Below are 143,873 nucleotides of genomic sequence, written 5' to 3'. Positions count from 1 at the left end.
AAAAAGCAAAAACAAAAAACAGACAAAAAAGCAGATGACCTGGTCCCCAGACAAGATGCATATACACACACTAAAGTACCTTTCAAGGGCATTGTAGCTGGGAGCCTTGAGAGTGGTTCCTCACAGGTTTAGAGAATAGAGAGTTGGTTAAGAATGACGGAGGTCACTGAAGTCTTCAGAGAGATTGGTGTAATGTTAAATCTGAAATACCCTTCCACACACCTGTCTTGAACACTTGTTCACCAACTAGCAGCACTATTTTGGGAAGAAGCACTTCTAGAAGGGAAGAAGGTCACTAGGGCAACAGCCTGGCTTTCTTGGCTCCTCCTGTGCCCTCCACTTCCTGGTTCACTGTGATGTGAACAGCCTTGGCCACATTCCCACCACCAAGGTCTGAGTCGCTTTGCCATTGCTTTCCCACCGTATGGACTAAAACAAAAATATATCATAATAAATGGCCCATAATAAACCCTTCCTCCATTAAGGTGCTTCTGTCACAGAGATGAGAAAGTAACACAGATAAACTGGAATTCAGTGGTGGTGAGTGTATCAGTCTGCCTTACTGAAGCCTGTTGTAAGATGTTTGTCTTCCAGTATCTTGTAAGCAGACCTCTTTAAAAACAAAAACAAAACTTTTTTTCTTCTTTCTTTCTTCCTTCCTTCCTTCCTTCCTTCCTTTCTCCTCCTCCTCCTCCTCCTCCTCTTCTTCTTCTTCTTCTTCTTCTTCTTCTTCTTCTTCTTCTTCTTCTTCTTCTTCCTTTTCATAATGAGCTTTCTTTATAACAACCCTAGTTGTCCTGGAACTAGCTCTTGTAGACCAGGCTGGCCTCAAACTCACAGAGATCCTCCTACCGCTGCCTCCCAAGTGCTAGGATTAAAGGCGTGCACTACCACCACCCGGCTGAACTTTTCTTTTTAATGTGAATGAGCATTTGGCCTACATACATGTTTGTGTGCCATGTTTTGGTCCCCATAGAGGCAAGAAGAGGGGATCAGAACCCCTGGAACTGAAGTTACAGATGGTTGTGAGCTGCCCTGTGTGTGTGCTGGGGCCTTAACAAGTCCCATGGAAGAGCAACCAGTGCTCTTAAGTGCTGAGCCATCTCTACAGCCCTGGCCTCCTCCTAACATTCGCAGGACTTAGGGCAAGAATCCAAATAAAAGTCATAGACAAGAAGTTACAAATATTTAAAGATTGTAAGTCGAGAAAACCATCCAATAGAGCGTTCACCTGGAAACACGCCTCCCTAGCGACTTGGGGCTTTGAACTGGAGCGTGGTGGTGAGCGTGGTGGTGTTGTCCCATCTTCTGGCATCCCCATCTTCTCTCTCATCATACTAGCAGTTTCCCTTGGCTCCATTCCTATGAGACTTCTCTAGTCTATCTGGGCACATCTGTCAACTCCCGGATGTCTTTCAACAGCCATTACTGCCCTTAAGAGGATGGAAGGGGCAGTGGCTCCATAGGCCTTGGGAATAGGCTCAGGTCACCTGGATAGAGGATTTGGGGGACTGAGAAAGAACCAGAACTAGGTCGGAGGAGTTCTTACCTTGGGCATTTAATTTAAGGCATGCCAAAATCTCAGTCACAAAAAAATAAGTAAATAAAAATAATATTAAATTACAAGATTTTAACAATCAGAATTAGAGGCTTGAGATGGAGGAAGGAAGAGGGAATTCAGGGTCATCCTTGGCTATACACTGCACTCCACCAGGCTGGGCTGCCTCAGAAAAAGAAGGTAAAAGTAAAAGTCAGAATTAATGGGAAAATGTCATATTTTTAAAAATTAACTTTGGAGGCTGAAGAGCTAGCTCAGCAGCTAGGAGTCCATACCACTCCTGCAAAGGAGCAGAGTTCAGCTTCCCAGCACCTATATCGGGAGGCTCACACTCTCCTGTAACTATGACTCCAGGGTGATCCGGAACCTCTGGCCTTCCTGTCTACAAACCCACACACAGACTCACACCCATATACATAATTAGGAATTAAAAAATAAATAGTTTTTAAAAGAAGAAATCAACTTTTAAAATGGCCAGTATTTAACTTTTAAAAGACCAATATTGCCTTTTTTTTTCTTTTATTGATTGATTTATTTAGCCTCAGACTCCACGTGATTCCATACACCCCTGGAGCAGGACCCCAGAGCACAGTGTGGAGGGAGAGTTAGTGAGGACACAGCTGGAGTGGGATGATGACACGGGGACAGGATCTGGAGGCTCCTGGGACAGACGCTCTACAGGAATGCTCTTGTCTGGAGCCTCAGAGTGGTGGAAATGGAAAAGTGCACGAGGGCTTCAGCTCCCAGCAGAGTATCCTAGGCCCTCAATGAACAGTTCTTAAATAAATAAATAAATAAATAAGCTGGGCGGTGGTGGCCCATACCTTTAATCCCAGCACTCGGGAGACAGAGGCAGGAGGATCTCTGTGAGTTTGAGGCCAGCCTGGTCTACAAGAGCTAGTTCCAGGACAGGCTTGAAAACTACAGAGAAACCCTGTCTCAAAAAACTAAAAATAAATAAATAGATCAAACTAACTTTCCAAGGGTTACCAGGAAGTTTGCTCTCAGCATAACACCAGCATCATGGTGCTGGCTGAACCAGGGATTGGGGCAGAGGCAGGCAACCTGTCCAAGGCTTGGAGAAGCAGGAGCAGCCATCCTTGGGCAGACTCGGAGAAGGGTTAAGAAGGCAGGAGGGGGCTGGAGTGCGGCTCGGCTCGGTGGTACAGCACTGTGGAAGGCCCTGGGCTCCCTCTGAGAAATACAAAGAAGACAAGAGGAAGGGAAGGAGATGCAAGATGGTGGGAGGTGGAGGAGGAGGGAAGAGTTGGGGGACAAGCCAAGCCAGGGAACCAGAGAGTAAGCAGGAAAGAGATCTGTGGAGCCTGGCAGGAAGAGCGTGGGGGTCTGAAGGAGCCAGTGGGTTTGCTTTCTACACAATGAATCAGCAGGGTCCTGGGGAAGGAGAATCAAAGGCTCTGAGTGGGGCTCCCAGAAGCCCAGAGCAGAACGGGGCAATTACTCAAGGAAGGGTCTCACAGTTCCCTCCCAACTGACTCAGGGTACACATTAATATTTCCCATTTCAGGCCTAAACCCTCGCCCCATTACCCTCCCCTTGTCTCTCCCTCTTCCCTCCCCCATGTCCCCAGAGAAGGTCAAAGACATTTGATTACGAAGTCTTTCTACTTAAATGCTTGGGAATCCCACAATGGGTCAGTGTGTGACGGCCGCATCCTCCCAGCTCCATCCTCCTTCTGTCTGGATGTCTAGAAATGCCTGCCTTTCTGGGATGTCATCAAGGACACATGGTGAGTGGGGACATCCCTTGGGACCTGGGTGAATTTCGCAGCTCAGGTGATGCTCTCTGGGGTTTGGACCAGTTTCCTCTTTGCTGCCCAAGTCCCTCCCACTGGTCAGAGAGAGGTTTGAACAACCCCCCCCAAAGACGTGAACCCAAAGGAGAAAGAAATTCGAGTTTTCAATTTTGGAATGATCCCCTGTGTCAGGCACTGGGTGAGGCTGTTACAAAAATAAACTCAGTTGCCTGGAAAGGTTTTTGTTCTCTGTTTCCCTTCAGTAAGGTAGTTATTGTTATTGTGGTTATTGTTATCATTGGGGACTATGCACGCTCACACGACAGTGGGGAAGCCAGAAGTCAATGCTGGGTGTCTTCCTCAACCAGGCTTCACTTGCGCTTTGTGAGACAGGGTTCCTGGTTCCTTGCTGAGTCTGGACTGGCCTGCCAGCAAGCCCTAGCACTGAGAGCATAGGCATAGTCTCATGTGGACTCTGGGAATCAAACTCCAGCCCTCTTGTTAGAATGGCAAGCACTTTATTACCCACTGAGCCGTTTCCTCAGCCGCTCCTGGAAGTTTTTGAGCTAGATATTGTCAGGCTGAAGATCTAAGGAGGCAAAAATAAAAAACTAAACTAAACTAAAATAAAATAAAAACAAGGTTGTTGGCCTAATGACTCGTGTTCATCGTGACCAAGACAACAGACCTGAGAGCAAATCCCAGCCCTTGGTTTCCTCATCTCTATGAGTGGAACGAGTCTCTGCACCCCCCCCCCCCCCCAGCTAAGTCTCAGTTCCCCCATCCGCTAAGGAGGGCTGGAAGGCTCTTCGCTCAGTAGTTAGAGTGGAACCAGAATCTCATCCTTGACACACGTGGCAGACGACACAGCGTAGGTGCTGAATCTCCTCGTTGCTGGTCTTGGTGAGGTCTAAGCAGTCCCTGGGCACTCCCCAGAATCCTGATCTTGCAGCCAGGACCCTGGGCCTGTGATGTGGGCTTCTGCTCAATGGTTAAGTGAGCCAGAGGAAGTGTGTGTGTGCACAAGCACACACACACACACACACACACACACACGCACGCACACACACACGCACACACACACACGCAGGGGAGCACTCTCCTCCCCTCCGTTTTCCCAGGAGCCCGGTATAGAAATACAGATGTGCAAGCATAACTATGAAAGAGCCTGAAGTCAGGGGCCCTGAGGACACAGACATCCCTCCCACCCACGGGGGTGGGGTGAGGGGGGGGGGACAATCCACTCCATCGCAGTGGGTGGTCTCTCTGGCCCAGAAGCTTTTCCTGTGACTCAAGGAGAAGTTACTGTCTTGCTGTTGGCCCCGGGCTGCAGCAGGGACTCACACTCCCATTCATACCCCACGTCCATCACTGGCTCATCTTCCCTCCAACAGCCATGCTTAGAGGTGTGGAACAATGTCTCCTGTGTGCATGAGGGGGTTTAGTCGGGATATAAGAGTGTGGGCACCTGGCACTGTTTGGGGGCCTGTGCATCTTATAGAGGGGCGCATGTGCTCATGCCTGTGCTCACAACACCCCTAGGGTCCCTGGGTGCATGTGTGTGCCATGTGCTGGGGTATCTGCTTGTGTCCACGTGCGTGACTGCTTGTCAAACAAAATCCCTGGGGCTGGCTCTGTGGGAAGGGTCAGACAGCAGTCTGAGCTGCTTTTCAAGTGTCAGGAAAGCCGGGCTCCCCTTTCAGGAAGCCCTCCCAGGGAAAATAAACCAGCAGAACTCCTGGGGCAGAGCCGCCGATGGGGGCTGCGGGGTAAGAAGCAGAGGGGGCGCTGAGCAGAGAAGCCTCCAAAGGAAGGCAGTCAAATGATACCCTTTGACCTTTTAACCCCTTGACCTCCTCATAAATGCATTTCCCCCTTCATTCTTTTTCCCTCTGCTGCACCTTAAGAGGCCTTTGTCCTCTTTCCCTCTTTAGATTCTTTGCTTTGTTTTAGGTTTTTTGAGGCAGACTATGTAGCCCAGGCTGGCCTCAGCCTCACCGTCCTCCTGCTTCAACTTCCTGGGTGGTGAGTTTACAGGCATGCACTACTGTGCTTGTGCCTTTATTTATTTTATTTATTTAGTTTGTGACTTTTATCCTTTGGTGCCAAGTGGGCTGCAAGCCTGTGGCTGTTGACTCCAAGTTGCAGTTCTTTCACTTGGTGATTGGACGGATAAAGAATATCATACACTTATGAAGTTCCCGAGCAAGAAGTTCAAGAGCAAGAACCAGAAGAATGCCTCGCCTCGTGAAGTGAAACTTACCAGTCTGAAAGGGGAGCTGGAAACCAATCAAAACTAAGCAGTGAAGTACAAAATTGAAGCAACTTGTGCTGGGGAGATGGCTCAGTGGGTGAGGGCTCTGGTGACCAAATCTGACGACCTGAGCTCGATCCCAGGACACACATGGTAGAAGAAGAGAACAGACTTCTAAAAGTTGACCTCTGACCTACACACACACACACACACACAGTGTGGCACACACACACTGAGTAAATATAACTTTTTAAAATGTAGGGGCTGGAGAGACGGCTCAGCAGTTAAGAACACTTGCAGCTCTTGCAGACAACCCAGGTTCGATTCCTAGCACCCACGTTGGGCAGCTTACAGCTGATTATACCTCCAGTTCCAGGGGATCTGACTCCCTCTCCTGGCCTCTGTGGGCACCTGCACATACTTAGCACACATGTATACTTAAGTGCACACACAAACACATAATATAAAACAATATTTTTCAAGAGAGGGAAAGGCTTGTTTTGTGTTTTTTTCTCAATCAGGGTATGTAACCCTGGCTGGCCTCTGCCTCCCAAGTGTTCGGATGAAAGGCTTGCAGCACCTCATATAGCAACAGGCAGGGTTTCACTATGTCGCCGCGTAGGTTGCCCTGAGCTGCTGGGTCTAAGTCCTTCTGCTTCAACCTCTTGGCAGTGCTGGGGATTGAATTTAGGGCAATAATACTCCCCTTACATACTGAAAGAACAACAGGACGCAGACCTGGGAGACACCAGAAAACTGTTTATGGATGATGCTCAGATCATTTAGGAATCCCCAGAACCCTCAAAGAATGAGGATCACTGTGCTTAGGAAGAAAGTGAAGCCACAGTTACCCTGCTATGTTACAGGGGCCTGAGTCCCATAGAAACAGACAAGTTGAGCCCAACTCCACACCCTCCCGACTTGGGCTCCTGCAGGGCACTGACCCTGGGCCTCTGCCACTAGGGCCATGTGATAGCCTTTAACAGCTGGTAGGGCTTGTGGAGGGTAGGGCAGGGAGGGGGGAGGATGAGACAGCTGAGCAGGGATGCTCCAGGGGGGTGCGTGTGGCCTGTAGACCCCGAGGAGCAGCTGAGAACTTGTTGGAAATTCTAATTCTCAGGATCCAGACTAGATCTAATCAGATTCCTAAACTGAAGCAACAAACGAGCAGGTGAGCCAGCGCACCCCCACGATAGGCACGGCACACACCTGTAACCCCAGGACCTGGGAGACGAGGCAAGAGGCCCAGGAATTCAAGGTCATCCTTAGCTAGGTAGTAAGTTTAAAGCCAATCTAGGCTACAGGAGGTTATCTATCTCAAAAGCAAAAACAAAATAAGATAAAATAAAATAAAAATAAGCCACCCAGGCAATTCCTCAGTATGGCAGAGTTTGAAATCTGGGACCATAAGGATAGAGACTGGTGGGAACTACCCCAGGCTAGCCCCGGAAATGGAGCTGAGCTCCAGGCTAGACCCTGAAATGGGGCTGAGCTCTTCACTGGCCTCATCTCAGGGCTCTGTTGTCACTAACTCTATATCTGTGTCACCAGAGTGCTTGTCAGGTAGGCCGCCTCTACCTCTCTCTTCTTATTGTTTGAAAGAGGGTCTGACTCATGGAGGCTGGCAACAAGACTCACAAAGTGGATGACGCCGGCCTCGAACCCCTGACCCTCCTGCTTCCAACTTCCAAATGCTGAAATTAAAGGTATACACTACCACGCATGGCTCTCAAGCAAGTCTTCTGGCTGGAACCACGTTGGCCCTGCTTCTGTCTGCTCTCTGTCTAGCCTCTTGCTGGTGTGGGTGAAGAGTCCCTTTATCCCAGCCTTGGGGGCAGGGGGCAGCTCAGGACTGGTGTCAGGCCCTATTTCCTGGACAACCCCAGCTGTCCCTTCAGATCCTCACACTACCCTCAGCTCTTCAGCAACAAGCACACCCACCCAGCAGCTGCGGGAACCACCCAGCCTGACCCAGCTTGTCCCACTGTCCCCAAGCTTAAGGGAAGTGAAGTTTAACCTTTGCTTCCATGTCCGCCCTCCCACACCTCCTCAAGGGAGACAGACCCACCGCAGTCCGAACCGCGGCATCTCCTGAGTCCTCTTCTCCCTCACGTAACTGCCAACCAGAGGGTACTGAGGAGGCCCCCCCAGGATCCCCTCAAGTCCCCAGCCTGTACCCCAAATCCCAACTGGTACCCCTAGCCAACAGCTCCTCCTAGGGTTACAACCCATCCCCACTGGGTACCACCCACACGGTGGGTGGAGCCTCATCACTATTCAGGCCAAACAGCTGGCTGGACCACCTGCCTCAAGAGAGAGCAAATGGAGGCAAAAGGAAGGTCAGCCATGGGGGAGGTTGTGAGGGAGAGAAAGCGGGGTAAGAGGGCCAGCCAGGAAGTCCAGGACTTTCCGGCTTGAAGGGATGTTAGGACTCCACTGGTGCCATCTTACCGGTTCCCAAGCTCAGAGAGGTTGTGTTTTGCTCAGCGTCACACAGCAAACTGATACCAGAGCCAGCACAAACCTAATCCCTCAATCCAATGCCCTTTCCACTGCCCTCCCTAGTGACAGGCACCAGGGTGGTTGTGCCTAGAGAAAGGTCATTTTTCTGTGCCCCTCCACTATGGAGGAGCCCCTAGAGCGGGTCCTTCAGTGGATTCCACGTTTCCCCTCACCTGTCGCTCCTTATACTCCTCCTCTCTGTCCCTAACTGAGAGCTAAATTCCCTGTGTGCTCCCTGCACTCCCTCAGCCCTATGGTATCTCCAGGCGGGGTGAGGGCTGCCCCACTCAAGGTGGTAATTCTAGAAATGTTCATGAATTCTGTCAGGTCTTGGGGAGTTCAGAGGCTGTGACAAAAATCCTTGTACCCTGTCTGGGGAGCAGAGACAGAGGCCTGGAAACCAGGCCTTAAGGAAGGTCTTAGCTGTGACGGATTTACGTAGTTGAAAGCTTGGTGACCCAACTGCTCATGGGAGTTGGGGGTAGGGCTGAAGCTCATAAGAGAGAAGGCTAGTGGGGGCCCTGGGCGGCTCTGGAGAGGGCTCTGCCTCAGTCATCCTAAGACTTTGGCCACAGTCATAGCTGCAGAGGCTCTTTCCCCCTCCTTGCTATGGGACTTTGTAGTTCAAAATGTCTCCAGTGTCAATAGGGTTTGTTACGGTTTTCGTCTTAAAAGCAAGCCACGCCCACTCCCAGCGACCCCTGCTCTCCTCCTGCCATCTTAGTTCTCTCACTGTCCCTCTGGCGCTTCCCTCTCTCCTCTTCTCTCTCTCTCTGCTCCCCCTTCTCCCTTTCCCCTCCATAACCCCCTGAATAAATATTCAACCTCACTCTACATGTTGTGTCTATCCATGTCTCTGTCTCCTGCCCGCCCACCATGCACCAACCCGCTGAGGATCTTGCAACCGCTCTGGGGACCAGCAGCCTTCTCTGTCTGGGACTGGCTGCTCCCAGGGCCCGCTGCCTGCCTACTGCCACCAGGGACCCACCAGCATTTTTATTTTTATTTTTTTATTTATTTATTGGGATTTTCGAGATAGGGTTTCTCTGTAGTTTTTGGTGCCTGTCCTGGAACTAGCTCTTGTAGACCAGGCTGGCCTCGAATTCACAAAGATCCTCCTGCCTCTGCCTCCCAAGTGCTGGGATTAAAGGCGTGCGCCACCACCGCCCGGCTCGCCAGCATTTTTAAAAGGGTTCCTTCAAAATATCAGAGAATTCCCAAGGGAGCAGGAGGCACAGGACCCACAGAGCACCAAGACTGGCTGTCACTGTGACAAAATCATCGAGATCATGGGGATGAGCGAGGAATGGGGACTTCGACCGAGATTTTGCCAACTATGCCTCCAAATGCCACCTGTCTTAAGCCATAGCCTTTGGGCTGAAGACTCCTTGTCTGAAGTTCTCCTACACTTGTGTCCCAGATCATGTGGGCAAGGGATTTATATCAGGACTGCTTGTTGAAGAAAACTGGGGTGTCACACACCTTTAATCCCAGCACTCGGGAGGCAGAGGCAGGCAGATCTCTGAGTTTGAGACCAGCCTGGTTTACATAGGGAGTTCCAGGACAGTCAAGTTTACACAGAGAAAAGTTTGAATGTTGAAAAACAAAGAAAGGAAGGAAGGAAGGAAGGAAGGAAAGAAAGAAGGAAGGAAATAAAGAAAAAAGAAAGAAGGAAAGAAAGAAGAAAGAAAATTGGGGTGATAAAAAGAAGCCTACAAAATTCTGGAGGCTCAAGTCCTGCCTTGAGAGATCCCCCAATCTGTATAGGGGACAGGAAGGTTCTTTGGAAGGGAAATGATACAACTTCTAGACATACTTAGTGTGAAGATAGAGGCATTGTAGTCTCTGACCTGAGGACGTCCACCCCCATCCCATGTGCACACACACACACACACACACACACCCTTGCATGAGTTCTAAGCTGCAACATGGAGTGAATTTGAACTGGACTAACAAACCACCTGCAGTTCCCCCTAGCTAAAGGTGTGTGTGACAGAGATGGCCAAGAGAACGTTAACTACAAGAGAGCAGGAGCCTCAGTTCGATCCCATGAGATCTGCAGCACTGCCGGTTCCACTGTGTTGGGATTTTGGGGTACGGAGTGCCTTCCCAGATGTCACCCTAAGCATGCTGATGTAAACCTGGTGACTATCCCTCCTCTGTGCACCCCACAGCATCAGGCTCAAGCACTTCTCACATTTACACTGTGTTTGTGGGTGTAACTGACTACCCCACACCAACAAGTATGAACTGCCTGGTGGCCAGCGGCCTCGGGAACCACAGAGCATGTGGCAGGCAGTCATGCTTGATGGATGGCTTGGCGCATGGATGCATAAACGGGCAATGAACATGAATGAGAAGCTTAGACTGGCTGTGGATGGAGCCGGGATGGAGGGCTTATCTAGCAGGCCCCGGCAAATCCACAGAACAGTGAGCCACACAGGACAGACTGTATTCGGGTTAGTATACAGGGAAGGAGGGCTCAGAGGCACACAATCTCATCGCTAATCTGGAGAGATGGGACCCATGTCTAGACTGTGTCTGTTTCACAGCTTCCAGCAGTGCCAGTTTAGAATCAAACCCAGGCCCCCAGCATCCCAGCCTATCCCCCAAGAGCACTGTGTATAGCTAACAGGTCACACACTGCTCAAAACCTTGAGCCTACGCCTTACATTGGAGCCCCAGTAAAGAGCAGTTCCAGGAGCTGTTGCAAGATGTCACCCTCCTGGCTGTATGCAGACACCCTGCCTCCAGAATCTTCCCTGAGCTGCTTTGTGAACACATTCAAATACTTGGGACATGAATGCATGCTCCCTTTCCCCACAACCCAAGGTACCAGCTAGAAAGAGCTCTTGGAAGACAAGAATGGGTCCCCCAGGAATAGGCAAGCTCTGTCTCAGGACCAGTAATGCCTCCTGCCTCTCCCAGGAAGAACTCTGTTAGACCTGGTCACGTCCCCAAGAGGCCCCTCACGTAGTCCCACACCTGGTCCTATGATTATCTCCGTTAATACCGTGAGGTGGGAGGCGCAGATGTCCAGGCTCCTATCTGAGACACAACCAAGCAGGGGCCTGAGGGCTGGGGCCCACCTCTCCCAACAAAGCCCCCTCCCCCTCCACTCGTGTGCAGGGGCCCTGGCCCCACCCGGGGAACAAGGCTGGGATTAATAAGCGGCCCGGCTCCCTCCCCTAATGGGCTCCAGCTGCACAAACATTCCCAGAATTCAGAGCCGGCTCTGTCTGGGGCGGCCCAGGCCTCAGCCCCAGCATTCCTGACCCCCTCCCCCCCAGGCTTGGGACAGCTGCTCCGGAACTCAGCAACTGGCTGGGGATCGAATCCCAATTCAGCTCTTCCAGAGGTGGGGGGCACTGGGAAGGCTGGGGCTGCAGGCTAGGGGTGGGAGCCACGAGAAGGGAAGAGGGAAGGAACTTTAAGGGATTTCTCTGATCTGACTCACAGCCCCACCCCCAGGCTCTCCCCCCTCCCCAGTGCTGCGCCCCCGCTCTCTCAGCAGTAGGTACCAGGGGTCTGCTCAGTGTTACCTAATTTGTCTCACCAGGCAGTGCCCTTGGCTGGCACGGCCCAGAAGGAGGTAACAGTCTGTTCAGAAAGGAAAGATAAGCATCTGCCCTTGTGTTTAATAAAGAGATCCGGCTGTGTCTTCTCAGACCCTTTGGCCAGGCGGGAGCTAGTACAAACAGGTTCTTATCAAGGATGAGAAAGAGGCTGGGGACGCAGCTCAGGAAAGAGTTAGCCCAACTGTGCGGAAGGCTGGGGTTTGTCACCTGGAGCAGAGAAGTAATCTGGGGACCCGGTGACAGGAGTCCCAAGAGGACACAGGTATACTGTATTGATAACTCTAGACCTGTCTTCACATATCCACTCTGCAACTCTGGATCCAGGGCCAGAGGGGACCGTGCATCTGTCCTGTATCTGTTGCCCAAAGTCATGCCAGCTATAGACAACAGTGAGGGCCCATCTGGGGAGTTGGGGGACCACATAGGAACTAATGGAAATGTAGCGCTCTCTCTCTCTCTCTCTCTCTCTCTCTCTCTCTCTCTCTCTCTCTCTGTGTGTGTGTGTGTGTGTGTGTAAAGCTGCTCGGAAGTTGTTAGTGTCTGTATTCCTCACTCCATACTTGCCTCAAGTGCACACTCACTAAGGCGAGTTACCCACCATTACTCCAAGTTCTGAGTCCCTACCAACAAATCTATGCTGGAGAGAAGCTGAGGAAGAAAGGATGGGAAGAAAATGGGGTTTTGCGGTGGGTGTCGGGAGGGGCACTTGCAAGGGATTGTGGGATGAGGAGGTTGTCGTTTCCTGGGAGGTCAAAAATGGACCTGCCCTCTGGTCAGTCAGGACACACCATTTCCTGACCTGGGCCTCAGTCTCCTTACCTCAGATATGGGAAGGCTGGACAGGAGTCTCTCCTTAGCCCCTTCTCTGACTCTACTGTGACAAGAGTTGGGTTGGGGACCTAAGAAAGATCCGCCATTTCCTCAGATCTGCAATAGGACTGTAGAAGATCCTCAAAGAGCAGTCAAAGGGGTCTTTGCAGAGGGCCCCAGATATCCCCAGTCCTTGGAGGGAATTCAGAAAAAGGGGTGAGGTCCCTGCCCAGGGGAGCCCCAGGCTGTATGGAAGCCATGTGTCCCATAACCCATAACGTGGGGACAGATAAAGGTTGGTTCCTCTAACTGGCTGAGCGAGCAATAGTCCTGGGTTAGGGGAGGGGAGGGCAATTGGGTCAAAGAGCCTGAAGCCATCACCCTCTCCTTCAGGAGCAAACAAGCAGCACACCCACTCCCCTTCAGGCCTCTGGGGGAACGAAAGAAGAGGAGGAGGAAGAGGAAAAAGCCTCCTTGGATCTTTGTTCCTATCAATCACACTACCCTTGCACGTCACTTCATCCTCTTGTAGCTCGGCCATTAATCCATGACGAGGGAGGTTGTTTCAGATCTCCAGCTCCACCTCACCCCAGCACCCCCAGCACCCCAGCCATGGAACCCACTCCTGAGTTGGAGAGAGAGAAGGGTGTGATCTTTTTCTCATGAATGGAGAAACCAGGGGACTTTGAAGGAAGTAGGAACTCAGGCATTGGAGCCCACGTAGGACTCTATCAGTGAGCCCCAGTTAACCATACATCTCTGGCATTTAGTGAACAGCGAGTTGGTCTGTATCCCTGTATTAGAAATAGGAATCTTCCAGGCATGGTGGCCCACATCTTTTTTCTTTTCCCAACATAATGTTTTTATTATCTGAGAATTTCACATAATGCACCCCATCACACTCACTTCCCAATCCTCCCAGGTGTACATCCCCACCCTTGTGACCCCCTCCCCACCCAACCACACCCCCCCAAAGAAAAGAAGAAAAAGAAAAGAAATATACCAAGTCCAATTTATGTTGTTCATACACTCAATGGAGCATGGTCAAACGCCCGGTAGCCAATCCCTTAAAGAAAACTGAGTCCTTCCCCACCCCCACGCCTGCCAGAGCCATCAACTGTGAAGAGCTACACTTCAGCATCTCTGTCAGGGTTCTTAAGAGTGCTCTTCAACGGCTTCCTGTCTAGACTGTTTCTTTTTTGGGGGTGAGGGGGAGAGGTTGTCACAGAAGCCCTCCTTTTCAACTGTGAGTCCACAGTCCTTGATGCCACTGCAAAAGCAGCTTCCCTTCTCTTCACCGTCATGGGTAGTTAGCACAGGTCATGGACTTCCACGTGGTTTCTGGTGACAGCGTGGACCATGGACCTCAGAGTGGTCTCTGGTGGCAGTGCAGACCACAGACATCGACACAGTCATAGGCCACAGCACAGGCCACGGACACCATCGTGGCCTTCAACAGCAGCACAGGCTAAGAACATCGACATGGCCTCTGATGACAGACAGACCACAGACACCAACATGGCTTCAGGTGGCAACACAGACCATGGATATCCACACAACCTCGGGTGGTAACCGGACCATGGACATCAGCATGGTCTCCAGCAGGAACACTGACTTTGAACATGAAAACGAGTGGCCCACATCTTTAGTCCTAACCCTGGGGAGACAGAGGTAGGTAGATCTCTGGGAGTTAAGAGGCCAGCCTGGTCTACATATTGTGTTTCTGGATAATCAAGGCTATACAGTGAGACTTTGTCTAAAAAAAAAAAAAAAAAAAAGAGAGAGAGAGAAAATAAAAAAGAAAAGAAAAGAAAAAGCACATTCCCAGGAGTATGAGAAAGAAAAATTATTTCCCCCAAACTGAAGGTAGATTGGAAACCAGCAGAGGCTGACCCAAGGCAGTCATAATCCAATGCAATTGGATTGCAGAGCTGTTAATGGGACACAAGAAACAACAAATCAAGACCCCTAAACCTCCCGCGTGGACCACAGAGCTGCAGCGGCTCGCAGGGACACTGAGGCTAGTGGGCCTCACACTCCCCTCTTCCCTCTCCTTTCCGTTACCCACTGAGTGACAAACCACCCCAAAACTGAGAGGCTTAAAACAATAGTAATTTTTAAAATTTGCCTACAGTTCTGCAATACAAGCCTAGAACACTTTAGACAGCTCTTAACAACATGTAGTGAGGCTGAATTGACTCCTGTGGTTCTGGGGAATCCAAGAGGGTACCACCAGCGAGGAGTGGGAGGTTATTAGGGTGGCTGGGAGAGACAGGGCCATGGGGACTTCTGCTTCCCTAGGCAGCCACATCCTCCAGGATGTCTCTCTTCCTGCATCTCTTGTTAAATTTGGTTTTTCAGGGCTGGGGATGGAACTGGGGTGAGTCGTGTCCTCAGGACCTCTCCCTCTCTTTTGATGTAGCCTTTCTCTCCTTCAGAGCGGTTAGACCTCTCTGTCATCACTGGTGCCCAAGAGGGCAGAAGTACTTTAATCTCAGCACTTGGGAGGTAGATGCAGGCGGGTCTCTTATAGTTCGAGGCCAGCCTGGTCTACAGTGTGAGTTCCAGAACACCCAGGGTTATAAAGAGAGATCTTTTCCCAAAAAACAGCAAAATAAAATAAGCAACTAATACCTAACTAGAATATGGAATGGGTTGCTAAATGGTCTCCATTCTAGGGCTTGCTTCTTACCAGGCCAGAGGGATCACCCTAAATCCTGCATGACATCTAGGAAATCTTGGTGGCTGGAGACAGGAGAGAAGTGGAGATTTTTATTTCATCATGTGCACCCCCTTAAAAATATTTATTTATGAGATGGAGAGATGACTCAGCAGTTAAGAGCACTGGCTGCTCTTCCAGAGGACCTCGGTTTCATTCCCAGCAACCACAAGGAGGCTCACAACTGTCTATAACTCCAAGACCTGACACCCTCACACAGCCATACATGCAAGCAAAACACCAATGCATATAAAATAAAAATAAATGATTTTTTTTAAAGAATCATTTTATTTTTTGTTTATGTGTGGAGGTGTTTCGCCTGCACATATATCCATGCTTCATGCATACAGCATGGAGGAGGCCACAGGAGGGCAAAGGACCCCTGGGAATTGTAGTTAAAGATGGATGTTAGGTGCCATCTGAGTGCTGGATACTAAGTCCAGACTCTCTGGAAAACTGCCAGCCCTCTTCACTGCTGAGGCATCTCTCCAGCCTTCCATTTTGTGCCCCTTGGTGCCATATGCGTTCCTTTCTGAAAACTAAGATGGCTTAAAAATTGACCTAGAGTCAAATTTAATTATTAAATAAAATACCCCAGCAGGGTGGTAGTGGCGCACACACCTTTAATCCCAACACTCAAGAGGCAGATGCAGGCTGATTTCTGTGAGTTTGAAGCCAGCCTGATCTACAAAGAGAATTCTGGGACAGTCAGGGCTGTTACAAAGAGAAACCTTATTAAATAAATAAATACCCCAAGTTCTCATTATTTTCTTCTTGGACTAATAATTCCTTGGTCATGGCTCATGGCTCCTTGGATGAAGTCCAGAGTGTAGTTTGAATCTTAAGTATTCCCCACAGGCCGATGTGTTGGAGGTTTGGTCCTCAGCCTGAGTAAGGGAGACAGTGAGTCTCTGAAGAGGTGGTGTCCACTGGGAGGTCTTCCGGTGATGTCTTTCACATCTGGTCATGAGGAGAGAACTCCTCCACCAAACACTTCCTTGATGTGATGTACTACTTCACCATAGGCCCCAAAACAACAGGGTTACCAGGTGTAGTAGCCTACAACTTTAATCCCAGCACTCAGGAGGCAGAGGCAGGCGGATCTCTGTGAATTCAAGAACAGCTTGGTCCAGCAAGCTCCAGGCCAGCCAGGAATACATAGTGAAACCGTCTCAAAGAAATAAACAAAACTAGACTGGAGAGACGACTCAGCAGTTCAGAGCACTTAATACTCTTACAGAGGACTCAGGTTCAATTCCCAACACCCCAATGGTAGTTTATAATCATCCACAACTAGTCCCAGGGGATCCTAGATCCTCGTCTCAGCTCCACAGGCACTAGGCACCCAAGTGGTGCTTATACACACACACATATAGATAAAACACTCATGTATAAAATAAAATAAATCCTAAAACCCACATCCACACAAGGACAGTGCTGGTAGATCATGATCTCTCTCTCTTTCTCTCTCTCTCTCTCTCTCTCTCTCTCTCTCTCTCTCTCTCATAATGGGGATAGAACCTAGGTCCTCGTCGTGCATGCCAGCTAGGTAACTGCTCCGCCACCCGATGTTACATCTCCAGTCCTTTGCTTTTTATTTTGAGAAAGGGATCTACTAAGCTGTCAGGGCTGGCCTTGAACTCTATGCTGTGGCCCAGTTAGGCCCTACATTTGTGATCCTCCTGCCTCATCCTCTGAGTCGCTAGGATAACCGCATGCATCAGCAGGCCCAGCTCACCTTTTCTCTTCACGAATTGATTTATAGTAACCAAAACTGACTGATTCAGACACCTTCTCAGAAATTACAAGGTCCTTAAAAATCTGTCTACCTGGCCCTGCAGGCATTTTCCCCAGTTTGAGCTCTGTGTTTAGTCAAATGGAACCCTTTGAACTCTTACAGTTCCTGGAAAGCACATTCCCCCCCCCCCCCCCCCCCTTGTAGCTTTTGCACAGGCGACTGCCCACAGCACTCTTCCTCCTTCGGGGCTCTGTTTAGATGTCATTCCTTCCAGGAAGTCTTCCGTGGTCCATCAAGTTGGGATTTGACTCATCTACACATTCCCACAGCAACTTTGACATCCCTGGGTGGGGTGGGGGGCAGGTTGCCTGTGTGCACATAAATTCTGAAAGCCCTAATTCTAATTGGCATTAATAATAAAAACCCAGAGTCAGACATTGGGGGGTGAAAGCTGAGAGCTCAGAGAAGCAGTGCAATCAGTCACTAGAGAGACCTTTTACCTCTACCGAATCCTCAGATCAAAAGGGCGATCCTGTCCTGAGACTCCATCCTCAGACTGACTACAGCTGTCTCCACCAAACCTCCCACTGCATCTGAGCACCTGTCTCCTCCCCTCTTATGAGCTACCCAGTTTTTTGTGCCTAAAAGATTGACAGTGATGGAAGCCACGGTTTTTGGTGTGGCGGCTCTGGGACATGAATAGTCAGAGTCCAGAAGGAAGGAGGTGGGAACACTGGATGGTCACTGTCTTCCCCCTAAGCTGGACGGGTGACAAGGAAGTGGGGCTGTGGTTTCATAGGGCTTCACAATCCAGACCCCCATGCTACACAGCATCCCGTCCGCCATGTTCAGTTGGTCAACGGAGTCCAAGTACAATGCAAGGGACAGAGACCTTCTATGTTTTTGTTACAGCTTTATTTCACATGTGGTATTAGTAGGGGTGGCATAGGCTGCCGCGGCATATCTGTAAGGACCAGAGAACAGTCTTCAGGTGCTGGCTTTCTCCTTCACCTGTGCAAGTCCTGGGGATCAAACTCAGGTCATCAGAATTGATGGCAAGTGCCTTTCCCCACTGAGCCATCTTGTCGGCCCTCTCTTGACTTTTTAACACGGGGTCTCCTGTATCCCAGGCTGGCCTTAACTCAGCACGTAGCTAAGGATGACCTTGAACTGCTGGTCCTTGTGTTTCTACCTCCCAAGTTCTGGATTATAGGCATGGGTCACAGCCTGGTAACCCTAACTCTTTTTTTTTTTTAACCTTTAAAAGGAGTTTTCCATATGACTTCTAAAAGGAGTCTAGTGAAATCATAGCTCAGATTCTCCTGAGCCTTTGGGATAAGCAATGTCCTCCCTTCCTAGGGTGAGCACGTACACGCCCACACAGCTACAGCTAAGCTCACCAGGATCACACCGTCATGTGGTGAGATCTGATTCAGACCTGGAACTCAGTCTGCCCCCAGCTCTAGCACATCTCAGGTAAGGAAGACCCCAAAGCCCTCCCCTAGAGTCCTCCCAGGAAGCTCATTTGCTGACCATTCCTATCTCTCCTGCTATGACTACAGGATTGGTGGGGATGGAATCCAACCACCCATCCACTGGGAGGGAGGGATCCCAAACTTGCTCATCTATGCCTTTGACATATGGGGATGTATGCCACTTTCCCCTGGTCTTTTTAACTTTTTAATTAAATTAAATTAATTCATTAATTCATTAACTGATTTATTTATGTTGGTTTTTCAAGACAGGGTTTCTCTGTGTAGCTCTGGCTGGCCTGAAACTTATTTTGTAGACCAGGCTGGCTTTGAACTCACAGAGATCCACCTGCCTCTGCCTCCCAAGTCCTGGGATTAAAGGCACATGCCACCACCACCCAGCTAAAATTTTACTATTTTTATTTTAATTCAACGTGTATATGTAGAAGCCACATATGTAAGAAACCTCAGAAGCCAGAGGCTGTAGGTCCCCTGGAGCTGGAGTCACAGATAGCTGTGAAACGCCTGACACAGGCCTTGGGAGCCAGAAGAGAAATTCATCTCTTAGCTGCAGCCATCTCTCCAGACCATTTATTTTTTTAAAAGATGTATTTATTAGCCGGGCGGTGGTGGCACACGCCTTTAATCCCAGCACTCGGGAGGCAGAGGCAGGCGGATCTCTGTGAGTTCGAGACCAGCCTGGTCTACAAGAGCTAGTTCCACGAGAGGCTCCAAAACCACAGAGAAACCCTGTCTCGAAAAACCAAAAAAAAAAAAAAGATGTATTTATTTATTATGTTTATTATTTATTTGTTATTATACAGTGTTCTGACTGCATGTATGTCTGCGTACCAGTAGAGGGCACCAGATCTCATTGTAGATGGTTGTGAGCCACCACGTGGTTGCTAAGAATTGAACTCAGGGCCTCTGGAAGATCAGCCAGTGCTCTTACCCTCTGAGCTATCTCTCCAGCCCCAGACCATTTAATTTTTCTCTTTAGTTTTTTTTTTTTAGTTTTGAGGCTGGTTGGGGCTCAAGTCGGGATAGAAATGAGATCTGGGGGTCAGAGCAGGCAGAGATGGCTCAGACATCCGCTGCAGGGCCTGGAAAGACAGCATGAGATTTATAGATTTTGCTGGGAATCAGTTCAAATCCTCATTCTGCTCAGCCCTACTGTGCTCTTCTGCACATCCGCCCTGGGTCAAGCACGTCCTCACGTACCTGTGACGTAGCTTTCCTTCTTCGTGGTGGGCTGTTCCCTCTGCACAGAATGTTCTCAGTTCTCTTCTTCTGAACAACTCCCATGTCTTTCTTTGGCATCACGTGGATTTATGTCTGATCAGTTTATATGTCCGCTTTCCCAAAGCACAGGGAGCAGAGCCTTGGGTTGTAACTCAATGGTAGAATATTTGCCTGGTGTACACAGGATCCCGAGTTCAAGCCCAAGCACTGCCAAAAATAAAGAAGGCACAGCCAGGTGTAGCGACCCACACCAGGAGTGGTAGCCTGCAGGAGGATCACTGCAAGATTAAGGACAGCCTGGTCCACAGTGAGTGACAGGTCAGTCAGGGATATACAGGGAAACCCTCTCTTAAAGGCAAAACCAAAAAGCAACTGTCAAACGCTGTCCATTACCGTATCTCCAGGCCCTGGCACAGAAAAGTACTCACCAAACTCTGGGTGAACTACAGCACTCAGATTCAGCAAGTGTTCCTTTCCTCTTTCCACCTCTGCAGTATCCGGCTCCACCCCAACTCCTAGGTCCCCAACGGGAAGGGCCAAAGCCTTCAAGGTTATGTGGGAAGTTTGGGCAGGACTCTAGAGACCTCCGAGGCAATTCTGTAGAGTCTCCCAAATAGGAAAGGGACCCAATGTTGTGCTGTAGAGGTGTAGTCCAAAGATCCGCAATCCGATTCTCACACCCTAAGAGAACAGGCCAAAGAATTCCGCAAGGCTTCTCCAATGTGGGGGCAAAAAGGTTCTAAATTCTCATGCCTCGGTTGAAATAGTCCGTGAACACACCTGTTTCTGCTGGGGTGCGAGTCAAGAGTCTGCCGGGAAAACTTAGACCTGGGCCCCGGCCAGCACCTTCCCGGCAGATGACCAGCTGCTGAACTGAGGCTGGGCAGGGTAGGCTAAGAATGAGGTACCCCTGGACCAGCGTTCTTCACACTTGAATGTATTAACAAGTCCAGGGAACCTTGTGAAGATGCATCCTCTGGTTCTGTAGGTTGAGGTCAGACCAAAAAGTCTGCTTTTCTTACAGGGGATGTCCGCATAGGAAAGCAGAGGATAGGGTAGCTGGACTCACAATCTGAGTAATAAAAACCCAAAAGCCAAAGACGATCCAGGCACTGGGTTTCTTAAGCTTTCAAGGAAGGGCTGTTGCCAGGCATAGAGGCACATGTCTTTGATCCCAGCATTTGAGATGCAGAGGCAGGTGAGTCTCATTGAGCTTAAGGCTAGCCTGGTTTATGTAGGGAGTTCTGGGGCAGCCAGGGCTACGGAGTAAGACCCTGTCACAGAGATAGAGGGCCAAAGGCAATGTTTAAAATTGGTCAGGAGGTGATAGAGGACAGCGTATGGTATAAGCCAGCCTGACAAATACCCAGCAGGCAAGAAAACGATTCGAGTCTATGACTCTGTGGCCAAGTTAGACATCACTGATGGATCCCAGCACTGTGTTCTGCTAAACCAAGAGATACCTCAGTATCCCTCTTTAGCCAGTAATCTAGAATCTAGGGGTAGCTACATAGTTGGCACAAACCACCACCTCCTCCTCCTCCTCCTCCTCCTCCTCCTCCTCCTCCTCCTCCTCCTTCTTCTCCTTCTCCTTCTCCTTGTTTGTTTTTTTGTTTTTCTTTGTTTTTCTTTGTTTTTCCAGACAAGGTTTCTCTGTGTAGCTCTGGCTGTCCTAGAACTTGCTTTGTAGAGTAAACTCACAGAGATCCACCTGCCTCTGCCTCCCAAGTGCTGGGATTAAAGGTCTGGGTCACCATGCCCAGCTAATATCATTATTAATATTATTAATGGTATAGATGCATAGTGTTTGGTATATGTGCAGTCAGTGGTGACTACTATGAAGAACAGATCACAGTTCACAGGGAAATGAATGGTGATGTGGGAGAAAGAAAGGCAAAGGAGGGGCTGGAGTGATGGCTCCAAGGTCAAGCACACTGGCTGCTCTCCCAGAGGCCCCAGGACGGACCCAGAGCCCACAGGGCAGCTCACAACCATTTGCAAGTCCAGTTCCAGGGAATCTAAAGCCCTCTTCTGGCCTCCAAGGACACCAGGCTTGTGCATGGTGCACAGACATACATGCAAGCGCAATACCCATAAACATAAAATAAAAATTAAAAAAAAAAAGGCGTGGGAGACAGAAACCAGAGATCTGGGGTGAGGAAGTATAAAGGTCCTAGGCTTTGCCAGCCTGGGAATGGTGGAAGGTTTATCAGCTAGCTCTGTCTGTCTGAATGACTCTGAGCTTCCAACTGAAACGAACGCTCTTTGATAGGCATGAGTGACACTTGTCATGTTTAGATACCTGTGCTCAGAACTTCCAAGGGAAACTGTGAAAGACGTAGCAATGGGCAAGAAGGCATTGCATGCCCTTGCATGTTTTATTGACCTGGAGTGGTTTTACAGCTCAGACAGCTAATGATAATGGAAGTGATTCCTCTCCACAGAAATGCAGATGCTCGGCTGGAGACGTAATTGATTACGGCCCATGGATGTGACCCAGCTTGGCACCCATTCTCTACTCATTTCGGCATTCTGGAGAGCCCAGACACGTCTCTGCTTTGGGTTCTCCTCGGAACAGGCTGTAATAGCTTATTGGTTCCTTCATCAATTAATGAGTTAATTGGAAATTCTGACATGTTGATTGCATATTTGAATAATTACTCTGGCTGATAGGAAATCTACTTTTTTTTTTTTTTAACATTCTCATTAGTAGTGAAGATCATGTAGGTTTCCAGAATTCTCTGTCCTGGTTAAGCTTTGCCAACGTATTTTCAGGGGTGTGCGTGTGTGTGCGTGCGTGTGTGTGTGTGAGTGGGTGTGCCCACTAAGAGGCTGGAGGAGGACATGGGCTGTCCTTCTCCATCACCTCACCTTATTTCCTCGGGACAGAGTCTCTCACTGAACCCAACGCTTGCTGCTTTGCAACTCAGCTGTGAACCCTCCTGTCTCCCACTCCCAGTGCTGGGGCTAAAGGCGCAGGCAGCCAAGTTCAGCTTTAACCCTGATACTAGGGATCCAGGCTGAAGTCCTCGTGCTTGTGAGCGAGCACTCTTACCTTCTGAGTCATTTCCCTACACCCACTACCTGTTCTCAATACATGCGAGTTTTATGGAGGATTACTCTGGTTCATTGCTTGGGTGATGGATGATTCTTTATTCTTTCTTTTTTCTTTTTCTTTTCTTTCTTTCTTTTTTTTTTTGACAAGATTTCTCTGTATAACAGGAACTTGATTTTTTTTGTTTGTTTATCAAGACCGGGTTTCTCTGTAGCTTTGGGGCTGTCCTGGAACTAAGTCTCCTAGACCAGGCTGGACTCAAACTCACAGAGATCCGCCTGCCTCTGCCTCCCGAGTGCTGGGATTAAAGGTGTGCACCACCACCACCTTGATTCTGTACAAGAACAAAACAGTGACTTCCCTCCACCATCTTTGACCATCTTGATTGGGCTATGAATTAAACCAACATCATATGGAGTAGTAGAATAAAATTTAATTAGACATGTCCACAAGGAGGCCCCTCTAAGCACAAGGGTCAGGTGATAGAAGATTACACACCTGGGCCAGGAAGGACAGATGCTCAGGACTGCTGGGGAGTGGCACACAAAGGATGATAAGAGGGTCAGAGGAGGGATGGGGACAGCGCTCAGCAGGTAGAGTGCTTGCCTATCGTGTACAAAGCCCTGGGCTCAACCCCGAGCACACACACCTATGATCCCAGCATTGGAAGGGGATGAGTGGGAAGAAGACAGAAAGACTGGGGATTCTGGATCAGCCTGGTCTACTCGAGACCCTAACAAAACAAAGTAGGCTCAAGAGACAAATTGTATGAGTGAAAATGATTCTGTTAAATGGACAAAGTCTCTCATGGAATAAGAGCCCCCACCATCCTACCACACACACACACACCATATACAGCACATGCACACCACACATATCCACACTCACACACATATCACACACCACATACATGCACACACACACCACACACACCACACTTCATCGACAGGCCCCAGAGCCTGTGGTCTTGAGCCTTTGGCTAAGCTCTGGCATACAGAGATAAAGACACCAAACACAGCAAGGAAGATGGGTGTCAAGAAGACTGGATGGGATATGGCTGTCTGCTAACCTGAGGCAGTTCTGAGGACCTTGTGAGCTACAGGAAGGGAAGGGTAGAGCATTCAAGTCACAGGGACTGTAAGTTACAAAGTCAAGAGGCAGTTTGGTCTGAGACCGTGAGATCCAACCCATGCGTCATATGGTGTGGGAAAAAAGGACTTCAGACACTCCTTGGGGTTCTGGTCAGATTTTTCTCTTTTTTCCGTGCTGGGGATTGGACTCAGGACCTTCCCCACTTCTACCAAGCCCACTCTCAGCCCATCCTGACCTGGGAGGATCTAAGCAAAGGAATTGTGAGCTCTGTCTCCACACTGCCTTTGGCTCTCCCAGCCCCCTTGGCACAAAACACTAAGTCCTGCAGGTAGAACTCCCCACAAGCCACTTCTACTGGAGAGGTCCTTGGGATGCTTAGCCAGGAAGGACAGTGTTCCATGCCGCCTGGGAGCGGCAGCTGGGAACTCTCTCTAGCCTTTCCACCCACAATTTGCTGTCCCCTCAAGCCCTGGCTCTTCTACCTTAGACCAGCTCTTCTATCACCCAGGAGGCCAGAGATAAGAATAAGCCGCCTCCTTTCCCGCATCCCTTCCCTGACCACACTCTGCCTCCAGCAGCTGCAGAGCCTGCCTTCCCCAGGCCCTTAGGGAGAGGAAGGACGGCAGGCAGCCAGAGCTTCCTGGGGGAGCAGGGGCTCTGGCTGCACCCTTCCCTCCCACTGGACTGAGAGGTGATTACTTGTGTTAATTATAACCAAGCTATTTCCGACTGGCATGAGCCCACCCACCCACAGAGTCTGCCCTGAGTCAGGATGCTGGGGGTCAGCTACCCTGGGAAGGTGTCCTGACCCCTGCGATGGCCAAAGAGGGGGCCTTTGTTCCCCTGAGCACCCTCTTACCACTCCCTCTCCTGAGGCTTCTTGTCACTACCTTACACCCCCACCCTCTTTTTGGCTTGCCCCCACACAACTCCCTTTCCCTCCCCTCAACCTCTCCCCAGGTTTTAAATGAAATCACGGAGCTCTGAGTTCCGCACTAGGCCCTGACATAAACACTCTGATTGGGGCTAATTATAAGGGCCAGATCGGGAAGCTGGAACCTTCAGAAAGCTTTGGCTTTCAAACAAAGGGCTCCGAGCTCAGCCCCCAGCCCAGGTTGGCTCCTCACTAGGTCTCCTTGGGAAGGAGGAGACATCCCAAGCAACTGGCAGTCAAGACTCTACACTGCCAAGTATGCCTGAGAGCCACCTTCTTACTTTTGCCTTAGCTCTTCCGGGTTGCAGACTCTGGTGCCTTTGCTGAGGGCTTGGAGGATTAGTCTGCAGGGGCGGGCAAGGTGGCTGGAGAAAGCTCTTAGGCTGGGAAGCTGGGGCAGGAGGTTCGGGAGGAGCGGGGTGGGGGTTAAGGGGGTAGGTGAAGCAGCGGGGAAGCCAGCTGTGACAGCCCTAGCCCTAATTAGCCAGCTTCAAAGCCCATGGAGAGGCAGTCCCGCCCTGGTGTGTGCCCTGCTCACTCAGGCAAGTAAGACATTTGTGTCCTAATCAGAGAAGGAGACGAACATTGCCCACCACCACCCGGAGGAGCCTCTAGACACATTCAGAACCAGAGATTGAGCCTAGAATCATGGGAAATCATTCCAATCTGTGAAAAGTACCAGCAACAGTGGGTGATAAGGACCTCAAGAAACGTCTGTCCTTTGAGTCGGCAGCTCCGCTTTCAGGAATTTATCTAAGTAGTTGGGAAAGTGCTAGGGTTTATCTGACACGTGCTCTGGGCTGGCTCTGAGTCACCCAGCTTATCCTCTGGGTGCCTTGCGTGATGGGAGCCATGGCCTTTCTACCCATGGGAACTCCGGCGCAGGTGAGAAAGCCTGCAGAAGGGCGCACTATTGGCCTGCCTCACCGAGGCGTTGGTCCACACACAGATGCAGAGACCTGCCCTTTGTCCCTCCAAACACGCCCTGCCGTGAGGCAGGAGGATCCCATCATCCTAAGAACCATCTAGTTTAGGAGTGCTTGTGCTTGTATAGGTCCAGTTAGTTGTGCTCCGGCCCGTGTGTGTGTGTGTGTGCGTGTGTGTGTGTGTGTGTGATTATTGTTGTATGGAGAGAGTTTCATCATAGCTCCAACTGGCCTAGAATTCACTTTGGGCCCAAGCCACCCTCTGAGCCTCCCTAGTGCTGGGATTACAGGTACTAGCTGCCATGTCGGTCACAGCAGAAATGAGCATGGCTAGCTGAAACAGGGGAGTAGGCCAAATGGTCTGGAATCCTCCTATACTTAAAATACAAAATCGTGTGTTCACGTGAGCCGGCCTCTCCCAGTCCCCACAGCCTTCAAAGACCTGAAGATTGTTCATAGTGCTAGTCAGTGCATTCTTCCATCAGAAGTTTAACTGTAGGAGTTTGAGGTGATCTGATCTGGCGAGCAGCAAAGGCCGCGGAAGGGATAATTCAACCGTAGCGGCAGGAGCTCACAAGCATGCCCCATCGCAGAAGGATGGCTCCATGAATCCACACGCATGCCCCATGGCACCCAGGAGGTGTCTCCAAGACCCAGCCTCTTAGAGATGGTGCCCTTCTAGGAATCCAGGAGTTGGTAGCTATAGCTCCACTACAAAGAACCCGATACTCAGTCTTTGGGAGACAGAGGAATTTGTGGGGGAAAACGTCAATGCCTTTCTTGGAGGCTAGCTTCTTAACCATCTCTTAAAGGGCTAGGAGTTTGTAACCCTGGGAATGTTTCTGAGATAAAGCCGGGTTTTAGGGGGTGGGAACAACAGTCTGACTAGGAAGAAGGGAGTCTCCTAGGGAGTCACTCTAGGACTGGAGAGAACAGAGACATCACCTGTGGCCTGTAATCTACCAAGTTTTCCTTTTCTATCCTTCCTGGCATTAAAATGCAAGGCCTTCCTAAGATGGAAAGTGGTTGCTACACCTAGGACTTAGGAATGGCAAAAGTGAACCTGAGGTCACATGTTTTAGCTGGGTTCTCCAAGCAGCAGAGACACTGATTCCAGGTGTAGCCTCAAGCTCAGGCAGTTTATCATTGGAGTTCCCTTTAGGGCCTTTTCTAACCTACAGCTCCCCTTTCTTTCAGACAGTTCATTAAAGTGGGGGTGTGATGTGCGGAGCCCCCCTACCCCCGCTTTCTCTCAGGCACTCCAGCTTCTTGGACACCTCTTAAAGCAGGGGGCTGCATCTTTAAGATCTGTGGCCCCTTAAGAAGCTGACTTATCTTCCCTCCCCGGCCCTGTCAGGAAACCACTTTGTTATGGCAGACCTTGTATCCCTGTGTTGGCAGACCTTGAGGTAGGGGGAGCAGCTGAGAAGAAAAGGCAATTGTCACCCATTCACCTCTCTTTCAGCCATTCTTGAGAGGGCACAGAAACGGATGTCACAGAGGCACACAGAGCCAAGACCCTGGGGCTCTTAGGAGTGGGGGAGGCTCTCCCCAAATCTTCAGCAGAAACCAGCATCCCTTTTCCTGTAGGGCTTCATCCCAGGCACTGGTAAACCCCACTTGACTCCTGGGGTCTCACCTTTATTGCCAGGAGAGGTGCTCAGAATTGTGTGGAACTGACCTCTTTCCTATAGCCTTTGCGGGGGTTCTTTCGGACTTGAAGGAAATGGAGCTGTGGGGCCGTGACACTGCTCCCCCCACCTCGATAGTTAAGACAAATTTATATTGAAGACTTAGTGAATTTAGCACAAATAATTTGGAGACAGACTATATATTTGGGGAGGGGGGTCTTTGCCGAAATGCCGGGCTTCAATACAATTGCAAACAAAGCCCCACATATGACTTCAATTACCACCAAACATTTCCACTTCCCTTCCCCCAACATAAACTAACATACACACACACTTGGAAGTCGGGGGGGGGGGGGGGGGTTCCAACTTACTTCCTCCCTTGTCCCCAAGTCTGCCAACAAAAGATGATAAGAAATCAATTTTCCCATAACTATTTAGTCAAACAATTGAGGCCTTGAGCGGAAGAGCCCGCTCTGCCCAACCCCCAACCAAAAAGGTGAAGGAGAGGGAAGGAGGGGCTGTGGTTTGGTTGGGGGGAGTTACAACCCTGTTAAATACAATTAAAGGGCTAGATCTCTGAAGATAATTAAATGCACTTTATTATGATGATTATTAGGTTTTAATTTGCACTATTATCAAGAAACAGGAGAGATGGCGATAGCACAGTCCTGGCTTACTAGTCTTCAATTCTTTAGCCTTCGAATCCTAAGACTCCAAACAGTAGACAGAGCCGATGTGTGTTGGAAACTGGAATTCTCATACCGGGAAAGATACTTTATACACCATCCCTCAGGCAGCTCACTTAAGAAAAATCTTTACTTTTATTTGTGTGCAGGGGGAAGAAACATGTTAGGGACACTCTATCAATCTTATGATACAGAATGTCATGTAAACACCCCACCCCACCCCCACAACCACAAAGAGCCTGCCCAGAGAGACCTTCTAAAGCAAACTTAACCCAGTAGTTTTTGTTCTTTTCCTGGACAACTTCTTATTTTTTTTTTTAAGGCCACTCTTTTGTCAAAAGAAAACTAAAATTCCCACCAGCTCATCCATTCCCCTCCCTCCAACCCAAGCACTTTTACTGCTTTTGGAAAAAAAAAAAAAACAAACAAACCTCAAACAAAAACCCACACATAACACACAACCCAACCCTAAAAACTGCTAACCTGGATACCACTGCGAGGAGCAGACTACCGGGAGAGAAGGAAGGGACGAGCAAAAGAGCCCGGGGTTCGCTAGTGGTATCCCTAACATTCAGGGAAAGAGGGTGGCTCTTAAAATGGTGTGTGTACTGGGCGGGGTGGGGGTGGGGGTCAAAACACACTTCACAAAGCGTTTCGTTGCCCATTCTCTGCGCGTGGGCCGGAGCCGAAACCACAGAAAGATCTCGGTGCCCGCAGGAGAGTGGGCTAAGGGGGGTGGAGGCCATTCCTCCCCACATCTCCGCCCTCCCCCTAAAAGCGGTGTGTTTTTCCACGTCTGCATCTGGATTGGGAGGGTTCCAGATTTCGAGTGAGGGAAGACAGAACAAATGAGAAGGGTGAAAAGGGGGGTGGAGGGGGGAAGAGGACGGGAAATAAAATATAACAAAACGAATCCAAGTCTTGTTAAAAAATATCCCACAGCTTCCACAGGCCCCGCGTCGGCGAGGAGGCTCGCAAATTCGGCTTTTATAGAAGTTGAGTGGAACTAACTCCCAACTCCTAGAAGCCAACAAAAACAGCGCGCATGCTAGGTGCCTCTCCCAGCAGGCCCAGCCCTGCCAAGTCACCAAAAAATTCGAACCAGAGCACAGGGCGGCTTTTAAAAGGGCACTTAGAAAAGGCGAGACCTCCTCCCCACCCCCACCCCATTCTTCAGCCTAGGCGCCCTCGCTCGTGTTTTTTTCCCCCCTTTTTCCTTTTAAATAGAAAATATATAATTAAATTTACAAACACTATTTACAGTTTTAATCACAAACCTGGTAGGGGTGTTGGACAGAGTTCTTTTTAAAAAGCGACCTAAAATAAAATGTGGTTTTGTTCTTTTTTTTTTCTTTACTGTTCTTTATTTTTTAAAAAAATAAAATAGGAGTCCATAGACGCACCCTCTCCCGAGAGGAGGAGGGTACCGTGCGGTCCGGTCCTGGGGGAGGGGGTGCCCACCAGGCGAGGCCTCTTCACACGGTGGTCTCGCCATGCCGGCTGTTGGTGAGACGCGTGTAAAACTTCCTCCAGGAGTGCAGCGTCTTGCCGGACCAGATCCAGAAGCCCGACGTGATGCCCACGATGAGCGTCATGAGGTATTTGATCATATAGACTGTGAAGTCGGGCGACATGCGCGGCGTGTAGTGGGCCGGGCACGGGATGGCCAGGCTCTTGCAGTGCTGGCTGACCCACGAGCGCTCCCAGTGCTCGCGGAAGGCCTGCTCGTAGAAGTAGCAGGCGATGACGATGGTGGCCGGTACCGTGTAGAGCACCGAGAAGACCCCGATGCGCACCATGAGCCTCTCCAGCTTCTCCGTCTTGGTGCCATCGTGCTTCATGATGGTGCGGATGCGGAAGAGTGACACGAAGCCGGCCAGCAAGAAGGATGTGCCGATGAACAGGTACACGAAGAGCGGCGCCAGCACGAAGCCCCGCAGAGGGTCCAGGCTGTTGAGGCCCACGAAGCACACGCCGCTCAGCAGGTCGCCGTCGATCTGGCCCATGGCCAGGATGGTGATGGTTTTGACGGCTGGCACGGCCCAGGCGGCCAGGTGGAAGTACTGCGAATTGGCCTCGATGGCCTCGTGGCCCCACTTCATACCGGCTGCCAGGAACCAGGTGAGGGACAGAATCACCCACCAGATGGAGCTGGCCATGCTGAAGAAGTACAGCATCATGAAGAGTATAGTGCAGCCCTCTTTCTTAGTGCCCTGCACCACCGTGCGGTAACCGTCCTCAGAGAAGCGCTCGTTGCACACCACGCGCTCCTGGAGCACGAAGCCCGCGATGTAGGCCACCGACACCATGGTGTAGCAGCCCGACAGAAAGATGATGGGCCGCTCTGGGTAGCGAAAGCGCTGCATGTCCACTAAGTAGGTGGTGACCGTGAAAAACGTGGAAGCGCAGCACAGCACCGACCAGGTGAGGATCCAGAGACGGGCAAAACGCGTCTCCTCCTGCGAGAAGAACATGGAGCCGTCGGGTCGTGCGGGCTCGCAGGGCGCTGCACAATCGCGTTCACCCAGAAACTTATAGCTGAGATAGGACGGCACTTTGAGGACGCGGGGACAGTGGAAAGGGTGCTCCAGAGTGGCGTAGCGCGGGGGCGCGCCACCACCGCCAGGGCCACCCGGGGTGCCACCCGCGCCGGGTTGCAGCCCGGAGGGCGGAGCGGTGGTGAGTAGCGCAGGAGCTCCGTCCTCGGAGTGGTTCTGGCCCACGCAGATCTGCTCCGCGCCGTGACGCGGGAAATGCTCGCAGCGGAGGCGCTCGGGCCACTGGAAGCCGAACTTGTTCATGAGAGCCTCGCAGCCTTGGCGCGCGCGCTCGCAGATGGAGCGGCACGGCGGGATGGCCTGCTCCAGCACCGTGCACACCGGAGCGTACATGGAGCACAGGAAGAAACGCAGCTCGGGCGAGCACTGCACCTTCACCAGCGGGTAGAACTGGTGCACCTCCAGGCCCGCGTCCTCCTGGTTCGTGTGGCCAAGAAGGTTGGGCATGATGGTCTGGTTGTAGGCGATGTCCGTGCACAGCGGGATGGAGATGGGCTGGCAGAAGCCGTGGTCCGGGATGGAGATGCCCTTTTCCCCGTGAAACTGGGCCGGCCCGGCGGCCGGCAGCAGCAGCAGCGGCAGCAGCAAGCGGGGCAGGGCGCTGCGGGGCAGGGCGCTGCGGGCCCGCATGCTGGCCGCCGCCCCCCACTCGGCTCCTGGGCGCCCCCCAGCCCCCGCCCCCAACCCCGAGACCGCGCGCCTTCCCCGCTTTCGCCTAGCTGCCCGGCCGCCTCCCGCGCCTCTCTGCAAACTTTGCTCGCGGCCGCAGGAGTTGGGGAGGCCGGCCGGGGGAGGGGGCGGCGCACCCGCCTGCTGGTTCGCCGCGGTCGGACTGAGTGGTCGAAGTCGCCGCGCACTGCTGCCCTCACTTCTCTTCCTCCTCCTCTAGCCTCTGGGCTTCCCCTCTCCCCACCCTCCTCTACCCAGCGACTTCTTTGTGCCTCCTTCAGCCCTCACCTCGGCCTCTCCGATCCCAATTAGTCGGTTTCAAGGGGGCCCCCGCTGGCGGCCCCGCCCTCTCCTCACCCCCCTCCCTTCAAAGGGATCCTTGAAACCGCCCCGTCGAGCTTTGCACCGTCCCAAAATGTGCTCTCGGCCAATCAGATTTAAACTCGAGGACCAGCCCCGAAGACTGGATTGGTCAACCGCAACATAATGAGATCAGAAACCAGATGCCAAGAACTCTACCCCCCTCCTTTTGCTTTTTTAAAGAGACAAGCTATTATTATATTAGGGGCTGTTTGCTCAATCCGAGATTTCTTCGGAGTAGCCGGGACGAGGTCCGGAGACACGTTTACCCAGGGTAGCGTCCGAACCGGGGAACTCTAGCCTGATCTGTAGTCCTGGAGCCCAGGCGCTCTGAGCTACTCGAGCTCTTTGCTCAAGGCCCCGCTCCTCAACCTCCCCCACTTTCTCAGTACCATTTATAAAATCAAGTGAAAAAAATCTCAGGTTAAAAAAATATATAAATGTAAATGTGTGTGTTAAAAGCGCGTAAGCTAACAGCTTGCAAAGACTTCTCTTCAAACCCCTCTCATACAGTGGAGGTAAAAGTGTCACTTCACCCTAAAAAATGACCCCGAGAAGTTTCCTCGCCCCTCCCCCTTCACACACCCTTAAGTAACCCTCTGAAAAATTGAGAGCCTGTCTCTTTAAGGGGCTCTTAAAGGGGCCGGGACTCCGGGGTGTAATTGCCCCATAGCGAGCACAAAGGAGCCCATTATAGTTCTTTGTGTTCGGTGGCACCTCAAAGTGAGAAAATTCAGGAACTCGGAGGCCAGGCTTCAGGGCTGGGGCGGGGGGGGCGGGTGAGGTGAAGGAGAAAGGCCCAGAGTTGAGGTTTCAATCCACCCCCCTTCCGAGGAAAATCTTAATTATGCAAAGTAAAGTTTAGTTGCCATAAGGAGGAGGTCTTAATGGAAAGTTAATGGCGGGGGTGATGGGCAGTTTCGAGAGAAGAAACCTCTTTAGGTCTGACGAATGTTTTGGGGAATTTGCCTTCTCCCTCCCCATCCCTGCTCCGCCTCCTAAAAGCTTCCAGATTTGATCTCCTGGGAGAAAAGGGAGTTTTACCCAAACTTTAAGTGATTCCACACCCGAAAGATGGTGTGTGTGGCGAGGGAGGAGGCTGGGGGAGTTGTGGTAGAGAATTTCTCCTGTCCAGCTCTCACCTGGCCGAGGGGTGGGGTGGCCCGTAGACCAACCCCCCCCCCCACCCACACCCCACCCCCGCCAAACACACTAGGCTTGTAAATTTGAGGTCTGGAGAGGGAAGGGAATTGCATGGGAATCTGTGTCTGGTACTGGATGATGGATCAATTATTTCTGTTGTCTCTCTGGAGAGACGACAGAAGGAGACTTAAAAAGAAAGAAGGTTGTCTAGAAAGCCGCTTTTGCTTCTCAGTACAGGCCCAATCCTTCCAGCTCGGGAGATCTGGGATTGGGCTGCATACAGAAACCGCAAAACAGCAATTTAAGGAGAAAAGAGTATATGATGAACCTGGGCTTCCCAGGGTTGAAAAGAGGCGCTCCCCTGCACCCCCACCCCGACTAGGGGAATGAATGTAAATTTTCAGCAGCTCACACCTGTGATCCCAGAAGGCGAAGCTGAGGCAGGAGAATTACCAGGAGTTCCAGGCCAGCCTCAGGGGCAGTGGCAGTATGAGAATGAAAGAAGAGAAACAAACAAAAATATTTAAATTCTTTACAATCTGAAAGTGCTCTTTATTGGAATTTTTATTTTATTTTATTTATTTATTTATTTTTAGACAGGGCCTCACGGTATAATCCTGGTTGACCTAAAACTCTGTATGTAGACCAGGCTGGCTTCAAACTCACAGAGCTCTGCGTTCTAAATGTGCTGAGATTAAAGGCATGTATCAACACCCTCAGCATCTTTAGTGGTTCTCTTTTCCCTCTTTCAAAGAAGAAAGTGTTGTGGGGCTGGAGAGACTCTCAGTGGTTAAGGACACTGGCTCCTGTTTCAGAGGACCTGCACGGCAGTCCCAGAACCCACAGCCTCTATAACTCCGATCAGACGCCCTCTTCTGGCCTCCCTTGGTACTACAAAATACCTGTGTACATAAACAAATTAATAAATCCTGTGTCGTGTGCCCTCCTCCCCCAGGCCTTCCACACATTGGGGTTTCTTACTTTAAGACCAACTGCAGGGGCTGAGAGGAAAAGGCTATGTCCTTGTTGTTACCCAGCCTGGTCTCAGACTCATTTCAGTGTGAACCATTGATGGACTAACTCCAGGTCGTGCCAATGTTCTGTAGGGTGGCTGAGGCAACTCTGTGAGTAAAGGCCTTCCTGCCAAGCCTGATGACTGGAGGTCAGTCCTAGGACCCACACAGAAAAAGAGAACTGAATGCCGCAAGCTGTGCTCGAACCTCCACATGCATGCGTCTACATGCAAAATAATTAGATACGATTTTTAACAGTTAAAAATGGGTCAGGTGGTGGTGGTACACACCTTTAATCCCAGCACTTAGAAGGCAGAGGCAGGTGGATTCTGAGTTTGAGGCCATCCTGGTCTACAGAATGAGTTCCAGAACAGCCAGGGCTACACAGAGAAACTCTGAACTGAAATAAATAATTAATAGCTGGGCAGTGGTGGTGCACGCTTTTAATCCCAGCACTTGGGAGGCAGAGGCAGAAGGATCTCTGTGAGTTTAAGGCCAGCCTGGTCTACAACAGCTAGTTCCAGGACAGGCTCCAAAGCTACAGAGAAACCCTGTCTCAAAAAACCAAAAATAAAATAATAATAATGATAATGATAAATAAAAATACAAAACAATTAAGGTGCTGGAGAGATGGCTCAATAGTTAAGAGCACTTATCCTTGTTGAGGACCCATCTCAATTCCCAGCACCCACATTCTGCCTCACAACCATCCATAAGTCCAATTCCAGGGGTTCTGACACCCTCTTCTAACCATAGCAACCACCAGACATGCAAAGGGCACACAGACATACATGTAGGCAAGACACACATTCACATAAAACTGGAAAGTCTCAAAAGAGAGCCAGGCATGGTGGCTTGTGTTTTTAGTCCCTGCACTTGAGAGGAGGGGGCAGAGGATCTCCATGACTTTGAGGCCAGCAAGAGAAGACAGGGAGATTCTGTTTCAAAAAATAAAAAATAAAATCAAGTCGGCTTGGATATAATTTGGAGTTGCTAGGGACTGAATTTATGGTCTTTCATATTCTAGGCAAGTGCTCTACCACTAAGATACATTCCTAGTTCTGTCTTTTTTTAATAATTTATTTATTTTTATTTTACATGCATTTATGTTTTGCCTAAATGTGTGTCTGTGTGAGGGTGGCAGATACCCTGGACTCAGAGATACAGACAGTTGTGAGCTGCCATGTGGGTGATGGGGATTGAACCAGGGTCCCTTGGAAGAGTAGCCAGTGCTCTTAACCTCTGAGCCATCTCTCCAGCTCCCCTAGCCCTGTTTTTCATTTATATCTGTGCATGTGTATGGTTATTATTAATTTTGTATGTTTGTTTCACTTTGATCAGGTCTGCCTCTGCCTCCCGAGTGCCACCACACCAAGCTATTTTATTAAAGACTTATTTCTTTACACTTTATATGTATGAGGTTTTATTTATTTTATTTATTTATTTATTTTTGGTTTTTTTGTTTGTTTGTTTTGTTTTGTTTTTCGAGACAGGGTTTCTCTGTGGCTTTGGAGCCTGTCCTGGAACTAGCTCTGTAGACCAGGCTGGTCTCGAACTCACAGAGATCCGCCTGCCTCTGCCTCCTGAGAGCTGGGATTAAAGGCGTGCACCACCATCGCCCGGCTGTTTTTTTTGGTTTTTTGAGACAGGATTTCTTAGGGTAGCTTTGGAGCAAATGTTAGTGTGGACCAGCTCCATCATGGGCCATCTAAGGGCTCTATAGGCAGATGAATTCTTTTTTTTAATATTTATTTATTTATTATGTATATAATATTCTGTCTGTGTGCATACCTGCAGGCCAGAAGAGGGCACCAGACCCTATTACATACGGTTGTGAGCCACCATGTGGTTGTTGGAAATTGAACTCAGGACCTTTGGAAGAGCAGGCAATGCTCTTAAGCACTGAGCCATCTCTCAAGCCCTAGGCAGATGAATTCTGAAGCCCAGTGCCCAGTGGAAGGGCACTAGCCTCGAATGGGGAGCTGTGAGCGAGACCAAGAGCATCCAGGGAACACCGAATGGGAAAGCTAAAAGCTGTCCGAGATGCCAACTGTTAAGAGCCAAGAAGGGAGACTGAGGAAGAATGAGGCCAGGCCGGATTCTAGACAACAAGAGAATGCCACGGGGCTTGTTTTTCCTGATCCCAGTTCAGAAGTTTTATTTACCTTGCTTCAGTTGTGAGATGGCATGTAGCCCTCCCTTGACCAAGTGCTGGGCTAAAAGCTTGGTTAATATGCGTTGCTATTTTTTTAAATATTTATTTATTTATTATGGATACAATATTCTGTTTGCATATATGCCTGCTAGAAGAGGACACTAGACCTCATTACAGATGGTTGTGAGCCACCATGTGGTTGCTGGGAATCAAACTCGGGTCCTTTGGAAGAGCACACAATGCTCTTAACCGCTGAGCCATCTCTCCAGCCCCGCGTTGCTATTTCTTAAATTACATTTATTTATTTGCTTTGTAGGTGCAAGGGCTGCTCTGCGCATGCAGAAATCATAGGACAAGGTCTGGGAATCCTGTATGTTCTTTCACCGTGTGACTTCCCAAGATCGAACTCAAGTCATTTAGGCTTGGTGGCAAGCGCCTTCAACTGCCTTGCCGGGAGCTGTTTCTGTTGTTTTTAATCCAACAAATTATGGGGCGCCTGTCTTATATAAAGCAGATAGCCTAAGTCAGAGCTGGGATGGCACATACCTGTGACACTAGCTCTTGGAGGCAGAAGCATCAGGAGTTCAAGAGCAGCCTCAACTACACAGCAAGCTGAAGGCTAGCCTGGGTCACATGTGACCTATATGCCTTTAATCCCAGTACATGGGAGGTAGAGGGTGGGATATCTCTGAGACTGGAGGCTAGCCTGATCTACAAAGCAAGTTCCAGGCCTAATAATAAATAAAGTTTTTTAAAAAGAGAAAGAATTCTAGTTGATGTTAGGGGGGGGCTGTGAGAATACTGTGTTTAAAGCCACCCAGACACATTTAAAGGCTCGTGTGTCACACACACTGAGCGAATGACGCCTGCTCGTGATACCCTGCATACCACAGGCATGCTCAAAAGACGGCAGAGAACCAATGCCCAGCTAAAGAAATCTCTTCCCCTCAAGTTCTCCATGTAAGCCTCCCGCATTAGGACAGCTGTCAAAGTACTTACCTTGCCCACCCCTTCTCCCCACAACCCCACTCCTTCTTCTCAGAGAAGCCGGCTTCTCTCCCCCTCTCTCTGCTTTGTCTACAGAACCCCTAGAGGATCATGCCTGGTGTGGGGTGCTCCTAAGGGAACTGCCTCTTCTCCAGGAAGCCCTGGCAGAGGGCGAGCCCCACCTCGTCTCTTCCATAATGGGTAAGTGTTCTTCCTTCCCAAGGCATTATTGTCCTTCCGCCCTGAAGAGGGAGGGATTGTTGGCATCTGCCTGGGGAATATGAAAAGAGAACAAAAAAGAAAATATAATTTCAGATACTTTCCAATCCTTGAAGATTTTATTCTGTAATCAAAAATACTCTGTTCTTGGGCTGGATGTGGGAGAGCATAGCTTTAATCCCAGCATTTGGGAGGCAGAGGCAAGCCCGGGGTCTGCAAGTTCAAGGCCAGCCTGGTCTACACAGTGTGTTCTAGTCTAGCCAGTCCAGTCTACACAGTGAGACTCTGTCTCAAAAACAACACACACACACACACACACACACACACACACACACACACACACACACATCTTCCTGGGCCCAGAGATTCAGATGGGGCTAGAGAGATAGCTCAGTGGTTAAGAGCACTGGCTGCTTTTCCAGAGGACCCAGGTTCAATTCCCAGCACCCACAGAGCAGCTCACAGCTGTCTGTCATGCAATGCCAGCTCAGCTGGAAGAGTGTTGGTATAGCATGCACAGACCTTTGAGTGGTGATCATGCCTGTAGCCCCACAGTTAGAAAGCCAATGGAATAGGATCAATGGAAGTCAGCCTCATCTACGTATGGAGTCGAGGTTATCTGAGTCTACCTAAGACCCAGGGGCTGGAGAGATGGCTCCCTGGTTGAGCTTGTCCGGAGGTCCCAGGGTTTACTTCTCTGACATCTCCACAGGCAGGCAGATAAATAAAATTAATTAAAAGATCCTGCCCCAAAAAAGCAAAAAAAAAAAAAAAAAAAAAAGGAAAAATGATAAAGACAGAAACCTGCTTTAGATTAACCAAAGACCTAGGATTCTGGGACCTCTGCTTCCTGGCCTCCCGAGTCTTCTGTGCCTGTCACCTCAGCAAGGCCAAAATCCAAGGTTGTTCAGTTAGCTCCTTCATCTTTCCAGCACCTACACCAATGTTTCTGGAAGGCAAAATGGGCTTTAAAAGGATTAAACAGATATTACAGAGAATCTATTAATTAAGGGCTTTAATTAGTCCAGGCCTTAGGTTGAGCAGAAACAAGCATGGGTGGCTCGGGCAGACTGGGCAAAGCGAGGCACCGAAATCCATTCTTATTTGACGAGTGAAGTTCTTGAACTGACTCTACTTTTTACATGGAAGAAATTAGGGTTCGTAGGAATGAATGGATCAAGTATTCTGTCTCCTAGAACCTTCTAGAACTTAACACCAAGAAGGCAAGAAAGGGAAGCCCGAATTATAGGTTGTAGGTGTGGAGGGGCTGTGAGGGAAATGTGTGGGTACCCGTTACGAAGGTTGGCTTTACTCTCGGGGCTCCCCTCGGTTCCGGTCACTAGCTTCCATTTGGGAGGGGGTTTCTCCTCTCCATCCTCTCTCCCAGGATTCCTCCCCTTTGCCTCAAGGCAGGGGGTCACCTTGCCCCCTCCCCTCGCTGCTCGCTCTTTCCTGTAACTTAAGCTGTTGTTGGGAATTGGAGGAGCGGGGCGGGTTTGAGAGGAGGCCCCATTGCTTTTCAGGGTGGAATTGAAACCCCGGAGCTGGGCTTGTGGGGGAACACAGAGGGGGAGGGGGGAGGGAAATCAAAGCGGCGGCTGCAGCTCCATCTGGGAAACCAACTTTGATTTACTAGCAGGGACCTGGCTCTCTCACCACCCCCACTGCCCCCACTCTCCACTCCCCCCACCCCCACTCGGCTTTGTGGGGATAACTGGGGGGGATGGGGAACCGGCTTCTTCTCCCAACTTGAAAACCAGCTCTTGTGGTAGGAGGATCCTCCAGCGGGAGCAGACTTAAGCAATGCTGGACTTCTTGTCCAGCTGCAGACTCTTAAGGGGGCCCAGAGTCTCAGGAACTAGGGAGGGTGTACCCTTGGAGAAAGTAAAGGCCTCAGCCCCGGCAGATTCATGCCTGCTCTGGCTGAACCAACTCCGTGTCTGAGATGCGGGACTAGGGGACACTAAAGGGGGGAACTGCGGATATTTTCTGTTATTTATCTATGACCTAGGATCCCTTTAAATTGATGGTAAGAACCTATAATATAAGAGGATATCTGGGGGCTGGAGAGGTGGGTCAGCAGTTAAGAGCACGTGGGTTCAATTCCCAGCACCATCATGGCAGCTCACTCCTGTCTGTAACTCCAGTTCCAGGGCTTCTGACCCCTCACACAGACACACATGCAGGCAGAACAGCAATGAACATAAAATAAAATAAAAATGAAGACATCTGAAAAATAAAATGTAAAATACTATTTCAGGGGGCATGAGGACCTGAGTTTGGGTTCCCACGCGTGTGTAAAAAGCCAGACGCAGCCCTGGGGCTGAGGAGGGGCTGAAGGATTCCTTGCTGGCCAGCCATTCCAGCTGAATTTGCTAGCTCTTGGTTCAGTGAGAAATCCTTTCTCAAAAAAATAAGCAGGCTGAGTTGGGTACTTAGGACCCCACATGGCGAAAGGAGAAACTAATTCCTACAAGGATCCCCTACCTCCACTTGGGGCTCATGCACACAATTTTTTTAAAAAAGCATATTTATTTTGAGGCAGGGTCCCTCTACATAGCCCTAACTGTCCTGGAACTTGCTCTAAAATCCAGGCTGGCCTTGAACTCGGAGATCTGCCTGCCTCTGTCTCTCAAGGGCCAGGACTAAAGGCATGTGTCATTACATCTGGGTTCAAAAAAAATTGTAAATATAATTTTTGATGGACTTTAAAATATTCTTATTGCATTTATTTATTCTTTGGGGGGTGCATGCGTTCCTGGGGAAATGTGAATAAATGTCTACTCGCTCCAGGCAAATGGCAAATAAACCAAAGTTATGTACAGCACCAAGGTCCAACTTGGTAAACCAATGAGTACTATGGTGGTTACTTACAAAAGTATGGCTGAAAGATTACAGGAGCAGAAATAACTTAAAGGCAGTCACATCACCAAAAGCCCAAGCCAGCATGGGTAACAGTCACAAAAACTGGGAGCCTCATGCTCACTGAACAGTTTTGAAGGCAGCTTGGTAGATTGGAGAGTCTCCTCCAGGCAGGGCAGTTATTCTCAGAATGTTTCTTTTTTTTTAATATTTTTTTAATATTTATTTATTTATTATGTATACAATATTCTGTCTGTGTGTATGCCTACAGGCCAGAAGAGGGCACCAGACTCCATTACAGATGGTTGTGAGCCACCATGTGGTTGCTGGGAATTGAACTCAGGACCTCTGGAAGAGCAGCCAGTGCTCTTAACCTCTGAGCCATCTCTCCAGCCCTCTCAGAATGTTTCTAAGCAGTTTTGATTGCTTATATAACTCCGGAGAAGGAAAGGGTCAGTGAATCTGGTCAGTTTCAGGGACTTCCTAAAAATTCTGAGTTGTTTCCTTGCATAGTTTTCAGGGACTTCCTGCAAGATGGCGTGTTTTACCTAGGAGGAAATTGCCATGTGACACCACAGCAGGCAGCAGGCCTGTGCAGGTCAGAGGAAAATTTGGAGGAGTTGTCTTTTCCACACCCTGTGGTACTGGGGGTCGAACTCAGGATGTGAAGTTTGACAGCAGATGCATTTGCCTGCTGAGCCCAGAAAGCTTTGTAAAATACATAAATAAGGAGTAGAGCTATTGAGGAAGACACTGGACACCCACCTCTGTCTCCCGCGTGCATGCACACACATGCACATGACCATATGTTGCACAGACACTGACTAGAAGGCAGCTCACACCCAACACTGACACGCATAGCCACCACACAATACATGCACTACAAATATCTCATCAAATTCTCTGTGCTTAAGTTTCCTGTGAACCACGGAGGATGCTGGCTTCCAGTGGGGACTCAAGGCCCTTTGCGGTGGAACTGTTAACCCCTCTCTCGCTTGTGACCCTACACCCCCCTTCTCTCGTCACATCCTTAAGCCCCTCAGGGTTTAAGATGCTCTCTAGCTAAGGCCCTCCAGTAGAAATGGGATCATGAAGATGCCCAACCTCAGCATCAGAATGGAAAGAAGACAATGAGTCATAGCTTGAGGGGGTGCCATGCTGTTGGTTTGCTGCTCCAACTGGGTGTTCTCAGTGGGATGGGATAGGATTAATCCCCAGACTCTTGGGTTCTGGGCAGAGCCTTCACCTCACCAGTATTTTTTTTTTAGGTTCAGTATCCAACTTTAGTACAAGTGAGAAGAAAGGACTAATTGAGCATGTGCTCAACACAAATAGAACTATTCTTTCTGAGATAGGGTCTCATAGAGATTGGACAGCCCTCAAACTCACTATACAGCCAAGGACAGCCTTGAATTTCTCACTCTCCTGCCTTCATCTCCCAAGTGCTGTGATTTTAGGCATGTGCCACCATGTGCAGGTCAAATAGAAGCTTTTTAGAGCTCAAGTGTTCCATCAGAAGTAGGGTCAGCGGGCAGTGGTTGTGCACACCTTTAATCCCAGCCCTCGGGAGGCAGAGGCAGGTGAGTTCAAGGCCAGTCTGGTCTACAGAGCTAGTTCTAGAACAATCAAGGCTATACAAAAAACAAAATAACAAAACAAAAAACTCCTATGGTCTGCAAATATCAAAATCATGGATTGGATTGAAAGGAGGGGATTGGAAGCCCATTTCTTGGCCTTGCCTACTAATCCAAATTTATGATCTCCAAATAACTCTGACGCACACTGTAGACCTAACAGCTTCCCTCTTGACAGAGGCCCAGTCCAGCTCTGTTCTACGCTGTTCAAGGCCCATCAACAACTAGCAACAATGTGTCCTTTTAGCATCCAGTTTAGCCACATTTCACCATTCGAGTGGGCAAAACCGACTGGCCCCTAGCATCTCTCCCTGCAGAGGTTGGAAGACAAAAGCCTCATCTCCTAGTCCCTTATAGCATGGGTTCCAGATCTCAAACACATTTGAAGGTGACAAAGAGAATCTACGCAGTCCCATGCCAGTCCCAGTAAGACGCTGAACATCTGGAGGTCCCAGTCACCTAGTCAAACTCCCATGGCTCTTTTGCTGATTCTCCACATATCAAAGGCCTTCTGTTTGACAATCTTTGGATAACTCATTAGTGTAAAATAAAATTCTGGTCCTGGAAAGGCTCCCAAAACCTTGCAGCCATAATATAATGCAAAAATGCATTCCGTCCAACTTCAAAAGTTCCCAATAGTTGCAGGGCAATGGTGGCACACAACTTTGATCCCAGCACTCAGGAGGCAGAGGCAGGCAGATCTTTGTGAGTTTGAGGCCATCCTGGTCAACAAGAGCTAGTTCCACGACAGGCCCCAAAGCCGCAGAAAAACCCTGTGGGCAGGTAGGGGGGGGGGGGGGAGAAAGCCCACAAAGTCTATTAACAGTCTCAAACTTACTTAAAAGTTTCTTCAGAGATTCATGCACTCTCTTAACTGTAATCCCCAATAAAATCAAAATCAAAAAGCAGATCACATACTTCCAACATATAGCAGCACAGGTTATACATTACCATTCCAAAATATTGGGGAGGGAGCTAGACCAAACACTGGGAGGAAATGCTGAATCAAAGCAAGATCAAAAACCCACAGGGCAAATCCAAACTCTACACCTCCATGTCTGGTGTCAAAATGCTCTTCAGATCTCCAACTCCTTTTGCTTTGTTGACTGCAACACACTTCCTTCTCTTGGGCTGGTTCCGCCCCTGTTCCCATGGCTCTGGCATCTCCAACATCTTGGGGTATCCAAGGCAATCCAGGCTTCAGCTTCACAGCTTCATAAATGACCTCTCTAGGCCTCCATTCAGGGACACCCCTAACCCATGCCTGGCCACGGCAGGTTTTTTTAGTCACAGAGGCAAGTTCCACCGTCCCTTTCTTCTGTCCTTAACTCCAGAACCATGTGGCCGAAGCTGCTGGGTTCTGCTGCTTACTGGGGCTGGAACATGGTCACCTCGTTCAAATTTCCGTTTTTAGCGGTTTCCTTCACTACCTAAGCTTGGCTATCCTGGAACTGGATCTGTTGACTAAGCAGACCTCAAATTCAGAAATCCACCAGCCTCTGTCTTGTGAGTGACGGCACTGAAAGCATGCACCACCACATGCTGCATTAAGCTTTTATTTAATTCCTTTTCAGAAGCTGAAAACAGCTGGGTGGGATCTTACCTTGATAGCACCACTCCCGTGATTCCAATTTCTTAATCCGTTCGTCTCTTTGAACACAGGACCTAGCTCCATTCTATTTCCTGGTGCCCCTTCTCACTATAAATCTTTATAAGCATGAACATTAGTAACCCCACAACGGAGTCTGTTTATTTATTTATTTATTTATTTTTGGTTTTTCAAGACAGGGTTTCTCTGTAGTTTTGGTACCTGTCCTGGAACTAGCTCTTGTAGACCAGGCTGGCCTCAAACTCACAGAGATCCACCTGCCTCTGCCTCCCGAGTTCTGGGATTAAAGGCGTGCACCACCACCACCCGGCCCACAACAGAGTCTATACTAGGCTCTTTAGAGATTTCCTTTGCCAATGGAATTAATCCAAATCTCTTCACTTTCACCTTGGGCACACTCTTTGGACAAGGGCAAAAAATAGACACTTTCTTCACCAAAATATCACAAGAATAATCTCTAGGCAACATACTAAAAATTCTTCTCTGGAACCTCTTGAGCCAGTCCCCCACTGTTAAAATCAATTTCAGTACCTTTGTCTTCTATGCTCCTACTAATGTGGCCCATTAAACAGTGCTTAAAGCATTCCACTGCTTTCCTAACCTAAAGTACCAAAGTCTAAATCCTCCAAAGGAAAACATGGCCCAGCCTATCGCAGCAATAATCCAGTCCCTGGTACCAGCTTCTGTCTTAGGGTTTCCATTGCTGTGAAGAGACCAGAGACCATGACCATGGTAACTTTATTTTGCGTTGTTTTGTTGTTGTTGTTGTTTTGTTTTGCTTGTTTTTTAATTATTTATTTTTATTTGATGTGCATTGGTGTTTTGCCTGCATGTTTGTCTGTGTGAGGATGACAGATTCCCAGGAGCTGGAGTTACACACAGTTATGAGCTGCCATGTGTGTACTGGGAATTGAACCCAGCTCCTCTTAAAGAGCAGCCGGTACTCTTAACTATTTAAATTGTAATAGCGAGTTAGTAACAAGCCTGAGCTATTGGCCAAACATTTACAATTAATATAAGCCTCTGTATGGTATTTGAAAGCAGCTGCCAGGACAGGAAAACACTTAGGAGGCAGAGGCATGTGAACTCTGTGTGTCTGAGGCCAGCCTTGTCTACAGAGTGAGTTTCAGGACAGCCAGAGCTGTTACACAGAGAAACCTTGTCTGGAAAAACAAGACAAGAGGGCTTCTCCTTCTCCTGTTCCGGGGTACTAGCTCTTGGTCACTGTAATTGCTATTTACCCTAGTGGTCAGCCCACCTTTCTATTGCTAGATCTGTCCCTTATGGCACCCACAAGATCCTGAGCTTTTCTCCGTAATCCTATCTCTTAACCATTTAGAAATGGACCAGTCTCACTGACAGCATTCCAGTTTCTCGCACACGTTGTATACTGAAACCATCAATAGCAGAGGGGAAGGCAGTGTCCAGCTGCCCCAGGCTGGCAACAGACAGACCCCTTCCAACCAGCCGGATGGGCCTCGCTCTGTTCTCCACACTCTAAGGGAGTCGGAGCCTTTTCTCTTTCTCTCTGCAATGGATCCTAGTGCTCCTTTCGAACACAACAAATGGGAGCGCATTCACCAGATTCCTGGCTGGTAGCCCGAAAAATGACTAAATCGCTCTGAGAACATGGAAGCTAACAATCATGCCATCACTCTGTGGTGATGCAGTCACCAACACACACATGGTCCACGCACAACACACACACGGTCCACGCACAACACATACACGGTCCACGCACAACACACACATGGTCCATGCACGACTCCTATTTAGAACTGAATGGGTAGCCTGGAGGTGGTGGTGCACACCTTTAATCCCAGAACTCAGGAGGCAAAGGCAGGTGGATCTCTGTGAGTTCAAGGCCTGGAGAATGAATTCCAGGACAATCAGGGCTACACAGAGAGACCCTGTCTCAAAAACAAAACAAAACAGCAACAACAGCAGCAAAATAGAATTGAGTCATTAAGCCCCAGTGATTCCTATGGGGGTATCCAAACAGGAGAAAGACAGGTATTCCTATAGACATCACTCCCTCCACGGGTGTCATTTTCCATCCTCATATATATTGCTCTCTGGAAGTGTCTAGTGCCAAACACCTCATAGCCATCCCACCTTAGACTGACTTCTCAGTGATAATTAATCCTTCAGATTTTTACCCAAGGGATCCATGGGACTTCTCTGTCAGGACTAATCAGATATGGATATCCTCCAATTAAATCTTTACTTACATTCACGGTTAGCCTAAATGCAACAGGCTTCTTTTCCTTGTGCTTTCTCTATCTAATGCTACTCACCTGCTGGTGGGTTCCACGTACCATAACAAATGCCTTCACCAATACAACGCCCATAAAGCTTTGGGCTTCCTTTCTTTTTAAGGACTTATTATTATTATTATCTGTATATGTTTTGCTTGCATCTGTGTGCACCACATGTGCGCCCCATTCCTGAGGACAGAAGAGAGCATCAGATCCCCTGGAACTGGTGTACAGATGGTTCTGAGCCATCTTGTGGGTACTGTAAGAACAGGAACAGTAAGTGCTCTTACCTACTGAGCCATCTCTCCAACCCCAAAGCTTCTGATTTTTCCTTCATCAAAAGACTGTTCTAACTTTGATTCCTTTAGATTCTAACTGGATTTCCTAACTTAGATTCCTTAGATTCTCTCCCATAAAACCACAATGGAAATGTGATCGATCTCCCGCCTTCTCTAGCCTGTCTTTAAATCCATAATGATGGCTTGGTTCATCCTTAAGAATTTCTTCTTGCCTTCCAGTTTCGCTCCACTGTCATTCCAATCAAATACTCGCAGTCCACCTGGGCCTCCCATTCAGACTGCTGAAGCTCAACAACAGAGCCGTAGCTCATTGGCCAGTGTGGTCCTTCCTGGGGTAGGTCACACAGCGATACAGTGGAGACATTAATCTTCTTCCTCAAAAGGTTGAGCAGGTCAGACAAAGTGATCGCGTCTCTTGATGGACACTCAGTCCTCGCCTGCACTGTTTGTTTTCCCTCCATTCCCTGGGTCAGGGAGAAGCAGTGGGAAAGGAGTGCCTCCCAGGGAGAGGAGCAGGTATGAGGACCTCTGAGCCTGGAGGTAAATGGGAAGGGGGCCCGGGGGTTTCAGGTTGTCTCCCCGCCAGGGCCAGGTCACCCTGATAACTCCTGAGGAATTCTGTGGTCTGGGGGTGGCAGGGTAGAAAGACAAGTCCATTGCCCAGTTAAAGAAGAACTTGGTGGATTTCAGTCTGGGGGACTGATGGGATAGGATGTGGCTTCTTTGAAGCTGGGACTGAACCCAATCACTCTCCAGGAGATTCCTCTTTTGCTCATTCTCCTTCCCAACGCATCCTAGCATCCCCTGGGGACGGGGCGGGGACTCAAGAGGAAGCAAAGGAGAAGATCTCAGCCCTGAGTGTTGCCCCTATATTGGGAGAGACCTTAAAGGGGCAAGGGCCTCTGGCTACCATTGGTGCAGGCAGGTCCTAGGGTCCTACGCGTGGCTGGGGGGTCAGCTGATGAAAACCCAGATAGATCCCTCTTCCCGAGGCAGCTGGTGCGCCAAGGATGCTCCTCCCCACCACGGCCCTTCCCTTAGAGAGCCTGCTGAGCCTGGAACGAACGGAATCTGAACTACAAACAGACTTCTTGGCTGCCTCCCCAAGTCCTCTCCAACCACTCCTAAGCTGCAGGCTTCCAGGCAAGGCTGAAATGGGGTAGTTGGGCAGACCCCACACACAGACCCCGGAAAACGGGGTGCAGGAGATGAGGGGAGACTGGACAAGCACACTTTTTCTTTTAAGATCCAGTTAGTCTGGAATTTACCCCATAGTCCAGGCTGACCTTCAATTCTTGGCAATCCTCCTGCCTCAGCTTTCTCAAATCCTAGAATTATAGATGTGAGCCAGTACTTCCAGCTTGAAAAAAAAATATCATATTTTCCAAATCAAAACCTTTCCAAGTCGACTTGCTGGAGTCATGGGATTAGGGATTTGAAACCAAGCTCACTCTAGAATGATCCAGGCTGCCAAGCCTCCATCCATCCCAGGGTGACAAGTAATGATCACGAACCTGAGCCCTTAGCCCTTGCCTTTCCTCTGCTTGGCTCTGTTCTCACAAGGGCCGAGCTCTCCTGCTGCTATCTAGGCAGCATTACAGACCGAGAATGCCCTGAGTAGTCTGGGAGAATCAGGAGAAATGGAGAGTGATCTCTAAAGGGACAGATGGCACAGAGCCAGAGGCCACTCCTGCCTGCCACACTTCCCCAGACCTCAGCATCCTGCCCACCATCTCTGTAACCTCCTATCTACGCCACCTGAACGGTGTGGAACTGTGGTGCAATTTAGCCAGGGCTGTACGCGCCCCCAGACACCCAGGCAGTGTACTAGAAGGGTGACCCCAGGAGAGGACTAGGGAACAAGAGAGTAGAGGTTTCCTGCCAGGAGCAGGAAACTGCCTGAGGCAAGATGACCTCTTTCCAAGGGCAGCTCTCTCCAGCTTGTACAACACAGCTCCTGCCAAGGGTGGTATAGAAAGGCACAGAGCCCACAGCAGGCTGGGGAAGGACATTGAAAAGGCAGCTTAAGGGCTTCCTGCTGGGTGAGATGGATTAGGGGCCTGTGGGGAGTGAGTCCAGCCGCAAGAAAGGCCCTGGCCTGGTGCCAGAGCCCCTTGGCCAAAGCCACTCTGAGACTTAGAAGCCCCGGGTATCTGGCAGCCTGGAAGTCAGTATCTTCCACCAGGCTGAGTGGCCCAGACAGGGTGACATATGGAGACGAGGTGACAGGCCACAGAGCACAAAAATTGAGGAAGGAAAGGGGGCTCCGCTTGTGTGAATTAGAGGACCTCTTGCTGGGAAAGAAACAACCTTCCAGTGATCTTATCCGTGTCCCCCTGAGACCTTGAACTACCTTCGTCCTCCAGAGCGGCTTCACCCCAGCTCTGTTTCTCTAGTCTGTAAAATGGGAGCGCTGAGGTCACACTGGCAGTAAGGTAAATAGTGGAATCACGTTTTGTTTTAGTTTGTTTTGAGACAGGGTCTCTCTGTGTAGACCAGACTGGCCTGGAACTCGCTATGTAGACCAGGCAGGCTTTGAACTCACAGGGATTCTTAAAACATTTAGCATATGTTTCTTTCTTGATATTGTTTATACTGGTTGTAACTCTAATTTTTATGCTTGATATCTGTCCTTATTGTATATAGTTTTGTATTGGGTTTGAAACTCATATTTAGACAAAAGGGGGGAGGTGATGGGGCACCTCCTTCAGCCAATGGCCTTTGAGAGGCTGGACCAGGTGGGGCGTGGCTTTGGGTACCAAAAAAAAAAAAGCCAGTGGGACCGCCCTCTCACTCTCTACCCGCTTGCCACACCTGGATGTTGGGCTCTGTGTCTGTTTCCTCGTTGTGATCCATGAGTTTCCTTTTTAATAAAGAACACCTTAGTATACCATATTAAGAACTACTGTGGGATTCCTTTATTCACGCCCCCACCCCGACACCTTTCCCTCCAGAAATCCACTTGTCTCTACTTCCTGAAGGCTAGGATTAAAGGCATGCTCCACTATACCTGGTTATATGTGGCAGCGGGGATCAAACTTTGTGCACGCTAGGCAAGCGTTGACCAACTGAGCTATACTGCCAGCATATTTCTGATGATCAACTTTTCTGTCTCCACAAGACTCTCTGTGTAGCCCTGGTTGGCCTGGAACTCAACAGAGACCCTCCTTCCTCCACCTCCTGAGTACCGGACCACTCTTTCCACAAATTTAAAAGTGCATGGCTCAAGGCTCTACCTGAGAGACGGAGGAAGGTTATATAGTTAGAGGTTATATAGTGATACCCTAACTCAGAACAAAAATCAATCTACCAAAGCTAGATTATGTGGTATGTGCCTCTAATCCCAGAATTCAGGAGGCAAAGGCAGGCACATCTCTGTAAATTTGAGGCCAGTCTGGTCTACATAGTGAGTCTGAGGACAGCCAGAGCTACATAGGGATACCCTGTCTCGGAAATATATATATATATATATATATATATATATATATATATATCTCAATCCATCAATCGTGTGGCCCTGGGATCAGAAGCATCAGTATTGTGATTATTTTGAGGCTAGACTCTTATTAAGTTGCCCAAGCAGGCGGCTATCTCTGGGTCACGTGATCCTCTTGCCCCATTCCTCATCTGGAACTATGTGAGAGCAGCCCAAGGCCTGTGTTTAGAGCAAAGGTATCTCCTCTGATAGGCTGTTAGGAAGCAGGCTAATATCCTCACATCCTCACCCCACCTCACAGGACAAACCGGGAGGGAGGGTTCACTCAGCAGGTGAGAAAGGGTCAGGAACCAGAGTAGACGTCGGCGACCACTGAGGACATCCTTAGGGAAGACGAGACTTCAATGCTGGGTCCTCCAAGCTCAGAATGTGCCCGGATCAGAGCTGCCCTGTCTCCCAACTCACTGGGCCAGCCCCTTTCTTTGTGCTCAGTTCTTTCCCACAGCCCAGCAAGGGGGGTGCTAGGATCCCAGGCCCACCCCCTCCTGCTGGGCAGCACCCCATCAATCCCCACATAAAAAGCTCGAGAGCGGACAAGGAGGTGGGGACGTTCTCACTCCGAGGAGGCCTCGGCACCCTTCTCCCTTTCTGGGGAACAAGAAACTTGCCAAAGGCTTGGGCCCCTTCCCCAGCCCCTGGCCCCAGCCCTGGCTCCCCCAGACAAAAAGCTGCTTTGCATGAGAAGAACGGGCTGGCCTGGCCTTACCCGGGCACTCAAAGAGGCGGTAGCCCCTGTCAGCCCTGGCTGCCCCTTCCCCCACGCCGAGGCCTCGTTTAGTTGCAATTAGCAATTCTTTGCACACGCCCCTCGAGACTGGAGGGACGCGGGTCCTCACCGCCTGTACCCAGCCTTCAGCCTTCCGGGAGGGATACTCCTGCTCCTCTCTCCTTGAAGCCTCTCCTCTCCTCTCGTCCCGGCCCTGTCCTAGCTGGGCACCGAGCTGCCTAGGAGTCCTCCGAAGAAGGAAGCACATTAGAGAAGCCAAACCAAGAAATCTAAGGGGTGGCGGGGGAGAGGGGGGAGACTGGGGTTGTGCAAGCTAGAAGACCCACCACAAACCCACCCTGCTGCGACTCTCCTCCCTTCCTAAGCCATGCCCTCTCCAAAGCAAGCCTAACTTTTGGACGGCATAGAAGAACGACCAAAGGAAAAGAGTTTTTTAGTAAGAGATCCAGTGGTGAGGGGATTGGTAGGAGGTAAGGTGGGAGTGGCAGAGACGGGGCATGGGGCTGCATGCGGGGTGAATCCCGACAGCTTGACTGTCTCTCATGTCCAAGAACTTCCGTGTTTTTCCAGGGACCAGAGAGGGAGCAGCAGGGTGGGGCCGGGCTTGGAGGAAGAAAAGAAAGTGATAGGAACCCGGGTCTTCTTTAGGCGCGTTTTCAATCTAAAAGGATGAGAGCGAGGGAAGGGACTGTCTCTCAAGAGAGGATTCCAAGCCTTTGACCCACATTATTTCCAGGGTCTACCCTTCCAAGTTTCTGCTAGGTTTTTCTTGTCTCCGCTAGGGGGAGCCCTCGTTTCAGTGGAAACTTCTCTGGCCTGGAGGAGGCGCCTATAGCCACAGGGCCTTACTTTTCTCCTTGGACAGAGAAGAAATGGCCCACTGGGAGAGGCGATCCTATCTTGATCTCTGTGAGAAATGGAGCAACACCCAGTGATCTTGCTGGGTAATAAAGGGGTGTGTCAAGGCAGCGGGGCTGTGAGGCCACACCACAGGTCCCTGAGTGGCATCTGGCAGTGGGCCATGAGGGCCAGCGGGTTCCAGGCAGGGAGCCGCTTGGCGGGTGAGAGACAGACAGATAGGCACACCATGCTGAGTGAGGTTGGATATTTATTTAGTGGGTTATGGAAGGGAAGGGGAGAAGAAAGAAACACATACAGAGAGAGAGAGAGAGAGAGAGAGAGAGGGCAAGGGGGGACACAGCAGTAGCCACCTCTCTGAGTGAGAGAGAGAGAAAGACATGGAAAGGGAAAGACTCAGGCTAGAAGCTGAAGATCAGCTTTCCTGGGCAGATGGGGGGGAGGTGAGGGGGTGGTCGGGGCTTGTCTCTTTAAAGGGACAGGACATTACATTCCCATTTCTTTTTTATAATAAAAAGGCGGGAGATTAGGCACAATAAGGAATTGAGACGGCGGATTCTCAAGACTGCTTCCTGCTTATTTGTTGGCATCATTTTGTGGAGGGGGGGACCTGAAAAAGCTGGGTGCTGGTCACATCCTAGTGGAGTTGGTCTCTTTGCTCCTGACCGGTGTTTGTGGTATGGAAATGTCTGGTGTCTCTTACACCTGTTTAAGGTACTGGCAGAACAGAGGACAGAGTTAAATTTAGGGAAAAAAAAATTTAGGACCAGGGAATTGAGAGGGGTGTATCTGACCTATTTAAGGTGGATCCTTCAATTTGGCTCCCTGGAACTCACAAGAATTCTTTGGGTTTGTGAAAATATAAGTCTTTTTTTTAAAGATTTATTTATTATGTATACAACATTCTGCCTCCATGTATGCCTGCAGGCCAGAAGAGGGCACAGATCTCATTACAGACGGTTGTGAGCCACCATGTGGTTGCTGGAAATTGAACTCAGGATCTCTGGAAGAGCAGCCAGTACTCTTAACCACTGAGCCATCTCTCTAGCCCCCGAAAATATAAGTCTTAAACTGCAGCATATTTATATCAGAATGACGTGACAGATAATTTTGCATAATGAAAAGTATCTTTAAGACTATGAAAGGCAGCATGAGAGAGAAATTTGATAACTTGTATATGTCCTCACACCTTTATAACTTGCAGGTACATACCTTAATAACTTGTATATTGCTGAAATTTGTTTGGTGAGGTTGTCCTTTTAAACTGACAAAACCTCTTGGCTGTTAAACTGTATCAGAGATCTTTGAGAAGGATAGAATTTTACTTGAGTTATTGATTAAAAAACGACAGAGAACTTACTTGGTTGGCACCTAGAACTAATCCTCAGAATCCTCCATGGTCTCTGAAGGTCGTGTTTGCCTTTTGCTGTTTAGCGCAGGGCCTTCCAGGCTCCAGAAGGTCCTGTGGACTAGGAAATCTGTAGAAAGACAAGCCTACCTTGACCTGAGCAGCTAGGCTGTCAATTCCAGCGATTCTTTCCACTGTCTGGTGATCTTCGGTTTAGATGAAAGGTAGTTTTACCCAGTGGTCAGCGCTTGGCAGTTGAAGCAAATTGTGGATGGACATTGTTCTGTGCCCATTTGTCTTCTGTCTTCTTTGAAGGAAGTATAGTGCTGCCGCTAGGAGCCAAACCATCTCTTTTTGTTTTGAAAATTTTTTTTAGTGATTAAATATTTAAATGCCATATTCCCCAGATCTCTGAGCAGTTGAGGGCTGTTTATCAGGTGTAACTACAGAATAGAATCTGCCTGGAGAGTTGGGTCCAAGATTGACTGTACTCGTTCTCAACTTAACAGGTAAAGCAGGGTTGGACTAAATATAAAGTATTTTTGTAAGAGACTTGAAAGTAAATACCAGTTAAAACATGAGACTTATTGTTTTTATAGTTTGGAATGAGATGCAATGAACAGACAATTATAACATTTAACAGAAAACATAGGCGCATTTAAATTACATGTATGAACACGCATACACAGAGCGAACAGGAATTGGGTGAAGTGGATGTTCTTGGTGGGCCCTACCAAAATCATGCCACTGCGCAAAACACACAGGCAACAGAGTCAGCAAGAGGAATTTAAAAACAAACACATAAGTAAACCGGGGTGTCAGGCAGGGTATACCTCAGTAAGGAAAGATGGTGGGACTTGGTCACCTGACCTGGCTCTCAGTTAAGATGGCAGAAAGGTCACAGGCAGAGGTGAGGAAAACCATGGGAAGGAAAGAAAGGCCTGCTGGGGCTAAAGTCCTAGGGTGCAGTGAAGCCTCTGCTCCTTCCTCCAAAATCTGCCCCAGAAGCTCGCAATATCCATGCCTCAGAAGGCCTCAGACGTCTGCAATCCTTCAGTTTGCTGAAAACTTGGGGGGGGGGGGTGTCTCTGGCCTTCATGACCACCTAACTCCCCCTGAAGGAAGGAATTTAATGGGGGTCAAGTGTTGGGAGTTTGGGGCAGGAAGCAGTGTCAGACTGTAGGAAATTCTGGAGAGCCTCCTCCCTAGATCCCTCCTGGAAGCGCTCCCTCCCCGCACCCCCAGCAAGTGCCTTCTCCTCAGGCTGGAAGGAAGACCTGAGAAGAGACACCTGAGCAGAGGGAGGAGGCCGGTGCTGGGATTCACTGGCCCGTCTATCCCTCCCTCACCTCGTATGGCCCCAGCCTACCCCTTCCAGACCTGGGACTTCTGGAGTCAAGGCCCCAGCCTCAGCCTGTGCTAGCCTCACTAGGTGCCTGAGCGTGCTGCTGCCTTTGCCCTTTCTTCCCGGCTTTGCCCTGCTTCCCTCAGCTCTTCTCCCCAGAACCATATTTGGACTTGGAGAACTCCCTGGGACCTGCCACAGCAGCATCCCCTCCCCCGGGGTTCTCTCCTCAGGAAGCAGACCACATTCCCTGCTCTCCATGTCAGGGTTGCCCCAGATCTCCCTCCCCACAGATTCCACACCAAAAGATTTAACCAATCAAGATCTAAAACATTACAAGGGGGAAAAAAGGTGTGTGTCTACATTAAACATCTTTTTTTTATTCCTTCTTATTACTCCATAAACCATAACAATTGTTCACATGACACAAGACAGGAGGGATTGTTAGTTTCCAAGAAGATGCGCACAGGCTGTACCCAAATACCACATCATTTTATATAAAGGATTTCATCACCTGAATATTTTGGTACCCGTATGGTTACTGGCAGCAGCTCTTCTGGATACCAAGGGAGGCCCATATTTGAATCATCCTGTCTGTCGGCATTGCGCAGACAGCTCCCAGAGCAACTCTGACTCACAGAGAAAGAATCTGAGTCACCCGTGATATTTAAAATATTCTAGTAGCCACATATTTGAACAGGAAAAAATTAAAACAAGTGAAATTAATCCTAATAATATTTAATTCAGTGATCGAAATTATTTCCATATGTAATAAATATAACTGGTGCTAAGTTTGCTTTCTTTTTTCTTTTCTTTCAAATTGTCTTTGGAATTAGTTTGCACTGACAGTGCATCTCCGCTTGGTACAGTTGTGTGTTCACGGCTCATCTGCCACCAGTGGTTACGATATCGGACAGCCACTGGGTATGCAGGTGCACGCCATTTGATCCCAGTACTGGGGAGGCAGAGACAGGCAAATCTCTGCGAGTTCAAGGCCAGCCTGTGTTACATAAATAGTTCCAGGCCAACCAGGGCCATATGGTGAGAGCCTGTCTCCAACAACAACAAAAGATGCTGGATAGTGGGGCTCATAAGATGGCAATTGGCACGCAAACCTAAGGACCTGAGTTCAATCCCTGGAACCCACGTAAAAGGTGGAAGGAGAGAACCGGCTGTACAAAGTTGTCCTTTGACCTCCACTCACGTGCTGTGGCATGTATACACCTATGCACACGCATGACACACACATGATAATAAGATTAAGAATTACAAAATGTTGAGCACTGTGTGGAGCTTGTTTGGTTCCAACAAAAAGTCGAGGGGATATCCCATTTAAAAAATTGTTGGCGGGGGCTGGAGAGATGGCTCAGTGGTTAAGAGCATTGCCTGCTCTTCCAAAGGTCATTGAGTTCAATTCCCGGCAACCACGTGGTGGCTCACAGCCATCTGTAATGAGGTCTGCTCTGCTGCCCTCTTCTGGTCTGCAAACACACAGAGACAGAATATTGCATACCAAATAAATAAATAAATATTAAAAACAAATAAAAATAAAAAGTTGTTGGCTGGTGGCGCATGCATTTAATCCCAGCATTCAGGAGGCAGAGGCAGGTGGATTGGATATCTGTGAGTTCGAGGCCAGCCCAGTCTACAAAGAACGTTCCAGGACAGCCTGGAATTGTTACACAGAGAAACTCTGTCTCAAAAAAACAAAACAAAGGGGGGCTGGGGAGATGGCTGAGTGGTTAAGAGCATTGTCTGCTCTTCCAAAGTTCCTGAGTTCAAATCCCAGCAACCACATGGTGGCTCACAACCATCTGTGGTGAGATCTGGTGCCCTCTTCTGGCCTGTAGGCATACATGCAGACAGAATATTGTATACATAATAAATAAATAAAAAAAAACAGCACTGGATTAGTTTAAAAAACAAACAAACAAAAAATTGTTATTCCAGAGGACCCTGTTTTCCATTCTCCTCATCAGCATGTGACTCCAGTTCCAGGGAATCCAGTGTCCTTTTCTGGCCTCCGCGAACACTGAAAACACATTGTAGACAGACAAAATATTCATACGTGTAAAATACTTTTTATTAAAAAAAAATTACTGGACTGGTGAGATGGTTCAATGGGTGACGGTGTTTGACACCAAACCTGATAAACCTGTATTCAATCCCTGGGGCCCATGTGGTAGAAGAAGAGAACCAATTCTTTCAAGTTGTCCTCTGACCTCCACACATTCACTGCAATATGCACACACCCTCATCTCATAAATAAATGCAGTAAAATTCTTGGGGCCTGGAGAGATGGCTCAGGGGTTAACAGCACTGGTTGCTCTTCCAGAGGACCTGGGTTCAATTCCCAACACCCACATGGTGACTCACAGCCATCTATAATGGGAGCTGATGCCCTGTTTTGGTGGGTAGGTATACATGCAGACAGAGTACTCATATATAAAAATCCTTTAAAAATGTTATTGAAAGGCTAGGGCTGCAGTAATACCACTTTTGGATATATATCCAAAGGATGCTCAATTGTGCCACAAGGACATGTGCTCAACTATGTCCATAGCAGCTTTGTTTGTCATAGCCAGAAACTGGAAACAACCTAAATGCCCCTCAGCCGAAGAATGGATAAGGAAGATGTGGTACATTTACACAATGGAGTACTACACAGCAAACAAAAACAAAACAAAAAAAAACATGACATTTTGAATTTTACAGGAAAATGAATGGAGTAGAAAACATTTTGAGTGAGGTAACCTAGACACAGAAAGACAGTTATCACATGTACTCACTCATAAGTGGTTTTTAAACATAAAGCAAAAAAAAAAAAAATCAGCCCACAAATCACAATCCCAGAGAACCTAGACAACAATGAGGACACTAAGAGAGACATACATAGATCTAATCTACATGGGAAGTAGAAAAAGACAAGATCTCCTGAGTAAATTGGGAGCATGGGGATCTTGGGGGAGGGTTGAAGGGGGAAGGGGAGCAGAGAAAAATGTAGAGTTCAATAAAAATCAATTTTAAAAAATAATTTAGTGGGCTGGAGAGATGGCTCAGTGGTTAAGAGCATTGCCTGCTCTTCCAAAGGTCCTGAGTTCAAATCCCAGCAACCACATGGTAGCTTACAACCATCTGTAATGAGGTCTGGCGCCCTCTTCTGGCCTGCAGGCATGCATGCAGACAGAATATTGTATACATAATAAATGAATAAATATTTAAAAAAAGAATTTAGTAAAAACAGAAAGAAAGAAAGAAAGAAAGAAAGAAAGAAAGAAAGAAAAGAAAGAAAGGCTAGGGCTGTTGCTCATGGTATAGCATTTGCCTGAGTTTAATCCACAGGGCTTCTGGTGGAGGAATTGAACTGACCACAGAAGATGCTCGGAACTCCACAGGAACACCCCAATCTGCCCTGGAGTGTGCAGAAGGCAACATGACAAATTAATTAATTTAAAAAAAATTAAAGTTTATTTTAACTCATATGAACGTTTTCCCTACATTTATGTTTGTGCATCATATGTGTATCAAGGAGGCCAGAAGGCGTAAAATCCTTAGTACTGAAGTTATGGACAGGTGTGAGTTGCCATGAGGGTGCTGGGGACTGAACCTGGGTCCTCTGCAAGAACAATGAGTCTTCTTAAGTGCTGAGCAAGCGATCTCTCCAGCCTGCTGTCCTCTCCAAAAGTTATTTTAAATGAAAAAAGTGCCTGTGGTCAGGCAGTAGTGGAGTATGCCTTTAATCCCAGCATTTAGGAGACAGTCAGGTAGATCTCTGGGAGTTTGAGACCAGCCTGGTCTACAGAATGAGTTCCAGGCTCTAAAACTACACAGAGAAACCCTATCTCAGGAAAAAATAAAAAATAAAAGTGTTTTCCTTTGAAAATAACCTTGTCACTGTGTGACCTTAGACCTGTCCTGTAACTCCTCTGCTCCTCACCAGTCTCACCTATTAAATGGGCCTGAAACCTCTCAGAGTCATTGGAGAGGGCGAAGTCAAGTGCTTGCCACTCTGTGTGTGTCCAATAAAGGTTAACTCTCTTTGCAAGTTGGTAATCTTGGTCCCAAACAACTGTCTGAAGAAGAATTGAGAGAAGCGATCTTTTGTCTTCAGGCAGAGCGTAGCAAGAGGAGTCTCGACAGTGTGTGGATTTTGTTTGGAGGAGCTGGACTGGGATAAAGACGGCTGCGGGTGGCCAGAAGGCTAAGAAGAGGTTGTTGCTGTGGAATTTGGAACAGTAAAAGAACACCATAAAGCCGATGATTCACTACTGGAACGAAGCTTCTAGGATTTAAAAAAAAAGCGCGGGGGGGGGGGATTCAGAGGGCTAGGAATTTGAGCCATTTCATCGCAGAGCAAGCGAGGGTGATGTTCACACTGCAGCAAGCTGCGTGACTGCTGTGAGGTTTGCTGAGTGCTTGGAGAAAGGCGTTAGTTGGGACAAAGGGTCTGACGGGAGCGCAGCCAAAACGCCCCAGTGGGTACCCTCCCTCCCGCCCTCCCTCTACTTGCCTTGCTAAGGGGGTCGAGGAGAGAATTGCATTTTGAGGTCACAGCGCCCTCTGCTGGACCACGGCTCTAGCGGGCAGCAGCAAGCGTGACCCTACCGGGTGACTTGGGAAGTGGGTGAGCTGAGGTTCAGTCAAGACGTGGTTTCTTCCCATTCCACTCTCTTAGGAAGATCGCGTTCTTAGAATCTTATAGTAAAAATGCACTAAGTAATAGCCGGGCATGGTGATGCACGCCTGTGACCCCCAGGGAGGCAGGAGGCTACATTGTGAAGAGACCTCCAAAAAAAAAGTATATAAAATGAGCAATCCATAAAATTTGTTCATCAATTGGTTACCTTTTGTTTACTCACAGTTGGTGTAAATAAATACATGTTAGAGGCAGGCAGATTTCTGTGAGTTCGAGGCCAGCCTGGTCTGCACAGCACCATCCACGACAGGCTCCAAAGCTACAGAGAAATCCTGTCTCGAAAATACACACACACACACACACACACACACACACACACACACACGAAATAAATGCATGCTGTATGACATGCACCCTTCCCTCACAGCACTCTGGAATTATGGTGCTGTAAATTCAAAACAGACTATCGAAGCTGAGCCAGGTAGTGGTGGCACACGCCTTTAATCCCAGCACTCAGGAGGCAGAGGCAGGCGGATCTCTGTGAGTTTGAGGCCAGCCTGGACTACAAGAGCTAGTTCCAGGACAGGTTCCAAAGCTACAGAAAAATCCTGTCAAAAAAAAAAAAATCGAAGCTGAAACCTACAGCGCCAGGTACTATCTATTATTTTATATCCAGGAAACTGAGGGACATATTTAGGTCACCTGCCTAAAGTCACACAACTAGAAGAGCCAGAATAGACTGAGCATTATTGAACCACCCAGGAGGGACTTACTGTTTCTTTAAAATGTTCACACCTGGTCCAGCAAGATGGATCTCGGTGATGAAGGGAGTGGACTCCTGAACCTGTCCGCCACACTTAGGCTGTGGTATGTGGGTGCCTGAAATCAAACTCATGCATCATATATACATGCCGCATGGCGAGAAATAAAATTTCTAAAAAGGTTAAAAATATATTTAAGGGACCCAAGAGATGGCTCAGCATGTAAAGGAGCCTGTGGCTAAACCTAATGACCTGAGTTTAATCTCCGGCACCCAGTTGTTGGAGGGAATTCTCAAAACAGCTGTGAAAACTAGCTCCTGAATGTTGTCCTCTGACCTCCACATACGTGCTTACCTACATACATGAAATATATATGTATATATACATGTAGGTATATATGACTATACACACACATATGTATTTAAGCACATTCTTACCTGAGGTAGCGTGGATCCTGCCCCATTCCGTCCATGTCCGTCTATCCTCTATCCCCTACCCCTGACCCCACAAGACAGGGTTTCTCTGTATAATAGCCCTGGCTGTTCCTAGAACTTTGGGGTTTTTTTTATTACATTGTGTGTGTGTCAGTGTGTGTTGGTGTGTGTGTCTGTGTGTTGGTGTGTGTGTGTCAGTGTGTGTTGGTGTGTGTGTCTGTGTGTTGGTGTGTGTGTGTCAGTGTGTGTTGGTGTGTGTATGTGTGTTGGGGTGTGTGTGTCTGTGTGTTGGTGTGTGTATGTGTGTTGGGGTGTGTGTGTCTGTGTGTTGGTGTGTGTGTCTGTGTGTTGGGGTGTGTGTGTATGTGTGTTGGTGTGTGTGTCAGTGTGTGTTGGTGTGTGTGTCTGTGTGTTGGTGTGTGTGTGTCAGTGTGTGTTGGTGTGTGTATGTGTGTTGGGGTGTGTGTGTCTGTGTGTTGGGGTGTGTATGTGTGTTGGGGTGTGTGTCTGTGTGTTGGTGTGTGTGTCTGTGTGTTGGTGTGTGTGTCTGTGTGTTGGTGTGTGTCTGTGTGTTGGTGTGTGTATGTGTGTTGGTGTGTGTCTGTGTGTATTGGTGTGTGTGTTGGTGTATGTGTGTGTGTCTGTGTGTTGGAGTGTGTCTGTGTGTTGGTGTGTGTGTCTGTGTGTTGGTGTGTGTGTCTGTGTGTTGGTGTGTGTGTCTGTGTGTTGGTGTGTGTGTCAGTGTGTGTTGGTGTGTGTGTCAGTGTGTGTTGGTGTGTGTGTCTGTGTGTTGGTGTGTGTGTGTCAGTGTGTGTTGGTGTGTGTCTGTGTGTTGGTATGTGTATGTGTGTTGGGGTGTGTGTGTCTGTGTGTTGGTGTGTGTATGTGTGTTGGGGTGTGTGTGTCTGTGTGTTGGTGTGTGTGTCAGTGTGTGTTGGTGTGTGTGTCTGTGTGTTGGTGTGTGTGTCAGTGTGTGTTGGTGTGTGTGTCTGTGTGTTGGTGTGTGTCTGTGTGTTGGTGTGTGTGTCAGTGTGTGTTGGTGTGTGTGTCAGTGTGTGTTGGTGTGTGTGTCTGTGTGTTGGTGTGTGTCTGTGTGTTGGTGTGTGTATGTCAGTGTGTGTTGGTGTGTGTATGTCAGTGTGTGTTGGTGTGTGTGTGTCAGTGTGTGTTGGTGTGTGTGTCTGTGTGTTGGTGTGTGTGTCTGCGTGTTGGGGTGTGTGTGTCTGCGTGTTGGGGTGTGTGTGTCTGTGTGTTGGTGTGTGTGTGTCAGTGTGTGTTGGTGTGTGTGTATGTGTGTTGGTGTGTGTGTCTGTGTGTTCGTGTGTGTATGTGTGTTGGTGTGTGTGTGTGTCAGTGTGTGTTGGTGTGATGCTCTCCCGGATCAGCCCTTGAGCTGCTAACCATCCAGCCATTTATCAGGCCCCAAGCTTCTCTCTTAATAAGTGAGATCCTAAGGGTAGCACCGGAGGTCCCTTGGGTGGGATTATACTCAGGTCCAGTAAAAACTGGAGCCACCAGGATTGTACAAGGAGTTAAGGACACAGTTTTTTTCTGCAAATGGCTTTGGTGAGATTCTTAGAGAACTGAGGGTTCACAGCTGAGAAAGGAGAAGGACATTAAGCAAACATTTTTAGTTTTGGCTTTGAGACAAGGTCTCTCTATCTAGTCACGGCTTTCCTAGAACTCTCTAGTAGTCGAGGTGGCCTTGAACTCACAGAGATCCACCTGCCTCTGCCTCCCAAGTGCTGGGATTAAAGGTGTGAGACACCAGGCCTGGCTGGCATTAGGTAAACATTAATAAACTGGAATTCTTCATTCACAGCCCCTGAGAGGCTTCAATTGGACTCTGGAGTGAGGGACTATTCTGCTTTTCCAAGTCACCATAATTCCTAGTATTTTTATGCTGCCCTAGACCACCCTGCAGGAGAGTGTGGGTCTCAGACAGTGATAGCTCAGTGATGGGCAGGACCACACCTTGGCCAGAACTGCTTTGTTATACAGACCTCTTGCCCTCCATCTAAACTTAAAGCATGCCAGAACCAGGACGGCGGACTTGGCAGGTGTTGAATCTCTTTGTTCCTCTTCCAGTGTGACCACATTGAATTTGTCTCCCTCTTTTTTTTTTAGTATATATTTTTTTAAATATTTATTTATTATGCGTACAATATTCTGCCTGTGTGTATACCTGCAGGCCAGAAGAGGGCACCAGACTCCATTACAGATGGCTGTGAGCCACCATGTGGTTGCTGGGAATTGAACTCAGGACCTTTGGAAGAGTAGGCAATGCTCTTAGCCTCTGAGCCATCTCTCCAGCCTCTCCCTCTTTTTCTTTTAACTCTGATTTGTCTCTGTGGTCAGTGTGATAATGACCAAACCTAGCTTGTTGCTATCAGAAGGTTCCAGATGAATATGTAATGTGTTCTTACTTTTTCCTGGAAAAGTAACGAGGAGGCCACAGGAGGTGATAGGTGACCAGGATAGACCTTCTTGTAGCTATCAGTACAGTTTCCAAGGAGGCTGTGCTGGCTAATTTTAATTTCTTTCATTTTTTGGGGAGTGGGGGTCCAAAACAGGATAGCTCTGGCTGTCTTGGAACTCACTATGTAGACCAGACTGGCCTTGAACTCACAGAGATGCTTCTGCTTCTACCTCACCTGCTGGGGTTAAAGGTATGGGACACCACTGTCAGGCATCTGGGAAGAAGGACCCTAATTTGAGAAAATACCTCCATCACATTAGTCCATAGGAAAGACTGTGGGGGCGTTTTCTTGATAGATGATTGATGAGGGAAGGCCCAGCTTGCTGTGATGGTTCCACTCTGCACAGATGGTTCTGGGTTTTATAAGAAAGCAAGCTAAGCAAGCCCTAGGGAGCAAGCCAGTAAGCAGCACCCCTCCAAAGCCTCCGCATCAGTTCCTGGCTGCAAGTTCCTGCCTTGAGTTCTTACCCTGACTTCCTTTCATGAAGAAAGCGTAAACTGAAATGAACTCTTTCCTCCCCAAGTTGCTTTTGATGGTGGTGTTTATCACAGCAATAGAAACTCTTTAGAACAGAGCCCCAGGGGCACAATGGGATATACCCCGCCTCAGAGGAGGGAACTTGAAATCACTGTCTCTTTTTCTGCTTTCCACGATAAGAAAAAAAACAAAGTTTGAAGTTCATAGATATGTGAAATATTGTTACTCCTCTCTCTGCAAAATAGTATGAAAGTTGCCCTTTTGTTCTTTTGATTAAAAACTTTTTTAAAATGTGCATTTGGTGTTTTGCCTGCATGTATGTCCTTTTGAGGTGTCAGATGCCCTTGAGCTGGAGTTACAGGCAGTTGTGAGCTGCTCTGTGTGGCTTGGGAATTGAACTGGGGTCCTCAGTAAGAGCAGCCAGTGCTCTCAACTGCTGAACCATCTTTCCAGCCCCTCAATTAAAAAACAATCCAAAATTCTAAGTTCTTCCCAAATGTATTGCTCTTCAACTTTTTGTTTTGGTTTGTTTTGTTTTAGATGGATTTTTCACTCTGTAGCCCAGGCTAGCCTGCCTGGAAGTCAATTTGTAGTTCAGACTAGCTTCAGACTCACAGCAATTCTCTTGCCTTAGTGGCAAGATTATAGATATTTGCCACCACACTTGATTTACTCAGGTTCTACTTTCTTTTCTTTTTTTCTTTTATATGAATTTGTGTCTGAGCTTCATGTACGTCTGTGTGAGTGTGCTGGAGCCCTGGATCTGGAGTCACAGACAAGTTGAGAGTGGCCATCTGGGTGCTGGGAATCAAACCCGGATCCTTTGAAAGAGCAATCAGAGCTTTTATCTGTTGAGTCATCGCTCCTGTCCCAGGTTCTACTTTCTTTTCAAAATTTTATTTATTTTAATTTAATATACATTGGTACATTTCCCTGCATTTATATCTGTGTGATCACCCAGAACTGCAGTTACAGACGGATGTGAGCTGCCATGTGGGTGCAGGGAATTGAACCCACGTCCTCTGGAAGAGCAACCACTGAGTCTTGGTCTACGTAGTGAGCTCCAGAAGAGTCAAACAGTGAGACTCTGTTTCAAAGGGAAAAAAAACACAACAACCTGGTCTACAAGAGCTAATTCCAGGTCAGGCTCCAAAGCTACAGTGAAACCCTGTCTTGGGAGAAAAAAAAAAAGATAATGAAAATGGGCCTGGTGATGCATGCCTGTGATCCTAGCATCGGGGAAGCTGAGGAATCTGAGGTCAGATGGGGTTAAAAGAGAACACAAGGCCAGTCTGGGCTACATAATGAGACTCTTGTCTAAGAAAAAACAAAAGCTCACAGTGTATCAATGTCAATCCAAAGAGGACTGAATATCAGCTGCCAGGAGTCCACAGTACCACAGTGGCATCCTGAAGAGAGCCCACTAACAACTGCAGGAGTGGCAGAATCTGAGCTCTTATTTACTTGCTGATCGAGACAAGGTCTTACTACGCTTCTGAGGCTTTTCTGAAACTCACTAGGTAGCCCGACCTGGCCTCTGACTTGCTGTAATACAACAGGCTTTTTTTGGGGGGTGGGGGCACCAACTAGCTCTCAAATCATGACATGAAGACTTATTAGTTACTAGCTTTCAAATCATGACACAAAGACTTATTAGTTATGAATGGTCTTATCTTTACTATTATTTTAATCTGCTTCTCTTTATCCCCATTTTGCCTTGGGGATTTTTGATCTTTCTTTCTGTATGTCTTACCACTGCCTGGCCAGAATAAAATGTTTTAATTTCCAAGCTGTTCTCTCTCTCTCTCTCTCTCTCTCTCTCTCTCTCCATTCACTTTGATTTTATGTTAGGAGTGTTTGCAAGCATGTATGTCTGCATACTGCTGGGTAGCATTTTCCCCTAATATAAAACCTTCAATCCTTCAGGGAAACTCAATCCAGGAGTAAACAACTGAGAAGCTTCAGAAAGTTCCTGAAACTAATGAGATTCACAGGACCGTCCCTCCCCAAGCATATACAAGCAATAAGGACTTGCCAATGAGGTGTATGCTAAGGCTGGGTCAGCTACCTAGAAGAGATTCAGACATGGCAAACCACTTGGAAGAAGAAGGGACAAGCTGCGCTGCGGGCCAGTTGTGCAGTGTGCTCCAAGCCCCCACCTTTAGTGAGTTGTCACCCTTGCTGGGTGGGCTTTGAGGATGCAACTGTCTTTGAGTCATTTCTCCTTCTGTAAGTAACCTGTCACCTACATTCCTGTAAGTAACCCTAATAAAACTCATGTGTTCGCTGAGTTGGAGCTGAGTTGGACTTTGACGCTATCTGTACTTTAGTCTGTACTCAGTTCTTTATCTGGGGTAAATAGATGATTATTCTCCTGAGGAAGAAAGTCACACAATGTGTACTGCAGGGCTGCAGTGCCTCTGGAGGCCAGAAGAGGGCATCAGAGCCCCTGGAACGGAAAATACATGCCATGTGGTGCTGAGATGCCATGGGAGTGCTGGGAACCAAACCTGGGTTCCTCTGTAAGACCAGAAAGTGTCCTTTACTGCTGAACCATCTCTCCAGCCTCCAGGATTTCTTCTTAGTCTTCAAATATTCATTCTGAATGGGTTTTCCAGAATGATGGATTTTCCATGGGGTATTTGGGCAGGAACAAGAGAAATCTGACTCTGACTAGAATATTAGTGTGGTGATTTGAATAAAAACGGTTCCCATAGGCTCAGATATTTGTACACTTAGTCCACAGTGAGTGGAACTGTTTGAAAGGATTAGAAGGATTAGGAGGTGTGACCTTGTCAAAGGGAATGTGTCACTGAGGGTGGCTTTGAGGTTTCAAAAACCCATGCCATGGCCTGGTCCAGTGTCAGTTTCAGCTTCTCTCTCTTTGGCTGTGGATCAGGATGTAGCTCTCAGCTACTGACTGCTCCAGTGCCTCCCTGGATACTGCCATGCTTCCTGCCCTAATGATAATGGCCTAAACTTTTGAAACTGTAAGGCAGCCCCCCCCCCATTAAACACTTTCTAAAAGCTGCCTCGGCTATGGGGTCTCTTCCCAGCAACAGAATGGTGGCTAAGACAGCTGGTTCTTCACCAGCTCCTCTCCTCTCAGCGAATTAGCTCCTTCTTGGTTCGGCTAGCATGTTAAGGTCCAGAATCTGGTTAGCATTGCTAGAGAAAGCCTCCAGCTGCTGTCTGAACTGAGAAAATGACTTAGGATCCAACTGCTCTCTAGACTGGCTTGGGCCTGGTCCTTGTGTGTTCAACTTTGCCCACAGCTGCACCTTCCCTGGTACCAGGAGCAGGCCCTTGAGGCCTGCTAGCCAGACCAGGGAGAGCTCCAGGTTTAATGAGAGACTAGGACTTAAAAAATAAGGGGGCGGGAGCTGGAGAGATGGCTCAGTTGTTAAGAGCACTGGTTGTTCTTCCAGAGGCCCTGAATTCAATTCCTGGCAACCATTTGATGGCTCACAACCATCTATAATGAGATCCAGTGCCCTCTCCTGTCATGCAGCTACACATAAAGGCACTGTATACATAATAAATAAACAAATCTTAAAAAAATAAAGTGGTGAGGGCAGGAGAGATGACTCAGTTGTTAAAAGCACTTGCCTTTATAGAGGACCAGGGTTCAAATTCCAGCACCCTCATGGTAGTTCACAACTACTTGTAACTCCAGTTCCAGGAAATCTGATGCCCTCTTCCGACTTCCCTAGACATCAAGAGCATACAAGGTACACATATATACGTACATACAGGCGAAACAGTCACACATAAAGTAAAATGAGTAAGTCTAATAAAATTAAATAAGCTTCCCGCTCCAGGAGAACATTAAGAAAATAGGAGCTGGAGAGATGGCTATGTAGTTAAAAGCTCTTCTCTTGTAGAGGGGTTCATTTCCAGCACCCACACGGTGGCTCATAACTGTCTGTAACTCTAGTTTCAGGGTATCCAACAGCTCATTCATGAGCCCCAAACACATATGGAAGGAAGAATAAGAAAAAAATCAAGTTCTTTGTAGACATGCAATGTTGTGAATTCCTTGTTATGCCTTGATTTACACATAGTTTTAAGATAGGTTGTCCCACTGTTTCCCTTAGATTTTTTGTTTGTTTTTTGAGATGGGTTTCTCTGTGTAGCTTTGGAACCTATCCTGGAACTCGCTCTGTAGACCAGGCTGGTTTCAAACCGCCTCTGCTTCCCGAGTGCTGAGATTAAAGGTGTGCGCCACCACCGCCCGGCCATCACTTAGATTTTGTTGAGGCAATGTCTTGTTTAGCCCAGGCTAGCTTCGATCTCCCTAAGCAGCCAAGGATGAGTTTGAACTCCAGATCTTTCTCAGCCTCAATCGTGGCTGTACCTAGTTTTAGTCTTTGACACTCGCTAATAATTACAATTATTAAGTCATTTTTCTAGTTATCTGACTTCCTGCCTGGAATGGAAGCCCGATGAGAAGAGAGATTTTGTTTTCCTACGTCTCAAGTAATCCTATTATGTATCAATTTAAAAAGTACTCTCTCTGGACATGGGAGGCGAGCCTCGGCTACCTAGCGAGCTGGAGTCCAGCCTGGGCTATACAGGAAACCCTGTCCAAAACCGACAAAAACACAAGAACTCTGGCTCGCTAAAGTCCTATCTCATGCTACTGTATACTATTATTTGCCAAATACCGGATGGGCTTGACCAGAAACAAGAGCAGAAGAAAAAAAGACCATTAAACACCAGTGAGTGAGCCAGCAGACACTCCCTAAACCCCCACGTCCTGGCCCGCTGATGTTTCCCTCCGGAAGCGCTTGGGGCGCTCCGGCGCGAGTGCGCTTGCGCGGCCCGCCAGGGTCGCTCCGGGCCGTGCGCGAAGCCAGGCGGTGAGCGAAGGTTCCGCCTCCGGGCCCGCAGAGCGCTTGCGCCCTCGGAATTCCCGTCAGGACGCGTTCTTGCTACCTCCCTTCCTCCCTCCCTCCCAGCGGCCCCCCCCTCCGCCAGCTGCGCGCGCCCGGTGGGCGTGGGAGGAGGCGTGGAAGCAGGGAGGGGGCGGGTGTCGCGGGAGGGAAGGAGCGAACCGGAGAGCCTCGTCCTGAGGAGGAGTGAAGGCGGCAAAATGGCGGACCGCTTCTCCCGCTTCAACGAGGACAGAGACTTTCAGGTAAACACGGGTGTCGCCGAGGACCCCCGCAGGGCTCGCGGCGGGCCCGGGGCCGCCTTCCTCCCGTCCTCTCGGCTCTCCGTCCCTCTGCGCTCTGCTCCGCCTTGCACACCGCCTCCCTTTTCCGCCGCTGGTTTCTCCAGGGGCCTCCGAGCCTGAGATGAAGGAGGCCGCGTCTCCGGCTTCGCCCCCATTCGCTTCGCCCCTTCCGCGCGGGCTTCCTCCTAGGTGGCCCTGGCTTTGGGCTCCCCGGCTGGGTGCTTTGTTGGGGCTGCGCTTTGCTTGGCTCGGGGGCCTGTGCAGGCGCCGGGCTGGCCCTCGGGACAGGGCTGGGCTGGGGAAGGCTTGGGGCCAGTGGTTTCCAGGCCAGGGCTTCCAAACCTTTGGCTTTTGCTCGCCCCGATCGTCTTGGAAATTTTCTTTCCTTTTTCCTCATTGTGATAAACAAATCCTTTGTCGTCTAACACGTCCTTGCCCTGGAAAAGCTTACCCGTACTTATCAGACGCCTTTTTGTTTAGGCGAGCATTGAGCTTTCTCTGGGCATAAATACTGCTGTTGTTTTCAGGCCGTTAGTTGGGCTTGGGAAACAGTAAGGTATTAGGACTGTGGACTGGTCTAAACTTAACTTCGCATCCTACCAAGATTTGTGAGGAGTATGATAATGGCCTTTCCAAGCGTGAGCTAAGTGCCTAAACCTTGATTTTTCTTTCCTCATCTGCAAATGTTGATCTGGAAAGGATGTCCTTGCGAAGGCAGGCCTTGGGGGGGAGGGCGGGGGAGAGGAAACCATGACTGAATTAGGATAATTCGTCTTTTAGCTGTTGAAATTGTTACTGCAGAAATAATTGGAACTATAAAGGATTTAGTAGCCTTTGGCTGTTCTAGGTAAAATGCATCCTCAGAGTCGCAAATCGCTGCATTACTACCGCATCTCCTGGCAACAGCAATTTGGGTCAAAGGATGAGCCTCAGAACTCAAGTTTTTCTCCCCCCCCCCTTTTTTTTTAAATTATTCAAAGCAACACGGAAATACTGTAGCTCGGTGTCAGAAGGCAGTTTGAAGGGTTTAAATTCTTGGAGATGCTTGGGTTGGTAAATAGACAAAACAATTGAACAGTTTTAAGTCGACACTATTTGACAGTCCTGTGCGTAGAACGCCATGAGAAGTTTTGCAGCACTAAAGAATTGGGGGGGTTGATGAGAAACCCTTGCGGTCCTGTGCCTGCTGTGTAGGCCGCTGCACACAGCTCTCCAGGGGTCTTTAGAACGCGGCGCAGGTCCACAGAAGTTTGAGTAACCGGAAGTTTTTGTCTGTTTTAAATAGCAAACCCTATAGCAGGTGCAGACCACATGAGCTTATTAATTTTATTAAATTAAAGTCTTTTAAAGAGACACACAAACTGATGATGAAAACCTTTGGATGCTTTTCAGAGAATTCAAGGTGACCTAATAAAATTGAAACCAGACAGTGCGGATAGTTAAAGTTTTGAGGAAAAAATGGTCCTCAACTATTTCAACAGGCTCAAACAGAATTTCGAGTGAAGATTTTGAGAACTGGATATCAGGATGTGAGTGCTGTCATTTAGAAACTGAGTGGGGACCCTGCTTGATGCGTTAGCTGAGTTAATAGAAAATCTTAATTTTATGGGCCAATGAGATGGCTCAGGGGGTAAAAAAACCCTTGCCCCACAGGCCTGACAACCTCAGTTTGATCCCTGAAAGGTGGAAGGAGAAACTGACTCCAAGATGTCTCCTGACCCCTGTGTGTGTCCTCTCATGATATACACAAAAGATATTAATAAATTTAATTTAAAAAATCACAAAACACCTGATTTTAGATGGTTGAAAAAAGAAGAGGAAATTGAAAATAAGTTTTAAAAATAGTATCTATGGAGGTGATTCAGGGACTTAAGGCATTTGCCATCAAGTCTCATGACCTGAGTTAGATTCTTGGGATCCACAAGTGGAAGGAAAGAACCAAATCAGCTCCTGAAAGTTGTCCTCTGATACCCCATGAAATAAATATAATAAAACCTTTTTCAAATCAAAATCTGACATGTCATAGTTCTTTGTTACCACATACATTTTTAGATCTCTTTTCTATACTTGTTCTGACATAACCCACTTAAAATTTTGAATGTCCTGGCATTTGCATAGAGAATATTGAAAATCGAAGAAAAAAAAATTTGAAGCCATGTCTTACATATCCCACACAGCCTTAAATCTGCAGTATAGCCAGAATGACCATCATTTGTGATTCCCTCCTGCCTCAGCAATGCTGGGATACAGGTGTTCTCTTCTACACCCAGAATTAATTTTTAAAATTTATTTTATGTATATGAATGCTCTATCTGCATTTACAACTTTATGCTAGAAGAGGGCATCAGATCCCACTAGATGGCTGTGAGCCATCATGTGGTTTCTGGGAATTGAACTCAGGACCTCTAGAAGAGCAGCCAGTGCTCTTAACCTTTGAGCCATCTCTCCAATTCCACACCCAGGGTTTTGTGCGTAGTACTTAGGCAAGCACTTCACCCACTGAGCTAAATTACCAGTTTGCAAATAGAATTCTTTTTATTTTTTAATTACTATTTATTTATTTATGTTTGTGTGTATGTGTAGCAGGTGTATATGTGTAGCGGGTTCTCAACTACTGAGTTAAATTCCCAGACTCTTATGTAAATTATCATGCTATTATTTCTTAAAATATCCTTTAAAAATACTTAAGGGTGGGCTGGAGAGATGGCTCAGAGGTTAAAAGCACTGGCTGTTCTTCCAGAGGTCCTGAGTTCAATTCCCAGCAACTACATGGTGGCTCACAACCATCTGTAATGAGATCTCTTGTCCTCTTCTGGCCTGCAGGCAAACATGCAGGGAGAACACTGTATACGTAATAAATAAAATCTTATTAAAAAAATACTTAAGGGCAAAGGCAGATTAATCTTAAGTTTGAGGCCAGCCTGGTCTGCAGAACACAGAGAAACTCTGTCTTGAACCTCCCCCCCCCCCCAAAAAAAAACCAATATCCCCCAGAAAACTAAGGGCTGGGGATATAATAAACTCAGTGGTAGAGTACTTCCCTAATATGTGATGGGCCCTGGATTTGACTCTAGTTACTATTATTACTACCATAGTACTAATAAAATGAGAATAGTATATTTATCTCTAGATGTTTTAATAAAAGAAAAAAACATTGATCTACTGTCAGTAATGTCCTTTGGTTTAAAGCCATTGAAGAGGGAATGAAACATAGTAAGATGCTCTGTGAGTAAATGCAGCCTCCTTTGAAGGGTTTAAGGATTTGAGCATAATAGTGAAACTTTATATGTCTACCATTGGGAGGCAGAGGTAGGAAGATTGTGAGTTTGAGACCCTGTCTAAAGAAAGAAGAAGAAGCCAGGCAGTGGTGGTGCACGCCTTTAGTCCCAACACTTGGGAGGCAGAGACTGGTGGATCTTTGAATTCGAGGCCAGCCTGGTCTACAGAGGCCAGGACAGGCTCCAAAGCTACACAGAGAAAGCCTGTCTCAAAAAAAAAAAAAACAAAAAAAAAAAACAAAAAAACAAATATATAGAAATTGGAAAAGCCAATCTATATTCAAGCCCTATGATGTAGCGTGTATTAACCAAGTTACAGAACTGTCTATGCCATAATTATTTCATTTAAATAATGAGACCAGGCTGGCCTCAAACTCAAACTGGGATTAAAGGTGTGTGCCACTGCCTAGCACAATTTTTTTTGTTAAAGAGATTTATTATGTATATAGTATTCTGCCTGCATGCCAGAAGAGGGCACCAGATCTCACCACAGATGGTTGTGAGCCACCATGTGGTTGCTGGAAATTGAACTCAGGACCACTGGAAGAGCAGCCAGGGCTCTTAACCTCTGAGCCATCCCTCTGTCCCCCAATTTTTATTTTTTAAAAATGTCTATATGAATTATTTGTGAGAGGTTCATGTTTGTGAGTGCAGTGCCTGTGGGAGCCAGAAGAGGACATCAGATCCTGTGAAAGGTGGCCTTAGATTAGAGGCAGTTCTGAGCTGCCTCACATTGGGTGCTAGGAGCTAAATTTGCAAGAATTATATGTTCTTAACTACCAAGCCATCTCTCTAACTCCTAGATTGGCTTTTTAGTTACATATTGGTGTGGTGGGGAGCGCGTATGTGGGCATGACACAGTGCATATATATGGAAGAAAGATCAGATTGCTACTTTATAGAATTTTATAGAGTCAGTTATCTCCTTCCACCTTTCTAAGGACTTTTGGTATTGAACTTGGGTAATCAGGCTTTACCTGCTGAACCATCTTGTGCCTGACATTACTCCTGAACCTGTATTCAATATCATCTTTTCCACTAGTGGTTTTATCTACTTATTATTCATCTGTATTTATTTGTTTATTTTAAAGATAGGGGCTGATCACATTGCCCAGGCTGGCTTCAAATTAATTAATTAATTAATTAATTAATTGTTTTTCGAGACAGGGTTTCTCTGTGGTTTTGGAGCCTGTCCTGGAACTAGCTCTTGTAGACCAGGCTGGTCTCGAACTCACAGAGATCCGCCTGCCTCTGCCTCCCAAGTGCTGAGATTAAAGGTGTGCGCCACCACCACCCGGCTGGCTTCAAATTTATTAGCTGAGTCTCATTGAACTTATTGAATTCCCTCTCTACCTGACAATTGCTGGGATTATAGGCACGCACCATCATGCCAGTTGTACTGCAGTTCCTGATTGAACTTGGGCCTGTGTGCACAAGACTAATACTACCAGCTGAACCATATCTCTAGCCTGAATTTTATATTTTACGCAAGTGTAATTGAATCATCAGTTATGGAAGGTAGACTTATAGGTCATACAAATAATGTGACCTTTTAGACAGACGATACAATTACTGTTCAGGTATGTATCTTTTCTTTCAAGGGTTTCTAGGAAGACTTCTGACTGTGATAAGTTCCACTGTCATAAAAGATACATTATAATATTTCAGGGTTTTTGTTTGTTTGTTTTGGTTTTTGACACTAGGTTTCTCTGTAGCTTTGGAGCCTGTCCTAGAACTCTCTGTAGAGAAGGTTGGCCTCGAACTCCCTCCTGTCTCTGCTGGGATCAAAGGTGTGTGTTACCACCGCCTGGCAGGATTTTTGTTGTTTTGTTTCTCTCTCAGGGCCAGAGTCTCAGGTAGCTCAGACGCCTCAAATTCGCAATCCTCCTGCCTCTGCCACTAGAGCACTGGTGGTTTACAAATGGTAAGCATTCACCACTACGCCCAGCCCTCTTTATTTGACTTTCTATTTTGAGATGGGGTCTTACCAAATTTCCTAGGCTGGCCTTTAATTACTCTGTTGTCTAGGCGGCTCCTATTTGAATTTACAGTCCTCCTACCCCAGGCTCCAAATTACTGGGATTGCAGGCCTGCACTATTAGGCCTGGCTTTTTAGGTGGACAGTGGTGGGGACTGAGTTACACTTGTAGCTTTTCAAAATGGCATTTTATCTCTGGAAACCTTTGCAATCTAGACTGACTTTTGTTTGTCTAATAGAGCTTTGATGACTCCTTTAGAATCTGACCACCGTTTCTGAGTGAGACATCACCTCTTACTGCATTTACTAAATAAGACATTTGTTCATATAATTAATGAATTGTATATATAATTAATAAAAATATATAATGTAATTTATGCTAAGATAACATTTTGGGTTTCAGATTCATTAAAGTAAGTTTTAGCTGTACTTACTACGAAGCTGTAAAGTCCTGTTAAGGTTAGCATTTTGTGGTTGTGCAGCTTTTAATGGTGATGCATCTAGATGCTGGAGAGGAAATACTCTTTAGTATTTATATCTGAGAGGACTGATGGAGTTTGGTATGTGCATTGATGTTTAATGAAAAAAGATTATAACCATAGGTGTGCTCAGCTACAGAAACAAATACCTCTTTAAGTCAGGGCCTTACCTTTTAGTCTGTCCTTGTCTGAAACTCATAGTTCTCCCCAGGTATTGGGATTGCATGCAGGCATGAGCCACCACATCTGGCTCAGGCTGTTTCTTTTTTGTTTGTTGTTCCCTTTGAGACAGGGTTTCTCTGTGTAACAGGTCTGGTTGTCCTGATTTCACTTTGTAAAACACACTGGCCTTGAACTCACAGAGATCTGCCTCCTGAGTGCTGGGATTAAAGATGTGTACCACCATGACCACTGGGTTTTCAAGGTTTTTAGAGGCAGGGTTTCACTGTGTAGCCTTGACTGGCCTGGAACTAACTCATTGAGATGTGCCTGCCTCTACGTCTAGTGGTGGGTTAAAGGCATGCATCACTAGGCTTGGTGATAATAATTTTTATTTTAAATAAAAAATCCGTGTGAGAAATTATTACTAACTGCCCACAATATCCTGATTTTTTTTTAAAGATTTATTTATTATGTATACAACATTCTGCCTCCATGTATGCCGGCAAGCCAGAGGGGGGCGCCAGATCTCATTACAGATGGTTGTGAGCCACCATGTGGTTGCTGGGACTTGAACTCCGGACCTCTGGAAGAGCAGCCAGTGCTCTTAACCTCTGAGCCATCTCTCCAGCCCCCTCCTGATGTTTTCTTTAAAAAAATGTATTTATTTTACTTTATGTGTATGGGCATTTTGCTTGCATGTATTATTTGAGGAAGCTATTTTTCCTATGTTTACATTTATTACATCTGTTTGTGTGTGTGTATATTTGTGGGCACCCAGGTGCCATATTGGGTGTATGGAGGTCAGAGAACAATTTGTGAAAGATCTCTCCACTAGGTTGGTCTCAGGGATCAGATTCACATAGTAACAAGGGCCTTGCTGAGCCATCTTGTCAGTGCTTGATTTTGGATTTTCCTAGGAACTGAACATAATCTGGCACTGTAGTCTGTATTTCAGTTTGGCCGGTATTTGTGTGTCTCTCATTCTGTAGCTGGTTGAACTGAGACTGCTGAGACCATTAGAAAAAAAACGTAGAAGTTCTTTTGTCAGTGGTCCTGGCTGATTCAGTACTAGGGGGTAGGAGCAGGGCCTAGACACCCCCCCACACACCTTCTTAGTGCTGGCCTTAGAGGTGAAGGTGCCTGGTGTTTACTGAGCAGACCTAGCCTGGGTGCTCTTCTCGGCCTAGGGTGGGGACATATAATGATCATTATAAAAATGTAACATTTGCTCAAGGACTTTCTAGAATCTGTTTACATGATCATAGTGTTAAATAAATAGCAGTAAGAAAGCCATCTGTTACTTTTATGTAGTATGTTTATAGGATTCCTTTTAGGGCCCCTTTTCTCTCTTTCCCTCCTCTTATATTGGGAATCAAAACTCAGGGGCTTGATCATGCTATACAGGGGTATTGAGTTGTACCCCTGGAATCTTTTATATGCCATCTGTGCTAACAGGATGGGACTTTCAGAAGAGTTTTACTTGAAAAGAGGTTCATAGTTTTAAAATATTTAGGTCACAGAAATAGGTTTTATGTGTATGTTTGTGTGGGCATGTGTCTAGTACTATGAAATAAAGTTGCTATTTTAATGCAAATGTGCAAGAGATAATAAATAGATTTTATTCTTGTTTTTGTCTTTTTTCCTTTCAATTGGAAGAAATGCATAAGCTAAAAAAAATGTCAGCTATGCTTGGGATACTAAAACTTAGATCATTACCATTCATATTCCCAAAGTATGAGAGATGGAAAGGATTTGATTCAGGGATGAAACCAATAGTGACCCAAGGAAAATCAGCTGAAGGTTCCCTAGAAGTCATTAAAAAAGTAAAGGATGTGAGGCATGCTGGTGTCTGACTATGTAATCTCAGTATTTAGGACGCTGAGGCAGTACTGTTGAGTGTTCAAGGCAAGTGGGCTTTTTTTGTTTGTTTTTGTTTTCCTATTTGATTTTTCAAGGCAGGGTTTCTTTGTGTAGCCCTGGCTGTCCTGGAACTTGCTCTATAGACCAGGGTGACCCTAAACTTAGAGATCACCTGCCTCTGCTTCCTGAGTGCTGGGGTTAAAGGCCTGCAGCATCACCCAGCTTCTGTTAACTTTAAAATTGCAGTGTAAAATGATGCCATTAATATCCAGAATGCCCTATGATCGGGCTGGGAAAAAATTGATTAATTAATAAAAAGAAAAATATCTAAAATGCCCAATTTTCTTTTTGTTTTTTTGAAATAGGGTTTGTTTGTGTAGCTCAGGCTGTCCTGGAACTAGCTCTGTAGATCATGCTGGCCTTGAACTCATGAGTGCTGGGATTAAAAGTGTGTGTTATCATCAGCCAGCCTGGTTTTCTTTTTCAATGATAGTTTTTTCTATTTCCTCTTGATATATTTTTTCAATAGTAAAATTTACTTATTTGGAATTTGTAAAGACGCCAGCAATAAAGTCTTATTATTTGGTGACAAAGGAGGATTGTGTTGTTCATAGAGTAAATATGACTGCCTCGTACGGCTGTGTCTGCCTCATGCCACTTTTAAAAACTTGAGGTTTAGCGGGATGTGGTGGCACATAAAATTAATCCTAGCTCTTAGAAAGCAAAGGCAGGTGGATCTTTGTATTCTGAGCCAGCCTGGTTTAATAATGAGACTGTTTCCAAAAAAAAAAGAGAGAGAGAGACATTTATTATGTTTGTATGGATGGGTGTGGACTGTGAGTGCCACAGTGTGCTTGTTGTGATAGTCAGTTCTCGCCTTTACCATGTGATTACAGGAATCACGCCCTCTCCGTTGTTTCTTTCTTCTCCCTTCCTCCCTTCATATATACATATATATATATACACACATATACACATACACATATATATATATATATCTCCCAGACTAGCTTTGAACTTGCTTTGAGCTGATGGTGACTTTGAATTTCTCATGCTCCACCTCTGAAGTGCTGGGATTGTTGGTGTATGCTACCATACCTGGTCTGTGTGATGTTGGAGATTGAACCCAGAGCTCTGTGCATATTTGGCTTTCTTTTCAAGTGAGCTATGCTTATACACGTGACATTACATGGCTTGAATTTAGAAGTCCAATTTGGGGTCAAGAAATAGCTCAGTGGGCCGGGCGGTGGTGCACGCCTTTAATCCCAGCACTTGGGAGGCAGAGGCAGGCGGATCTCTGTGAGTTCGAGACCAGCCTGGTCTACAAGAGCTAGTTCCAGGACAGGCTCCAAAAACCACAGAGAAACCCTGTCTCGAAAAACCAAAAAAAAAAAAAAAAAAAAGAAAGAAAGAAATAGCTCAGTGGTTAAAGGTGCTTGCCATCAAAAGCCTACTTTATAGGACCCACAGAGTAGAATGGGAGAACCAACTCATACAAGTTGATCTCTGACCTCCATATGTGTGCAGTGACACAAATGTGCACATGTGTGCATACACACACACACAAGAATGACTATAAATGTAATAGTAATAAAAAGCATCCTTAATTATAGATAAGTATGTCATTTGAGTTGTGAGTAGAGCAACAGTATTTAGTTTACTCAGTCTAAGGAGTGTTGATTAATGAAGTAGAAAAGATAAACCTGGGTGTGGCAATGTATGTCAGTGACCTCAACTCTTGAGACATGGGTACAAGATCAGAAGTTCAGTATCATCCTCAGCTCCTTAAAATGAGTCCAAGAACAGTGTGGGCAACCTGAGACCCTGTCTCAAGAAGCAAACATGCCAGGCATGGTGGTGTATGTCTTTAGTCCCCACACTAGGGACTAAATCAGGCACATCTCTGAGTTAAGAGGCCAGCCTGACAAAGCAAGTTCCAGGACACATAGGGCTGTTTCACAGAGAAATCCTGTCTCAAAAAACCAAAAGCAAAAAGGAATTTTAGTTGGTGAGAGCAGGGAAAGACAGAGACATCTGTGTAATATACTAGCCAGAATCAAGTTAAAGATAGACTAAGAGGCATGTCAAAATTAAAATCAATTTAAACTTGGCGTACACCTCATCTAGATGAAAAAAAGTCAGATGGTTACAGCCTTGTTAATAATTCATATGATCATTCATCAGGAACTTAAGACCTGGGCCGGCTATGGTTTAGCCAGTGAGCTGGCTGGGAAGCCTGGTGATTCCCCAGAACCTACAGTTGTAGGCTTTTCCTTTTGGGCCACCAACCAGCTCCCAAATCATGACACAGAGACTTACTATTAGTTTTGAATGCTCGGCCCAGTTTAGACTCACTTCTGACTAACTCTTTTAACTTAAATTAACCTATTTATTTTTCTTTTGCCTCGGAGCCTTTTTATCTTTCTGTACGTTCTACTTTGTCTCCTGGCTGGCAGCTGCCTGTCAGCCCCAGACACCTCCCTCTTTCTCTCCTCCTTCTCTCTTGAGCTTAATTTCTCCTATTTATTCTCTCTTCTGCCACTCCTGCCTGTCCCTCTTCTGCCTAGTATTGGCTGTTCAGCTTTTTATTAGATAGACCAATCAGGTACCTTAAATAGGCAAGGTAAAAACAGCAATGAAGCACAATTAATAAAAGCTCAGGGTCAGAAATTGGGGTTCAACCTGAAGATCCAAAAAGTAAACATCCACTGACTCTTGACCTCAATCCAAAAATGGTGATCCTGCCTCTAGGAATCTCAGTAGGAGTCTATATCTTCTCTGTTTTACGTTCCTGTCTAGGGCTGGGATTAAAGGCGTGCACCACTGTCAATAAAGGTATTCATCACCCAGTTTCTATGATAACTAGTGTGGCTACTGGGATTAAGGTGTGTGTGTTACCATAATCTGGTCTGTAAAGATAACCAGTGGGGCCAGGAGGTTGGCTCATGCCTTTAATCCCAGCACTGGGAGGCAGAGGCAGGCGGATCTCTGTGCGTTCAAGGCCAGCCTGGTCTACAAGAGTGAGTTCCAGGACAGGCTCCAAAGTTACAGAGGAAACCCTTTCTCGAAAAACCAAAAAAAAAAAAAAAAAAAAAAAGCTATCTTTAGGCAGTCTTTATTCATTAAAATACAATTCAAATGTCACTACACAGAGCGTATCTTTTTATAATTAAACAAATGGGGCTGGAGAGATGGCTCAGTGGTTAAGAGCATTGCCTGCTCTTCCAAAGGTCCTGAGTTCAATTCCCGGCAACCACATGGTGGCTCACAACCATCTGTAATGAGGTCTGGTGCCCTCTTCTGATCTGTAGACATACACACAAGACAGTATTGTATACATAATAAATAAATAAATATTTAAAAAATTAAATAAATGCAACATAAACAGAAGTAACACTTTTACACAGCTAAAGTAATATTCCCCAGCACAAAGAAATGTCACACATCTTTACATAGTTAAAATAGTCTAAAAAAAAATAGTCTACAACAAGTGGAGAGAACCAGCTTCCAGTTATCCTCTAACCTCCACACAAGATCTGTGATTACTTGCCCCCCACACAGCATACCTGAAAGTGAGTGCTTGTGAAAAAATATACACACACAAATAATAAATAAAATTAACTAAAATTACTAAAAACTAAATGAATAAAAACCACATGGGGGGTAGGCATGGTGATTCATGCCTGTAAGAGACCCAGCACTCAGAGGTAGAGGCAGGAGGATCTTTGTGTGTTGGAGGGTAGTCTGGTTTATATATCAAGTTTCAGAACCAGCCAAGACTAAATAGAAAAACCTTGTCTCAAAAAAGAAAAAAGAAAAAACCAAAAACCTGACTTTGAGTCCACTGACTTTGATTATAATGTTATGGTTTTTTGTTGTTGTTTTGTTTTTTTGTTTTTTGTTTTTTTCAAGACAGGGTCTCTTTGTGTAACAGCCCTAGCTGTCCTGGAATCCTCTTTGTAAACCATGTTGGCAAACTCAGAGATTCACCTGCCTCTGCCTCCTGAGTGCTGGGATTAAAGGCCTGCGCCACCACCGTCTGGCACAGTCAGTGCTCTTAATTACCGAGCTACCTCTCCAGCTCCAGACATAGACTCTTAAAGTTTTTTCATTTTGTTTTGTGTGCCTGGCTTCCTTTCACTGTTTCTTCTTTTCTTTTTGTTATTTACCTATGCTGGTGGTTGAATTTAGGGTCTTGTGCATAGTAGGCAACATGTGTGGTTATTTGAGTCAGGATTTCTCTCTGTGGCCCTGCTCCCATGGAATTCACTCTGGCCTCAAACTCAGACATCTGCCTGCGTCTGCCTCCCAAGTACTGGGATCAAAGGCATGTGCCAGGTCTGCTAGGCAACTTTTTTTTTTTTTTTTTTTGAGACAAGGTTTCTTACTAGGCAACTTCTTTATCAGCGAATTATTGTTTTTACTCTAAGTTGTTCTATTTACCGAGAGACTTGGGAGTCAGATGTTGGGGTGAAAACCTACAAGATCAGAGAAGCTGAGAAGCAACCAGCTGACCTTTTTTGGCCAGAACCCAGCAAGAGAGTGTCTCTATCCATTCCAACAAAAAAGGCCCAAGAAAGTCCTTCCCTACTGCTTCCTGTGCAAGTCTCTTGTTCATCTTCCTGGGTTCTCCATACTCTCTATGGCTAATTTTTGCCAGCTAGTCGTTGGCTCTGCCCTGATCCAAGGTTAATTTTATTAACACAGTCTTGAAGTTTCACAGTTTGATCAACTGCGCAACAAATTAAACCTCTAAATTCTACTGAAGAGTCTGTGTTTGCTTGTGTAGGCTCATGACATAGCTTACATGTGGAGGCCAGGGTATGATTTTATGGAGTTCTTCTCTATCCACCTCCACATGTGTTCTGGGATCAAAACTCAGGGTATCAGGCTTGCATAGTTGGGCGGCAAGACTTACCTTCTGAGCCTTCATTCCTATCCTGAATGGTTTTTATGGGTGAGTCATACCTTCTGTCCCCATGATTGAACCTAGGACTGCATGTGTGCTGATTAAGAGCTCTACCACTGAACTGCATCATCTGCAGTTTTTTTTTTAATTATTTATTTGGCAATATGTGGGATTTGTGTTGTTTCATGGCACACATGTGGCTGTCAGAGAACAACTTGGCTGAAAGTAAGTTCTTTTCCACCATCTGGGTACCAGGGTCAAACTCAGGTGGTCAGACTTGGTGACATATGTCTTTGCAGTATGAAGCCATCTCATTGGCCTTACAGATTTTTTTTTAAGAGTCTCAACTTGTAGTACAGTTTTGGTTTTCTACTGAAAAATACTAAAACTTACTTGTAGTTAGTTGGCTAGATTATCAGTCACTTTAGTATTAATTACTTTTGAAAAATAACTGCAGGTTTTTTCCCCCAGGGTAATCACTTTGATCAGTATGAAGAAGGACACTTGGAGATTGAACAAGCATCCCTCGACAAGCCTATCGAATCGGTAAGATGACCCGTGCATATTTGGGGTCTTAGCCAGTTAGTTAGCTAGAGCTCGTGTGACACTTGACGTGAGTGAAGTTAAACTTAGGTAGAACTAGTAGCGCAGTTGAGAGCCATTTTCTTGCATGCTCTGCAGTAATCAGGTAGAGTTTGGATGTGGTTTAATAATGTTGGGAAATCAGTGTAAAACAGAAAAAAGTTAGGATTTAGTGGAAAAATATCATTTTGGCCCATATTAAACTTTGCTAAAGATAGAAGGTTGGGTGTAGTGGCTTTGTAAATTGAATAAAGGAGTAAAATGTATTTTGATCCTTTAATCCTTTCTGGGCAGAATAATCATGTGTGAGATGCTCCAGTGGAAGCAGTTAAGACGTAGCAAACTGTTAGACCTTGTAAGACGTGGTGGGCTTAGTCTCTGTCACTTAAGAAATATCTGCTGGTTTTGTTTTGTTTTTTTCAGGTCAAGCTAGTTAATTTGTCTTCTTATACCTCTTAGTCTATGATGTTAATAATACCAAGTCATAGAACACGGAGATTTATTTTTCTCTGTCTCTTAATTTAAAAAAAAAGTTTTAAGTTTTGAGCATTTAAAAAACACATTTTAAAATAACTATCCATTGTTAAAGTATCTAAACTTGTTATTATCAGCATTTAAAATTCATGCTTACATTTCCATACTTAAAAGGATTTCATTGAAGCATTGGTAAAGTTTGAATGGATAAAAGATCAAAAAGGGAGTCCTAATTTTATATCTGTCAAGATAGAGTCCCCTCCCTGTAAGAAACACTAGCTTTCTTTCCTTCTGTGAGATAACAAAGCAGTTAAGAAAGGATAGACAATTTAGCTTTTGTTTTCAAAACTATAACATAGTAAAGGATCAACATATATTTATGTTCCTAATTAGGTTGGTGTTGTGTGTGTTTGTGTGTGTGTTTAGATGTTTACAGAAATTTACACAACTTGGGGTGTTCGACATTTTTCTTCCACAGCAGTTGGCCCATATTAGCTAAGCAGCCATGATCTGGTTTGTATTGCACGGTCTGCCTTTTTTTAATTTCTTCTCTAGGGTTTCTTTCTCCCCCACCTCCCCTTCTTATTTCTGTCTTTCTGGTCCAGTGAACACTGCATATAGTACTTTCTGTCTTAATGTGCTGGCATGATGCTAGACTAGGCATGGCAGTAATTGATGGCGCATGTGATAATGCTGCAGAGGGAGAGTTCGTATCTGATAATGTGCTGAAAGTCTAGTTTGATATTTTAACATAAGATTAAAATGCCACGCCCATTTTGCTAAGTTAAAACTCACCAAGGTATGTATAGGCCTTGTTCTGTATCAGAGATTATCATCAGGCAGAATTTTATAATGAGATCCATAGGCAAAATGCAAGGTTTGTACTAGAAAATAATTTAGTTTTCCATTTTAATTTAAAAATATTTTTTTGTGTCAGAGTTTTAAGAACAAATTACTGATAATAACTCCCCAGCATATATTCTGTGAGGCACATGGATAAACTATTTCTGTTGAGCATATTGACTTGTCAATATTAGGAAGTTTAATTAGCCTGAGTCTGTAGCCTGGTTCACTGTACCCAATGAATTTTTTTTTTTTTTTTTTTTTAAATTGACCTTTAGTATTTTTAAGTCCTGTGTAGGTCCATATTGTAAATTTTTTTAATCTGTTTTTGTGACATGAAACTAATGATACTGTTTCCTCACAGTGCCCAGGATTTTTTTCTTGGACATGTCGTATTTATAAGCAAAGCACTGTGACAAAGACAGTCTGCTTGTGTAATCTCTGCCCAGTAATCTCAGTGAGTAAGAGTAGAACCGGCTTAAGTCTTGTTTATTAGATATGTTAATCTTCTCCATTTAAAGTAACAAATGATATTGTGCTCAGACTGCATCTTTACTTTTAAAAATAAATGTGTGGCCAGAGACATATATATTTTATTGAATTATAGTTCTAATGATAAAATATTTTTCCATAAATATGCACATTAATTGCGAATTGGTAGTTTAATTGTAGGAAGACCTTTGTAGGATGCATTGTGTTAAATAGAAGTAGGACTCAAAAAAAGAAAAGAAAAGACAAAAGAAAAGTGGGACCCAGAAAACAAAGGGCTTTATTTCTGCTACCTAATCATTTGGAAATAAAATTTGAAGTTTTAAAAGAACTTCTAAATGATTGATATCAAAGTAGGTAGTGCTTCTTCTCGTCCAAAGGCAAAAGTTCCCTATCATCTGAATGCCCACCAGATAATAAGATATGTTTACTTACAGGGCTGGCTGGCTATCTCAGGCTATTTTGTTCTGAGGGGTAATGTTGCTTCTAACACAGAAAGAGCCTCTGCTGAATTAAAATCTTTCTCTGCAGCAATATCTTGAGAGGTGCTGACTGTTTTGCTACAGCATGCAACTCAAAAGTGGCTGGGAATACACAGCTTTGGGAGTCTACAGATCATTGCAGGAGCTAAAGTTGTAGTCATTGAAATAAGTAAGAACGGTAATCTGCAACAGCAGATAACTATGGAGGTCTGCCCAGAATTGTGTCAGGAATATGCCTGTATGAAGGGCTATTATGAGTATGGAATTAAGGCTATTTGTTTCATAATAGAGCATATTTGATACAAACCAGCAAAACGTGAAATGAGACTCAAAGAGATGCTAATAAATTATACATTAAGCATTCTTCTGAATTCTGGATCTGTTAGAGAGATGATACAGTTATTCAGTTTTAGTAGGCCAGTGTTAAAATGAAAATCTAAGATTCATAAATTATTTCATAGATTTACTATCTAGTTTTATTTTCATTTATTTCAACCAATAATATATTCTTGTGGTCAAGAGTAAACATTTTCTACGAAAATTAGAATTGGTAGGTAATTTGGTTATCTGATTTATGGTGAGAAGAAAATAAAACATTTTTTTTTCTTTACTGAAAACAACTTTTTTAGTATGAACTTTAAAAGTTGTTAGTTTATAAGATTTTTAAGTTCAGGCCATGATTACGATTTTAATCACTTAAAATATTTGGAAAGCTAAATGTAATCTAAAGCTATAGTCCAATCTTAGGTTCTATTATAATTATAAGAATTATAATTATAGTTTAGGATATATGGTTTTTTATGACCTTTATCTTAGTTTGAAGGTGATAAACAACATGGGATAATATAAGTTGGACAAAAGACCAAATGCCTACATCATATATTTGAAAAGATGCTGTCATTAATACAGTTGTACCTATGTACCAAGTACAACTGTTCCTTAGCCATTAGTTGCTTTTTCGTTCTACCTGACTAAAATCTTGACTTTAGGAATTGTCAGGTTGAGTGGGTTTTAAAAATTAGTGTTAAGTTTTCAAACTCTGATTGCCAATGTTTAGTTTACTTATCTAAGGATTTAGTGGTACAGGTATAGCTAGAGTTTTGTTCTATTGCATATCTGTTTAGATCTGTGGACTCCACTAGTTCCAAAATGTAACTGTGAGACTGCTAATTTGACTCTTAGCAGTGACTTTATGTGGACTGCACAATAAACAATATGCTTCTTGGAGCTGAATGGTGTAGCATTACTATATGGCTTTTCTCTCTAGTCTTCATTTGTCATCTGTAGTGAGCTATAGATTTTTTCATTTGGGGAATTTTTACAAATTTGTTCTTTGCATGGATTCACCTGGTAGCATTGGTTCTTGCTTATAGAGTCTCTAATACACAATCAGCAAAGCTTACAACCCACTCAAGAGACCAATTTTGTCCTGCTGAAAATGGGCTAAATTTTATAAACTGAATGTGGTTGTCAACTAAAAGAAAATTGAGTGTGGGATTAATATTTATCTAGTCACTGATATATCAGAAGTGTAGTTTTCTATTGAGATATGAAATTCTATTTTTTAGTATCAAAATTTTCTAGCCCCTTGCACTAAGATAATTTTTTATCTGTGTTTTGTCAGGCTCCTATCATACGTGATGGTGGTGTTGCCAAATAGTCTTTGTCACTGTGGTGGTGTATGGTAACATGGAGCAGAGAACAGTTCCTGGGAAGCTTTTCTACTTCGTGTTTAATTAATATATAAAAAATTTGAGGACCATCAAAAATAGTTAAAGAAGTTTTTGTTAGTTTGCTTCTTTAATGTTACTATATTTTAAGCAAAGTGGTAGTTACTTAGAAAGTACTTCTTGCTTTTGAAGATCTCCCATTTGAAAACTCTCACATAATAGGCAGGAACACATGTCGGTAGTTGAGATTTTTTCTTTCTTCTCCTCCTCCTCCTCTTCTTCTTCCTCCTCTTCTTTTTGTTTGTACGTGGTTTTTCAAGAATGGATTTCTCTGTGTAAGAACCTTGGCTATCCTGGAACTTGCTTTGTAGGTCAAGCTAGCCTTGGACCCACAGAGATCTGCCTGCTGGAATTAAAGGCGTGTGCCACCATGCTTGGTGGTAATACATGATTTTAGCTTATGTTTTAATTTTAGAAATAAAAAAACAAAATAAGTCAATGGATATAATTTTGTTCCCCTTCCCCCCAAAAAATGGGTTTTCAGTTCAGCTGAACATTTGAACACAGTAGGACTTCATTTTCAGCTGAAGAACATTTATAGCTGCCATTTTGAAGCTCAGCTCTGGAAACTGAATCAGGTAGAAAATCATGGTTGTGTATCCTCCTTAAGAAAAATTCATTTACCTTATTTCTTAGCTTAAAAATGAAATTTCTTGTAATACTTTTTTAAATTTATTTTTATTTATGTGCATTGGTGTTTTGCCTGCATGTGTCTGTGCGAGGGTGTCAGATCTTGGAGTTACAGACAGTTCGAGCTGCCATGTGAGTGCTGGGAATTGAACCTGGGTGTTTTTTTTTTTTTTGTTTTGTTTTTGTTTTTTGTTTTTTTGGCAAGACCAGCCAGTGCTCTTAACTGCTGAACCATCTCTCCAGCCCTCCTTGTAATTCTTACATGTACATTTAAGTTGTAAAAAGCCTAGTCTATTACCACCACATATTTTTGTGATTGCATTATTTGAAAAGACTAAAATATTAAATTTTGTTTTTGTAAAATAATTTGAAACAAATTATATCTACATGTAGATATTAGACTTTTTCTTTTTTCTTTTCTTCCTCTCCCTTTCTTCCTCTCCTTCCCTCTTCCTACCAACATTGTCTCCCTGTTGTCCTTGCCAGTATATAGCTTAAGATGGCTTTGAACTCGTGGAGATATTGCTTTAACCTCCCAAGTTCTAGGATTTTTGGCATGAACTACCACACGTGGCTAGTTTGTTGAGATCATTTCTTGTTGACTTCAGGTTCAATAGGATGTCTTTGGATCTCTAGTTTTCTCCCTCTGAGTGGGATTATAGGCACATGATATTATACCTTTTTTTTTTCTTTTTGAGACAGATCTCGCTATTATGTAGCTCTGACTGTCTGTACTCACTGTGTGTAGATCAGACTGGCCTTAAACTCAGAGATCCATCTGTCTCTGTCTCTCAAGTTCTGGAATTTAAGGGGTAAGCCACCATGCCTGGCTTTCTCTTACTTTTTGGGGGTGGAGAGGTTCAAGATAGGGTTTCTCTGTGTTGCCTTGACTATCCTTGAGCTAGTTCTGTTATTATCACTTTATTTTGTTTTATTGAGACAGGGTCTCCTTAGGTAGCCTTGACTGTCTTTGGAACAGGGCGTGTCCTGTAGACCAGGCTGTACTTGAACTGAAGAGATCTGGGTGCTTCTGATCCTGAGTGCTGAGAATAAGTGTGTGTGTGCTACCACTCCTGCCCTTGTTTCTCTTCTTTCTTTTCTTTTTAAATTTATTCTTCAGGCTGGAAAAATGACCCAAGTGGTTAAGAGTGAGTATTGTTCTTGCAGAGGACTCAAGTTGATTCTCAGCACCCATATCAGGGAAGCTCATAGCTGCCTGTTAACTTCAACTCCCTGGTGTCTGACACTCTGACCTCAGGAACCTGCAGATAAACACACACACACACACACAAATATTAAAAAACTTATTCTTTGACAATTTCTTATAGGTATACATTATGTCTTGACCACAGCTACCACCGCTTGTTTATTTTTCTTTTTGGTAGGAGATCATACTGAATAATTCCGTGGAGAGCCACACAGCAGCTTTTCTTCCAAAAACAGGTAGTCTGAAGTGATAGGAGAGGCCCAGGTTCCCTTTATGAGTTACTCATTTACTTGAGGCTGGTGGGAGATGCGTCTACAGTTTTGTTGTCTATTTTAGTCAGAAGACTTCAGTGGCATATTCAATAGTTTATAGCCTCAAACATTCCGTTCTCTGCTCCTGCTCAGAAAAGTTGAGAAGTTAGAACCGTTTAACATTAGGCTTCAGAAGAGTGACACCACTGCCATTCCCTGTCAGCAGCTTTCCTCAGAGGTGACAGCCGGCCTCTTGAGTGGCGTTGTAAAAGTGCTAATGTGTATGACCCTAAACTTTTCTTTTTCTCCCTTTAACATTTGCTTTTCCTTTCACTGTTGTCAGTCACAACACGCTGCTCTTGAATCTCTCAGCTGGTCTTGACTCGTGGTTTACTTATGCTTTCAGTCTTCTTTAATAAATACATTACTTGCAAGCAGTGAATTGAAAACAAGACAAAAAAATAAAAATAAAGCGACCATTAGTGATCGGACAGTTTCTTACTTTGTGTTACATTTAACTGTTCTTTTGACAGCCCAGTTTTTAAAGCCAGGTTCGTATGGAAATGCTTTCACTCCACTTGCACTGCTTTTGGAAATAGCATACTGCTTCATCTGTCTGTTTATTTTAGTGCGTTCATAATATAACACGTCAGCATAATGTCTCATCTCATGGGCCAAAGACTGAATTCAAAACAAAACAAAAACCACAGATCACAGTGAATGGGGGAGGGACAACAATTTTTGTCAGCATTTTTAATACATAAATCTTTGTGCCAAACAAATACAGTTACAGCATTAGGATAGCAAGGGAATAAACAGTGATAAACTGAAATGGTTTAGTTACTAGGTTTTTTGGGTTTTTTTTTTTTTTTTTTTTTTTTGGTAAGATCTCACAGTTTAGTCCTAACTGTCACTGAACTGAAGGTGATCCTCCTTTCTTAGCCTTATTGTTGCTAGGATTATGAGGAGTGTGCCACCATGTCAAGCTCCACTACATGATCTAAGAGTCATTTTGTTATCCTTGTCATTTCTAGAGGTACACAATAGATATATATATTTTTTTGGTAGTAGAAAAATAAGAGTTGTTCTTGTTTTTGTTTTTTGCTAATCTTAGCTTTCATATATTTTTGTTTTAATTAAAAAAGTTTTGAGGTGATATGGCTCAAACCTGGGCCTCACACTGCTAGGCAAATATTTTGCAGCTAAACTAGATCCCTAGGCCTTTTTTATTGTAGCCCAGGTTGGTTTTAAATTTGTTAGATAGCTAAGGATGACCTTGAATTTCTGATCTACTTGCAGTCTGACTCTACCTCCCTAGTTCTAGGATTAAAGATGTGATTCAATATGATTTGCCATTTGCCTTTTTTTTTAACTTTAAAAAATAATGAAGTTATTTATAAGTAGTTGGGCAAGATGATGCTTTTCTTAGTAGTGTAGGAGAGAAGAGAAACAGAAACAGTGTTCAATTAAGTTTTTGTGATATTTAATAATGTGAACATGATCACTTGGGGTTGCATACAGACTTGTTTCCTAATTCTATTTTTAGCAAAAATAATTCCTAGTGGCCTTTTAATATACCATATTTTATATGTGTGTGTGAATATACCACATATCGCAATAGTTTCTTTTGTTTTAAAAACAGCTTTGTATTGTTTGCTTCCACCTTTTGTTTTTTTCAAAACACCTTGGAGCCCCATAAAATTAAGTACTCCAGGCATGGTGGGTGCACTTGGAAGGCTGAGGCAGGAATATCACAAGTTCCAGGCTAGCCTGGTAGGCTGCATAGTGAGACCTATCTAGAAAAAGGAAAATCACAAAAGAAGTATCTTGAGGGCTACCAATAATTCAGTTGGTAGAGTATTTGCCTAGTGTGCATGAAGCTTTAGGCTGTCTTTCCAGCACTATATAAACCAGGTATGGCGATGCATACCTGTAATCTCAGCCCTGCCTAGCTAGATACAGGAGAATCAGATGTTTAAGGGTATATAGCAAGTCTATGACCAGCCTAAGATAATGAGATCCTTCCTGGGAAATCAAAGTCTGGTTTCTCACCTCCACTGGTAAAATAGCCATCACTCAGCTCAGCTGCATGTTGTCCTAAATTTGTAGAAGGAAATTCGTAGTGATATTTCATTTGTATTTTAATAAATAAACCTTGCCTGAAGTTCAGAGAGTATAACAGCCCCACTGATCAGCCTTATAGACCAAGCAGTGGTGACACACACTTTATTCCCAGTAGCTATACTATTTTCCATAGAGACAGGGTGGTAGTGGTGTACATTGTTAATCCCAGCACTATGGGGAATATAAAATGGGAGGTGGCAGCTCTCAGACTCAGTCTCAGTCTCCTTCTGAGATTTTGGAGGCAGGATCACCATTTCAGACTGAGGTAGAGGTAAGAGTCAGTGGCTAGCTGTTTTATTTTTTTGACTTCCAGGTTGAAACCCAAAATTGATCTCTGGGTTTCTATTAATTGTGCTACAGAAATTCTTTTAAGAAAAATAAAAAGACTCCATGCGGTGGTGGCACACACCTTTAATTCCAGCACTCAAGAGGCAGAGGCAGGCGGATCTCTGAGTTTGAGTTCAGCCTGATCTACAGAGTGAGTTCCAGGACAGCCAGGGCTACACAGAGAAACTCTGTCTCCAAAAACTGAAAACAAAATGAAAACAAAAAAAGAAAGAAAGAGCCGGGCAGTGGTGGCGCACACCTTTAATCCCAGCACTCGGGAGGCAGAGGCAGGCGGATCTCTGTGAGTTCGAGGGCCAGCCAGGTCTACAGAGCTAGTTCCAGGACAGTCTCCAAAGCCACAGAGAAACCGTCTTGAACCCCCCTCCCCCCAAAAAAAAGAAAAGGAAGAAGCAAGTAGATAATTTACAAGGCTTTTTAAATTGATTTCAGGTATAATAAAATTTATTTCAGATGATAGAATTAGATTACGTTTATAAATTACTTGAACTATATATTGAAGATTTTTTTTGGTTTATTTTAATGTGTGTGTGGTGCTGGGGATTTTAGCCTGGTGTGTTTTAGGCAACTGCTCTTCTTCTGAGCTACAGCCTAGCCTTTAGCTTTTTTCTGGATTAGTAGCATTTTCTCCCGTGGTGTTCAGTAGTTCTTTAGTCTTGTTGCTTCCACAACAGTTTTTAAAAGTAGAGAATTAAACAGAGGGCTCTGAAAGTTCTGATTTCTTGATTTCATACAGTAGCTGACATTTAATTGTTGTTTCTAGTATCTTTCATATGATTTTCATTGAAATACTGTTTCCAGATGAGACATTATGTATGTTGACCCCACATGCACTAATGGTTCTTTACTGTTGACTTATTGCTAGGCCTGTTTCATTCTAACATCTTAGCATTTTTGTTAGACTACACGTTGAAATGCATCACTCAGTCTGTGCTTGAGCTCATTTTATTTTTTGTTTACTCAATTTAACTTCTTGTTTTACTAACCTCAATGTTTTCAGTTTAATATTGGCTGCATGCTGGTTATATTTATATGTTATATATATAAAAGCCAATCAAGCATAGCCTGGATTTGGTGGTTGTCTCCATTTCTCGTGCTGGGGGTAGCCTTACACTTACAACTTACTTTATATCATGAAAGCCTGACACATAAACAAAATAACTAAACACAATGCAGATTTTCTTTTCTTAAAAAAAAATTCTTAAAGTGGTGCTGTCTAGGTGGTGGATATGATCGTATAAATACCTTGATTTTATGCTTTTTAATGTTAGTTTTAAAACTTCATAAGTGGATTCTCCCCCTTTTTCCTTCCCCCCTTTGTCGTTTTAAAGTGTTATGTACAGAAGTTGCCCAGCACACTATCAGAAAGGACCCTTTCCCATATGTTCTTCCCATATAAAATACTAGCCAGCATTTCTTTTTACATTAATGTCCCTTTTACTGGGCACATTTACCCTTTTATTAGCACCTTTTTGCATGCATATATGTAGAATTATCTCGTCATCACCTATTTTAATGCCACTAGGAAGGGAAGAATATATTATTGGAATATTTTTGGTTTGTCTCTCTGTTCTGTCTGTCAGGATAATATTGGACACCGCTTACTCCAGAAACATGGGTGGAAGCTGGGCCAGGGATTGGGAAAATCTCTTCAGGGTAAGTTTTTTAAATTTACCAAAATGAATGAAAACATTGTTTATGAAACAAATCTTGTTTCTAGATGTATTTGTTGTCCTTTTAAACAAGATTTTGGCTTCTCCCATCCTCTCCCCTACTAGAACAGTCTGGTTTTCCTACAACCTTATCTTAAGTCATTGTATAGCCTCAGTATTTGCCAGTAATTGGTGAGAATGAGTTGCTGTGTCATTAAAACGTACAGGACTATACATAATATGGATGGCCCAACCTGTTTGGATTTTGTGTATGTAGAGGCAATAATGGTGCTAGAAGAAAATACATTATTCAGAGTGTTCTCTTTGTGCCTTTCAGTGATCCTTTATGTGGCTACTGTATTGTAAAGAATCCTTCAACAGCCAGGTTTAACTTTTGTCCTCCTAAGCTTTCCCTGAAGCTGTTGACTTTCCTGTGACTTTTTTGCTTTGTGATCAGAGTAGATGTAGTGGTGGAGAGGAAAATTAGCCTGAATGAAATGTAAAAGGAAAGAAGAAATTTCCTAGGACTGTCCAAGCCGAGGCTATTTCTCCGATGTAGACAGGCTCTGGATAATGTATGGTTTAGTTTCTGTTGTAGTTTCCCTTTAAACTATGCTAGTGTTCGGTAAGCCCCAAATACTGACATGTCTGCTTCTGAGCGCGCGACTGGAAAGCAACCAGCTGCATTTACATTTTAGTTCTTTCTTGTTTGAAACTATTAATGGTTATAGATTCGATGTGAATGATATCTGAGAAATAAGGTGAAACTGCATTTGGCCATAAAGAGCTTTAGATAAAGGGAGGTTTGAAGATAATTGTGCCAATAAAAAGCTTTTGAATTTTGGAAATGACTCTTCACATGAATGCTGAAGTCTAAATCCATTTGTTAAGATGAGCAAGAGAACAGGGAGTGTTAGAATCTTTCATTTAGTAAGACTTACTTTGCCAGGCAACTGTGGTAATGCGTCTTTATAATTCCAGAACTTGGGAGGTAGAGGCAGAAATTTGAGGTCAGCCTGGGCTACCTAGTGAGACTCTGTCTCAGAAAATCTAAACCAAAACCCTAACAAATAACTATTGGTTTGTTTGTGTTATGGATTAAACTGGAGGTTTCATGCATGCTGGCTACACATTCTGCCAATGAGCTAGCTACATTCCTAGCTCTGCTTTTAAAATTATTTTTTCCTGAGTTCAATTCCCAGCAACAACATGGTGGCTCACAACCATCCATAATGAGATCTGGTGCCCTCTTCTGGCCTGCAGGCATATATCAGACAGAACACTGTGTACATAATACATTTTTTAAAAGTTCTTGTTTTTAGTCTTTTTTTTTTCTATTTTTCTTTTTCTTTTTTTGACTGTCCTGGAACTTGCTCTGTAGACTAGGCTGACCTTTAGCTCAGAGATCCACCTGTCTCTGCCTCCCCAGTGTTGGGATTTAAAAAGAACTCTATTGACTTTTAATTTAATTCTCTTTAAATTTTTACTTTCTTTAAAAAAAAAAAGACCTATGGGGTCTGGGTTTTGTATTTTGTTTATTTTGTTTTGTTGAGATAGATATTACTCAGGGTAGCCTCAAAATCCCATGGTTCTCCTGTCTCAGATTCCTAGGTATTAAAAGTATAGGTGCATAGTACCATGCCCATTGCAGTCTTTGTGAAAAAATGAATTAGATTTTATTGGTGTTGTATCTCCAGCTCCGTTGTAATATGCATTTAATGAACCCACAATAACTCATAAATACATAAATAGAAAGGAAATTTAGAGCTTATTTGCAGTTTTTTTTTCTTTTCTTTTGAGACAGGATTTCATTATATGGCTAGTCTGAAACTTGATATGTAGACTCTGTCCTTGGTTTTATAGCAATCCTCTTGCCTCTGTTTCTTAAATTTTGAGATTACAGCTTTTATTTGTTACTTGTTTGTTTTCTTATTCTTGGGTTGGAGGTGAGGATGGACCAGGGCCTCCTTTTAGCCCAGGCTGGCCCTGAACTGTGTGACCCTGCAGCCTCAGCCTATTAAATGTAGGAATTACACACTTTTGCCACCGCACCCAGCCTCTTTTCTAGTCCAGTTGTGATAAATCATACAACTAATTTTTCTATAATAACGTCTTTCTCCTTTTCCTGTCTTCCTCTTTGTTTTGTGTTCTGAGTATCCATCCCAGGACTTCATATATCCTATGTCCATCCTCTACAGTAGAGCTGCATCCCAAGCTTCCTCTGTTTTAACTTCTTGCTTTGCTGTTTGTTCTTTTGAACAGGGCCTATGTAATGTAGCCCTGGCCTCTGTCCTCTTGACTGCTTGGGTGGCTTCACTTGGCCGTTTTAAGGGTGTAGTTTAGTAGTGTTAAGTGTATTTACATTGCTGACCTTTTGAAAATAGCTAATAAAAAAACTTTTAAAGATTAAGTGTCCTCGGGGTGTCTCTGTGAGTTCAAGGCCAATCAGGTTCTACAAAACGAGTTTCAGGACAGCCAGAGCTGTTACACAGAGAAACCTTGTCTCGAAAAACAAAACAAAGATTAAGGGTTGAGTTATTTTCAGGAATAGCTTATTTCTTATTATCATATTCAACAATGTACAGGTATTATGCTGGATTTTGGAACTTTCTCCAGTTAACAGTATTTGATTAGAATAGACCATAGTAATAGTACATTTAGGTAATTTTAACAGGCTTTTTCATTGTTCTAAGTCTTTGCTGTGAGTAGTAGTTGTAGAAGAAAGCCTGTTACTCTAATAAAATGGTAATGCTTCTTGGTATCATACTTTCACTGTAGGAATTCTAGGCTCACATATTGTAAATTTTAGTTTCACTTGTCAACTTTTATTATTTGAATTTAGGACTCTTAACATATTGAACATATAACCATTCACTAAAACTTAAACATGATCTCTTAAACTTTTGTTATTGTTGTTGTTCAAAAGTTGAAATGCTATTTCGGCCCATGCAAAGCTTTTACAGGTGGCTCCATACTCCTTGGTGCTCCAGTATAGGTAGTGGACACTGGCTAGGTTGAGGATAGGGCATGTTGATGCTAAGATATAAGGTAAATTGTTCTCTGTATCCGGACATAAAATTGTAATTTGTAAAAAATTGTGCTTTGTAAACTGGATTTGTTGTATTATTATATTATTTTTCCTTTGTGTTTGGTTCAGCCAGTCAAGTTCTTTGTTGGGATTGTCAGAGTTAGCTACCACACCTGACTTTGTGTACTTTCTTCTTGAACAAAATTAAGAATATGACTTTCCTGAATATTGCTTTGGTCTTCTTGAGAATAAGGATTTTCAGTTACATTTGTATAGAAGTACTTCATTTGGGTAGGGAGCAGTGTTGTGGTTTTGTGATTGGATCTTGCCCTGTAGCTCCTACCTTGCCTTCTGAGTGCTGGTATTACAAGCACACATTGCTGCTCCTACCTGGGTCCATCTTTAGATATCTTAAACGTTTGTTTTTTTTTTTAAAGTACATTTATCTGTTTATAGTTTGTGGGGGGGTACATACATCGGATATGGAAATCAGAGGACAACTTGTGGGAGTTGGTTCTCTACAGTGTGGGTCATGGGGATCAGACTCAAGTTGTCAGGCTTGGCCTTGGTGCCTTTACCCACAGGATCATCTTGTTAGACTTTTTTTTTTTCCTTTAAATTTTATTTATTTATTTATTTGCTGTGTGCCTGCATTCCTGCTTGCATGCATGTATGTTAGGGAACAGCTTAAGTAGGTTCTCTCCTCCCATATGGATCCCAGAGATCATGGCAAGCACTTTTCCCACAGAACCATCTCTAACTCCGTAGTTAGATGTTTTAACTGAATTAGAAGTAATCCATTTCAGGTCTGTTATGAATATCATAACCTGGGTTACTTTCATCTTGCCAGTCTGTTTTCCAGTATTGGACCCTAGTATCTAATGTGACTTGTATATATTGGGTCTACTAGTCTCTTAATGTCTATGCTTTCATCTTCTGTGTGTTTTAGTTTTGCTTATATCTTAAAATCTTAATCTTATCTTGAAGCCTTTATGTCAAAGTCTCACTTTATACTCAAGGCTGGCCTGGAATTCACTGCATAGTAGACTGACCTGAAACCTGGGGTAGTCTTCCTGCCTCAGCCTCCCAAAGTACTGGGATTACAGGTAGGTACCATCTTGCCTGACTTGTTCTAGAGCTTCACCAGCTCAAGAATTACTGTTTTTAAGTCAGGAATGGTGGTGCATGCCTTTAGTTGCAACACTGGAAGGTAAGTGTTGGAATATCATGGTTCCTGAGAACTGTGTTAAAGGGAACGTCATCCACAGCTTAGGTATTAAGTGGAGGCATTCTTCATTCTGTGGGAACACATGACTATCTTCTGTATTTGTATTTGTGAAGGCACGAGATTTTGAATTGCTCTTTAGTGCATCTTCTAAAAGTTGAAACCCTTGTGCTGGTGTGCATGTACATACACGTCAAATTTTTATTTATTTTGGCAGTGTTGGTCATTGAATCCATATCTTCATGGTAGCTGGTTAAAAATTTTAAATTAATTAATAGTGAAATTGGATCTTACTGTGTTTCCCAGGTTGGTCTTGAACTCCTGGGTTCAAAATATCCTCTTTCCTTAGTCTCCTAGATAGTTAGCACTACTGGCACAGGTACTGGGGAGACTGTCTGGTGCTGACATTTTTATCTGTGGCATGTGACACAGTGTTCTACCACTGCCACTGATTGCACCCCCATTTTCACTAACTTAATAAGAAAAAACTTATACTTCTGTAAGTTTTTTGTTAATTAGTTTGAGTGTATGTGTGCACATTCGTGCATATTCAGGCACATTGTACATGGCACACCTGGAGGTTAGAGAACAACTTTCTGGAATTAGTTTTTTGCTTCTTCCTTTTTAAGACAGGGTCTCTTTTTTCTCTTTTTCTCCTGATGTGCTGTGTACTCTAAGCTAGCTGACCCAAGAGTTTCTGGGTTGGGTTTCAGTAGCCATCACTGTATCTGGTTTTCTTTGGGTCCTGGGGACTGAATTCAGGCTTTCATGCTTACATGGCTAGTGTTTTACCTACTGAGCCCTCCTCTTCCCAGCCCTGATTTGTTTTCATTCCTTCTGATTTTTTTTTTTCTTTTGGGCGTGTGTACTGGGGTGGTGGTGGTGTTTGATACAGGGTGTTTCTACATAGCTCTGGCTATATTGGAATTCACTATGTAGACCAAGCTGGCCTTGAACTCAGGTCTGCCTGCTTCTGCCTCCCGAGTACTAAAATTAAGGACAAATGCTGTGATTAAAGATCTGTGCCACCACGCCTGGCTCCTTCTGCTTTTTTTGTTTTAATGATTCATTTATTTTTATTTTATGCAAATTTGTGTTTTGCCTCCATTTATGTTTGTATGAAGGTGTTGGATACCCTGAAACTGGAGTTACAGGCAGTTGTGAGCTGCCATATGAGTACTGAGAATTGTACCTCAGTCCCCTAGAAGAGTGGACACTGTTGCTCTTAACCTCCGAGCCATCTCTCCAGCCCCCTCCTTCCACTTTTTTGAGACAAAGTCTCAGAGAGTCTGGCCTCAAAGTCATTATATAGCCATGAATGACCTTGAATTCCTGATCCTGCTGTGTACAGAGTGCTGATACTATGGGTATGCACCACCACACCCAGTCTTATAAGTGCTAGGGATTGAAACCAGGACTTTCTGTGTGCTAGACTAGCACTCCACCAATTTGTTCATCTCCCCATCACTATTGATCAATTTTCTCTACATAGTATTGTGACAGATTTCGAGTTTGCTTTTTCTTTTTTTTATTATGTATACAATAATCTGTCTGCATGTATGCCTGCAGGCCAGAAGAGGGCACCAGACCTCATTACAGATGGTTGTGAGCCACCATGTGGTTGCTGGGAATTGAACTCAGGACCTTTGGAAGGGCAGGCAATGCTCTTAACCACTGAGCCATCTCTCCAGCCCTTTTTTGTTTGTTTGTTTTTTGTTTTTTTGTTTTCTTTTTTGGTTGGTTGATGGTGTTTTGTTTCGTTTTGGTTTAGTTTGGTTTTGGTGTTTTTGAAATAGGTTTTATCTGTGTAACATTTCTGGCAGTCCTGGATCTCTTTTTGTAGACCAGGCTGGCCTGGAACTCACTGAGATCCACCTGTCTCTGCTTCCCAAGTGCTGAGATTAAAGGTGTGTGCCACCACCACTCAGCCCAGATACAGGTGTGGTTTTTTTTTTTTTGTTTTTTTTTTTTGGTTTTTCAAGACAGGGTTTCTCTGTGGCTTTGGAGCCTGTCCTGGAACTAGCTCTGTAGACCAGGCTGGTCTCGAACTCACAGAGATCCGCCTGCCTCTGCCTCCCGAGTGCTGGGATTAAAGGCGTGCGCCACCACCACCCAGCTCCAGATACAGGTTTTTTGATCCTTCTGGGTCAGCCTCTGAATGTTGGGATCAATCACAGGTGAGCATCACATCGTGCCTGGCTCATTTGGTTGTTTTGAGATGAGGTTTCAATGTGTAGCCGGTGCTGACCTCCAGCTCTCAGTTACCCTGCTGCCCTGTCTTCGTAGTCCTGGCATTATAGATATGAGCAACTGGGCCAAGTTAAGTATGCTCATTTTATAAACTGAAACCATTTTAGAAAAGTCCCACAGCTACTGAGTATCTGCCATCTCAGTTTAAGCATGACTTTAAATCTACTTTATACCCTTTTTCCTTTCAGAAAAAGCTGATACTGAAAATAGGAATGGAATGGGGGAGGTCAGGAAACATAGCTCCTCTGAATCACAAAGCAAGGTATGCATTGTCAGGAAGGCTTGTGCCTAGTCTGGGGTGTGTTGTGACCCAAGCCTCTGGAAGTTAAAGAGTCATGATTTCCAGTATGAGGCCTGTAGTTTGAGACCAATGTTGTCTCCATAGCTTTAGATTACACAGAGCTCATGTAGTTTAAGAAGCACCAATTCCGCTCCCTGGTGATCTAAGTAGGTCTTACTTAGTACATTTGTTAAAGACAAGCCTAATCTTAGTAATTTCTGAGTTAACGTTTAGTAAGATTCAGGTTCTTTTTGGGTTTTTTTTTTTTTTTTTTTGGTTTTTTTCAAGACAGGGTTTCTCTGTGGTTTTGGAGCCTGTCCTGGAACTAGCTCTTGTAGACCAGGCTGGTCTCGAACTCACAGAGATCCGCCTGCCTCTGCCTCCCAAGTGCTGGGATCAAAGGCGTGCGCCACCACCGCCCGGCTGAAGATTCAGGTTCTGAGAGCCTTTTTAAAAGCAAAATCCTGACTGGCTTTGAACTTGTAACCTTTTTGCCATAACCTTCTGAGTGCTAAGATTATAGTTGTAAACGAACACATCTGGCTATCTTTAATCCTCTTAGTAGAATCTTCTTAGTAGTTAATGATAAACTAGATAGTAAGTAAAAATTAGAATTCTTGAGTCTATTTTTGTTGTTTGGTGTGTGTGTGTGTGTGTGTGTGTGTGTGTGTGTTGCTTTTGTTTGAGACAGTTTTTCTGTATAGCCTTGGTTATCCTAGAACTAGCTCTCTAGACCAGTTTGGCTTCGAACTCACAGAAATCCACCTGCCTCTGCCTCCCAGGTGCTGAGATTAAAGGCAGGCACAATTACTGCCTGGCCTAATTTTTTTTTTTTCAATTTGTTTTTAGAGGTAAGAGATGGCTCAGTGATAAAGAGCACCCGTTGCTTTTTTCGAGGACCCGAGTTTACTTTTCAGCATCTACATGGTGGTTCTAACAACCGTCAGTAATTCCACTTCCTAGGGATCTAATTAATGCCTTTGACCTTTAGCTATGGTGCACATGTGTATACAGGCAAAACACTGACACAAATAAAACAAACAAATCTTAAAACAAATTAGGATTTTCTTTTATTTTTGTTTATATATGTGTTTCTTTGAGACTATATGCCACATGTGTGGGGCTCCCAGTAGAGGTCAGAAGAGGGTGTTGGATCCCTTGGAGCCAGAATTACAGGCTCCAGTCCTCTGGAAGAATAGTATGTACTTTTAGCCATTGAACCATATTTCCAGCCCTAGGAGGTCTAAATTTTAAAGCTAAAAAGAAGGTGGAGGGAGGCTGGAGTGATAGCAGGTAAGAGAAGAGCATTTGTTGCCCATGTAAAGGACCAGGGTTTAGTTCACAGCACCTAGTGACTATGTTACTTCAGTTCCAGGGATCCAGCCCTCTCCTCTGACTTCTGTAGACACCAGCTATGTACATGGTACCCATACACACATTCAGGCAAAGCACTCATATACATAAAATTTTAAAAATATATAAATTTAATGCCTGGCGGTGGTGGCACATGCCTTTAATTTTAACACTTGGGAGGCAGGGCAGGTGAATCTGTGTGAGTTGGAGGCCAGCATTGTCTATAGAGTGAGTTCTAGGACAAGGCTCCAAAGCTACAGAGAAACCCTGTCTCGAAAAATCTGTGTGTGTGTGTGTATGAGAATGGGTCCAGCCTAGTGGCACATGCCTTTAATCCCAGCACTTGAGAAGTGGATCACCATGAGTTCCAGGACACCCAGAACTACCTGGTGACCTTGTCTCAAAAAACAACAGCAAAAAGTAATAAAATTAAGAAAGAAAGGGATTGCAGAAGAATAGGAGGGGAGCGGTGAACTGTAGAGAGAAAGAATATAATGGAAAAGATTGTTTTTCATTATAGAGACCATCATATTTAAAGAGTACATCAAGGAGCTAGAGAGATGACTCAGCATTTAACAGCATACATATTCTGTCTGCTCTTAAAGAAAACTGTGTTTTGGTTCCCAGAACTCCTATCAGGTGACTCAACTGCTTGTAACTCCAGCTCCAGGAGATTCAGACAATCTCATGTGCATGTATCCACAGATACATGTAACGAAAAGTGATAAAAATTAAAATTTAAAGGATATGCCAGGCAGTGGTGGTGCACACTTTTAATACCAGCACTTGAAAGAGGCAGAGGCAAGAGGATCTCTGTGAGTTCGAGACAAGCCTGGTCTACAGAGCAAATTCCAGGACAGGCAGGGCTAGCTACACAGAGAAACCTTGTCTCCACTAAAAAAATTGGAGGATATGTGAAGATATTAATTAATGTAGTAAGTTCATGGCATAATAATAATTTTAGATTGAAATTGAGAACAAGTGAAAGTAGGTAATTTTTGTTTTTATCATTTTACTTTGTATTTTTTAGTTACGTAGAAAAGAATGTGGAGCTGGGGAAATAGCTTAGTCAGTAAAGAGTTTGTCACGCAAGTATGAAGATCTAAGTTTGATCCCTAGAACCTCTGAAAAAGGCAGTCATGGTAGTGCACACTTGTAAACTCATCCAGGGAGGCAGAAACTGGCAGCTTGCCAGCCATCCTAGATAACTCTGCAGCTTCCAAGCCAAACAGAGAACCAGACCCTGTCTCTAAAAACAAGGTAGATGGCACCTTATGAACAACCTGGGGATTACCTTTGATGCACACACATGTGGGGGTTGGGGGAGAAGAAGTGACTTAGTTATAGAAGCAGTTTGGATATTATCAAGGTAAATTCATTTGGAAGAATAATTACAGTTTTGTCTGTGAAGCAGGTACTCAAGTAGGTCAGATTGGCCTCAAAGCTTGTTGTATGGTAAAAGATGACCTTCAATTCCCAATCCTCAAGTCCCTACCTTCAAATGCCAAAATCACAGGCATATACCACTGTGCTGGCTAACTAAATGGAAAAACATTTTTTTTTTATTTGTTTGTTCTCTTTTATTTTTTTTTTTCTTTTCTTTCTTTCCCAAGACAGGGTTTCTCTGTAGCTCTTTTTGTTTTTAAAGACAGGGTTTCTCTGTAGCTTTGGAGCCTGTCCTGGAACTAGCTCTTGAACTCACAGAGATCCGCCTGGCTCTGCCTCCTCAGTGCTGGGATTAAGGCATACACCACCACTGCCCAACTCATTCGTTTTTTTAGAGTCGGGCCTGGCTGCCCTGGGACCATACTGGCCCCAAACTGAAAGAGATCCATCCACCTCTGCCTCCTAAGTGCTAGAAATTAAAGATGTGTGCACAATGCCCAACATAAATGAAATATTTTTTAGAGATCATTTTTATTGATTAGTTTAATTTTTAGGAAAATCTTGGATGATGATGTGTGTGTGTTTTATGTGTGGGGCATGTGTATGGAGGTCAGAGGTAGTTTTGCCTCTGTATACACCAGGCTAGCTAGGCTAGCCTATAAACATCGTAGTATTCTTACGTCTCTGAGATAAAATTCCCATTTTTCAGATCAGAAAGTTAACTCTTTTTTTTTTTAAAGATATATACACATACAGTATCCTGCTTGTAGGCCAGAAGAGGGCACCAGACCTCATTATAGGCGGTTGTGAGCCACCACGTGGTGTGGTTGCTGGGAATTGAACTCCAGTCCTCTGGAAGAGCAGTCAGTGCTCTTAACTGCTGGGCCATCTCTCCAGCCCTCCCCTCCCCCCCCCCCCCCCCCCCCCCCGCTTGTTTTTTTGAGATAAGGTTTTCCCGTGGCTCTGTGTGAACTATGCTGGTCCTGAACTGCAGGTCTTCTGCCTCCACTTCCTGGGTACCTGTTTTTATATATATATATACACACACCTATGCCTTTAATCAGTGTGCTATATGATGTATGCCTAAACAGTTTGCTGGATCCTTCAACTTTGATGATAGAATTGTAATACAGGACAGTTATCTACCTTACTCTCCAACAGTTTGGAAATGGCTCTAATATGATGTTTTCTTTGGAAATTTGAAGTGATCAATATAAATTCACTAGAAGCTACACGCTGAATTAGGTAGTAAAAAAACTTCACAAACTAGCTTTTTCCTTTCTTTTTTTTTCCTTTTGGCTTTTTGAGAGAGGGTTTATCTGTGTAACAGAGCCCTTTTTGAGAGTTAGCTCTCTCTTTCTACCATGTAGAGGATCAAACTCAGATTGTCAGATTGATGGCAAGTACCTTTACCTGGTCTCACAGTGTAGACAGGTGGGCCTCAAACTTGAGGTGTTTTTCTGTCTTCTGAGTTTTGAAATTATAGGTGTGAGCCACTGTGCCTAGTTTCCTCCTTAATTTTTTTCTTTTGTTTTATTTTCTGTGTAATTTTTAGTGTTCCATCATTTATAATTTTTATTATTTGTGTATTTCTTTTGCCCTTCTTAAACTAAGTTTCTAAAGATTAGTAATTAATGTGTTTTTGCATGTTGTTTGTTGATACTTTCATGGTTTTTATTGTATGTATATTTACTGACAGAATAGCCTAGATCTACACTAATTCTTCAAGGAAGATCAGGAGCTAGTGAAATGCCTCAGTAGGTAATTGTGCTTGCTGTCAAACCTAACAAACTGAGTTTGACACCCATGACCCATAGTGGAAGGAGAGAACTGACTCCTGCAAGTTGACCTCTGATCTTCATGTACACACTATGACATTCACCACCACCAATAAAGAAATAAATGAATACTTGTAAGTTGGAGGGGGAAGGGGAGGATAAGTTAGGAGCTGGGCAGGTAGGGGTGGTCCTGTGATCCCAGCACTTCAGAGGCCAAGGCAGAAGGTTCCTAAGCAAGCTGTCCTGGCTATATGACACAAACCTGGGGGTGAGGAGACTAGAACTGTAAATCATAACCCATGCCTACTTAGAGCTGATGGGGAGACAGACAAAACAAATACAAGTATATGATGGTGACACTAAAGAATTGAACAACTTAACTTAGAATTTTAGTTTGTTTAACAATTCAACATGCAGAAATCTCAAGTTACAAGAATATTGAAGCAGGCAACTATTTCACATCTGGTCAAATGTATTTGCTAGTAGGTATATGAAACAGATATCTATGGATTGTTGATGTTTCTTCCATGAGAAACATTCGCTATTATTAATCTTATTTAAATTTTTTTATTACATTTATCTGTATGTGTTGTGTGTGTGTGTAGGTCAGAACAACCTGAAGAGATTATTTCTCTCCTTCCAATTGATTTTCAGATACTGAACTCGGGTCATCAGGTTTGCAGTTTGCTTGCTTCACCCCACCCCCTTTGGTAGGTTTTAGATAGACTCATGCCGCCAAGGCTTCCTTGAGTCATACTCAGTGTGTAGTTGAAGATGCCTCTGAGCAATTTCTGATTATTTTGCCTCTGCTAATCTAGTGTTGAGATTACAGTTTATTACAGATTATGCATTGCTGGGGGTCAGTCCCAAGGCTTTGTGTGTGCTAGGCAAACACTGTACCAACTGAACCATACCCCAAATCCTAAGGAAGATTAGAACACCAAGTAAAAAGTATAATTTAGGCCGGGCGGTGGTGGCGCACGCCTTTAATCCCAGCACTCGGGAGGCAGAGGCAGGTGGATCTCTGTGAGTTCGAGGCCAGCCTGGTCTACAGAGCTAGTTCCAGGACAGGCTCCAAAGCCACAGAGAAACCCTGTTTCGAAAAAACCAAAAAAAAAAAAAAAAGTATAATTTAGCTGTCAGTGGTGACACATACCTTTAGTTCTAGCACTGCAGAGGCAGAGGCAGGAGGATCTCTGAGTTTCAGGCAGCCTGATCCAGAACATCTGGAGCTACACAGAGAAACCTATCTTGAAAAGCAAAAATAATCATCATCATCTCAGTACTTGGAAAACTGCAATAGGGAGAATAAAAAACTCAGAAGCAGCCTGGGTTACATATCAAAGTTATCTCCAGCAACAAAGAATGAAAAGATTACTACCAACATAAGTAGCAGGGGATATTATTTAGAAAAGAAAACATGTAATATCTCCCATGCACATAGGATCTTTTTTTCCTTTTTCGAAGTTGTGAACAGTGTCACTCTGTACCCTGAAATAGCCTCAAATCAAAATCCTCCTGCCCCAGCCGCCAGAGTATGGGGATTTGGGGCATTTACCTACCACCTGTGTCCTGCAAATTTGATTTGTTGTCCATTTGTTTTGAGGTAGGGTCTTTCTAGGTATCCCTGGCTGTCTTGAATGAAACTCATGAAGTAGACCAGACTGACCTTGAGTTTGCAAAGGTCCACTTGCATCTGCCTCCAAGTGATGTATGATTACTTTTTCTTTCTTTCTTTTTTTGGTTTTTTGAGACAGGGTTTCTCTGCGTAACAACCCTAGCTGTCCTGGAACTAGATGTTGTAGACCAGGCTGACCTCGAACTTACAGAGATCCACCTGCCTCTGCCTCCCAAGTGCTGGGATTAAAGGCATGCGCCACCACCACCCAGTTCAGGCACATGATGATTTTTTTTAGTTCTTTTTTCATTTGTTTGTTTGTTTTTTCTTTTCTCCTTAACATAGACTCTCCCAATGTAGACCTGACTGACCTGTACTTAGAGGACTCTTGACTGCCTCTGCTTCCTGAGTGCTGGGATTAAGACATGCACAGTTATACCTGACAAAAATCTGAATTTTTAAAAATAATCTAGAAATCCAGATTGTGTGTGTGTGTATGTGTGTGTGTCTGTTTCTACCTCCTGAGTGATGGGATTAAAGGCCTGCACCACTACGGTGCCCAGCCATGAGTGTGGTGTGTATGTTTGAATGCTGTGGCGTGTGTGTAGTTAGAGGACAACTTTATGGAGTTAGTTTTCTCCTTTCACTTTTACGTAGGTTCCAAGGATTGAACTCACATAGTCAGGCTTCACAGCAAACATTTTACCTGCTGAACTGTTTTTTGTCAGCTACAAACACATTACTTTAGATCATAACAGTCCACCCTGATTCCTAAAGACTCATAATCAAGGATGTATTTAGTCCATCTCTTAAAAGTCCCCATAGTCTTTTAACAGTCATACCACAGTTCAGAAGTCCAAAAGGTCTTCCAAGACTAAAGGCAGTCTGCACAGAAACCCTGTAGAATCAAAGTCACATTTGTGTACATCTATGTACAGTGACACAGAGTAGACAGTTCCATTCCAAAAGGGAGAAATGAGGGCACAGCAAAGAAAGGCTGGAACAAATCATGAAAATCCAGGTCCAGTGGCTGGGGCTTATGACAGAATCATCTGGGCTCCAGAGTGCTTAAGTAACCTGCTGCTGCAGGTCTGCCTCTTAGAGAGCACACACAGCCCTTCTGGGCCAGCTCCATTCCATGCCTGCAACTTTCCTCTAGGGTTTTCCCATCATTTCCATTGCAGCGGAGGCTTCACCTTCATGTGATGAGTTCTTGGGGCTGCTTTGCAGGGACTCTGATACTGCTACATATTGCCTGGTGTCAGTAGTTCTGTCCATGGAACCTCAGTACAAGACTCCTTAATTATTCAATGTACTACCATCTTTCATGCCTGCAAAACATGTACATGTACCAGGTGGTTGATGCTGATAAGATCTGGTGCTAGCTTGGGAAGTAGTCTGTCCCCCTGGACCACAGTTGTATCATGTATTCACTGTGTGCTGCTGACCCTGGGGAAATGCTTCCCCGATGATTATTTTCAAACAGGAAACTCCATGTGCCTATTAGGTTTTTAATGTTTTGTTTTTTGTTTGTTTTTGAGATAAGGTTTCACTATATAGCCCTGGACAACTTTAAGCTTACTATGTGTAGACCTGGCTGACTTGGAACGCTTGGCAGTCCTCCTGCCTCTGCACTGGTATTATAAACATGTGCCACCATATCTGGAGAAGGTCACTTTTCAAAAATATTTCTGAGCAGAGTATATAGTTGATTCAGTAAAGTACTTGAAAGACCTTTAAGAATTGGATCCTTAGAACTGAGGTTGCAAAAAAACTGGTCATGGTACCCTTGTAGTCCCAGTGCTGGGGAAGCAGAGACATGTAGATCCTTTGGACTGACTAGCAAGATAGGCTACATGGTAAACTCCATGAAAGACCTTTTCTCAAAAAACAGCTTGAGGGGCTGGAGAGATGGCTCAGTGGTTAAGAGCACTGCCTGTTCTTCCGAAGGTCCTGAGTTCAATTCCCAGCAACCACATGGTGGCTCACAACCATCTGTAATGGGGTCTGGTGCCCTCTTCTGGCCTGCAGGCATATACACAGACAATATTGTATACATAATAAATAAATAAATAAATGTTTTTTTTTAAAAAAAAAAAAAACAGCTTGAATAGTGCCTGAGGAACAATACTGGAAGTTGTCTTGTGGCCTTCTTAGACATGTGCACCTGCGCATTATTAAACCTTGTGAAGACTGTGGTAAGAGTTGTCTTCTGTGTAGTAATTTAAATTTATAAAGCTTGACAATTAAAAATTGCCATTTACAGGCTGTAAGAAGGCTCTAACTGTTTAGTTGTCTCTTCTTGGAGAATTGAGATTTTTATAGCCCAACCTTTTAGCGGGGACAGTCCTAAAAAGATGTACTGAAGAATTAATAGTTGTGTGTGTTGGGGAGGATAACAGTGAAAAGTACAAGAAAAGTGGTTTACATGAAACTAGAAAGTCTTCGGTGGTTTTAGAATGATCCTGACTGTAAGAGCTTTTCGTTGTGGTTATGGAACACTTAACACCCCCAGTGGTAGGAGATAGAACTGCAAGAAGCCATTTGGTTGTCAAGGTTTTTATACTAATTGCTGCTGCTGCGTCAGCTGTATAGCACCCCAAGTGTTTTCTACCATTTAGACATTAGAATTGAAGTGAAGCTAGGCAGTAGTGGCACATTCCTTTAATCCCAGTGTCCAGGGGGCAGAGGCAGGCGGATCACTGTAAGTTCGAGGCCAGCCTGGTTTACAAAGTGAGTTCCAGGACAGCAAGGCTGTTACACAGAGAAACACTATCTGGAAAAAAAACAAAACAAAAAAAACCTATGGCGTTCAGGTTGTCACTTTGTAAACATATTCTTTGTTGTGGTGGTGGTGGTTCTCCTTACTTTGCTTTTGAGACCAGGTCTCACTCTCCAGCTTTGGCTGGCCTAGTACTCACTATGTAGCTCAGGCTAACCTCAGGTTTGCTGTAGTTCTCATCCCACAGCCTCCCAAGTGCTGGTAATTCCTGGTGTGAGTCACCATGCCTAGCTCTTTTGGAGTTCTTTGATATAAACAGTATTCACATAAGGGTGGCTAGGAGATGAATAGTCAGTAAAGTGCTTGTGTTGCAAGTTGCTAAAATTTGGATTCCAGTCCATGTGTATAAACATGGAGATAGTAGAGACAAAGGGATCACTGAGGCTTGCTGGCTTACCAGCCAGTCTGAGAACTCTGGGGTTGTTGAGAGACATTGTCTCTATAAATAAGGTAGAAAGCCAGAGAAGACACCTGAGGTTGAACTTTAGTAATCCACATACCAGTTCAAACACATACAAAGTTCAGTCATACACAAACATATCTATGAGCATAGATACACACAATGGAAATAAAAACTTAGATCATTAGAGCTGAGCTTGTAGCTTTGTGACAGAGCATTTGAGAGTTCATGGATTCTAAACCCACTACTACAAAAAACAATAAGAAAACCATAAACAAATTTCAGTTTATTAGTAAAACATCATTTACCATTTTTATTTAGAAAGTATGGTTATTTGGTCGGGAAGCTCACTTAGCCAGGTAGGTTCTGAACGTGGAGTAGATCTCTCCTCCTTCCTTTAATGTATCCCAGAACTCAAGCTACCAGCTTCCAGGGCAAATGCTCTACCCACTGAGCCAGCTAACTGTCCACAGTTCATCTTCTTATAGACACAACAAACATGTTTTTAATAATAGAAATTAAATTTTAAAAAGTTCCACACTTTGAACTGAATTTAGCTCAGTGTTTTAAAAAGAAGTTGGCTCTTTGAGGGAACACAGTTTGGCTACTGCTACTTGCCCTTAAAAAATTTTTGATCATTACAAATTGTTACTTATTCTGTTATTTTTATGATTTATGATTTATTTTATGTGCATTGTGTTTTGCATGTGTGTCTGTGTGAGGGACTCAGATACCCTGGAACTGGAGTTACAAACGGGTGTGTACAGACTATACCAGGACCTCTGGAAGAGCAGCCAGTGCTCTTAACCACTGAGCCATCTCTCCAGCTCCTCTAAGTGATACTTTTTATGGTAGGATCAGTCATTGGCTAGAAATGAAGAAGTAAGGGATTTTTAAAAAATGGTACCACCCCTTCTTGTATATGTTCTTTGGTGTCTTTTTCCCACTGTGATTTTTCCTTGGGTGATTTTTCTTGGTTGTGTAGTCACTTTAATAATGTTAGGAAATTACTGCTTCACGTAGGCAGTGATTTCATCTTCAGATTGTTTTGTAGTTTGGATCTTTTTCATGAGTTAACTCTGGAGAAATTATAAATGAGGTTCTTTTGAGGCTGTTGTTTTCTGGAATTCTTTTTCAAAGGTTGGTATAGTCATGTGTGAAGGACAGATGTTGGTGATGAAGTCTTTTAACAGGAAGCAAAGATCTGAGCAGAGCTACTTAGAGTTTTAACTCATTCTTAACAGAGTTCAGTTCTAGACTTCTGTTAACTATTTTGAAGTGGTCTTGAAGCCCCGTCAGCCAGGCTACTTATAGTTCTTTTGTGAAAAAATTACCTGGTCAGTGTCTGGTTGATCCCATCCATTCTTTACTGTAACTTATTTAAGGAGTCCCATCTTGCACCCTGAATACTGATTTGCCAGAATGAATAAGTTAAATGAAAGATTAGAAGCTAGAGTTAGTTTTCTCCCTTTAAACAGATTGACATCCCAGCCCATCCCCCCCCCCTGTGTTATTGAAGAGGAGATTGTTCACGTTCTCAAGTCGCAGTAAAAAAATCTCACACCCCATCCTGACCAGTACAAAAACAGCTGCTGCAGCACAAAATGTCTTCCCTCTGTCCTCACTGAAGTCGGGGGAGGGACAAAACCCAACCAGTACTTTACCCCATCCTGTCTGCCTTAGAAGGCCTGTTTCCTGCCCTCATGGTTTCTGCCTAACAGACGGTGTTTCTTTTTTACAGCGTTATGATCCTGGACTTGTTGTGGTGATGGTAAACTTAGCAGTGGTAATTTTTATTTTCAGACTGAATTATTCCTTTGTCATCAGTGCACCAATATGTTAGGCTTACTCTCTGTCGTAGCCTCATCCTTCTGCTTGGTCTTTTCATTTTCCTTTCCTTTCCTTATGCAACTTGTCTGATCCTTGTTCATTGAAGGGTAATGTTAAGAAGGGATGTATCTATGTTAGAACTGCCAAAAAGAATCAGTTAGAATGTTAAATTCTAATACTGTCAAAAAACTTGATTTCCCCACCCCAGTGTAATGGGCACTAGCACTTGCTACTGCAATTTATAAATAAGTTAAAACAAACTTTGACTGCCTTAGAAGGCAAAAGTACTAATGCAGAATTTATAAACAGGGGTTTACAGAGGTAATCAATCTGTACCAAAACGTTGTTTATTCTTCCAAAATAAATTCTGACCAATCAAAAAATATTCTAAAATAAATTTCTTTGATGTTTCTTTTCAATTGTTTCATTGGACTATTTGTTTTTACCGGTAAATCCCTGATTGAGACGTTATGAAAGTGATATTGCACCTAGGAAGTCATTTTTATAACCTGTCTTTACCTTGGTCCTTTTGCTAAAGATTGCAGTCACTGCTTATTTATTATACCATTGGGCAGAAGGAGCACTGTGCTTTCATCATATTTGACTGGCAGTCTGGGAAAGATCTAATAGAAGACTGTGCTCTAGAAAGTTTTTGTTATTACTTGGGTGGGGTTTTTGTTTTGTTTTTAACTATGAAGATAATTGCTTGTTTTCTGTTTATTAAAAACAATAATGGGATCTTGTTGATAAGCAGTTAAACTTCTGAGTGTCAATAATAGAATATTGTTGACAAGTAGTTAAGCTTCTGGGTTTGTTTTTCAGTATGATTTAAAGATGAAAAATACTAATTCCATAAATATATAGACCAGACGCAAGTGTTGCTGGTTATTTTGTTTTTTCTTTGGGATCCTAACAAACCAATTAGTCTAAAATTTTTTTCTTTGATAATATCTAAGATTTAGCCTGACAAAACTTGAATTTCTTGCCCAAAGGTATAATATATGTATATGTGTGTGTGTGTGCGCGCGCGCGTGTATAACAACAAAAATAAAATTTAAAAAAAAACAATTGTTTACACCAGACTGAGTGAAATGATGAGGGAAGTAAACATTGTGTTTTTTCACTAAAGGTGTACCTGGGTAAGGTAAGTCCTTTTCAGTTACATCACAATGAAAGCGCAAATTGTGATGTAAAACAGCTGTGGTAGTAAAGTGCTTGTCTGCCCCATTTGCTTTGTTTGGCTGGTTATGAGTGGATTAAATATATATTTTCAAAAAATCTCCAGCATAGATCAATTAGTCGAAAGTCAATTTTCTTCGCAACTAGTCCTTTTCACAGCTTACCAATAACCATCCCTAGCCAGTGGTAAATTCACTCTACAGAATGCGACCTCAGGCACCAGTTTTAAAATAAAACCAATCTTGTCCCTAAGGGCAAGTAGCTGTTTTTATTTAAATTTTCATTGGATTAGAAAAGATCTTTTGAAAAATATTTTTTATAAACATACTGAGTTATAATTGTATTGGTTTCCTTTGTTTTCAATGTTCTCTTTTCCCCCCCCATTCAAGCATTTAAGATGTTCATCACCAGTTTTAAGGGATGACAAGGAGATGTTGGCACAAATTTGTTCTCATTGCTACTTGGGATCCTTTAAGAGCTTGTGCTGGGCTAGGTGTCAGTAATCCCTGTATTTGGGAGCTTCAAGGTCATCCTCACTTATATAGTGAGTTTGAGGCCAACCTGGGCTACAGTCTTATAAAAACAAACAGAAAAAGAAACTTCTAAAGTTTTTGTGATAAACTTGCTGGTGCCATTGACATTTCCCCCATTCATTTGCTTAGTTTTGCCATAGTTACCTGGAGTTCTCTCCAGCTAGGAGGTCAACTAAAAATGGTTGGTTGGGATTAATCCAAGAAAGGATGGATTGGATGTAAGCTGTGAGAATGGCTTTTGTTTGGTTCACTGTAGCTTTCTGGTCTCTGCACTCCAAGGCAAGATCTAACCACCCAAACCTAATGTTTAAAGTGAGCTGTTGGCCTAATTATACGCCTCAACTTGATTCTGTGTTCCTTTACAGGGAGAACAGACCCTATTCCAATCGTTGTCAAGTATGATGTCATGGGCATGGGTCGCATGGAAATGGAGGTAAAGTGGTCTCATTAAGCAAATTTAATTTTATGGGATATATAAAATCGGCTTTCATTTCAAACTCATATCAGTGTAAGCATATATTTATCAGGTGAACATAATTTTAATTTTTCTTTGATTAACTAGAAATATATTTTATATTTTCATTTTGTGCTATTTTTGAAGCACAGAAGATGTAAATACTGCCCCCTGTTTTAACTGAGGTGTAAACAATGTGTTTTCTTAGTATCATACAGAAAGACCAGGTCAGACTCTGGACTTGTTTTAATAGACAGTGTTGCTTTGTGCTTAAAACACATGTGTGGTAGAAGCTCTGCCCATGTAGAGTTGGTTACAGCTATTGTCCGCGATACCATCTTATTATCTGAAATATGGGTGGTGAATATTCAACTGAAGTCTTGTTATCAATAGTTGGGTCTGTTAGACCTGTCAGGAAAGAGGTTAAGGACTGAGAAAACATAAGTTTCTTGCTTTCCAACACAGCATTACGCTTATGTAAATGATATTTTTGTAGCTAATTCTGGGGTACTTTAGGAAAAAGAATAAATATATCTATTTTTGTCAAGTTGGATTATGCCGAAGATGCTACCGAACGGCGTCGTGTCCTAGAAGTAGAAAAAGAAGACACAGAAGAGCTGAGACAAAAGTACAAGGTACCTTGAGCAAAGTTATTGTTGTCTGAGAATGTCCACACAGAGAAGAGGTGTTTGTTTTTGGTGAAAAGGGTTCCTTGAGTAATAGCATTTGTCTACATTTGCTGGTGATTGCGTTAATCTCAGTTTGCAGTTACTTTTTATTTTCTCCTGCAGTAAAATCTGTGTTGGAAAATTGTGTTGTGTTTGAAAATACTAGTCCCAGGTAGGAAATACAAAGAAGTCAAATAGTAGCAGCAAAACAGACAAAACAACAAAAGAGGGGGTAGGAATCCTTGGAGGCTTTCCTTTTTAAAAAGGAAAAGGATGAGAGTATTTTTGTGGAGCAGGCATTCATTTTATATAATGCCACAGTGTGCGTAAAATCTAAAGAACAACTTCCCAGGGTTGGTTCTTTCCACCCAGAGATCAGACTCGGACTCTGTCTTGGCAACAGGTGTCCTTCCCTGCTGAGCCATCTCACCAATCCTGAATGAGGTATTTTATTGTAATTTAAGAATTTTCTTTTTCATTGGTAATTACACTCAGCCCTGAAGCACAGGTTTATCTCTTATTTCTCCATGTGGGCATGAAGTTGGATTCTTTTTGGTTTTTGGGACAGGGTTTTTCTGTGTGACAGCACTGACTATCCTGGAACTTGCTTTGTAAACCAGGCTGGCCTTGAACTCATACAGATCCTCCTGCCTCTGCTTCCCGAATGCTGGGATCACATGTATGCCTGATGTCCTCAAAGTTCAGAAAAAGGCTTCAAATACCCTGGAACTGAAATTACAAATGACTAGGAGCCACCATGTTGGGATCTGGGAACAAAGCCTTGATTCTCTTTAAGAGCAACCAGTGCTTTAAAATATTGAGCCATCTCTCTAGTCCACAGTAGTTTCTTTTTATAAGGGACTGTTCATAACAAACTGTAGTTTAGAACAAGCATATAAACGTTCAGGAAACTTTCCTTTCAGGGTATTATAGTATGTCCAGTCTCTGTCATAAAATGGGCAAATTAGAAGATAAAAATAGATCTTATTAAGGTTATCATGCAGAAATGATGTTTTTGTTGTACTTAAGCTGAAAATGGGAAAGGGGGATTAAAACAAATATGTTCTGCCATTTAAAGGGAAAGTAAAGCCATAGCCTGCCTACTCAAGGATCTATTGAAGATCTTTCAAAGTCTCACTGCTTTGAAGTGCCTATAAATTTAGCCTAGGTATCTAGACTTTTCATTAGTATGGAAAAGAGAAAGGGGTGATATACTAGTCAGAGTCTTTGTCAGTCTTGGAAACCAAAGATCTATTATTTTCTTCCATTGTTAAGATAGATAACAGATGAGAAAAATTAAATAAAATAGACTTAAAGATGAAAAAACAACAAAGATTGAGGTGATAACATACCTATAAGGACTCCTGAAATCCAGGCTATTCAGACATAGTGGTGCCTGCCTGTCTTCCTAGCATTTAAGAGGCAGAGCAAGGTACTAGACATGACAGCACACACTTGTATTCCCAAGCACTTGGCGGGGGAAGGCCACAGGTTCTAGTACAGCACTTAGGGTCACACAATGAGACTGTCTCAGTAAAGAAAAAAGGTATTTAGGAGATGGTTCACTATGTAAAGCACTTACTACAAAAATTGGATGAACTGAGGTCATCTTACAAAATGCCAGATGTAGCAGTGCGTGTCTGATTTCAGTGCTCAGGTGGAGAAATAGGGGCAGTGACAAGATGATCCCTGGAAGCTTGTGGACCTTATAGACTGGTGACAAAAGAGAGGCCTGCCCCAAACAAGGTAGAAGGTGAGCCTAGGTACCCAAGGTTGTCCTGACCTTCTTACACTCAGCATACCTAAGCATGCTCCACATTACACAAACAAAACAAATACTTTTAATATTGTTTTTAATGTCTAGAGAAAGAGCTCAGTGCTTAAGAGCACCCAGACGACCTGGGTTCAATCCCCAGCACCCACATGGCATCTCATAACTATCTGTAACTCTAGGGGATCGAATGCTCTCTTTTGGCTTCCACAGGCACTTCATGTAGGTGAAGCCTCAAGACATTCAAATAAGCACTCATACATATGAAATTGAAAAAAATGAAACTTTTAAAAAATAAAATGGAAAATTTGAAGATTTCTTGCTGGTGTTTTGAGATTTGAGTGCTTTCTAAGCTCACTTTTATTTTATTTTCTTATTTTTTTTTAATTTGCCTATTTATTTATTTGGTGGTGGTGGTTGTTTCAAGACATGGTTTCTCTGTCTAACTCCAGCTGTCCTGGAACTCAACTCTGTAAACCAGGCTGGCCTCACACTCAGAGATCCGCCGGCCTCTGCCTCCTGAGTGCCAGGACTAAAGGCATGTGCTGCTGCTGCCACTTAGCCCACACCCAGCTTTTAAACTATTTTTTTTCTTGAGTTCTGGGAATAATCATGTCAGGTTTCCTCTCTTTATGATAAATTACACTGATTAATTTTTTTTTAATGTTAAACCTTGAGTCCTTTGGATAGATCTTACTTCTCTTGCTGAGTAATCCTGTTTAGTATATGCTCTATTCCAGTTACTGGTTTAAAAGTAAAATATAGTGACATAATGGGGCTGGGGAGATGGCTTAACAGTTAAGGACTCCCGCTAGTCTCAAAGAGGACCTGGATTCAATTCCCAGTACCTACATGGCAACTCACAACTGCCTCTAACTCCATTTCCAGGGGATCTGAGCTCCCTCTCTAGGCCCTGACCAGCTTAGCACTCACTATGTACTAAGGATAGCTTTGAACTCAAGGAAGTCTTGTCAGCCTACGGTGTGTTATGGGCATGTACCAACACTGTGCCTGGTTAAAATTGTGCCTTATATTGAATCCAGTTGGTTTTTGGTTAAGGACAAAATAGAGAATGGTTTTGTCTACCATATTGCCAAAAATGAAATAAAATTACACTATCTTGAACACTTGTTAATACATATATAAAGTGTTACCCTACCAAATTGCCCCTTGTGTTTTATCCTGCATTTATCAGTGCCATTGAATTTTACGGAAAGTTATTTTTTCTTTCTGTTTGAGTAATAGCTGTCTAAATCCTATGGAGTTTATGTCTTGTTTGTATTTTGTGATTCTTAACAGGATTACGTTGACAAAGAAAAGGCAATCGCCAAAGCCTTAGAAGATCTTAGAGCCAACTTTTACTGTGAACTCTGTGATAAACAGTATCAGAAACACCAGGAATTTGACAACCACATTAACTCTTATGATCATGCACACAAGCAGGTAAGGAATAACTACTTGGTGTCAAGGAAAAAGATTCTTGTTATAACCGTTGATGTTTATGAGTGTGATAGGTTTCTTGTGTCAACCAGTTTGTACTTTTGGCTACCTGATACACTAGCTCCCATTTACCATGGGAGCTGTTCCAACATAGATACCCTCTTCTCCCTGCCACTCCATCACCATTTTAAGTAAAATAATAAATTGTGAGTTTCTTAAACCTTAGGTAATGCTTGTGATTTTGATTTAATTTTTAATTTTTTGTTTTTAATGTGGCGATTGAGCCGAGGACCAATGAGAGAGCTTTATGTCAGTTTTTCTCCTTCTCTCAACATTTTAGACTTGTGGTCTTCTGAACCTGTGAGTGTAAGAGTTATGGCTACTATTTCCTGTCAGCAAGTCATCTTGTTATTCCATATTCCTTGGAAAATGACTGAATCCTGATGACAATCAAAGTAGATATGCTGTGTCTTAGTAACAACAAACCCTTCTTGTCTCAATTAGAGTTTCTGTGTGGGGAAACGCCATGACCAAAAGCAGCTTGGGGAGGAAAGGGCTTATTTTCTAGGTCACAATTCATCACTGAAGGAAGTACGAGCAGGTACCTGGAGGTAGGAACTGATTCAGAGGCCGTGGAAAAGTGCTGATTGCTGGCTTGTTTCTCGTGGCTTACCCAGTTTGCTTTCTTATAATACCCAGGACCACCTTCTTGGACTCTTGGTAGTTACTTCACTTAAATTGCTTTCAGACAAGCAAGGTCTTGCTGAATGGTTCAGGAACTCCCTATGTAGACCAAGCTGATCTTGAGCTTGGGATGGGCCCTTCTGCCTACCCCACATATACCCACCCAGTGTTAGGATTGCTGGGCTGTCCCCAGTTCTCAAAGTTGCTTTTTAAGAGGAAAGTTTTTTTATACAAAATATTTAGGAGAAGTGCTGAACCAATAAAATTCATATTGACATTAATACCTCAGTGACATAGCTGCCAACTTAAGTGTAGTAGAAATTGTTATAGCGTTCATTCTTAGATTTTGACATTCTCATTCATTCTCCTGTATACTTTATGTTGACTGATCTGCTTCACCATTCTTATCAGTTACAGGAGTTAGCAGCTTGGAAATAACTCCCCAAGGGGCACTTGAAAGTTGTTGTCTAGATATACTTCAGGCTGCCTTAACTAGGAGGTGATACTTTTGGGATCAAGTTGAATGGGATTCAAAGATATTGTTGAATATCCTATAATACACAACACCCCAAAATAAAGACTCAGAAGTGTGATCACTGGTGCTGAGGTTAACTATTGGAAACTTTCAAATATATGAGCTATTTCACTCTTGCTTAGCACAAATTATAATCATTTTACATCTCTGGTTATCATAAACATTTATAAAGAGCTCATCTAGATCCAAAATGTATACTTAAATTGTTTTCAGATGACCAAAATAAAATATAAAATTAAGAATTTGGGGATCTGAAGAGATAGTTCAGATCGTAAAGCACTTGCTGTGAAAGCGTGAGAACTGGGTTGATCTCTTAGAGCCATGGAGAAGTCAGATAGGTGGAGTGGCACGGGTGTAATCCCAGGAGACAGGACTAGCCAAAATGGTGAGAGACCCTGCCTCAATATGTAAGGCGGGAAGTGATTAGGGAAGACACCCTCTATCATGCACATATACCTTAGACACATAATACTCCACCCCAGTTTTTTTATCCTGAGAATTGGCAGATTGTTCAGTGAGTAATGCGCTTGTAGCACAAGCATGATACTGTGGATTCTGATTGGCAGCCTGCACTGTTAGTTGTTGTGGTGAAGAGGCAGACAGAATTATCCCAGGATTTCCAACCAGCCTCACTTATTAGCAGTTTTAATGAGAGATCGAGTCTCAAAAAATAAGGTAGGAGGTGATAAAGACAACTTATACCAACCTAGTATCCATATGTGCATACATATACATGCATGCATAATATATATATTATGTATATACATATATAATACATATAATTATGAATTTCTTGCAGAAAATTGATGAATACTGTTCACTAATACATGTTTGAGAGCCCTGGTTTGGAAAGGTCTTTAGCTGTATGATTCACAAAAGCATGTCAGTTCATTCTTTCACCTGAGTTAGAAGTGCACTTTACATATTAAAAGAACCTTAAGCATAAGCCATAGGCCTGAGACCTGAGTTTTTAGGAGGTGGAAGCAGGAAGATTTTGAATTTAAAGCCAGCCTGGGCTACATAGAAAGATGTTTCTGTCTCTAAATACAAAAGAACAGTAGTATGTATGACTTTTGAGTTTTTTGTTAGAATGTTACTCGCTTTGTTGAAAAGTAGACCATGTCATCTTTTTTCGTATTCTTGTCTTTCTACAAATTGTAGAATCTCAAAACAGCACAAAAGAAGTCTTAAATTTTTACTTTACAACTGCAACTGTTCTCTACTCAAATTCCTTCTTTCCTGTCTCTTTTCTCTTTTCGAGAGAGGGTGTTAATTGTAAAACAATGCTGGCCTTGAACTTGTGATCCTCCTGATTCTGCCTCTAGCCTGCTGTGGTTAAAGGCTTATCTCGCCTTCCTGACCAGTATTTAAAATTTGTAAAGAACTATTTGTTGACTTTGGTACAGCATGGGTAACTAATATCGATAGGAGATAGGATCATGTGTTTGAGTCCTCCTCAGTGGGCCTGCCACTTTTCCAAATTGGTGCTCTAAAATTATAAAGGCCCCTGTGCTGCCTTCTAGCAAGACACAGGATTATTATGACGGAGCTCAAAGGTAAGTACTCTACTCCATGTTAGTTATTCCTAGCTTACATCTCCCATCAAATTGTTATCATTAAAACTTTGGAGAAAGGCTTTATTAGTGATAAACTAAAATAGGCAGGTCCTGGGAAGTACTTTTAAGGTCCAATTTCTAAAAAATTAAGCAACATGGTTACTTACCTTTGTGATTTTTTTTTTTTTGAGAGTGGGAGAAGAAGGTGTTAAATGCCTCTATTTGCTAGCTCTTCTCAAATTTTCTAAGATTTTGTGATGTAATTAATACAGAAATATTGAGACGATGCTTAAGATTTCTAAATGTAAAGTTAGGCATTGCGATTCTAATTCTTGTGCTCTGTTTTATTACCTTTGAAATCTCCAGTGTTGAAGCCAGCCATCCTTGAAGAAATAACCCAGTGTATGAGTACTTACTGAGTTCTGACATGCCTGAGTGCTCAGTAAACATTAACACTGATTGTAGTTGTAGGCTACAGTTAAATTCAAAACGAAAGGTTTTTCCAGCCCCATTTCCCTGCCCTTTTAATTATCTTATGTATCTTTAAAAAATGTTTGTCTGCTGATAGATAGATGTAACCTCAAATTCAGACCACAGGGGATCTTCTTCCCAGAGTGAGTCTGTAGCAGTGCCTTACTAGTGATCGCTTGGGTGGAGGGGTAGCCCAGCGCAAGTGTTGTGTTCAGAGCCCTGTTTGCTCTTCAGTACTGCAAACAAACAAAAAAGTAGAGTCTCTTACTTTAACACTTTTTTCTTTAATCTACTTGGAATGTCTGCATCTTACCTTCTATTTGTGTCACTAGGGCACCTTATAATACAGTGAGAGGGAGATTATCTCAGGTCTGTTTGGCTTAGTCTTCATGGTGTTAGTTTTTTCTCAACTGAAAAAAATTTAAGCCATGTCCAGTGGCATATACCTAGTTATTAAGGCAGAAACTTTGGGCCAGCAGCATGGCAATAGACCTCTTTTGTGTTTCTGTTTGGTTCATTGATACTGGTTTGTTCTGTTGTTGCTGTTGTTGTTTAATTAGACACTTCTGCCTGTGTAGTTGAACTTCTGAACCCTCTGCTGGGATTACATATATGAACTCACCATGCTTTAAGGCTCACCTCTTAAACAAAACAAAACACCTAGAACTGCTCACTAAGTCAACCTTTGATTTATCTTGGGCTATCTATGACATTGGGTTTATATTTCAATAAACCTTGATTACAGCTAAGTAGCTGGTGTCTCTCACTCACTCTCCAAAACTGTGGGCTCCATATTTGTGAGTCATAAGTTACTTGCCAGATTCCTTTACACACTTAGGTTGTGACTCAGCCCTACTCGCTTCCTTCCTGTGTTCCAGAGTTCTGACTGACACTGGGCACACTGAAACAGCCTCCACACCTCCAGGGTTGGGACCAACTTCCTTACCATTTCAGTGGGCAATAGCTGGATCTTCCATGATTTGTCTTTCTAAGTCAATTTCCAATATTCCCTTCATTTTCCTCTCAGATAAAAGGGTGTTTCCAGCATGCTTCTTTCTCTAAAATAACCTGAGTGTGAAAACACCTGCGCTTGTGCATGCTCTGAGAACCTGGGCCATTAGTCTGGTTCTATTCAGCTGTGGATAAAATAGCAGTTTCCTGAACTTTGAAATAGCATGCCCATCACAGCCAGCAGTGATTTCACTAATCTGAATACGTGGAGTAGAGGCTCCTTCTAATACATAGTTTCCCTAACCCTCTCTACTCTCTGCCTGGATTTGTGACAGCATTACCTACCTGTAGTTGATTGTTTCCATACTTAGTATTGCCAAAGAGCCAAAAGGTTTTCACCCAGTGCTCAGAGATGAATTGGCCTCTGAATTAAAGTGTGTTCTGAGAAATTCCTTGGTGGTAGAAGAATGATTATCTCTTTGGACTTTATAAAAATTTCATTTAAGTTTGGAGTGGCTGCTTTGCTCTTGAGGCATCACTGTTTACTGATTGTTTGGGGGTTTTGTTTCTTTGACTCAAACTTGTTTGTCAGTTTGTCGTTTAATTCTCTATAGTGGGGATGGGGGAGGTGGCCAGAACAAACTCATCAAAACCAGTTGGATGAGGGAAGATAATCCTAGGGCTAAAAGTAAATGAAAATAGCACATTGTCTAGATTCTACACTGTAAATATGTTCTGTGTCTGTTTTATGTTTATAGTGTTTGCCCTAGAAAACCATGAAGTGATTGGTGGTAGAAATGGAAAACCACAAGGTGTTATTTTTGGTTTGGTTTGGTTTGGTTTGGTTTGGTTTTTTGAAGTCTGAAGCTTCATAGATGTTGATTTAAACAACACTATTCCCTGTCAAGCAATCACAGTGTGAGAAACAGGAAATGTAAAGGGAGAAGTACATGGTAGAACCTAGGTAGACCCTGAGGCGCAGAGATTTTGATGCAGTGGTATTTGTGGTCTATCACTCTGGGTACCATTTTCTTTGGAACTGTTTTGCCTAATAGATAATATAGTCATTTGGTTAGTCTCTAAAACCTGAGCATGTTTTGGTCCCTTCACCTACTGAGAGTAGGTTACTTACCCTGTAATCATAACCTCATTGGCTCTGGGAAAGTGTCTATAGGAGGACCATCTGCTCTTACAGCTAGTTGATGGCAGACGTGTCAGGAGCTAGTATTGCAGATAAACCACATATCCTCTTCTTACAATTTCTAATTGTTCTTCATCTTGGCATACAGTCCCAAATAAAAACCAGCTTACCATGTTCTTGTTCCACTGTTTCAACTTGTTTTTCTCTGTAAATTTAAATTTATCACAGTGATACACTGTGATAGTAATTCTAAGATTAAACATGTTCTGTTTTATCTGGATGGCTAAAGCACCCTAACAAACAGTCTGTAAGTGGCGGTGCTGTGGTGAGCTTTGAACCAGGTGTGGTGGTATAAGCCTAACAAGTCCCCACCTTTGAAAGGAAGGCCAGACTTCCAGGACAGACTGAACTATACATGGATTTCAGTGGTAAAATTTGCCTGGCTTGTGTAAGGCCCCTAGGTTGAGTCCCCCTATTGCGTTGGAGGAGTGGAGTATAATGGTCTCTCAACTGGGGTGCCACTGTTCCATTTCATCCAGTTAAATGTGAGGCTTTCTACATTATTTCCCTGGCACCATTGGATAATATCCTGGATGGTCCTTTTCTAGAGACATCTAACACTGGAGATTGAAGTAGGTGCGCTGGCCAAACACTTGAGGGATTACTTTAGTTTGGCTGAAGGTGGTCACTGTTAAATTGCATTGTGTTACATTGAACAGTGGTGAAAGAGGCCTGGGGTTTTGGTATATAGGATTATTGATATGAGAGGAGAAGAAATGTTTGCAGATTGACGAAGATGAGAGCAGATATATCCAGAAAGGAAGAAAGTCTTTAATCCAAAAACTACAATTAATTTAATTGGTCTTCAAGTACTGGGTCATCATTAAGGTTCCTACACTTTCTTTCCCTCGCTTTGTTCTTTTACTTTCCTTTTCTGAACTCTAGGGAGCAGCCTGTCTTACCACCCAAGCAGCTCAGGCTATAGATACACACAACTCACTATACATGAACCTTTCATTTTGAGTGCTAATGTAACATTCAGTTGTTGGGCCTCTTCCTTCCCTTTCTTCCTTCCCTCCTTCCCTCCCTCCCTCCCTTCCCTCCCTCCCTCCCTTCGTTTCTTTCTTAAAATATTTTTATTTTTCAATTAAAATATTTTTCGCTAAGGAATGTGGCTTAAATTTCTGTGAATAAGATTTAGTAGTTCAGCAAAATAAGCTACCTTATTTTCAGTTCTTCAGAACTTTATAATTTTTTAAAATATTTATTTATTATGTACACAGTGTTCAACCTCCATGTATGCCTGCAGGCCAGAAGAGGGCACCAGATCTCATTACAGATGGTTATGAGCCACCATATAGGTTGCTGGGAATTGAACTCAAGACCCCCTAAGAGCAGTCAGTGCTCTTAACCTCTGTGCCATCTCTCCAGCCCAGAACTTTATAATTTTTAGAGCTAAATCATGCTTTTCTGTCCGTTTAAATGATCCAGTGTATCCATGTGGTTTCACTGTGTATCTCTTAGCTGGGGGTCCATGTTGGATTTTTGTGCAATGCAGACTTTGTACAATCCTTGACAAGAATTTTGCAGTGAAGACCTACCTGCAGTTTCTTGGTTTTCTCACAAAAACTCTTGTTTTTTTCTGACATTTAGGTATATCGCTCCTTTATTTTTGTGTGAAATTGTGCTCCTCTTTAGAATTTAAGAGAAGGACACAAATACAGTTCACAAAGAGAATTTTATATGAGCATGCTGTGGCAAATGAGCCAAGCCTAATAACCCATTGGGTAATATCTGAGTTTTAGAAAACTGACTGACGAAAGCCTGTGTCTTTATAAAAATTGCTATTTTACCAGACTTGGTAGAACGGTAGAGGTGGTAGATCTCTGTGAGTACAAGACCAGTCTGTTCTTTATAGTGCCTTCCAGGTCAGCTAAGACTACATAGTGAGACTGTTTTGACCGGGAGAGAGAATATGGCTCAGCAGTTGAGAGCATTGACTGCTATTCCAGAGAATCTGGGTTCAATTCCTAGCACCCACATGACAACTCACAAACGTCTATAGCCCCAGTTCCAGGGGACTCAACACCCGTACATAGACATACATGCAGGGAAAACATCAATGAACATAAAATAAATAAATTTACAAAAGAAAGGAAATTACTTGGGTTTTTTGTTTTTGATTTTTGTTTTTGCTTTTTTTTTTTTTTTTTTTTTTGGCCGTGTCTTGTTTTATAGCTCAGGCTGGCCTCAAACTCAGAACAACCCTGCCTTAATCTCTCAAATGCTGAGATTACAGGCAATAGCTACTGTGACTTGCTATAAAAAAATTACCCTTTCAGGAGCTGGAGAAATGGCTTAGTGGTTAAGAATGCTTGCTGCTTTTGCAGAGGATCCAGCTTCAGTTCCTAGCACCCACATGACAGCTCACAACCATCTGTAACTTCAGTTCCATTGAATATGATAACTTCTTATGCCCTCCTCAGGCTTCTGCATGCAATTGGTGCAAATACACTCAGGCATGCATATGCATACACATAAAACATTTAAGTGACTCTTTAGGCCAGGAGTTAAATACATGTTATATTCAGCCAAATGCATGCACAATCTTGAGTTAGATCCCAAGCATCAACACTCCTCAAAAAACACAATACTGTTACATGAGGAATTACGTTCCTTTTTAGTGTTATCATTGTTGTTGGCTTAATTCTGTATAGAAGTAAGGAGTGGTTGTTTTTTGGGCTTCTTGTTTTTCTAAAGAGATTTCCCTTGAGACTGGGTTGATCTTAGAGATGCAGAGTGCACCCATGGGCAGCTCATGGCGGCTTTAGTTTGATTTTGGTTTTGGTTTTTCAAGACAGGGTTTCTCTGTATAACAGTCCTGGCTGTCCTGGAACTCACTCTGTAGACCAAGCTGGCCTCAAATTCAGATCTATCTACCTATCTCTGACCCCTGAATGCTGGGATTAAAGGCATGCACCACCATTGCCTGGCCAAGAATTTTTTTTAAAAAAAGACATTTCCTTCAAATGGTAGTAATTCCCATCCTACCTCCCAAAAGTTTTGTTGTTTTTCGAGACAGGGTTTTTTTTTTTTGTGTAGCACTGGCTATCCTAGAACTCACTCTGTAGACCAGGCTCTTCTTGAACTCTCAGAGATCCACCTGCCTCTGCCTCCTGAGTGCTGGGATTAAAGGCATACACCATCACTGCCCGGCAAAGGTTTTATTTGTGTGTGTATGTGTGTGTTTTAAAAATACATATAAAAGGGAAAATAGTATCTGGGCAATGATGGCATATGCCTTTAATCCCAGCACTCAGGAGGCAGAGGCAGGCAGATCTCTGAGTTTGAGGCCAGCCTGATCATTCCTGGACATCTAGGGCTCATTGAGAAACACTGTCTCAAAGAATACATATATACATGCATGCATGTATAACAAACATACATACATACCTGTAATCATTGACTGCTCGTTTGTTCCTGGCCACCCAGACCCAAAATAATCACACATAAATTGTTAATTACAATACTGTTTGGTCAATAGCTTAAGCGTATTTCTCACTAGCTCCTACATCATAAATTAACCCATTTCCACCATTCTGTATTTTACGAGTCTCTTGGTTTACTGGCAAGTTTTCAGCTGGCTGCTTGCCTATTTTTCCTCCAGCAACTACATGGTGTCTCTGACTCTGCCTGCTTGGAATTCCCACCTTGCCCTATTCTGTGCTACAACAGGCCCAAAACAGCTTATTATTATTATTATTATTATTATCGAATGGTATTCACAGCATACAAAGGGGAATCCCACATTACCTCCCCTTTTCTGTCTAAATGAAAAGGAAGGTTTTAACTTTAACATAATAAAATTACATATGGGGGCTGGAGAGATGGCTCAGTGGTTAAGAGCATTGCCTGCTCTTCCAAAGGTCCTGAGTTCAATTTCCAGCAACCACATGATGGCTCACAACCATCTGTAATGAGGTCTGGTGCCCTCTTCTGGCCTGCAGACATACACACGGACAGAATATTGTATACATAATAAATAAATAAATATTAAAAAATTAAAAATATTAAAAAATTAAAAATATTAATATTAAAATATTAAAATTACATATAACAAAACAGGTATCAAGCAAGAATTACAGTTACAATATTTATAACTACTTTATCTTTTATCATAACTAAGGAAAACTATAATTATAACTATTCTTCAACTCTTATCAAAGACTCCAGAAGGCTATATTACCTAAGTAACCAGGAAGTGCATTGTAAGCAACTTGCAGAGACATCTTGTTGCCTGAACAGTTACCCAAAGGTCTTCGGTAATGTTGCAGGCACCCATCTTCAGCCTACAGGCCCATAGTATCTAGCAGACTTTTCCACGAAGCAGGAAATTTCAAAGACAGGTCTGCCTATATTGGCAATTTGTCAGTCACTTTCTTCTGTGTCCTGCAGAATGTCTTGCAGACTCTTCATGAAACAGGAACCCTGATGGACTATCTCACCTTTAGGCAAGTTTATTTCTCTGTAGGTCCTGCATCTCCAGTTCATACAGCATAATATCAAACATTCCAAGAAAAAGCAGTTTCTTGCCCGAATGGCTAACAAACTCCATGAGGAGCCTCTTCAATGCCCATCTTTCTCTTGAAGTAGATTAGTGCTGCCAGAAAAGTTCTAAATTCTTAAAACATTTTAAATGCCATCTTATGTAAGTCTTTAAAAGGTTTGAAGAATACCTATCTAACTGAAATAAATATATCTTTATATATCTAGAAAACCTAGCATGACTACAGGCTTGACTATTATAGATGACTATCTATTGACCTTTATTTCTTAATTATACATTACATTTTTAAATGAGCTGCACAAACACAATACCTTAATCAAGAGCAGAAATACACATATAACAAAATTGACCTTAAATTTGTATCAGTAAACCAAGATCCACACCAGTGCAAAGTATTCATCTCTATATCACATACATACATACATACATACATACATACATATTTTGAGTTATATTTGAGGGAAAACAAAAGACGCTTGCTTGCTTGTTTGTTTTTTTCCCAAAGCTGAAGACCAATCCCAGGGCTTTGAGCACTCTTACCCCCAACAAACCCAGTATTAACCCAGATTATTCAGCAGACCCCTTCTATAGACAGTACTGTTCAGTCCACTGCTAATTTGATTATGAGAATAAACAAGGGGCTCAAGACAGCCCAGTGCTTAAAGCACCTGCTTCTTTTACATAGGACCCAGGTTTGCTTTCTATAGCGTCTACATCAGGCAATTTACGACGACATGTAACTCCAATCCCAGAACCCTCTTCTGGCCTCCAAGTTTTCCTGCACACAAATGGTGCACATACACAGGCACAAACATATAAAATAAAAGAATAGATACTTTTTGTTTGGTTGGTTTTTTGTTTTTCGAGACAGGGTTCCTCTGTGGCTTTGGAGCCTGTCCTGGAACTAGCTCTTGTAGACCAGGTTGGCCTCGAACTCAAAGAGATCCGCCTGCCTCTGCCTCCCCAGTGCTGATATTAAAGGTGTGCGCCACCACCGCCTGGCCTAGATACTTTCTTTTTAAGTAAACAAAAGTAAAGCACTATGAACAATGTGACCTCCTAGATGCTTCTTTGTGACTGACAAAATGATGACTAAATTGAAAGCCAGCCTGGTTTTGACCCTTTCTCAAAAAGCAAAAAGAGGGTTGCTAACACAACTCAATTGTAGAGCACTTAATCCATCATGACTGATGCCTAAGGTTCAACTACTGGAAGGGAAAGGGGTTATTTTGGCATTTAATCTCATAATCCTGTTGATACATCACTCTACTTTTGTAAGAGGACAGCTGAGGCTGTGGGATGGAAACTCAGTTGACTGGGATTAGTGGGTTGACCTGCATCTTCCTGACTGAAGTGTTATGTTTGCTCCTTTCTGAAAGACAGGAACAGCTGTTTTGAGAACAGAGTCTGACCGTCATAGATGAGAACTAGGGCAAGGTGCTGACACTGGAGAGTGCTATTCTGGGTTCTTGAGGGGGGGGCCAACAGAGACTTTGTGAAGGGAATTCTTTGACCTCAAGTGGGAAAGAGAGTCAGGTAAGGAAAACCGGAGTCTTAACCCACATCTTGGAGCCAATGCGCAGATGAGGGGCTGCCACACAGCCAGTCCCTGGGACCCCATAGAGAAAAGGGAGGACACTAAGACCTGCCAAGACCTGTGGTCATAAAGGCATAATAAATGAATGAATGAATGAATGAATGAATGTTTAAAAGAAAGCCTTGTTTTTCCATTCCATGAGAATGTCACCATCTAAAGGTAGCTTTTTTGCATGCTAGGTTTGGGGTGGTTATACCTTGTTTCTTGGATATAGCTAGACTTGTGAAGTTTTAGTTTCTTCCTGAGACTCCAGGCTTGACTATGAAGTTTGTAAGGGTGATGAAAGACTATTTTCTGAACTTTATAGAATGCCGAGGTAGGTTTTATGTAGAAGGAAGCTTGCAATTTAGATTTGTCTCCTTGACAACGTGTGTGTCTGTGTGTCTGTGTCTGTCTGTCTTCATACCTATGCCAGGTCTTTTGAATAGACTTTGTTGAGAATGTTGTGGGCTTGGTTCTGTTCCTTCAAGAATGAATAGAACCAAGCATGATGGCCCACTCCTTTTAATAACCGCACTCAAGAGGCAGAGAGTTCTAGGCCAGCCAGGGCTAAATGATACTTTGTTTCAGAAACCAACGAAAGAGGAGGAGGAAGAAAACATAATCTTTATCTGAAGGATTCAGGGTTGTTAAAAGAGATCATTGTTTTGAACAATGTCTTACAGTTCAACAAATGTCTGCTAAAAGTGATGAAATGTGGCCAGAATGGTGACTGAATCCCAGCACTCGGGAGGCAGAGGCAGAGGCAGGTGAATCTCAGTGACTTCAAGGCCAGCCTGGTCTATAGAGTGAATGCCAGGACAGCCAGAGCTGCTTCAGAGAAACCCTGTCTTGAACTGCCCCGTTCCAAAAATACTAATGAGATATTTGTAAGTTAAAAAAAAAAAGTGATGAAATGTTTGTAAGTGAAGAAATGACTGAGTGTAGAACTTAATGAGGTGTATAAGGGAAAGAATGGCAGACGTGGGGGAAAAACATTACATTATTTTTAGATTTGGTAAGAGAACCTTCTAAACACTGGTGTTTAGAAAGAAGAAAGATATATACATAAAAAATGGTGTAATAGTCCTAGCGGATCCTTTCTGCCCCTTCTCAATATGACAAACTTGGCATTTATATTTGCTTAGAATAGTTGATCCTCACTGACTCTGGTGGTGCAGGCATGTAGTCCTAACTATTTGGAAGGCTGCAGTAGGAGTTCAAGGCTTGCCTGGGCCACAGACTAAGGAGAATCCAGGCAAGTTACTGAAACCTCTAAAAAATAAAAGAGGGCTGGGATATATAGGTGGCCTGTTTTTTTATGAGGCCATAAGTTCAAGCTAAAAAGGAGTTTAGTACCAAAGAGGAAAAAAATTGATGAGTTTATAAAAATCTTAATATGTGAAGGCCCTACAGCAGTAATAGCTTTGTTAGCTGTTGGTAATTGAGGGTCTCCAAAGTAAGGCTAACTGAGCACAAACTACTTTTAGACAGCACAGTTTTCCTTGAAGTTCATGATCATTTCTGTTGCGTAAATGGAAATGATTACAGAAAAACAGAGATGGTTTCATTTATCTAGATGTGATTACTATGTCTGTCTGTGTGTGTACACACGTGTGTTTTCAGGCTCTTTGCCTCTCCCCAGCCCTTGTAGAGTGTATGGTTTTGTCCCTGATTGTTCAGTATAATCATTTGTAGATTCACTGAGAGCTTATGTAGTAATGCTTGCCTTATTTTTTTCTCTTCCACTCTTGTTTATTTTTTACTTTTTTTTCCCCTCTTTGTGATGTGACATTTTCAGCTGATGTTTTGAAAGCAAATCCTTCTAATTTGGGAGCCCAGATCACAAGAGTGAGTTTTTTTCTATAGTGTCTTTAGCTGTTTATCTTTTTTGTGTGTATGTCTTTTCTTCCCTTCCCCCTCCCAATTTTAAAAGATTTGAAATACATTTCATAAATATTAGGTAAGAAAATTCCTATCTGTTGAACACCATGCCTTTCTAAAGCAATGTCCACTTTATATTGGGTCAACTCCCTTTCCTAAGCTGTTGAAGAAGCATAGGCTAATGGGTAGGCCTCGCTTCACTTTTTATATTACTGTGTTGCACTGTCATCATTGCAGATGAGTACGTCTATGCTCTGTCACCAGCCTGTCTCATGAGACTTCTTTCTTTAGTTTTTGTTTCTTTTGTTTTGAGGAAAATTACACAGTAGCATCTGGAAACAAAAGACCTATTCTGTTACTTGAAGTTTAAGTAACAAAATCTTTATCTTTCCTGTAGTCTCCTTCTCCCTGGTGTTTCTCTCAGGGCTATGAAGGAACGAAAAATTACATAATTATTTTCATTTCAGCAGACGGGCTGGGTGAAAGTGGTCAGGCTGAGTTTTGAGCATGCTATGGTTGGAAAACACACACACACACACACACCCGACTTTAATGGTTACAGGAAATCTCTGTTAGTGCTGAAACCAAACAAAACCTACACTTTTTATTTTGTGGTGGGGGGAAGTATTTCTGTTTGTTCTGAATTTGATAGCCCCTACCCCCATGTAAGCTGTACATTGCTTTTTTAGCTCTTACACCTTGGGTAATTTTCTGTACCAGCCTAACCCCTCTCTGTTCACTTCGGCCTGTGTTGCTACAATGTATCTCATATTTGTTTGTCTGGTTCTGCATCCTGGAAGAGCAGGTGATTGGTCTCTCTTCTTTCTTCCTTATACTCTAAAATTTGCCTGTTTCTTCTGAAATCATTTTGTTTTGTACAATAAGACAAATGACTTGCTGTTCTGATTACAAATGCCCATATCCAAGTGTCATCCTCAAAGTAATTAGCCATTGTGTTTCTGGGTACCATATAAATATAATAGTGCATCCCACGCTAGTGTTCCAGCAGTGGTTAAAGGTAAATATTTTAAAGGCTTGGCCTTCACAGCTGTATGCCACTGAAAATCACTCACCCTCTCTTTCTTTCTTTCTGTTAACTCAGAGATTAAAAGATCTCAAGCAGAGAGAGTTTGCCCGAAATGTTTCTTCAAGGTCCCGCAAAGATGAAAAGAAACAAGAAAAAGCCCTTCGGAGGCTCCACGAGTTGGCAGAGCAAAGAAAACAAGCTGAATGGTAGGGAAATTTCATGTCAAGAGTGTTTTGTGAATAAATAGAATCCGCAAGGTTTAAATTGACAGATTTAAAATTGGAATTCAAACACTGATATGGCAGCTCATGCCTATAATTCTAGCACTTAGGAGGCTGAGGCAAGAGAATTGCTGCTAGATTAAAGCCATCCTGGACTACAGTGTGAGACTCTTGTGAGTTTCAGGACAGCCAGCTCTATATAATGAATTCCATTGTCTTAAAAACTAAAAACTTAAAAGTAAATAAACAAATTTTGTTATTTAAAAAGTTTATTGGAGCCGGGAGGTGGTGGCGCATGCCTTTAATCCCAGCACTCGGGGGGCAGGCGGATCGCTGTGAGTTCAAGACCAGCCTGGTCTACAAGAGTTAGTTCCAGGACAGGCTCCAAAACCTGTCTCGAAAAACCAAAAAAAAAAAAAAAACAGAAAAAACAGTTTATTGGACATCAGGCAGTGATAGAGCATCTCTTTAAGACAGAGCCTGTCCACTCTTACCTTTCCACTCTTAGCATCACAAGTTTAGTGCCTTAGCATGTGACGTGTGTGCAACTAAGTGAATGGGTCACTCTGCAAAGGAGGGACGTCTGCTTTTGCCGTCCTACCACGCCTACACACCCTTGGTTTAGTGTTATCCTATACTTCAGATTTCTGCTTTGTGTTCACTTGGTTTTTGTTTTTCTATACTGAAAATAAGTGGGAATTTGGGAAGAAAAAAAACCATGAGCTCTAATGTTGAATTAAACCAGCTATAAAATGATTGAAATTTTTTATCTGATGGATTTTTAAATTTTATTTGCTGTGTGTGTGTGCGCGCGCGGGCGCACACGCCCATAGACACATACACACACACACACACACACACACCAGGGCATATGGAAGACAGGAGAGTTCTTTGGAATCTGTTCTCTTCATTCCCCTTTAGATGATTAAACTCAGGTCACTAGGCTTACATGACAAACCTTTCCCACTGAACCATCTCACCAGCCCAGTTTGCAACTCTTTATATAGTAAACATTTCTCTCTTGGGTGTGTTCCAAGACTATCTCCCCAAAAGATGTACATCAGACCACTTTCTGTTTCAGGACACATTATACCATCTTTTTCTTCAGAAAGCAACTTTTAGTTTAGTAGTTAAAAGATGACAGAATAGAGATGGTCATCATGTAGGCTGCTGGTTTGGCACTCCCCCTGACAAGCAGCATCGTTTGTTTGTTGGTGTGAGGTAGACTTTAACACAATATAAATATGTCTTACTCTCTGTATCTGCTTGGATTCCATCTTTGAACAGCAACAGCATGTACAGCAAAATCTAGATACCATGGCCTCTGGGTTTTTTTTAATCCCAAATTGAGAACAACTCATAGCTAGTGAATTATCTAAGTGTCTTTAGTTATTGAGTTCAGAATTTAGGAAATGCCTATATAGCTCAAACACTGAAAATTTTGGGGAAGATATATAATAAAACTGATTTTAAAGCTCTTCTGTAGTACTGTTGTGGGAGCTGGACGGTTGCTCATCAGGGGTATTGTTCTGGGCGCCCAGAAAGTATAATAGTTCCTGTGGATTTATTTTCTGTGCCTTTACTTACCCAGTAAGCTGTGATATGAAAATATTAAAAGAGGTCAGAAGGATGCCTGAGCAGACTTGAATTCAGTCCCCAGAACCAATAAAGTAGACAGAGAGAACCAACTTCCCTAAGTTGTCCTGACTGCCACACATGTACCTTGGCTTGTATGCATGCACACACACAACTAATAAAATGTAACAAGGACTACATTAAAAAGAAACATATAGTTGGATATGATGACACACACCTTTCTTTTTTAGATTTATTTATTTATTTATACGGTTTCCTGCCTGTAGGCCAAAAGAGGGCACCAGATCTCATTATAGGTGGTTGTGAGCCACCACGTGGTTGCTGGGAATTGAACTCAGGACCTCTGGAAGAGCAGTCATTGCTTTTAACCACTGAGCTATCTCTCCAGCCTGGCACATGCCTTTAATACAAGCACTTGAAAAGCAAAAGCAAGTGGATCTCTGTGAGTTCAGTGCCAGCCTGGTCTACACAGCAAGTTCCAGGACAGCCAGGACTGTTATACAGAGAAACCCTGTCTCAAAAAAACAAAGTAAAGGGGCTAAGAAGGTTGCTCAGTGGTTAAGAGCACTAAATGTTCTTCCATAGGACCTGGATTCGCTTTCCAACTCTTACGTCATGGCTCACAATCTTCTATAACTCTAATCCCAGGGCATCTGATGCACACATGTGGTTCACAGCATACACATAAAAGCAAAATATACACATAAAAATAAAATGAAAAGAGTTTGGTAACAGATACAGAAACTGAAGGTATTGGTAAAGGAAATGGCCAGTGAACCAGAAGAGGCAGCAAGCCCTATCATCCCCAAGAAGAAAAGGAAATTTTCTTCTGAGGAGCCTGAAGCTGCTGCTAGTTCTACAAAGAGTACAAAAAGAAAAGAAAAGAAAAGAAGAAGTCCTAGAAAGCATCCCAAGAGGATTAAAATGGACATGCTTGGTGGGAAGGGCATACCTTGAAGGTGACAGTTCCTACCCATGATTAACCCCAATACAGACACGCACGCACGCACAAACCATAAAAAGAATTTTTTTTTTTTTTTTTTTTTTTTGGTTTTTCGAGACAGGGTTTCTCTGTGGCTTTGGAGCCTGTCCTGGAACTAGCTCTGTAGACCAGGGTGGTCTCGAACTCACGGAGATCCGCCTGCCTCTGCCTCCCGAGTGCTGATTAAAGGCGTGCGCCACCATCGCCTGGCCATAAGAAAAAGAATTTTAATTGTAGAGCCTGGAGAGATGGCTCAGAGGTTAAGATTACTGGCTACTCTTCCAGAGGATCCGGATCCAGGTTCAATTCCCAGCACCCCATAGCTATCTATAACTCCAGTTCCAGGGGATTGAGCACCCTCACACAGACATACATGCAGGCAAAACACCAATGCACATAAAATTAAAATAATTTTTTTTTAATTTGAGTTATGAGATAAGCCTTTTTGTAGGGCAGATAATTTAAGAGCCAATTCCTAACTAGCCTTGGAAATTTAGTATGTTACTTTAATCAAATGAAACTTTGCCTAACTCTGCTCAACAAGTTCCATGCATCACATTGGTAGGGACCTACTGCTCTGCACCTTTGAGATCTACCTATGATGAATGGGAGGACGAAGAAGATAAAATATATAACTCTAACCCTATGTGTTATTTTTTCACTTTCTGAACCACTATATAGTGCGCCTGGAAGCGGTCCCATGTTCAGACCAACCACGGTGGCTGTAGATGAAGATGGTGGAGATGAGGATAAAGATGAGTCATCAACAAACAGTGGTGCAAGTGCTGTTTCTTCTTGTGGCCTTGGATCTGAATTCTCCACGGATAAAGGGGGCTCTTTCACTGCAGTACAGATCACTAATACCACTGGACTGGCACAGACTCCTGGGTTAGCCTCCCAAGGTATCAGCTTTGGCATTAAGAATACTCTGGGGCCCCCACTGCAAAAATTGGGAGTTTCATTTTCCTTTGCCAAAAAGGCTCCTGTCAAACTTGAATCAATAGCATCCGTTTTCAAGGACCATGCAGAGGAAGGAACCTCTGAAGATGGAGCAAAAACTGATGAGAAGAGTTCTGACCAAGGGGTGCAGAAGGTGGGAGATACTGATGGGAGTAGTAATCTTGAAGGGAAGAAAGAAGATGAAGACCCTGCGGATGGAGGGTCCCTTGCCTCAACACTGTCCAAGTTAAAAAGGATGAAGCGGGAAGAAGGAACTGGAGCTACAGAGCCAGAATATTACCACTACATCCCCCCAGCGCACTGCAAAGTCAAACCTAATTTTCCCTTCTTACTGTTTATGAGAGCCAGTGAACAAATGGAAGGCGATCATAGTACACACTCGAAGAATGCCCCAGACAACAAGAAAAGCAGCTCTCCTAAGCCTAAAGGTTGCATTAAGGCAGCAGCAAACCAAGGAGTAGAAAAGGCAGTTGGTGAAGTTTCTGAGCCTCCGCAAAAGGAAACCGCTCTGGCTGAGCCTTCAGAGCCTGGAGACAAATCTGAGTCAAAGAAGGCCTCAGGAGAGGGTATAGGTGAGCAGAGTATGGAGAGCCAGAAGACTTCAGAGAGCCAGACACGTGAATCCAATCCTAAAGAAGTTTCGCAGGCCACCTCAGCAGCAACAGCAGGCCAAGGACCCAAACATCCCACTGGTCCGTTCTTCCCAGTTTTGAGCAAGGATGAAAGCACTGCCCTCCAGTGGCCATCAGAACTATTAATCTTCACCAAAGCAGAACCCTCTGTTTCCTACAGTTGTAATCCTTTATACTTTGACTTTAAACTTTCAAGAAACAAAGATGCCAGGGCTAAAGGGACAGAAAAACCAAAAGATGACGGAGGCTCCTCAAAGGATCGTCTCCAGAGCCTTGATCCTAGAGAGCCGGATAAAAGTAAGGAGGGGGAGCAGAATGTAGAACACTCCTCAGAAGGCAGAATGGATGAACCTGTCTCAGGGGCTGCCTGTAGCAGCCTGAACAAGCAGGAGCCTGGTGGTGGTCATGGGTCAGAGACTGGAGACACAGGAAGAAGCCATCTTAGCAAGAAAGAACCATCAGGCAAGTCCCACAGACACAAAAAGAAAAAGAAACACAAAAAATCCAGTAAGCATAAACGGAAACACAAGGCCGATGTGGAAGAGAAAAGTTCTAAGGCAGAGTGTGGAGAGAAATCTAAGAAGCGTAAAAAACGAAAGCGAAAGAAGAACAAGTCATCAGCCCCAGCTGATTCTGAACGAGGACCCAAACCAGAACCGCCGGGGAGTGGTAGCCCTGCACCACCAAGACGACGCCGGTGCACCCAAGATGATTCCCAGCGGAGATCCCTTCCTGCTGAAGAAGGAAACAGCAGCAAGAAAGAGGATGATGGAGGTGGTAGCAGTTCCCAAGATCACAGTGGGAGGAAACACAAAGGTGAACCTCCAACTTCATCTTGCCAGCGGAGAGCTGGCACTAAACGTAGCAGCCGCTCCAGCCGTCGGAGCCAACCCAGTAGTGGGGATGAGGATAGTGATGATGCCTCTTCTCACAGGCTGCATCAGCAGTCTCCATCCCAGTACAGTGAGGAAGAGGAGGAGGAAGAGGGGGAAGAAGAGGAGGATGAAGACGAAGACTCAGGCAGTGAGCATTCTCGTAGCCGCTCTCGGTCTGGCCGTCGCCCTTCCCCACACCGTTGCTCCAGGCGTTCTTACTCGAGCAGCTCTGATGCTTCTTCAGACCAGAGCTGCTATAGTAGGCAGCACAGTTACTCTGATGATAGCTACAGTGACTACAGTGACCGGTCCCGAAGGCACTCAAAGCGCTCTCATGATTCAGATGACTCAGACTATGCCAGCTCCAAACACAGGTGCAAACGACACAAATACTCATCATCCGATGACGACTATAGCCTCAGCTGCAGCCAGTCCCGAAGCCGATCTCGGAGTCATACGAGGGAGCGCTCAAGATCCCGGGGCCGAAGCCGCAGCAGTAGCTGTAGTCGGAGTCGAAGCAAGAGAAGTCGCAGCACTACAGCCCACAGCTGGCAGCGAAGCCGGAGCTATAGCCGAGACCGAAGCCGTAGCACCAGGAGCCCTTCCCAGAGATCAGGCTCCAGAAAAGGGTCGTGGGGTCATGAGAGCCCAGAGGAGAGGCGCTCTGGCCGTCGGGATTTCATTCGGTCGAAGATCTACCGCTCCCAGTCTCCCCACTATTACCGATCAGGTCGGGGAGAAGGTCCTGGAAAGAAAGAAGATGGCAGAGGAGATGACAGTAAAGGAACAGGCCTGCCCTCCCAGAATAGCAATACTGGCACAGGAAGGGGATCAGAAAGTGACTGCGGTCCTGAAGATAAGAATTCTGTCACTGCCAGGCTGCTATTAGAGAAGATCCAGTCCAGGAAAGTGGAGAGGAAACCCAATGTGTGTGAGGAGGTGCTGGCCACCCCTAATAAGGCTGGGCTCAAGTACAAGAATCCCCCACAAGGTTACTTTGGGCCTAAGCTCCCCCCTTCTCTTGGTAATAAGCCTGTCCTTCCACTGATAGGGAAGCTCCCAGCTACCCGGAAGCCCAGTAAGAAATGTGAAGAGTCTGGATTGGAAAGGGGTGAAGAGCAGGAACAGTCAGAGCCAGAAGAAGGGTCCCCAGGGAGTGGTGATGCTCCATTTGGGCATCAGTTCTCCTCAGAGGAAACAGCTGGTCCCTTATCAGACCCTCCCCCAGAAGAGCCAAAGTCTGAAGAAGCTACTGCTGATCACTCTGTGGCTCCGCTAGGTACCGCAGCACACACTGACTGCTATCCTGGGGATCCAGCCCTCTCCCATAACTACCTCCCTGACCCCAGTGATGGGGATACTCTGGAGTCTCTGGATAGTGGCAGTCAACCAGGCCCTGTGGAATCCAGCTTGCTGCCTATAGCCCCAGACCTTGAGCACTTCCCCAGCTATGCTCCCAGTGGAGAGCCTAGTGTTGAGTCAACAGATGGGACTGAGGATGCTTCCTTGGCTCCTCTAGAAAGCCAGCCCATCACCTTCACCCCTGAGGAGATGGAGAAGTACAGCAAGCTCCAGCAGGCTGCACAGCAGCACATCCAGCAGCAGCTTCTGGCCAAACAAGTAAAGGCCTTTCCAACCTCAGCAGCCCTGGCTCCAGCCACACCAGCCCTGCAACCTATCCACATTCAGCAGCCAGCCACAGCCTCTGCCACCTCCATCACAACTGTCCAACATGCCATTCTACAGCATCACGCTGCGGCTGCCGCCGCCGCCATTGGCATTCACCCTCATCCTCACCCCCAGCCACTTGCCCAAGTACATCATATTCCCCAGCCCCATCTGACTCCTATTTCCTTGTCCCATCTCACTCACTCAATCATCCCTGGCCACCCTGCCACTTTTCTTGCTAGTCACCCTATCCATATAATTCCTGCTTCAGCCATCCATCCCGGACCCTTCACTTTCCATCCTGTCCCACATGCTGCCCTCTATCCCACCCTGCTTGCGCCACGGCCTGCTGCTGCAGCTGCCACTGCCCTTCATCTTCACCCTCTTCTTCACCCCATCTTCTCAGGTCAGGACCTGCAGCACCCTCCCAGCCATGGTACTTGAGTTGGGACTAAGTTTAAGTTGGGCCAGGGAAGGTGACCTATTCTTCCCTTGGGGGTGTTGAGCCATTTATACCAGCAAGTGAAAGCTGGAATGGGCAGTGTCTTGACAGCCAAAGAAATGAGTTTTGGCTTGCAGGGATGGATTTAGATTTGAGGTTTGCTTTGGGTTTACTATCAGGGATATTTTCCCCCTTTCTATTCGTTCTCCCTCCTGTGTTTCTACCTTAGGGAACGCCAGTAAGTGCTACCCACACTCCTCTGCAGCAGACTGTCAAGCATAGATACTTCCTCCTCTACTTTGTAGTCCTCTGCTCTTCCTCCTGTATATTTAAAACATTTCCCTCCTCTAATGGGTTGTCACCAAAGCACTTGCCATGGGCCCATCTGGCCTGGCCTTCTCAATGCCAGGCTGTCTCTTCAGCAGTGGACCCTCCACCACTTTTGGGCAGTGTCTTTGAACAACATTTCGTGACATTATCCCAGATGAGGTAGAAGAGGGAGTCTAACCTAGAACCAAAAGCAACTCAGGCTGCAATTCGATCCACTTTCCTTACAAACAGAGCCACGCATTTGGCACTACTGTCTTCATGCCCCTCAGCCCAGAAGAGGCATCTACATATCCCAGAAAAGAAGATCCTATCATGAGTAGAAGCTGTGCGGACCATAGAGTCACTCATGTGCTTCCCAGAAAGGAGCTTATGTCTGGAGGGTATATTTTCTTCTGTTATGTTGATGTTTTCTTCTTAATTTATAGGATTTTTTAATGTAAAATTGCACTGAACTCTATAAACGTAAATGCTGCTTTTTGTAGCCCATATTAAAAAGGTTCCGTATTTGTAGTATACTGCAATAATATTTTTTACATCCAGCTCTTTAAGTGATCCTTGTTCTGGTGGCTTTCTGTAAATACGTTTGCCCTAGTTGAATTAAGAAACTTTAAAGGTTATAAGGTTAAAAAAATTAATAAAGTATTTGTTTTCTGCTAGATACAAAAGTGACTAAGCATGTATATTTTATCAAGCTCCTGTATTTTTTGAAGTTATGAACTATAAAAATGTTTTTGTTTTTTGGTTTTTTGTTTTGTTTTTGCTGGGACAAGTGTTAAATAATTTGCAGTAATTGGTTTATTCTGCACTGGGATTTTTGAGTTGATGGGCAGCAAACAGCTGCAGGCATCAGAAGGATGCTCAGTTGCAATGGTCTCCCTGACAGGCTTTGTTACACAGAGAAACAATTGACTCAGTGGAGGAGGGGAAGAGTGATTCAGCAGCTTTATTCTCTGGAAGAAGTGACACTCGGTGATTGTCTGGGAAGAAGGAGGGACCCTTGGTTTCCCTTGGTACCTTCTTCCAGACAGTCTATTTGCCTTCCTAGTATTTAGCCCCCTCTGACAATTTTTTTAATGTGCCTTTTGGGTTGGCTAGAAACTAAAATAGAAGTAGACCAGAGGATAATAGAGTTGGGACAGTTTTCTCCTCTTTTTGCTGGGAGGTGAGCACGTTTATAGGTACTTTTAGGTCTTTGGCTTCACAGTTGTATGCCGTCTGCCTAGCTCGATTTCAGCAGTAGAGATTCCTTTTGCTTTTCTCCCGTGACACTGACCAGAAGTGCATCAGTCCCTCTTCCCCGCTTGCCTTCACCCAGGCTCTCAGCCCTAGTTAACACTCTGGCCCAAAGGTGCTTGTAATGCAGGTCTCATCTCCTCTGCTGTTAGTGCTTGCTCTTCTTGTAACTGGGACTGGTTAAGCTGACAGCTGACAAGATAAGCCCTACTTGCCTAGGCCAGGGTTTTCTATTCATGGCCTTCTCAGATCCCCAGAAGGAGGAAGAGGTTTTGAGTTTCTGAGAAACAAGTGCTGAGCAAATGAGGCCCTTGTTTGAGCCCATCTTCACCTAATTCGGAAATACCACTCTTTGAAGAACTGGCCCTGGAGAAATGAAATCGATTTGAAGTGAAGGGACTCATTTTCCTTGCTTTCAGCCCATGTAAATATTGAAATAAAACAGTATTAACATTTGTGCTGCTTCCCGTTAGGTTGTAGATTGAGCCATACTCTGGCTGCCTCTCTGCTTTCCTGGAGGCAATTTTTTCTTTAACTTCCAGAATAGTAGTTTTAAAACTTCAGAAAAAAAAAAGGAAAAACAAAATAACCTATCCTTACTTACAAGCATAACAGATTGTATTTAACTTTATCACATACGATAGAGATATATATGCTGTAAAATGAGGGAAAGGAACTTTCTAATAAACCAATGCTTTGTGGAAACTTAGCAGAGTCCGTTGTGATTGTTGCCACTTCCACTCCCTCCAGCTGGGACAGGTTGGAGGTGTGGGTTATAAACAATGTCTTGTTGGAAGTAATTAAATAACAGATCCTTGTAAACATTGGAATTGTTCTTCTGGAGCTTGGTTTACCTCCAGGATTTACTTGTGTGTGGCTTTCCCCTTCGTAGGCAGATGACTGGGGGTGCACAGTACTTTTTTTGTTTTGTTTTGTTTTTCGAGACAGGGTTTCTCTGTAGCTTTGGCGCCTGTCCTGGAACTAGTCTTGTAGACCAGACTGGCCTCGAACTCATAGAGATCCGCCTGCCTCTGTCTCCCGAGTGCTGGGGTTAAAGGCGTGCGCCACCACCGCCAGGCTGCACAGTACTTTTAAGGGCCACTTGAATTACAGGATTTGTCTGGCCTTTGACCTCCAGCTGTACCCGTGTTAACGTGGCTTGAATTACTGCCCTCAACCCCTGACCAGCACACACCAGGAAATCACGTGGGACCAGGGAATCTGGCTGGCATAGAAGGCATGCATAGTGATGGAGCTGTGTTGTGTCTATCTCCTCCCTCCCTTTGATGCACTTGTGTGCTCTCTTCTACAGAAAAGCTGAATGTTCACAATTGTTTGCCTGAGATGGTGGAGATCTGTGTCTCAGAAAGGTGTTAGAAAATGAAAAGGGAGCCAGGCGGTGGTGGCGCACGCCTTTAATCCCAGCACTTGGGTGGCAGAGGCAGGTGGATCTCTGTGAGTTCAAAGCCAGCCTGGTCTACAAGAACTAGTTCCAAGACAGGCTCTAAAGCTACAGAGAAATCCTGTCTTGAAACACCAAAAAATGGAAAAAAGGGGCTGGAGAGTTGAGTCAGTAGTTAGAGCACTGTCCCAAAAATCCCAGATTCAATTCCTAGCACCCGCATGGACGCTCACCACCTCCTTGGGCTTCAGGCATACACCCAACTAATACACAGACATACCTGCATGAAAAACATTCATCACAAAAAAAAAATGTAAAAATACATTTTTAAAATAATGAAAAGTGAATTTCTGAGAGCAAGGAAGGCAGCAAATAGAAGAGACAGGGCTACCTAGCCTGTGCTGTGTGAAGTCAGCCTGCCTGCAAAGCCTGTGCTCTGTGATGTCAGTTGTCTTGTGATAAGAGCTCAGCCATGTAAGCTGGGAGACTCTTGAAGTACTCCCTCTTTTACAACCGTGATGCCTGATCCAGGCCGTGTCTATCATTTCTATTCTCATTGACACGGAAAGCTCCACCTCGCTCATACCAACTGACCTGCTCACTGCAGCATTTTCCTGGCTGAGGTCCCTAACTAGGATCTAACCCCTGCCCCATGTCAGAACCCGAGTGCCATCCATTTTATATTCACTGCTTCTGGTAAAAGGGTGAGCTCTGAGAAGACAAGCTAAAATTGTGTCTCCTTAAAGGCAAACAAAACATGCACTTTTTGTTACCTTGCTCAATGCCAAGCCATGATAAAAGCTTGATGGTTGCTGATTAAATGAAGCCAAAACAGAACTGGGTTCATTGAGGGATTCTAGGACCTCGGGCCCATGGATAGTACCAATCATCGACGCATGTTCAGCAGAGGTGACCCAGTTCTGACACCGAAAGAATGCAGTCCTCTCCTTGGTCCAAATCTCATCTTCTCTCCTTGGGGTTCTGGTTTTAGTGAATAATACAGTCCACCAACTAGCCAAGCACCAAAACTTTTGAATTACCTTTGGCCACTTCCAGCTGCTGATTCTGTCCTTAGCTGTAGTTTCTCTTTTGGTTTTTGGAAATGGAGCCTTGCTATGTAGCCTTGGATGGTTTGGGTGACTTGCTGTTTGGTCCAGGCTTTCCTCAAACTTGGTGTATCTCTTCCTGCTTCATCCTCCTGCTGGGTTGTAGTCCTGTGTCACTATGCCTGTCTCTGCTGGCTTATTACTACCAGTACCTGGTTCAGGTATCACCTTCAGCCCAGAGTGCTGCCTTACCCAGCAGGTCTTTCCACAAAGTCCGTCCTTCCTCAGGCAGCGAGTGTCATGTTCTAAACTGGAGCACAGTTTGTCATTGAGGCTCTGTCTTAGGGTTTCTACTACTTCAGTGAAACACCACAACCAACGCAACTCGGGGAGGAACGGACTTTTCTCAGCCTGGACTTCCACACTACTGTTGATCATCAAAGGAAGTCAGAGCAGAAACCCAGAGGCAGGAGCTGATGCAGAGACCACGAAGGGGTGTGCTTACTCTTGCTCAGTCTGCCATCTTGTAGAACCCAGGACCACCAGCCCAGGGATGGCACCACCCACAATGGGCTGGGCCCTCCCCCATATATCACTACTTAAGGAAATGCCTTATAGGCTTGCCTGTAACCCGATCTTATGGATGCGTTTTCTTTTTTGTTTTGTTTTTTCTGGTTTGTTTGTTTTTTAAGACAGGGTTTCTCTATGTAACAGTCCTAGCTGTCCTGGAATTCACTCTGCAGACCAGGGTGGCCTCAAACTCAGAGACCCACCTACCTCTGCCTTATAAGTGCTGGGATTAAAAGTGTGAGCCACCACCACCCAGTGGGAACCTGAGTTTGAATCCTAATTTCGCTGCCCGTTGGCATTCTACACGTAGACAGTTTACCCAAAATTGTTCTGCTAGTTTCGCCCTTGTGATATAGTTGGAGTCATATCCATTTCATAGAGTCGCTTCCTCATTTCCTTTCCGAGGTGGACTTGCTGTCACCCGGTGGCAGTCCTGAGTGTCTGAGTTGAGGACTGAGTTGAGGATCCTTGACTGTTGTCGTCTTAGCCACTATGCATCAAACAGAGGAGGTTCTTTTTTAAAACTCTGGTGCGTGAGAGCCGGGTGTGGTGGCACTCAGAAGAGGTGAGCAGATCTCTTGTGAGTTCGAGACCAGGCCAGCCTGGTCTACAGAACTGTTTCCAGGACAGCCAGGGCTACATGGTGAAACCCTATTTAAAAAAAAAAAAAAGTCCTCTAGTGCATGGGGCTAGAGAGAGATGGTTCAGGAACTCAGTATTTACTGCTCTTGCAGAGGACCCCGATTCAGTTCCTACATCCATGTCAGGCAGTTCCAGGGGATCCGACATCCTCCTCCTCCATGGGCACTTGTACGCACATGGTGCAGATAAGCACACACACTTGAATAACACATTTAACAACAACAACAAAAATCACGGTGGCGCATGTTTTTAATTCCAGCACTTGGGAAGCAGAGGCTGGCAGATCTCTTGAGTTGAGGTTAACCTGTCTAGTCAGTTCCATGATGTCAGGGCTACACAGAGAAATCCTGTCTTGAAAAACAAGCTATTCTAGTCCATAAACTACAGTTGGTGATGGTATTCTTACAATATCAGAACTCCAGAGATGGAGGCAGAAAGATCAGATGTTTACAAGTCAGCCTGGACTAAATGAAACCCTGATTTAAAAAGAGGCCTCTTTTGATGTTGGGAGTGGGGAATAAGCCCAAAAAGAAGGCTCAATGAACAACGGCACGTGACTGCCAAACCTGGTGACTCGAGTTCAGTAGTCCTGTTAACTCCATGCTCATGCTTCAGCACACGCATGCACACAAAGCAGGTCTTAAACTATGATTAAAAGTGGGAGGGGTTTTTTTTTTGTTTGGTTGGTTTTGAGACATGCTTTCTCTGTGGCTTTGGAGCCTGTCCCAGCACTGATTAAAAGTTTTTGAAGCAGGTAGTGGCAGACTCCTTTAATCCCAGCACTCGGGAGGCAGAGGCAGGTGGAGCTCTGTGAGTTTGAGGACAGCCAGGGCTACACAGAAAAACCCTGTCTCAAAAAATAAAAAATAGGGCTGGAGAGATGGCTCAATGGTTATGAGCACTGTCTGCTCTTCCAAAGGTCCTGAGTTCAATTCCCAGCAACCACATGATGGCTCACAACCATCTGTAATGAGATCTGGTGCCTTCCTCTGGCATGCGGGCATACATGGAGGCAGAATGTTGTATACATAATAAATAAATCCTTTAAAAAAAATAAAATAAAAAAAAAATAAAAAAAAAAATAAAAATAAAAAATAAAAATAAAACAACTATAATGTGATGTGAGTTCCCATTGTTGGGCTACACAGAATATGCCAGCAATGCGGGAAGCCTCGGGGAAGAAGAGCGGGAAGATGGGGGCTCAGCAGAGGCCATGTGGAGCATCCTTCTGACAGAAGCATTGCATGCCTGTCATGAGGGCGGCACTGAGAACTCACCAGTGAAGAAAGGCCTAAGTAAAACTCACAGGGCGTTTCACTTAGTGGGGGATAAAATCTTTAGCTGTTTGCTGAGGTGATGAAGCATGAGAGGAAGGGAGGAGCTAAAAGGACTTCAAAATGGGATAGGTTGGCCAAGTAAGGTAAGGCAGTGGTTAATTTAATCAGAAATGAAGATCAAACCTGAGTGCATGGCTCAGTAATAAAGCACTTGTCTTACAGGTGTGAGGCTGTTCCTAGTACTGGAGAGAGAGAGAGAGAGAGAGAGAGAGAGAGAGAGAGAGGATGAATACAGGCTAAAAGGAGGGTGTGGCTATGTTCTTTTATTTCTTTGCTTTGGGGCCAAAGGCTCGCAAGACCAACAGGGCGTGGTGCTCCTCTACTTCCCTCGCCCACAGAAAAAGCCTTTCTACTCGGAGCTTGACCCTTTCCACTCTGTCACTGCTTCCTCCATCCTTTAGGAAGACTTTGGCAGCAGCACGTGCTGGGACAGCGGAAAGGATTCGGATACTCAACCCAGTAAAGAGTGGCATCAGGGTCATCAGGGGCCAACCCGAGGATGCCATCCAGAGTCCGTTCTTTTTCTGTCTGTTTTCCAAGACAGGGTGTCTCTGTGTAACAGCCCTGACTGTCCTGGAACTCAATTGGTAGACCAGGCTGGCCTTGAACTCACAGAGATCGTCCTGCCTGAATGCT

At 44.5% G+C, this 143,873-nt stretch overlaps 2 protein-coding genes across 6 annotated transcripts; one reads left to right on the top strand and one right to left on the bottom strand.

Annotated features, from left to right (window-relative positions):
- Positions 1–27,844: 27,844 nt before the first annotated feature.
- On the bottom strand, positions 27,845–31,409 carry Fzd2 (frizzled class receptor 2). Its single transcript, XM_041636163.1, has one exon. The coding sequence runs from the start codon at positions 31,139–31,141 to the stop codon at positions 29,429–29,431; it is 1,713 nt and encodes a 570-aa protein (XP_041492097.1). The 5' UTR covers positions 31,142–31,409; the 3' UTR covers positions 27,845–29,428.
- Positions 31,410–67,170: 35,761 nt separating this feature from the next.
- On the top strand, positions 67,171–139,088 carry Gpatch8 (G-patch domain containing 8). 5 transcript variants are annotated; one of them, XM_041635721.1, is made up of 10 exons: positions 67,355–67,421; positions 80,597–80,671; positions 81,660–81,694; positions 87,347–87,364; positions 90,866–90,938; positions 110,942–111,009; positions 111,579–111,665; positions 114,769–114,912; positions 129,377–129,507; positions 132,782–139,088. In XM_041635721.1, exons 6-10 carry the CDS (start codon positions 110,983–110,985, stop codon positions 136,677–136,679), a joined length of 4,287 nt encoding a protein of 1,428 aa, XP_041491655.1. In that variant the 5' UTR covers positions 67,355–67,421; positions 80,597–80,671; positions 81,660–81,694; positions 87,347–87,364; positions 90,866–90,938; positions 110,942–110,982; the 3' UTR covers positions 136,680–139,088. The 5 variants fall into 5 exon arrangements, with proteins under 5 accessions (XP_041491654.1, XP_041491655.1, XP_041491660.1 ...); XM_041635720.1 differs by lacking the exons at positions 81,660–81,694; positions 87,347–87,364 and having other exon boundaries at positions 67,171–67,421; XM_041635722.1 differs by lacking the exons at positions 67,355–67,421; positions 81,660–81,694 and having other exon boundaries at positions 80,625–80,671.
- Positions 139,089–143,873: the final 4,785 nt, after the last annotated feature.

Source organism: Microtus oregoni, unplaced genomic scaffold, assembly GCF_018167655.1.
Source record: "Microtus oregoni isolate MIOR12 unplaced genomic scaffold, Mior012 000048F_ref0000485, whole genome shotgun sequence".
Classification (NCBI taxonomy): domain Eukaryota; kingdom Metazoa; phylum Chordata; class Mammalia; order Rodentia; family Cricetidae; genus Microtus; species Microtus oregoni.
The sequence above is the reverse complement of the archived record's forward strand: the minus strand, read 5'-3'. Positions and strand labels throughout refer to the sequence as shown.

What these genes read in the sequence shown, in the direction of transcription:
- Fzd2 (XM_041636163.1), bottom strand. Translation starts at nt 31,141, where the DNA reads ATGCGGGCCCGCAGCGCCCTGCCCCGCAGCGCCCTGCCCCGCTTGCTG.
- Gpatch8 (XM_041635720.1), top strand. Translation starts at nt 67,377, where the DNA reads ATGGCGGACCGCTTCTCCCGCTTCAACGAGGACAGAGACTTTCAG. An exon ending in ATTGGGAAAATCTCTTCAGG is followed by an intron (nt 90,939 to 110,941) that starts GTAAGTTTTTTA and finishes GTTCCTTTACAG; the next exon opens with GGAGAACAGACCCTATTCCA. An exon ending in CAAAGAAAACAAGCTGAATG is followed by an intron (nt 129,508 to 132,781) that starts GTAGGGAAATTT and finishes ACCACTATATAG; the next exon opens with TGCGCCTGGAAGCGGTCCCA.